Genomic DNA, 116,906 nt, shown 5'->3' on the forward strand with positions numbered 1-116,906 from the left:
TACGTGTACGGGTGTCTCTGTACGTACTCAGTACTTTGCGCTAACTGCTGTTTCGGCTAATAATGCTCCATGTGTTCTAATATCACAATTCTTTCGCCAAGGCAACCTGTTCCGTGCCTGAGTACGCGAACATATACAATCGCACCGTTCCGTAATTGAAACACGCCCGAGTACACATACCTTAACAACATCACTGTTCCGTGATTAAAATACAACCGAGTTCACACACATGAGCAATCCCATCGTAAGTTACAGCTGCGACCGCTGGCCGAGTGGGATTCCCACTCGGGCTTCTGACCCATACGGCCCATCTACTGAATATGCTCGTCATGGCAAGCATCACCGGACCGAGTCCAGCCGCCCCCCCCCCCCCCCCCCCCTCACCACCACCACCTCGGATGCACCTCGGCATCTTGAAGTAGCGTGTGGCGTGCTTGGAGCCCGTAGCAGGGTGCAGACTCTGTGCAGCGTGAGAAGCTGCAGCCCAAAGGCCACCAACTATATGTTTAGGCTGAACGACTCTGCAGCCAGCATCTCAACTTTCAATACATAGTGGGTCAAATCCGGCGAGTGCAGCTCCTTGAAGCGAGCTTGGTGATAGTGCCGCCTGTTCAGCCCCACGAACTGATTTTGAAGAGGCCTGCAGTGACCCCGGTACAGGCTTAAAACCTGTGGTCTGCACTGCACATGCACCGCGGGCGATCGTAACCAATGCGCCGATTGTGTGCGGGGAGGCAGCCGGAGCCTACTGGACCGTCTGTCTGACGGTAGCTCCCGGCAGAAAGCGACGACATGCCTCATGGCTCAGCTGCGACGACATCGGTGCATGCCGATCGGAGCAGGCATTTCTCAGGAGTCGGCCGCTACTCTGGTGACCTGATGTTGTGAGTTCGAGACGCGTCGCTGACCGCGTCTGGTCTGCGCCGCACTCGCTCCGATCGGTGTGGCCGCGTCGCTTAACCTAGATAAGGCAGTAGTATTAGCCTCTTCCTCGGAAAAACCAGGAGAATGGAAATATAGTTAGGTTGATGTTTCGGTAACATGCCTTTATCGAAACAATGGCAGAAGTTTGTTAATGTCTGTTTGAAACAAAAGTAGAAGTTCGTCTGCTATTGTTTCCATATAGGCATGTTGCCGATATATCAAACTAACTATACCTTCATTTCCCTGGTTTTCCGAGGAATAAGGCTAGTACTGCTGTCTTATCTACGTGAACAGTATTCCTCGCTAATGGACTGAGCAACTTCCCTTGCTAAACCCATCGCAACAACTTGATTCCAAAGGAAGCAGCAACGCTATTTAATGAGCGCGTGCCTGCCACGTTCTCAGGAGCACCCGGCTCTGACTCGCCGCGCCGCCAGCGCCGGCGGCCGGAGGACGCTCGGCCGCGGCGAGGACCGGCGCCGCCCATGCCTCGGCAGAGGACGGACGTACCCGAGATGCCCCGCGAGCCCCAATTTTCCCCCTGGTCGCGCGCTGGTGAGAACCGGTCCGGTCCGCTCTCACTCCCGGCCGGCCTGGGCGGGGTGGTGCCCGCGGCTTGATGGGCCGAGGGGCCAGCGAGGGGACGCGCTGGGTGGCATCCGGATCATGGAGCCACAGAGAGACCTTACAGAGGGGTGTGGTGTCTACAGCAGGAGCCTTCAAGTGGGATCGTGGGGATGGTGTACCTCCACTGTCGTTGGTGTCCGGAATAGGACACAATTTATGTTACCGTTGTTAGATAGTCTAAAACAGTTCATAATGTCAGCTCGTCATGAAGACTTGTCACGCCAGCAGTCATAAAATTACGCCAGCCGTCGACCTCACGACTGCAGATTGATCAGCACGGCGCTGAACTTCGACCAAGGCTATTTGCATACACCCCCCTGACAGTAGCCACAGCCTTGCAATATCGTCTTGATGGGAGATGCACTGGGCAAAGTTTATTGGATTATTCTAAGTTGCTGAAAATAAATTGCTTTCTCTAACACTATCCATATGTAATATACATGCTTGTTCGTGTCTATCTCTATGCAGGCAGTGTTCGATAGTGACGGATATAAGGACGTTAAATCGGTAAGAATAGCGTCGGCCGCATGACGGTGAGTGAACGAGCGAGAAAAGTTTACAAGCATATGTAGGACGCCACAATGTCCGACGCGCATATCCTCTTAGGAAAATGCTGCTTCACGAATTTGCTCGAGAGCGCGAATGCTGGAATACTCCGGTTCTCACGTTCAAACTGAAATATTTGCAAACGCGTACCCCTAAATCGCGAATGCAAGAAACCACCAATTTTAAAACGCATGAAGATAAAAGTATGCAAGCAGTCAAAGCCGTGGATGCTCAACGGAGCAAACCCTCCAATCCCAAATGTTTAATCCGCAAACGTAGCACCGCGAGCATTTAAATTACACCTCAACAGTCGAGAATCATCTGTCGATCCGGGCCTGCACCGGATGGGCCCGCGGCAAGAGATAGCTGACCTTGCCATGTCGACGACAGTCGACGCCACGCGCGGATCCAGTTCGGCCGGCCGAGGACATGTCCACAAACTTCCTCGCCACCGAATGCGTCGGACCTCGAACACTTGATTAGTCCTCGTTCCACTTTATTATAGGCATAAATACGCAGCGATGGACTGCTCTGGTCCTAATCATCATAGGTTGCAACTTGTAAATGTTGCTTGGGTGCGATTAGAGCTTGCACGTTCCCGGTGAGTAAATCATTTGCTTTTGAAAGCTTGATCTAGAACCGTATGACTGTCATTAATTAAACGGAAAGTTTGCGGAAGTTATGCTGCACCGGTGCAAGATTAGGGCGGCCCTATTATTCCTTTGAGGACATTTCGTCCATTTCTTTTCAGGCGAAGCATGTTGCCGATCTGAAGAGGTACGACTCCATGAAACCGGCGGTGCAGACAGCTCCAAGCACCGCAAACAAACGCCGCGCAGACGAAGAAAATCGACGGCATAGAAATGGCCCGCCGATAAGATGACTATAACATTTGCTAAGGCAGGCAAGCATCCGTTGACCACGGTTGAGCAGCCGGGGCTTATCTCACTGATCCAAGGACTCGACCGAAAGTCTCAAGCCTCTCAAGGAGACCACTGGGGCGCGACGTCGAGACGGGGCGCGATAAGATCCTGTCGGCGATCAAGGAGAAGCTGGAACACATCGACCACGTCTGCACCACGGCAGACCGATGGGCATGCGGACATCGCTCTTTGGTGAGCATCGCATGTCACTGGATCGGCCCCAGCGCGCTCCAAAGGGAGTTATGTGTGTCGGCATTCCGACGCTTTCGTGGCACTCACATATATGACGGAATTGCAGAATGGTTGGCGTGCATCAACGAGGACTAAATTTCGCATTAACAGCGAGATCGTGGTCATCGTCACGTACGAGAGCAGCTTCGCCAGGGTCTCTGAAGAGTTCAGGACGTCGATCTCGTCGGCAGCTTCAGCTCGGATGAAGACGAGTATGGCACGCCGCGGGCGGCGGACTACAGTGGGATCGCCGAGAGGCTCGGTAACGGCGGAAGCAACAGCAGCAGCGGCTCCGCTCTGCCGCTCTCCGTGCAATGCGTTAGCTACGCTCAGGGTGGTAGATGCCAGCCATACTTTGAGTCTCGTGGGGTGAACTGACGTCACGAGCATGTCGAAAACTACTGCACGACGATGACCACGCTGTCATAAAATATTACGGATCTGGAACAAGGTATGCGGGTTGCCAATAGCATTTATTCGTGGATGTATGTTAAGTCTCCACCAAAATCCCAGTGCTCACTTGCTGCAATTCTCTGTAAGATTCCATCCGCTCTCTGTAAAAGGGCACGATGCCTGAGTTGCTAAGAGTGTGTACTCTTAAGCGCGTATGTCAAGCACCTGGTTCCGGCTGTCACGGCTCCTAATTGTCTGAAGGGTCGGGATGATTTTTTGGTGTCTGCTCAAGCGACCTGTCCAAGAACAAACGCTGAAAATTGATGATGACGAATGTGTTCTCCTCTGGCCATGCGTCTCACAAATGAGCTTGGAGAAAGATTCATAAAGCTCCTGCGCGTGGACGTGGGCGACAAAATGGCGAGGTGGGCCGCTTTTGGCCCCTCTCGAGTCTTCGAAAAGGTGAGGATTCAAACAGACGCCGCGAGGGAGGTAGCTGAGGTTTCTCTCGCCGAATGCTGCCGAGTTCGAGCGTCATTGTCTGGGGAGTGGATTCCCTTCGCGACTGCCGTGATGAGGCTGATAATGAGAGCAATAAATGTTTCGGTTATCAATCAGAAAGTTGCAGTCTGAGCTAAGATTTTCGTACATGCTTTTAATTTTGCTTGTGTGAAGGACCACCACGGTCAGATGGCGCCAATGTCGTTCGTGAAACCCTTATAAGTTCCTTGCCCCTCAACCGAGCATGTGACCCATCGCCACTGTTTCTGACGCTGAGAAGTCCGAAATCGACCAATGGTTGATTTTTGGGTGAAATCTCGCAATTTGACTTCACTTTATCTTCAGAGGGTCGATCTTGAGACGTAGGAAGTGTTTTGATCAACGCTGGGTTATCTGCCGAAGGGAGTTCTAGAGCTTAAACTATGAATTTGCTGGTAAGGTCATGAGTGATGCAGAGCGCCCCGTTCTTTGACCTTGATTCAACCCCGAGGGTGCGTGGGAGTGGGACATCGGATTCAGCGCCCCCGTCCCACAGTTGTCTGTGGGACGGGGGCGTTGACCTTGATTGGTCACGGGCCGTCCCATTAGGCCATTTTCAATGTTATGTCCGTCTGATCACGCACGGGCTACGCTGCCCCCTCCCCCTCCCCGTCATTCGTTACGCTACGCAACGTCCCAAGGGGCGCCCATTTGACCCCCAACGTAGCAATGTGAGGCGAATAACGGGCGCGTTCGTCCTCGCGGTAGGAAGTCAATGCCATCCGGATTTAACGTTCTTTCGGACCATCTTACTGCGAATCCAGCAATAAAACGACCCGTGATGACGTGCAAAGACAAGGAACCTAAGATATGTAAAACGAGACATCTGCACATCCCACAAAATAAAGAGCCCAACGCTCACGCCGTGGGAATGTGTATTAAAAAGCACAGCACACTCCAGCACGCGCCGACGGCGACCGAGTAGGCGGCCCCGGCCTGAGCAGCGCGCGGGACCCGTCAGACCACGCCTGCGCCGCTCAGCCCCGGCGGACAGCCGGCACCACTCGCCGTCCTGCAGCTCTTCGCGCCGCACGGCAGCCGCGGGCCAGCCAGGCGCTGGGCGGCGCCGGCGGCCGGTAGCGGCCTGGACTCCGCGGTGCCGGGTGGGTGGGGAAACCCAGGCCCACTCAGCCAACCAGCCATCCCGTTTGTGACAGCAGAGCACACTGGTGGCGGGCAGCTGCAACCGAGCGCCTCTCACAGATGCACTGGTGTGGCTCGGGCGGCACCTCCGGAGGATGGGTTCGCCATTGCGCAGGCATGGATAGGCCAGGTGATGGTGTGATGGTGCGCGGCAGCGCCAATGCGGCAATAATGACTGCCCTCCCACTCCAGTGTCAGCGGTTTCCCCTTTCAGACTCGAGAAACACGCCCCATGTGCGCATGGCGCTTATCCAAACATCACAAGACACGCCAGCGCCCGAGAAGTGCCTGACAAACCCCAGAATATAAGCGATCCGCCGCCACGGCGATAACGAAAATTAAACGGCCAATTACTCAAACGTGACGAACAGACACGCACACAAGCAGACGGAGTGCAGCGCTCCGCCGCCCTCGTCGCTGGGCGACCCAACGTCATCCCCTCCGGCGCTGACCCGAGGTCGCCCACGTCCCGCGCCAACACGAGGCCACCGTCCTCGGCCCGCGGTGGCTCGAGAGGCCGCACCGCCTACAGGGAGGCCACCACCGCCTCGATCTTCTGCACCGTCTCCTCCTTCTTCTTGTTGAGCTGCGCCTCCTGCTCCACGAACTGGGCCTTGCCCAGCTTGCCAGCCACCACGCGTTCGGACACGGCCGCGTGCTGGGTCAGTAGCTCCCGCAGTGCCCTGGGCAGGGGGTAGGCCGAGTCAGCAGGCTACCGGGCGCTACTGGCACCGCCCTCACCGGCGGCGACGTCTGTCGCGGCTATGCCACGGAGGAGGCCCGCCGTCGTACACCGCGAGGGACGCGAGCGAGGATGAAATGTTTGCGCCAGTGCGAATACGTCTGCTCGCTGAAAGGAGGACGTGTGTGGCGCATTTGTTGTTGTTGATTGGAGTTTTAGGGCGCGCCGACTACTGTGGTCATTTTGCGCCCATAACAGCTAAATGACTACCTACGGCGGTAAATGGCTAAAAAATAGATTAGTCAGAAATGAAAACGGCTGAGTTGGGACAGGAACGCGTCACTAATGATGCCCGAGTACGTGAACCCATAACATATTGATACATTTTCGGCAGCCTAAACACGCGGTATGAACTATTCAGAGTGGTGCATTTGTCTAGCTTCCCTTTCTGTAATCAACTACACTCACTATATAACAATTTCTGGGAGACAGTCTCTATCTCGTCACGCAACTGTGTCTTTAACACCGCGGAGCGACTACTTCTCCACGCAGAACAACTCCGCTCAGCGTTAGTACGGATGATGGAGGGGTAATTGGGAGTTTGGGACGCGCCAACGCGTACTGCCATCTGGCGTGATAGCTGGAACTGCACATTTACCCCGTTTAATGCTACAATTTTCAGCCTCACGAAAGGAGTTAATATTGCTGTGGTCCTTCAGGAGTGCGGGCGGGCGACTCACTTGTCCTGCCGCTGCAGCTCTGCGATACGCTCGGCCGTCTCGGCGGCGCCCTCGGAGCGCACCTGCTCCTGCAGGCTGGCTATGGCGTTGCTCTCGGACTTCAGACTGGCCGTCAGCGACTTTACCGCCGCCTGGCGACACGGCAGGCAGTTAGACGGCGATGTCCGACGCGGCAGACTGTCAGACGGCCAGAGCCCACACAGCAGACTGTCGGATGTTCACAAACCACACAGCAGACGGCCAGATGGAGGCAGCCCACATAGCAGATTGTCGGACGGTCACAACCCACCCAGCAGACTGTCGGATGTTCACAAACCACACAGCAGACGGCCAGGTGGAGGCAGCCCACATAGCAGATTGTCGGACGGTCACAACCCACCCAGCAGACTGTCGGATGTTCACAAACCACACAGCAGACGGCCAGATGGAGACAGCCCACATAGCAGATTGTCGGATGGTCACGACCCACACAGCAGGCCGTCAAATCGAGTCAAAAACCACGCAGACATCCGTCAAGCCACAATCCACACAGCAAGCTGTCAGACGGCGGCACACAAGCGGCCACCGGAGAGCCACAAGCGACACAGCAGACCGTCACACGGCGTCACCCCAGCATGACAGCGGGTGGCACGGCCGCTCGCAGCACGGCACCAGCGGCTGGACAGCGTGCGCACGGCCTGAGGAGTGACGATCTCAGAACGCAGAAACTTGCATAGCTGAGATAATCCTGCAGCATCGCCACACCAGCTAACAACCTATGAGTCTAGTACGACGTGGCTCTACTGAGCAAGCTTCTTTATGAACCACGTCAACGGGTCCGTCAGTTGGCTGCATTGGCGACCATGCCGAGGACGTGACGTTCGCACCTGGAAGGCGTTGACGTCCTTGCTCGACTTGATCTTGGAGACGCTGTCTTCCATGCTCTGGTAGAGGCCGCAGCGGGTGTCGTGGTGGGCGCGCACCTTGTCGCAGAGACTGGCGACCTTCTCACGCACCACGGCGCCGTCCTCCTGTGGGAACAGAGCTGCGATCTTTTCGAGCCCCTTTTATAGTACATATACCTAGGTGCAGCACTTGTTGTAGCAGTTGCAGGTGTTGCAGAACCTGAAGGGTGCTAACGTCTTGACGTAAGCACCTTTCAGATTCTGCAATAATCAACGGCAACTTAGTGTACTTAGTATACAATAAAAGCCATGGATGCAGTTAATTTTTTAAATATTAAGAAACACGATACCTTTTGTTGCGCCGGATTAAGAACACTTAACTTCACTGACTAGCCTCTTAATACCTGATCCCTTTTTAGGCTCATAGTAACACGTCTTACTGCACAACTGCCATGCAATAGCAGGGCGCGCTGGATTTTGGCAACACGTGCTGCGTACCTACACTTTCGGCCAAACGCATTACGCTCCCGCCTTACGTACCACATGCCTAACGTTTCGGCCTCACACACCACGCAACCAACGTTCCGGCCTTACGTACCACGTACCTAATGCTTAGGCCTTACGTAGCACGTACCTAACGCCTAGGCTTCACGTACCACGTACCTAACGCTTTGGCCTCACGTTCCAAGTACCTAACGTTCCGACCTCACGTACCACGTACCTAACGTTATGACCTCACGTACCACGTACCCAACGTTCCGGCCTCACGTACCACGTACCTAACGTTCCGGCCTCACGTACCACGTACCTAACGTTCCGGCCTCATGTACCACGTAGCTAACGTTTCGGCCTTATGTATTATCACAGCCCGTAATCCCGCCGGCAGCCGGCTCGCCGCCGCCCGACGTACCTTGCTGATGGAGAAGTCCAGCCGCACGTAGATGATGACGAGCAGGAAGAGCAGCAGGAAGGCGGCCACCACCATCAGCGGCTCGCGCACGGCCATCCAGAGCGGGAAGCGGTAGCCGAGCCGGAACTCCTGGATGTGGTTCTCCACCAGGTTGGTCTTGGTGACGGTGATGACAGGTCGGCCGGTGACGTCCAGGTACGTGAGCAGCACCGAGTCCTGCCGACCGGGTCAGGCGCCGCCGCGTCACGGCACGGTCCGCGCATTGCCGCACCGACACCGGCACACGCACCCACGCGGCCCCGCGGGGTGGAGGCTGCACGGAGCGGCACACGAGGCCCCCCCCCCCCCCCCCCGCCCGCCGACCCCACAGCCGGCGGTACTCACCGACTGCCGCTTCACCGGGTAGGGCGTCTCGAGCTCGATGTCGGTGGCGCCCTCCGGCAGCACGACCGACACAGTCAGCTCGTCCACCACCATGTCGTCGAACACGTGGTCCAGCAGGCGCATGTTCAGCACGAAGTTTTCGCCTGAGGAGACCAGAGCGTGTTGTTAACGCCGGGCCGCGTATAGGCACGCAAACAGCCTGGACCTGGGATGACACACAATGCGATCAAGCTCAAGGTACAGCAGAATCCAGCGGCGAATCCACCCCGAACCCGCGCACCTGACCATGCCAGATGACGAATTAAGCAAACCCAGCAGTCAACCTCCAGCAACGTGTGTAACTTTATCTGAGAACAGGCAGGAATACAGCTAATGTGAGGCTGATGACGTCCCGAATGAAACCCAATGAAGACCACACAGTTTCCTACTGCCCAATACGCCGCACACACGATGATGCTCATTTACACTAAACGATATAATGTCTCGCTGGCTCTCCCTCTAGCTCTTTCCCTTTCTCGCCGCTGCCCAGCAGGTCCTCACCACTCCTGAAGAGATACTCGTAGATGGGCACTGTGTAGCCGATCACGTAGTGGGTGCGCCAGCCGCCAAACAGCGGGAAGCGCGGCCGCAGCTCCAGCTCCACCTCGTCCGGCTGTTCGCGCATGCGCGACGTCGAAATGTTGCCGATCTCGTCCCGGTAGTAGACGCCGGTGGCGGCCGCCGGTAGCGACGTCTGTCGGAGGCGCCAAAAGCTCCGTCACAACACCGGCCACACCCGGTCCGCCGGGTTAAAACCGAGAAAAACATCGGCAGCGGCGACAGCGGCGGCCGCAGCACTGCAAGTCCTGCTTTTCTGTGTTTTCATGTGGATTTCGGCCATGGCTATTTGTGTATGTCACGGCATCAGGATGCAGGTGGCATCTGGACCGCCGGCACTAACCTTGAACTGCTGCACGCTGGAGGCGCCGCTGTTGTGCTCGCGCTGGTAGTCGAAGCGCGAGAAGGAGCCGCGCAGCCGGGCGCCCACGTGGCGCACGTCGACCGTCTCCTCCACTGAGATGGCGCCCCAGTGCGATACCTCGACGTGGCGCGACAGTCGTGTCACGGCCAGGAACGGCGAGTTGTTCTCCGAGTGGATCACCAGCTCGCTCTGCGGGCGCGGCGCCGGCGTCAGCGGGACCCGGCCGCCGTCCGGTGCGAGCGGACCACGTGCACGCACGACGGCCGGCGGCAGCGCCCGGCACATCACAGCCAGAGCGGCGTCCACCCCGCTGCGGTCGAACCACCACGTGAACCGCGACCCACGTGCACGGCGTCCCGTGCGCGACACAGCCCAGAGTCCGCCCGCACCCTGCCACGCCATCCAGCACGCCTCTTCAAGCTCAAAACCTGTGCCCACAAGCGCAGACAGCGGAGCGTAGACCCGCTACTTAAAGCTCCTGTGCGTTGTAGTTAACGCGTAGTGGATTATCCTTGCACAATTTTTTACGCACATCGTGACCAAACTTGCCCAACTTGCCCACCAATCGATTGCAAGTGCAGTGCACTGACTAAACTGAGCTTAGGGACAGCAGTATGATTGGGAGGCGCACTCCTCTCCCCTGGACCGTGACTCAGGTGGGCGCCTGTAGCACGTGCCAGCCTGAACCGCCACAAGCGCCACCACTGACCCTGGAGTAGGGCGCCATGTTGTCGTAAGGGCCGAGCGTGATGGTGGTGTCCGTCAGCTGGCTCGGCTTCAGCTTGGTGTAGCTCTCCACGCTGCTGGAGGCCAGCAGCACCTTGGTCGTCTGCTGCTGCACCGGGTACGGCGAGAAGATGTAGTGGTTGCCGATGTAGCGCACTAGCTGCTTGTCGGCCTGACTGATCTCGGCCGGGTACGGCTCCAGTCCGTGCGTGAACACCTTCTCCACCTCCACCTGCGGTACGGCGGCGCACCGTCACAGCCGGACCCACTCCTCTCCTCCCCCCATCCCACCCTCACCCCAAACCGACACAGTGCTTCCACAAGCTAGGCCACACAACGGCCGGCGCCGTCGCGGGAGCTCGAACTAACAAGAAAAACTCACATCTGCCCTCACTTCCATCATAGGCATCATGTCACTGTTCCTTTCTTCAGTTCAGGCAAGGTAAGTGCCCACAGACAAGGGTCTCTCACCAGTTCAACCTTCCCCATATACCAGGGTGAAAATTTTGAATTTGCTCCATAATGAAAAAATACCTGTTTCATCTTGGAGAGTGAGAGCAAGAGAGCAAGAGAGTAAGAGAGCACATTGCATTAATTACATTTATCACTTTGCATGCAGGTTTGTATGCAACAAGACTCACTACCAATTGGTGGCAGCTATCTCAGATTAGCGTGCAGTGACAAACGAACCTGTATCCATGGAACAGTCTTCATGAAAACTACCACACTGGTTATCTGCCATCCTATGGTGCTCTCAGGAGTCCACATTTACAACCCTTGGCAGGAATTCATTACGACATCATGGTAAGGTCAACACACACATGTGAACTACACCACTTTTCTGACCTCAGGCAGGGCTAGCAGCAAAAACATAACAATACCCTCTTTTTGGTTGGCTGCCTTCAGCAAACACAAACACCACTCACACTTATGGGGGCACAGGGTACCTCCTCCCATCACATGCTTTCTCGGGCAGGGTTTTATAACTAATCACACTGCAACTCACGCAATTTCAGTGCTTTGAGTCACTGTGTGCATACATATCTTTTATATGCTCACAAGTGTGTGGTTACCTTGACAGTCTGTCCCTGAGCCAGTGGCTTGAGTAGCTTCACTGAATAATGCTTCACAGAAGGCTGGCTGGACACAGCTGTTGGTGCCATGCTGAGGGACTCCTGGCCCACCTGTGAACAAACACATGCACATGGCCATAATATTACCCAAAAACAATTATCATGGATCAATTAATTCCTTTTAAATAAACAGGTAGCTAGTACAAAAGTAAAGTAGACAGAAAGGGTTGAAAAATGAAAGGTACCAAAATGACTGTACAGTATGATCTGTTGGGTAAAGCAAGACAGAGTTAATTGAAAAAGCATGATAAAATGCCTTGGTTGCACAGACATCACTTTGTTGATCCATAAGGTCACAGACAGGGACTTCCATGGATATGGATAATACAAGAAAATTCGAGTGATGGGAGTACTTGGAACAATATAAACCTAGTGTCATGAGACTGTATTAATCCAGTTATTTTTATGGCACTTACAAGAGCCCCTAATAATGAAATCATCAACACATGGTGATTTTGATTGATTGCCTTGCATAGTACATAAATGATCAGACATCTATTTTACTTCTGTATTGTCATCAAAAGGTACCATTTTCATGTCTCGCTCAGATGAGGCACATTAACATTGCTGGCAAAATTGCTACAATAGTGCCAGCTCATGTGTGTTGTAAATCAGAGTGCTCAAGTTGGTTACATTCACCACCAATTTAACACAGGGGACCAAGTTACTATGAACCATGATACAAAGAAACTTCCATGGACACATACACAAAAAATGCTTTTATTCAGAATAATTAAAAAGTCCAGCAAAATTTAGTCTTGCCTGAGTTTGGCACACACGTGCCAACTGTTTAGCACACTCATGCGTGGTAGGAATCTGGTGCCATGGATGAATTTTTGCATACTGGATTGGACCCACTAACAAAAAGCAATCATCTAGAAAACATGTTATGAGGTTACTTTAGCTTAAGTTACTAAGTCAAAAAACTTATATTCTTGCTATGCCCTTGCTGCTGATCCATGCCATTATTGCGTACCATGCATAAAATAGTAGACCAATGCAGGCTGACACTTATGTGCACGACATATGATATATATGATGCATAATATGTGTATATATGATTTGTTGCTTAACCTAAATATAAATTCCATATTCAAATACCATTTTAGTTTTTAAAGTCATAATTGATATGAGAACTGATGAACACTTATGCAGTCATAATTGAGATTCCAACACACTTAGCTTCTTGACAAAATATATTGCCAAAATCATGACTTTCTACATGATCTTGTTGACCTGCTCACCATGTGACATTTTCTCAAAACACTACTTAATGCTGTTTGACAGGGAAATCAGGCCAAATATTCCTATGGCAACTCTTCAATGGTAACTCCCAATAGCCAATCCAAAAACTGCTGCTGGCTTAACATGACATTTCTCACCTTGGCATTGATGTAGGCTAGCGATCCCTTTGAGTCAGGGTCTGATGCAACCAGAAATGATGATAAGGGTTTCGCGTCCTTGTTTTCGATGGTTAAGATGGCATTAACCTTGATAAGCTGGGACGACAAATCAATTGTCCGTTCAACCTTCTTCACATCGACGTTGCCGCTACACAATGATACGCTACACGATATGAAAACCAACATTAACGCTTTCACTACGTGAAACATTTTGAGATATCCTATTATTACTCCGCTACAGAAAGCGCACCACCGGCCACCGTAACCGGCACCAAAAAACGCCGGAACTTGCACACACGCTACGTGGCCCCGGGACCGACAGCGCCGGCGGACACCGAAGGGGACACCAGCATTGCGGCAGGCGGCAACCGGTTGGTTCAGGCGCGTCGTATTTGTAGCAGTCTGGTAAAAGAGTAGAGGATGACGACGGTGCAAACTAGGATATTTATCGCATCGCGATACAGCCAGAGTCAGGCTCAGATGCTCATTCAACGCCAAAACTTGATATGTAGGAAACATTTGCTTCTGGATGCAATTTTCTGTTTATCTAAACCTGATAAAAAATGCAAAAATACGGTATTTGCATCCCATTCGCGCTGCACACGACGCCTGCGCAGCCTAGTAGATGTTTCCAGTAGAAATATTTCAGCTGCCAAATCCACCCGCTGGCTGTGTGCCTGGCGCCTGCCCCCCATCCCCATCCCCCATCTAGTTGATGGGTGTCATCACTGTCAAAGAAGCGGTAGCGTAACATGACAGGTGTGTCTGTTTGTATTTTAATGAGAGGGTCCGTGACATGAAGTGGCTCCAGCTCAAAAGCGCAGGCAAGAAGCTTAACAGTCTTGTTTCGGGCCACTCACGTCGGCAGGCTCAGCAGTTGCAGAACGCGCTACTGCACCTCTCCTCGTAATGAGCCATTCACGCAGGACTTGTGCTCGCGGGAGCATAACACGCACTCCGCAGAGGAGCGTCCCACCGGAGTCTGTCGTCGTCTCCCCACCCAACCATCGTTAAGAACATCATCCGCAAGCATTTCGTAAATACGTATTAACGTAACCAACATATTTGAAGACATTGCAATCCTTTGCGCTGCACATACCCAACGCACTTCATATTTGATCTCCTTCATGTTCCATAATGAGTTTCTGATAAAGTTACATTGATGCACATATATCCAAATTCATGGCGCTGGCTCCGGGAGTTCTCCCAGCAACAAGCTCTGCTTAGCTGTGTGGACTCCCTGGACATCCAGCTCAAAACCCATCACGAAAATGACCAGGTAATTGCCCCCTCCGACTTGTGTGACTGTATAACCCTTACTAACACGGTGAATTGAGTGATTGTAGCTTATTGGGCGGTTATAGCGGGCTGTCATTAGGTGACTGGCTAATGACTTCTTTAAGCCTTCTCATCTATGATTTTTTCCTGCCTATTACATAACACAATTCCTTCGGGTCTGCACCACCTCTTCGCCTGCTTCTTTACGTCTGTTTCATCTTCCCAGCTGGGAGTGCCGCGACTTGATTTTATGTTTTCTGGTGTTAACGTACGGTTTACTACGTCGCTGGGATTGAGGGAGGGGCACTCCTGGTTACCTGCTCTTGGGTAACGGCGTAGAAAAAACCTGTCTATCACCATACGAGCATCGCCCGAGGACTCGCCCGCAGACTGAGCGTCCGTCGCCAGTCCTCTGGCCACCAGCATCCGGTGGCCCCTCAGGGCTTACCCAGTCAGGAAGGTCTTCGCCGGCGCTGCGGCACACCAATGTGTGTGAGTCCATCGCAGCATCTCCCGATCGCGGGAGCCGCTGTATTGTACGCCTCTGAGCGCCTCCGGGAGTTGAGCCGTGCGATGTGGCCATGCAGGGACAAGCGTCGTGCCGACCGCTGCCGAGGTGCCAGCGGCGGGTGCGGTGCGCTCCGCGGGAAACTTCGCTACTCCGACTACCAGTGTGGTGCTACCCCAACTTTGTCAATGCTTCACATATTGACCACGACATGGTTTGAGGTCTCGGGCTTGGCGCAAGCCTTAGGTGTCGTTTAGAGACTTGGCCTGGATTTTGGTTGGCTGCTTTTTCATACCCTAGCATATGAGCTCAGGTGATCCTGTCATTTCACCGAGGACACTATGCTTAAGGTTATCAACTGGAATTCGAAGAACATCGATGAGGATGAAGTTGCATGGGTAGGGTTGCACTGATGCTAGACTTTAGTAGCGCGTTTGACAGCGTCGACAGTGGTGTTCCGGACAAGCATGAGAAGGACGGTGCGCAGTTTGCATGGTTTGGCAACTACACCCGCGCGATCGTTAACGGACGGTGGGCGGTGGCTTTTTTATCCGTCCTCTGACCCATGAGATCCCAGGGATCCATCGTCGGACCAATCTTTTTCCTCATTGTCATCAACGACCGGCCCTTCCTTGCTCACGACCGCGTCATGTCCTGAGCCGTCGACACCCAGATCCGGGACGGTTGCCCATCCGCTGTCCTCGACCTGTCCGATCTCGAGATGCGAGTCGAGGAGTCCGCGAAAATTTCTAAAATTGGCTCCAGGCCAACGGTCTAAAATGAACTCCAGCAAGACATATTTTACTGTCGGAGGCACAAACTGGCATCCCTAAAAAGCCAAAAGAGCCAAGTGTCCGGTGCCATGGCGGCCTGGTGGTACGATGTCATCCTATCGTCTCTCTTTAAAATTCGCCACCACTTCACACCTGACGGCATAGCACTCCATGTCCAAGCCGACGTCTTCTCACACATCCTTCGCCGTCGATCCGTCTGAGGAAAAGCCGCCCAGTGTCGGATTACCTTGTCCTAAGTGCTGTCGGCTTTGCAGGCTGGTGACGGCGGAGCGGCGCTCAGTGCATACTATACCTGCGCCGGAATCGGTAGGCTGGCATGGAGTCGAGGAATGGTTCACCGGTCACGTCTTCCGCTGCATTGTGCTGCTGTATATTTTTGTGTGTACTCTTGACTGGATTTCTAAAAGCTACTGCGTGGATGAATCTTAATAACGGATGTCACTGCTCCGAGCGTCATGGAAGCTGAATGATCTGTGTTGAATACATGACATGAACTGAGTATTACTGTGTTGTTCCTGAATAGCTGTGCGGATGCTCCAGCTGAGGTCAAGTAAAGACACATGCATATTCTTTGACGGAGCGGGGAGCTCCAGGAGTATGATGATGGCTAAAGCGACGATTTTCAGAGGGAGTCCGGTGAGGGCTGCAGCCAGGTGCTTCATACTTGAGCTGAAGCTGAATGTGTCTGTGTGCGCGCCAATACATCTCTAAGTATTCCTTTTCTGGCGTTTCCATTGGCGTGAAATATGATTCTATGTTGCTTGCATTGCCCGGCTGCTCTTCATCATAATTTGTTTTTTCCTGTCTACATTAGCGCTTATAAAGCGGCATTCCGCGAATGAAGAGTAAATCCAGTAGCCCCGTCAATGCTATGGCAGACACAATTGTTTATATGCATTGTGAAAGATGTCCTCAGCACAATATGTCCGCCAGCATTGCACCATGGTGGGTATCGCTCGATTCCAAGGCATAATCGATATCCTGATCAGCCACACGGAAGACGGTGGAATTACCGACAGCTTTACTATGGTCAGGGTACACAAGTGTTCAATCCTACGTACATGTCTCCCTTAAACGGCAATCGCTTCCGGTATAAAAAAATGGCACGAATTAGCGTTTACATAGTCATCCGGAAATATTCTTCGGGTGAATACTGAAACAACTCGAAGTCAAACTCGTACTTCGCGTACAGTTTCTCCACCTGGTCCCTGGTGATGGTCGAGAAGTACGATTCGGCCACCGCTTTGGTCGGCTTTCCCTTCGTCATGTGACGCCACTTGGCATGAATCAAGTGGTCGACAGCACCCCGCTTCAGCACGTACTCCTGATCCTCTCGCAGCGTCTCGAACTTGGCCACCGCGTGGTACCGCACGCTACACGGCGTGCAGTACAGGTAGTAGGGGATCCAGTGGTCATCACTGTAGTTCGCCAAGTCCGTATCGATCAGATACTGCACGAACTCCGCAAACGTGGGTTCGATCCCCAACGGAGGCACGCTTTCATCGTCGCCGTCTCCCGACCTGAAGGCTACGCGCTTGACGACCTCCTTGAGCACGCCGAACGTGTCCCAGTGCTTGGCGCGCGGGGCGACGGCGCCGTGGCGGTACTTCTCCACGATGCGCCGACCGTACTTCTGGTAGAAGTGCTCTGTGCCATGCTCGAGCCCGACACGAATGTTCTCGAGCTTGTCGCGGTAGGCGGAGAGTATGCGCTCGAACGGGTGCCGTACCACCAGGAACAGGTACGAGTCGTTTAGCGCCTGCGGGAAGGTCGGCACCGTCACCCTCTGGCCGGCGGGAACTGGGGCTGATGAGGGGGCCGGACTGGCACCCTCCGCCCCGCTCGCATGTGTGGAGCGTGCTTCAGTTGGTGGATTATCTACGCTGTTACCGTATACACCGTACGAGTGTTTCAGCCTCTGCACATCCAGGCAAATGTGATGGAAAACCGGATTATGCGTAGGTGAACGCAAACGCCAAGAGCTGAATTTACGAGATTGGTACTGACAATCTGCCACCTTCAAACGAGTCTCACCTGTCTGGCGCCGTCAAACTCCAGCTCTGGCGTCACAGAACGACTTATGTCGCTGATCTGCTTCGTGCTGCGTGATATTTGTGCTTCTGTGTAGCCTCCGAGAATGGCAAAGTTGTATAGCCAAGACGTTGTCCCAGATTTGTACAGTGGACAATATCCTAGCTTGTACTTTCTGAAACACAAAAAGGAGGAAGAGTGGGTTAGCTCCCGTCAAGTCAGAGTACGAATGAGTTGGCACTCGTCCGCGTGGGAAATGGATCATAACTTATGGTACAATGAAATGGGGGGGGGGGGGGGGGTAGAATGTGAATGGTCGAATGATCCGTCAAAGGTGCCCGATGTTGCTGCGTTCAATAGCACAACGACATGCGGATGAGGTCTTGAATTAGCTAGCTTTACCTAATGATATTGAGACGAGCAAAACTTGTCCAATATTAAGACTTCATTCTCAAAAGTGACTACGTATAAGTTGGACACAGAGCATGTCAATAACCAGTGTAGAGGAGGATGTGAAATTGACCTGACTCGTAATGAATAGACTGAGCATTGCAATGTGCTTAGCACCGAGATAAAAGCACATGCGAAGGCCTTTTCACATCTGGACCGAACATTCGCATTTGAGGAGAATATGCCAGTTACTATCAGACTTCAGCCTTCATGGGGGGCAGCTTCCGGATCTCCGCAAACCATGTCACCTCATGTAAGAGCTTGCCGCCCCTCACCTGTTGAAGTAAAACACCGAGTACTGCGGCGACGGCGGGTACGTGATGTCCGGATACACCCCGGGCTGCTCCCAGAGCCCGAGTCGGTGGGACTGACACACCTGTGCCAGGTGCTCGGTCCTGGCCTTCATCCGGGCGTCCACCGCCTTCTGTCGGCAGCCGGCGGGGGCGCCGGGTCAGGGCGACGCCGCCACGGGTGCCCGCCAGGCGCGGCGCTTCTGAACAGCGCGGACGATGGACGACTGTTCCCGTGTAGCTGGTGGGTCGATGATTCGTTGGCGTAGAATGGATTTGGTTCCACGGCGAGACCACATATATGCAGCCATATCTAGTCAAACAAGCACTTACGGCCGTATATTTGCGCAATGGAGCTGTAGCTGAAGTACTTTGGTTACGATTTGCATTGAGGTCATACTCGGATTTAGTGCCAGGTTACTGTCAAACAATCCTGAAAGCAATTCACGTGACTGGCGCGAGGTTAGACTCTGTCGACACTGATTCCGTCATTGCCCGGATATGTTACATCCGCAGTTCCCGCCTCATCCATTTCCAAACGAAATCTTTCCTCAAGCACACATCCATTGGTCCGCTCGGCGAGATACTGCAGCCAATAAGCAGATCTGCCGTGACAAACCGTACGCAGTTCCCACCTCATCCCAGCTGAAGGGCGGCGCTGCGACGGTGGGGACGGGCGCGGCGGCGGCGCGCACCAGCCGGGCGCGGAGCGGGCCGGCCGGCACCAGGTCCAGCGCGAGCAGCGCCGTCCAGGTCAGGCAGCCGACCAGCGCCAGGTAGAGCAGCCGTCGACCGTCGCGACGGTACCGACGGCACAACATACTGCTGGTGTCCGCGGCGGCGCACCGCCGACTGCCCGGTGGCAGCCTCAGCTGGAACAGGGCAGAGGTCACATTAAGTCGGCGGCGGCGGCCTCGTCTGGAACGGGGCAGAGGTCACATTAAGCCGGCGGTGGCGGCCTCGTCTGGAACGGGTTAGAGGTCATATCAAGCCGGCAGCGGTGGCCTCATCTGGAGTGGGTTAGGGGTCACATTAAGCCGGCGGCGGCGGCCTCGTCTGGAACGGGTTAGAGGTCACATTAAGCCGGCGGCGCTGGCCTTAGCTGGAACGGGTCAGAGGTCATATCAAGTTGGCGGCGGCAAAGAGCGCAAAGGCATGCGACTTTGCAATATTTCCTTGCATTTTACCAAGAACGATTGGAGAACGATCGTATAGAGAAAGCATGAGAAGAATGCTGAGAACGCATATGCGAATGACGCATTCAGTCATTTTCTATCTGCTAACGTATGCGCCTTATTCTGATATTCAACACGTTTTGGAAATTTCACAAATCACTTGCGAAGATTATTTTGTTTCGCCCAATGCATATGCCCGAATTACTGCAGCCTGCACCTTTTGATATGTCAGGACAACACCTTTCATTCCAATATGCCAGGACGCAGCGCCCCGGAGACGCTGGACTGATTACTTCTTCAGATTCTATTCGACGGCGTAAATGCCACCAGTCGCCTGCACCCGACCTCCGCCTGACTCGCTCGACCTGGACTGGCGTGCCAACAGGCCTATCACACGTCCTATATATGTCTCATGTTGCTTATGACAGTGGGTCTGGAGCTGATTAAACGGCGGGCTCGAGGCCCACGTCACAGAGGATTCGGGACTCGTCGGGTGGAGAACCCCAAAACTATCACCGCAGCGGTTCCAGGGACCACTCGGTTGTGGTCCCAGGGCTCGACCGACAGCGGTCCCAGGGCTCACCGGACAAGGGTCCCAGGACTCACCCGGCAGCGATCCCAAGCGGTCCCAGGGTTCGCCGGACAGGGGTCCCAGGACTCACCGGACAGGGGTCCCAGGGCTCACCCGGCAGCGGTCCCAGGACTCACTGACAACTGACCCATAACTTGCCCAGCAGCGGGCCCAGTGCCGGCTGACGCCCGACTTGCCGGCAGCGGGACGGGGACTGAGCCGACAGCGAGCACAGAGCACACTGACTGAGAGATGAGGACTCACTTGACAGTGAGATCAGGACTCACCTGACATCGGAACCAGGACTCACCTGACGGGCGGTTCGGGAGTCGGCGTGGGAGGAGTCGCGTGCTGCGGCGCGTCACGCCGTCAGCCCGTCACGCCGCCACGCCGTTGCGTAGGGCTGACCGCGCCTCGCGATAGCCGCGTGTTTGCCGTCGAGCGCTATCTGGAGCTGCACCGCCGCCGCCGCCGCGTCACCTGCCGACACGATACACCGGCCTGCGCCGCCCGCTCACCTTGAGAGGACCCTGACCCCCCGGTCAGCGCGCCTCCGCCGGCCGGTGGCACCGGGCGGTACGGTCCGGGCCGTGCGCCGCGGCAGTTCCTGTTGTCATACAGCGGGCGAACGGGTTAGTCGCCAACTTGTGCCGCCCTGGCGTCGAGAAACAACGCTTATAAAAGCTTAGCATTTGGAAGTCATTTATAGATCGGGATCGACATGGATTACAAAGATGAAATTCTGCTGAGGCGCAATCAGGCGCTTGGTTTAAATTAGCATACGCTCGTGGGTCATACACAGCAAATTCGCAATTGGACATGCTCTGGTACATGATTGTGTGGCGTACTGTGTGCAGCACACGACACCTTGTTCTAATGCCTTTGCCAAGAGCTGCGTAGCTCATTGCTGCACTCGTTTTACACGGCAGGCTTAAATAGAATGGACTGACAACATTAATGGCAGATACCAAAGGGCCACATATTTCCTCCAACTCCTGTCTGAAACATTTTGCACGTCGCACATATCCCAAGGGGATCCAATTAGGTAATGGTAGTTTGTATTAAGTGCAGCAAAAAACGTATTAAATGAAGAACAAAACAGAAATAAGGTATATTTGAGTTCTGAGGAAGTCGGCCGAGCAAAGCTCAAAAGAAATTGTCAATTTGTTTTTACAAAAACACACACACACAAACGTATATATATATATATATATATATATATATATATATATATATATATATATATCATCAACGATTTCATCAACCCTTTAGAACAGTGATGATCATGATGATAAAACCCCACGCCAGAATCCCCGTCTTTAAAAAAGGGCATGGCTCAATTTTGGGCGTTGCACTCAATTTCAAACACGAAAGCTGTTCGTGCAACCACTTAAACCCCATCAGAAGGGCGGGTTCTCGTGCGCGTGTTAGTGCTCCATCTGTTGGTAAAGGTTTCAAAGTGATCAGCCCAGCGCTTTCCGAGTTTGGATTTGGCTACAATGCCTCAAAATCGTTTTCGCGGCTTGGGAGGGTGAAGATGGTGGTCCCATTTCGGAACGGATAATGAAATCGCCGGTGTTCTGCCTGTATGTGCTATTTAAGTGTTGGAGGAGTTCATTCGAGCGGGTTATGTTCGAGCGGTTCGAGTGGGTTATGGGTTCAGATTTCGCCACAGCATCTGAAATTGGATACACAGTTTTTGGAAGTGAAGATGGTGACTCAAGACCACCAGCTTTGGCAGGGCTGATTAAGTCGTTGGCTCCTCTATCTGTTGATGAAAACTTTGAGGACATTGGTCGAGTGGCTTCCGAGTTTGGGTTTGGCTGCATAATCCCATTGTGGCTCAAATTATCTTCAAAGGCGAAGATGATAACCTGAGGTGATCAGTTTCCATGCACCTGATAAACCGATGTTTCTCTATCTACTGTTAATCTTTTGAGGACAATGGTCGAGCGGTGTCTGGGTTTTGATTCGGCTGCAATACCCCAAAACGGTTTATCGATTGTCTTAAGTGACAATGGTAGCCTGAGCAGGGGCGGATCGAGAGGGGGTGGCCACGGGGCCATGTCCCGTGCATTGACAACCTTGGACCCGAAGGGGTAGATACTCTCTGAAGGAGCCCATAGTCGATAGAAAGATGCAGTTTTTTTAAACGCAAAACGCAACAAAATTGGACGTATCTGGATTTAAAGGGCCAACGAGAAGAGAGAGAAAAATCTGCAATGATTGAAACATTGTTAATTGGAAATTTTAAGTATTATTATGCTGTCCAGGGTTTCTATGCTGTTTCTGGGGGACCTATATGTTCCCTGACAGGTTCGTTCCGATCGTTAAGTGGCCTTTCACATTGCCTTGACTTCTTTGCGTTTGCTCGGAGGGCCCTGCACTGTTGCTGTGCTTTTCCTGCTTCCGGGGCGGTCTTGTCAATAAGGGGCCGTCCACGGATGCTTTCTATTCGCCAGAAAGGCTCTGTGGGATATAGCCGGGGACCCATATGTTAACCTGCCGGGATATTCTCGGTTGCTCGGGGGCTTTTTTCGTTGGTTTCGGTTCACCTACCGACACACTCGCGATATGTTTATGGGCCCCCTGCGTTGGTCTAGGGTGTTTACAATTCTATGTTTAGGGCCCTACGCTCTTGTCGGGGGCCCATCTGTTTACCTGTTCAGGCACACTGGGTTGCCTAGAGGTCCTGCACATTGGTTATTTTGAGGTAGGGCCCTGTGCTCTTGTCGGGCCCATCTGATAGCCTACTCGGATACACTGGATCTTTTTGGGGCCCTCCACAAGAGGTCTTAGGTACGTTTTATTTACATGTCCTACGCACTTGCCTTTACATCGGGCTTCGGGCATGTCCTATTCCCCCCTCCCCTCGCTCGCCTCATTGTTCGGCCACACTGGATTGTTCGTGGGGGGGGGGGGGGGGAGGGCTGCACATTAGGTCTTGGTGTTTGAATTTAGGGCCCTGCACTCCTGTCAGGGGCCGTCTGATAATCTGCTCGGGTACACTCCATCTTTCGGGGGCCCTCTGCACAGGGTTTTGGGTATTTCCTACTTGAATGGAGGGCCTAACGCTCTTGTCGGGCCTCTTCTGATAAGCTGCTGGGGTGCACTCCATTGTTTGGGGGCTATTTACATTGGGGCTTTGAGCGGGGGCGGACCCAGGGGGTGGGGCAACCGGGCCATGCACCCCTTGGGCCCCGAAGCAGCCCATTGGTTTCGAGAGGGCCCATAGCCGGCTGAACAGGTGCAGTTTTTTAACACAAAAACGCAACAAAGCTGGGTATTTCTGGGCCTCCAGGCGGTCAGGAACAGTTGGAAGCGAAAGTAAATGGTATATGAGAAGTCACAAAATTATTCAGTAATCGGAAGAATTGTGAACTGGGAATGTCAAGCCTCTTTGTACTGTTGAGGGACCCACGCTGTTTCCTGGGGACCTACATGCCCACTCGCAGGATCATTTCGATCGTTAAGGAGCATTCCACGTTGCCCTTCATTTTTTGTGCATTTGCTCGGGAGGCCCTGCGCTGTTGTTAGGCGCTTCCTGTTAGCGTGCCGGGGCACTCTTGGAAGTCACAATCCCTTCCACGGATTCTTTTCACTCCTTAGAAAGGCTCTGTGAGCTGTAGCCGGTATTTCATATCTTAACTTTCCGGGGTATTCTCGGTTGCTCAGGGACCCTTTACGTAGGTCCCGGTTAACCTACCGACGCACTTGCGATGTGCGCATGGGCCCTCTGCATTGGCCTAGGGGGTTTCCAATTCTCTGTCACTTGCTTAGGGCACTACACTCTTGTCGGGGGCTCATCTGATGGCCTGCTTGGGCACACTCAGTCGTTTGGGAACCTCCCACAGTGGGTCTTGGGCACTTCTTTTCTGAAGGGAGGCCCTACGCTCTGGGCCTCTCTGATAACCTGCTCGGGCACATTCGATCGTTCGGGAGCGCTTTACATTGGGCCTTGGGCACGTGCTATTTGAATGGGGCCCTGCGCACTTGTCGGGGGCTCCTCTGTGTGCCGCCCCGGCCACACTGGATTGCTCAAGGGGGGAGGGGGGAAGGGCGCACATTGGTTCTTGGGGTTTTAACTTGGGGCCCTTTGCTCCTATCAGAGCCATCTGATTAGTTGTTCGGGTACGCTCCATCTTTCAGGGGCCCTCCTCACCAAGTTTTGGGTACTTCTTATTTGAATGGAGGGCCTTACGCTCCTGTCGGGGCCCTCCTGATAAGATGCTCGGGCCCATTCCATTGTGGGGGACCTCTGCACCTGACTTTGGGTACTTCCTTTCTGAAAGGAGGACCCTCCGCTCTTTTCGGGGGCCCTATTTGTTAACCCGCTCTGGCGCACTCGACTATTCGGGGCCCTCTACATCGTGTCGTGGGTATTTCGTATTTGAACGGAAGGCCTCACGCTCTTCACGCTCTTACCGGGACCCTATCTGTTAACCTGCTCGGACACACTCGGGCAGATTAACTCGAGTTGGTTGCTTTTTACCTGAATGGATGGCCTTATGTTCTCGGTGTGCCCCATCTATTTAGCTGCCCCGGCCGGTGGTGGATACAGACGGGGGGGGGGGGAGGCACGGGACCATGCCCCCCATGAACCATGCCGAGGGGACCTATAGGCTCCAAAGAGGCTCACAACCAGCCGAACGGACGCAGTTTTCTAACAAAACATTATAAACAACGCAATTGGACATCTTTGGGCCTTCAGATGACAAGGAACGGCCGCTGGCAAAACTAAAGAGATCTTAAGCAGATTAAGTTAATACCTTGCTGATTGAGGAGGTGTTGCTTGGGAGAAATCTGGGGGTCCATTACGTTGTCCAGAGACCTCACGCTGTTGCCCAGACCCTAGATGTCCGCTTGCCGGTTCAGTCTGATCGCTAAGTAGCTTTCCACGTTGCCCTAGATCTCTTTGCATGCTCTGGCAGTGCCCAATGCTGCTGCTGGGACGGTATCTGCTTCCATGCCTGAGCACTCTTAATCGATCAGGTTTTCCTCCACGGATTTCTCCCGTTCTCCCAAAAGGCTCTGTACACTTTTTCCGGGGCCCCGTATGCCAGGGTACATTCAGTTGTGCGGGGTTCTATCATATCAGTATCAGGTTCTCTTCGCGTGCTCGAGGGGCCTTTTGCTGTTGCTGAAGCTTACATATGGTAAGACACTGAGACACTCGATGCTTAGGGCCCTCCACTTTGATTAAGGGCTCTTTTCATTTGACCTCATTTTCGGAGGACACCTAATTCACTCCCGTCAATGCTCTTGCTGGAACCTGCCTGGGCGCTCCTGATAGCACAGGGGTATTAATTCATGATAGTGGGTAATTTCCCTTTGCTCAGAGGGTCCTGTTTATTGGCCGGGGCCTAATGCATCGGCCTGCCGGGGCACTGCCGGTCGTTTAGAGACACACCACGGTCTTGAGCTTTTTTTGCTTGCTCTGAGGACCCTATACTTATTGGCATGATCCTGTTTGTTCGCCTCCTGCGGCACCTATGATCGCTCAGGTTTCGTCCCTATTGGCATTGAGGCCTTGGCCTTAGAGCAGCATTCGAATATGTGCCGATGAATTTTTGCGTGTAACTGTCGAACGTAATTTTACGTGCCGCCAACCTCGTATGTTTCATTTCGTTTGGCTATTGAGATTGTGGCTTATATACTTGTGCATCACGTTCTTAACATATTTTGCATGCTAGGATATTGTACACTATTTCTGTAACAAAGGAAAATTTATTCATTAGTCATTAGTCATCAGCTGATTACATCGCCAAGCCGGCTATCCGTTAATAAGCTAGAAATGAAGTTCGTTCTTGGTTTTGATGGCATCTACCAGCCAGCTTGAGTTTGCTTTGTCTGTCTTCCCGAAACAGCTAGCTTCAAAATCACAGGGTTTAACATGATCTGTAGAAAATGAGTGGGCTCCATATAGATGCATACGTAGCTCGCCTAGCTTTATAGGGCTGCCCACAGTAAGATGGGTCCCCGTTTTATTAAAAATATATGCATACACACACACACACACACACACACACACACACACACACACACACACACACACACACACACACACACACACACACACACACACACACACATATATATATATTTATAGGTATGTATGTATGGGTGTATATAACTGTTTTCTTCTGTTCATCTGCAAGTTGAATGGCCGGAATGCAAGGATATTTTGAAAAGAAGCCCAAACTTTGTGGGGCCCAGTGTTTCGTGCCCTCTTCGCCCTGACGAAATCCTGGATCCACCCCTGAGCCTTAGGTTATCAGTTTCAGAATTGCTGATAGAACAGTGTTTCTGTTTTAGATTGGTATCATTTTGCAGTGAATATGTCCAGCAGTGCCTAAGTTTACACTTAACTGCAAAATTGATTTCCGAGTAGTGTCGTCCTTCAGATCAGGACAACACTACCTCATCGCCATCCATGCAGCCAACTTCAAACTACGGAACTACTGGTAACATTTTCTTCAAAACAACACCAGTCGAAAACTGGTATGCGGTTTCATTCACCGTTCCAAAACTGGTGACCGTAGGTCACCATCTTCTCCTTAAAAACCACTTAAACTACTTTAGGGCATTGCAGCAAAGTCCAAACTCGGAAACCGCTTAACTGATCTGTTTGAAACATTTACCAGAGGATAGAGAGGATACGATTTCATCAGCAGTTCTGAAACTGGTGACCTCAGGTCACCATCTTTACCTTTAAAAACCGCATAAACCACTTTAGGGCATTGCAGCGAAGTCCAAACTCGAAAACCGCTCAACCGTTCGCCTTCTGAATAGGAAGTGTTTGCCGCGGGAGCGCCGCTTTCAAGGAGGCATCATCATTATGTGGTCCTCGGTATCTACGCCAGAGCTGACACGAATTTGACCGCCCAACCACTTCGTCTCCGTCGTGAAGCAATCTGAGCTCGATCTCGGTGACGACAGTTCGACCCACTGGTGTCCTGCGCTCCCCGTAGAGACCGACAAGGAAAGCTGTGGCCCGGTGCTCACAAAACATTTTCCAGTAAATGGTGGAAACGCGGGCCATCTGAGTACCGTAACATCAGTGGATGAACGGTCCACACAGTGCGGAGCGTCGCCTGAACAGCTAGATTTCCCAGAAACTGATGACCTTATAAGCCTTTCGGGCGCAGTGGTGACGATGAACACGGAGCATGGCCTATCACCTCGATGTATCCCAGTTTGCAGCTTGGGCCCTTCGAGCCCCGCGGCGCCATCTACAGTAACACATGTCGCAGAGTCCGGCCGATCGCCTCAGCACGCGACCACTATTAGTGAGGACGCCGAAGATAATTTTGAAACAAAAAGCCGGGGCCCCCGTTGAGATAAGCATGTTTTAAAAGCCACGCAGACTATTTTGGCGCGAGCTTGTCCCGACCGTTAGATAGCCTTGGTCCTGACATTTCGAATGAGACCGCTGTCGAGAATCACAGTATTGTTGACGGTGTTCCTCAGAACGCCCGAAGCTCGGGCACTTGTCAGGTCCCGTGGACTGAACGCAATGATTTGGACGTAGTGAGTGACAGCCTGGGGGTATGGCGTGAGTATAGCCAACACACGGCACTATACTATATAGACAAAAATAATTTAGACATCAGAAGCTGTTAACTTGATAAAACACGTTATCTTATTCGCAACAAACGGTTCAAAATACAATTGACAGTGCAGCGAGACACAGTCGTAGAGACAACACGAAAGCTTTTTGTTTTAAATGCAGATCCGTGTGTCCAAAAAATGATTGTTTTTTACCAAGAGCGCCGAAAACAAGGAAAACCACAATAGGTGTATATGTATATATATATATATATATATATATATATACAGTTCGCAGGTAGTCTTCGGAAAGACTTTCTCCCCAAGCTCGCATGGAAACGCAGCGAAACTGACAAATCCACATTTAAAGACATTACGTTTTGCACTTAGAACATTGGAGGGGCACGCAGAACACCTGGCTGCGAAAGGACTTTACCGTAAAGAAGTGATCGATAAAAGCGAACCTATAGAGCAGCGAGATCTAAAACAGGTGGAAAACCTAAGGCACAAGGTTAAAGGACGGAAAGCAAACCAAGCCTTCTCGTCTGTCAACCTCGGCTTTTCTTATGGAGACCCTTACCTTAAAATGTTGCATCGCTGTATTGCTGATGGCAAAGCAGATTTCCATGGAACACGTTTTCTGCGCGAAGTATCTCTCACAGATAAACCTATCATACTTCTTTACAACGGACATCAGAAAGCTAATGTTGGTAGGTTCTGTTGCAACCCACACAATTATTCCATTTTCAGTGAAGGCACGACACTCAACTTAGGTGACTTTTACGTCACCGTGTTAACTTACGAAAACCTCAGCGTCACCTCAAATGCTACACAGAAGCATTCAACATCGCTAAGTCCAATCATGGTCCATGTGGATTAAGAAAGGGGCACATATTTGGCCTTTGCTTGCAGACTTCGCTAGTTGGTAGATCATAAAAAGTCATTGGCTTCATATGGTAGCGACGATGACAAGGCTTTCCACAGTGCATTTAAAGCATATTTTTCCCACCCTGAACCATATCTCTGCCACATACATTTCAGGCGTAATATTGAGCGTAAGCTTAGTGATATGCTCATCGGGATATCTGAGCAGAATGTCGTTTTAACAGATCTTTTTGACCAAAATGCCGGTTTAATTCATATGACCGATGCCGATTTACATAAGTGTCATGGGTCAAAAGGCAGCAAAGTTTTCGATTGGGTTCAAGAAGTACAAACTTGACAGCTTTAGTAGAGGAATTGTGGGTACAAAATGTTCTACCAACCGCCCTGAGAGTATGAATAATGTCATTTCCGCGGTATGCGGACGGCAGCGTCTCGGCATCTCTCACATCGTTGAGGCGTTACGTGATTTAGTTATGTGCCAGGAGGCCGAAGTGGGCAGAGCTTATGACCACCAAGGATCGCACACAGTCCATAAATCCTATCAACGTCTGCTTATAGCGACCGGTGACAAAATCAGCTTATATCAACGCAAAATCAGACGCGATCATTTCTTTAACCAAGCACTGAGGCCTTTATGCACCAAAATTAGCGAGTCACTGACAATCCCACCTTCAGTGGGACGAAGCCACATCGGCGACCTCTCAAATCCAAGACCCCAGTTTATTATAATAAAGAACCATTCTTCGTAGTTGCAAACTCCCCCAAAAGAAAGAAATGCAAATATTGCAATGGAAAAGTTGATTGGAGAGCGTTACGTGAGCCTCACGACATCGTCCTGTCTCATAAGGAGGATGGGAGTTTCCAAAAGTTGTTGGAGATGTGGTGGTAAAAGTAGCAACTGTTGAAAAGATGACTGGAATGTTTTATCACATTACGAAGGCATGTGTTGCGTCGCAGTTTCCCGATCTCATACGCAAACGTGACCTCATACGAGCTGACGCAGATGTGTTTCCAGTACCAACGGGCGTGCATAAAGAATACACCCTGGAAACGTTGGCAGTCAGAGTTTGACTGTGTGTGTATGCTTTGGTGTTTTCTGTAACTGTACACGCGTGCATGTTGTCAACTTATGTGGTGCATACACGACTTATGTATGCACGACACATTTTGACGCTGATTCAAGAGGAAGAGGAAGACGAAAATCTGAGATCACCGATTTCAGAATCGCTGATGAAACCGCATGCACTCTATCTTCTGGTAAATGTTTCAAGCAGATCCGTTGAGCGATTTCCAAGTTTGGATTTGGCTGCAATGTCTTAAAGTGGTTTATGCGGTTTTTGAAGGTGAAGATGGTGACCTAAGTTCACCAGTGTTAGAACGGCCAATGAAATTGCGTCCTCTGTATTTGCTGGTAAAGGTTCGAAGCAGATCGGTTGAGTGGTTTCCGAGTTTGGATTTGGCTGCGTCGTGGTAAAGTGGTTTAGGCGGGTTTTGAAGGTAAAGATGGTAACATGGAGTCACCAGTTTCAGAACAACTTGTAAACCGCATACTAACTTTCGATTAGTCTAGTTTAAGGAAAATCTGACCATTAGTTTCGTGGTTTGAAGTTGGCTACATAAATGGCGGTGAAGTAGTGTTGTCCTTCAAATCATACCTCCCGCCTTGATTCAAGTTGTACATTATAGCGCACTAAATACATCTTTTGGCGCATTACTCTTCGTTTGTATGCCAAACAAGGCTGTCTAACGATGCCAAGGCCATATGCACAGGAAGCGGGGAAGGCCATGAATTGGTTTTGATGTAAATCGTAGCTCATAATGTGTGTTTCCGCAGGACTGTGAGCTAACCCCATCGTGGTTGTGAATTGACAGTTTTGTTTAATGAAGTTTTTGTATTTGTAGCACCATGGGTAGGTAATTTTACATATTTGTCGTGCTAAAAGTGCTCAACTTTGCATAGTTACAAAGTGCAGATTTCGTCTCTGCATTTTAGTGGCTCAAAAACTGCAGCTGGCACAAAATCTGGCATATCCAAGTCATTTAGTATTTGTGCATTCTTGCATGATGTTTTGTTGATTAGCATCTCCAATGAGTTTTGGGGTAATTGCTTTCCATTTTGCTCTTCTATTAGCAGCCCTCTTTATGTCTTATTCAGAGTGTGCTCAGTTATGTTTTGTAGGAGCCAGCATGCATATTTGGTATCAGCAGGTTCCTGAGTTTGGAACATTGTACTCATGGACCTTGTCATTGTTTGATGGCAAATATAGATGTAAATTGTTTATTCAATAAAAGGCTGAATAGCTGGTCTTGCTTGAAATATATTCCTTACAGCAGGGTACACTGGACTGCCAGCCTACAGATATTGCTTTCCTTTGCCAGGAAAACAAAATATATTTTATTGATGATTCACAAGCACTTGCTGTGGAATAGTTTCAGACAGTGGGTCACAGTGTATTATTACCTATACTTTGCAATGTGTCTATTACTGTGACATACAGGCAATAGTGATCAACATGCATTAACAGAGTGCCTCCCTTTGGGACAGACATTTAAAAAGGAGGCTGGTAAACATGTTTGCTGAGCATCTGGGCTTCTCTGATTTAGAGAGGTATCTTTCCCTAAGTGCTCTGTGGATTTTAGCTGAAGAACTTGTTGTGCCTTCAGCTCTTTAGGTGTCCTTGATATCACATTGAGCAATTGCAGAGAGGGTCACAAAGCAAATTTATGGTGACCCAGTGCATTGGATGGCTGTTGATGCCCTCTTCTCTGCCATAAGTGGGTAGGATGAGTTGTCACTCCTTGTGGGACTAGGAGGTATATCTAGGTCATTCATTGCAACAATGTAAAAATGAGAACAACTTAGGGCCCAGGGTCCAACCCTGTATCATCCAATTTCAAACTAGCAGATGGGCTGATATGCACAAGTAGTGGATTACACAAAACAAAAGCTGGGATGTATTGACATGTATTATGTATACATGGTTATGTACAGTGCAGGTGTGTACCATGTTATGAAAAACACACATGTGGTATGTTTCAGGTCCTGTGTCCACTGAGAGGCAGTCTGGTGTGTCTGCCATGGGTGTAGAGCGGCCAGCCGTGGAGCAGGCCCTGCCAGCGAGGCTGCCCCACATCGTTCCCCGCACCATACCCGGTGGTATGCTGCACGCGGACGCCCGCGGCGCCATGGACTGGTGAGCACGCTCCGCGGTCACACATGTTACTCGTTGGAGGCATCCCAGTCATATCGATAACGCTGTGCAGGCGATTAGGAGCGACTGTGAATGACTATTGTGTGGTGACGTCGCGTAGCCGAGAGCTTCATATCCTCAGCGGCGCGACGCGGGTTGACTCTTTCTGGCCAGGCCAGCCGCTCTTTTGACGGCCTTTTTGTGATCACTGGCTGTAGTTCCGTGTAGTTTACAGGAACAGGTGATGCCAATCTTCATAGGCTGTGCTGGATCGTTTCCGCGCGACAATCGCATGCAGCTTTTTCATACGGCGAGGTCTGTTGTGCAACATGCACATATGTTCACAACGAACGAAAAATTTGCGGTTGACAAAAATCTTTGCAACACGAGTTGCCGCTTGTAGCGGATCCCGGCGGCTTGATCGTCTCAAAACAGAATCAGATCGGGATCGCATCAGAACGGAATCGAATCGGGATCGCCTCAAAACGGGATCGGATCGGGATCGCCTCAGAGTGGAATCGGACCGGGATCGCCTCAGAACGGAATCGGATCGGGATAGTCTCAGAACGGAATCGGATCGGGACCACCTCAGAACGGAATCATTACGACTTGGCTTTGAAAAGAGGGGACAGTCGTGTGAGCGCAACGTATTATGAAATAAATGCGCAATATATCGGCTGATGAAGTCGTGCCTAATGCGTACCTTGGATGCACAATTCTTCAAAGCGCATGTAATTATGTCATCAAAGGCTGATTACACACAACCCCGCGCAAGACAGTATGGCGTATAAATGTCATTATGGTGGGCCAGGGCATGTTCTATCATATACGACCATTTTCCCGCACTTAATCATGAGTTATGGTGGATCCTGAGCATGTCCTTGCATTTGTTGGCATTATTGCACTTCCGGCGCCAGCCACGTCACTCCTGGCGCACGGTGCCAGTGCAGCGGCATGGAGTGGCATGTGCCGGGGCTTGTGGCGCCGCATCTGTGGCGCCAGACCTGGACGCCGCATTTGTGGCGTCAAACCTGGGCGCCGCATTTGTGACGCCAGACCTGGACGCCGCATCTGACCTGTGGCTCGGCCTCGACGCCGCAGGGGCTGGCAGGGGTTGCTGGCCTACGGCTGCAACTACACGGTGGTGGTGGTGGACCCGCTCACCCAGCAGGTGGTGCAGACGCTCGACAAGCACAAGGCGTTCATCACCAAGGTGAGCGGCGGCACGCCGGGCACGGGGTCACCGCCAGAGGGCTCCCGGCCCACAGTCAGCGGTGGTATGAGCCTGGGGCCTGCAGTCACGGTCGTCTGAGCTGGGGGTCTGGCCACAGTCAGCGGTCGTCTGAGCCGGGGGGCCTGCAGTTAGCGGCCCTTTGAGCCGGGGGTCTGGCCACAGTCAGCGGTCTTCTGAGCCGGGGCCAGGCCACAGCCAGCGGTTATCTGAGCCGGGGCCAGGCCACAGTCAGCGGTCTTCTGAGCCGGGGCCAGGCCACAGTCAGCGGTCTTCTGAGCCGGGGCCAGGCCACAGTCAGCGGTCTTCTGAGCCGGGGCCAGGCCACAGTCAGCGACCGCCTGAGTCGGGGGCCCGGACACCCTAGCTGGCGGTGATTGCGGAGCTGTGCGTAAGCTTGTTCGGTTGCCTTGGTATCGTCGCACACGTCCGCTGTGTTCGTTTGTGAATCAGATGGCAACGACAGTGTTGTGCAAGCCCAGGTTCAAGTCCTGTTTATTAGGTCATAATCACAACATGGTTCACATGATCTGCTGCATGCGTATTGTGCGCTTCAAAAGTATTTGAGTGGGAAAGTAGGAGTTGTTGAAAAATATCTTATTATCATCCAGCGTTTAATGTTTTGTTTTTTTAAGAAAATAGGACAATGCTAGTGAAATCTCGTATTTTTAGCCAGCATCCAACTCAAGTGACGGTGCCTGAGACTATCGCTATGTATTTGCTGAACTTTCAGTTGATCCTCTGGCCGTTGCCGAGACCCTCAGAAGCCCGGAGCCCTGCTATTAACACTGATACCTGAAGATAACCAGCAATCTTGCCATGTTTCCTTTCGACGGGTTCTTTGACAGTCCATGTGCTGCTTTTCTCTCCCATAGCCCTGCCCACGGACCGTGCGCGAGGTGTGATGACCACCCGGCGCTCCCTTGGCCACATGCTCATGTCCGCGGACTGTGTGCGGGGTGCGCTGGTCACCGATACGTGATCGCCGACTGACGCCAGCGCTCGCGCCCTCGGCGGCGCAGGTGAAGTGGCAGCGCTCGCAGCTGGACGCGCGCTTCTCGTACCGCGCTGTGCTGGCCACGGCCGACAGCGCCGGCCACATCGTCATCTGGGACGTGCGCGAGGGCTTCTTCACCATGGTGCTGCAGGACGGTGGCCGGCCCATCGCCGGTAGGTGGCCGGGTCGCGCTGCGGGGTGAGGGGGAAGGGGGGGGGGGCAGGCGGTGCCGGCCAGACGCTGCAGCGGCCGATTTCGCTCGCCGCATGGGGTTTTAGATGCGATATGGTAACCGGCGAGTGGGTTTTGGCAGAGAAGTGCGTCGGGGAAACGGCGCCACTCAGCAAATGACTCTCTGGTATGCATTTTTTGGATCGATGTTTGGTTAGGCCCCGCTGGAGTGATTTGTAACATGACATGGGTGTGGTCTAGACAATGTTTCAAGTCATGAGTACTTCGATCGTCTTGGACGGACGATGCTTACGACACCGTGGTTGCTTCGAAGGGACCGTCAGATGGTGTCCCGAACAAGAGAATGGCCGCGTGCAGCGAACGGTTTCAGGAGTTTAGAGTTCTTACGCTGAGTTATGGACCTGGTTAAACGACATGAGTTTTATTCCCGTTGATCATATGTTGGCAAAGTACGGCTCGCAACGTTGAGCACTGCTAATCAGCATGACCAATGTTTTGGGCTATGACATCGTTTAACCAGTACCTCCTGCTGTGTCAGAGTGTCAGAGGTCGATACTCAGTATGAGACTTTAGAGCCGACGTCGAAAAGCCAGGAGCTGGAGGCCTTTCCTGCTCATATCGAGGGACTGGTTTTGACGGGTGCATGGTGTGCCGCCCCAGACATGAGCTGGGTGTACCACGTGGACGGGTGCGGTCACCTCCTGCTCGCCGCCCACCCGCCGAGCTCGCTGGTCCTCTGGGACACCGACAGCGGCAACAAGATCTGGAAGAAGACCTTCACCGAGCAGATCGTCAGCTTCGACTTCGACCCCTTCGACCCCAGGAAGCTGGCCTGTGAGTGTGCTTCTCGGGCCGTTATGAGCTACTGTGCTAAGTGGAGGGGTTTGTCACTGCTTTCCGTGTTTTTGCTTTCATTGTTCAGCATGTTTGAGCATTTGCAGTCAGGTCTTTATCTTCCGAAAACGTCGCTAGGCATGCAGTTTGAATATGAGTATCGAGGATGCAGAGGGCTGTGGTGTCATTTCGTCATTGTCAGCGTTTCGCCACAAGCCCGTTCTGGCCTCCGGGTATGTGGTTCTTGGCTTGGCTTGCCAGTCTGCTGTGTATGTTCATATTTAAGCAGCTTAAACAGGGTGACTTTTGCATTGTTACGCGCTGTCCCCTGTCGATGGCTTTAACATTTTCTCAGTGGTAAATGGCAAAGCCATTGGTGTAAGTCGCCTTTGTCTCATTCTGAACAGCGCGGAGTTCAATATGTGCTCCGTGTTTTTGCCACCTCAAATTCCTGTAACAGGTATATACTTTTTGATCCGTCAGTGTTGTGGCTAAAAACGCCACTCGCTGGGTGGTGTTGCCCTGTGTCGGTCGGTGTGCGTGCCGCGTGCGTATCTCTGGTGTGGCCGCGTCTCCTCGCGCGTCGGTTCGGCTCTGCGAGCCACACAGTGCGGGGTTGAAGTTTCCCTCGTGTGGCCTGTCCCCCGTGTCGGTCGGTGTGGCGCCGCTCGACCACGCCCCGCGCCTTTCAGTGTTGTGTCCCAACGCGCTGCTGTTCGTGGACGACTTCACGGTGGGCAAGTGTCCGGCCGGCAGCGGCAGCAAATTCTACCTGTCGTCCATCAGAGGCTCGCCCGGCTCCTCCACACCGGGTACGGCGGCGTCACAGCCTGCGACAGTGCGCTAAAGGGGCTGTCACACGTCCTGCGTCTCTAAGCGTTTGATTTGACCTTAAGGGGTCATGAACGTCGAAAACTAGTTACACTGCGCAGCACTGTGGGTGCTTTATGGCCAGGGTAGTCGGCGCACCCTAAAGCTCAAATCATCGTCATCGCCGTCACTTCAGAGCAGTTCAGGAGGGGTTTTTGCATCACTCAAGTATGAAGTATTCAGTATGGTACATATATATATATATATATATATATATATATATATATATATATATATATATATATATATATATCTGTGTGTGTGTGTGTGTGTGTTATATATAGTTATATATATATTATAGTATATATATATGTTATATATATATATATATATATATATATATATATATATATATATATATATATATATATCTGTGTGTGTGTGTGTGTGTGTTATATATAGTTATATATATATATATATATATATTATAATATTATAGTATATATATATGTTATATATATATATATATATATATATATATATATATATATATATATATATATATATATATATGCGTATCACTCAAGTATCAAGAAGTTGCGTCATTTAAGGCGTTAAAGTCCCGTGGATATCGTTTTTTACGGAATTACGAGAGTAATGTTTAACGGCACCTGAACCCGGTGGGGACGCAATTTATGCCCATGCAACAGGGTGCTGCTCAGGACGAGATAAGAAGGCAACCCGTTTATGATCTTGCCTGGGCCGATTAAAGGTGGGAGTGTTTTCCCCTCGGAGCACTGATCATACCTAATGTTACTATCATCCCGCAAACCTATAAAGTTGCACAAATGTCGAGTTATGAGATGACAGCGTTGCTGTGACTAATGCCGGTACGGCACGTCATGGATGTGGTTTTCAGCTGTTGCAAGGCCAGCAGTGACGTCACTGGAACCGGATGTCCGTATACAACTCCTCCGTGGAGAGTTGGTGACCCCTGTGTCGTAGATTGTGGAAGTTTAAGAGAAGAGAACACGTGATAAGACCTTAACAAAACGAATGGCAGCTGTGTTGGGCTACGTCCGTCCGCTCTCTTCTCGCCTTTGAAGATCATGACAGAGCTCCGTGAGAGCACCTCGTGGCCAAGCGCTGGATAAATGTATACACGCCGCATTGCTTCTGTAACCCTCGCCACCGGTGCTAGTACGGACAGATTTTTCCAGGGTTTCCCCTGGCACCTCCACATTCAAAAAATCCCTCTAAATTGTTGGGGAATCCCGGGATTATTTACGTCATAGTGTTGAAGACCGGTGTGCCGTATGCATGCTAACGGAAATGACCTGGAAAGAGGCATTCCCTTAAAAGTATGTACCAACGCCAGTCAGTTGCTGACTTATGTGTGAAATTTCGCGTTTCGATTGCTTAGTTACCTGAAATTTTATGAACTGCAGGCATTAGCGACGAGATGGTTGTCGCCGTGTTTGCACCGACTCGGCTGGCCGACAGTTGATGGCCCTGTCTCCGAGCACCACAGGGCCGCAGTGTGCCATTCGTGGCACCGTGCGCACGCTAACACTGCGTTATCGGCCCGTCTAGTGGCGTGGCGGTCCGGGACGGGCGTGACGGCGGCGCCGGCCCGAGGCGGCCGCCCCGGGCGCGCGCGGGGTCCGCTCGGCGGTGGGCACGGGGCTCACTGGGCGGCGTCTGTGTGCGGGCGGACCCCGGCTGTCACCAATGAGTTCGCCAGCGGGCCGGCTGTCGAAGAGCGGCGCGCTCATGGCGGAGAGGCCGGGTATAACGTCCGTCCTAGTTGTCTCTGTGTGGATTGGATAGCGTGTTTTTCATGCGGTGCCGTCACCTGTGGTGATGGAACGACATGCTTTATGGTGCCGGTGGTCTGCGTTGAGACACATACAGAGCGGATATTTTTACTAGTTGTGTGTGGATACTGTGCTGGCTCCATTATTGACTTAACGTGACGCATGTATGTCTCTTTCGTCACCTGCGCGTATTTTGATTGCAGTGACTCCAACGTACGAAGAGAAGTCCACCCGTGACAAGCTGAAGAAGAAGGTTCTGGATCTCGTGACGGGCGACCTTCCCGGGTACGTCGGCCAGCGCGTGAACTCATGTTCGTGTTGTCTCCCGTTGGCATGTTCCCTGTTGGCATGTTCTCACGCTGTGGTGGTGGCGTGCAGAGGTATTGTTGTTTTCACCGTTCTGGTATGGCATTTTACACCATTGATTACTCAGCTGCATGCTGCTCGGTCACTCTTAACACCCGCCATGAATGGCTGACCAGTACTACCGGGCTGTACTGGATAGATTCGGGGCTACAGAAAGTGGTGTTTCAGTTTAAAGTTAGGACAGCTAGGGCGTAGTCCCACGATTTTTTATGCACATTTATTGGTACCAGGGGTTCGCTTGTGAAGATATATTAGTGATGTGAAGTTTTAGAGCGCCTTTGAGTCCGTGGGGTGAGCACGCAATGATCATACTTTCGTTCTTGACGGCGTCTTATTGTGTAACGTTATAGCCAAAGCAAAGGCACTGAAGCGGCTTGATTTCATTTGTCACAGATATTATGATGTAATGCAGATATTATCCCAAGAAAATCTGGAACAAATGAAATCACAAATTTCTACCGAAATGACAGCGAACCCGCGGCACAAGCAAGCAATAAACCAATCGCAAAAAACGCCCCCCCCCCCGCACGGTTTCGAACAGGCAACCTCTGTCACAATCGGATGGGACGATCGCATGGTGTTTTCCTCTGCACTATCGGGGCAACACTGTATCGTGTGAATTTTACAGCGCGACAGCGAGGCGCGTTAGTCCGTCGCATGGCCCCACTTACTACATGAAACCTGACGGCCAGTCAGAATAACACCGAGCAACGCTAACGGAAACGGCGCCTTGGAAAATAATCGGCAGCAGCTACGCAGCACAACGTCCACGCTGTACGGTTCAGGACATTGCCGTCTGCTGTGGGATGTTGCTCGGGAGCCGTTCGACCCCCTGTGCAGCCTGTTGCCGTTGAGGTGGCTGCCGTCCCGTACGAACCGAGGGCGGCGCTTGGGCACGTCGGCCAGCACGGCACATGGACGGCGCCGCGCTGGGTCCAGTCGTCCGGAGGCCCGGAGCCGCTACGGCATCCTCGAGATGATGTTCTGACTTCGCGCGTGCGTGCACTCCCACTTTGATCCTGCGTCCGCTCGCGAACGCAAAACAGTACCCGGGGTGACCACTTCCTGGGCCACGATAGGGAAGGGCGTCACGTACGGTGGCGACCGCGCTGTACGGTAGCGGAGAGACGCTCCACCCTGCGCCACACACCGTGCCGAGGAGGAGCGTCGTTGCCACCGAGTCACGCAAAGAAAGCCCCGCAACTTGGCCTGTCCATCGAAGGTGCCGCCCTCCTGACGTGGCGAGTGGCCCCGGCGCACAGGCAGAGGTAGCCGCGTCGGTGGTACAGCGCCCAGTCCGGCGTGGTATGCCGGGGAGCAGCCGGGCGGGCAGGACGTGTTAGTTGCCGCCCTGCGACACCACCCGCACGACACGGTCGTTCGGACAGGGTCGATGTGTCAGGGAGGCTAGGAGGAAGAGGACAGGGTGGGATGGAGGACAGCTTCTAGGAGAACGGATGACCCGTCTTACTTCGACAGATCTATCATTCACCTCAATGAACCTACGTGGAACGAATCAGTGTAAAATCCGTCTGTCCCCCCCCCCCCCCCCCCCACACACCTTACATAGATTCAGCAATCGCAGCGGTGTGGCTGCATGAACTATGATGATGAAAAAAGTGTACAGAGAAGCTTAGCTGGCGGATTTCGTCTTGGTTATAGGCAATAACTGGATGGAAATTATGTACTTCAATCTCAGTTTCCGCCATATGGCCGCTCGTTGTTCGACGTACATGGCAATGTAGCCTCTACTGCTCGTATTTTCAAGTTTAGACAGTCGTGATTTCCCGAAAGTGGGCATAAACTTTCCAGGAGGCGTATATTAAACTGTGCAGACGGTACAAACGGCACTAAGTCCTATTCAGCGTGGAATTGAGGTGCAAGTTTAGGTCCGTTAAAACTGTACCCACGACCTCGTAATGGTAGGCTCGACTTCGCACTAAATCTGACGTCGTAAGGGAGTAAGCCGCAAGCGATCGTCACCGAGTGTCTGTCGTTGGTACCGCTCAATAGCGCGCTGGACGAGGAGCGTGACCCGCCGGGTGACCCGACCCCACGCTGCCGCCTCAGACCGGAGGAGACGGGCGCCAGTCTTCAGGACTGCCTGCAGATGTGCTACCACCGCGCGCGACGTCACCTGCTGCTGCTGCTGTACGGCCGCGAGCTGCTGCTGCTGGACCTGCAGCTGCTGCAGGCCGTGGCCACCGTACCGGCTGACAAATCCGGCTCGCCCTTCACGCAGGTGAGCCGCGCCCGGCCGTGCTGCGACCACGTGTGTACTTCCCGCCGGGTTTTGGTCACTTAAGGGGATTTGGTAGTCTGGGCTAGGTTTGCGACTATCTTGGGAAGTCCGGGTTTCCCCGCGGTGGCAGTGTGGCGCCGTCACCGTCTGGCGGGACGTGGCGATCTTCAGGTAAACAGAAGTTCGACTCATCTGATCGTTTTCCGTCGAAATGCTGGGGAAGACCTCTGCCAGTTCAGATTTGGCCGGAGTTTGCGTCGCATCGGGGACCCACCACGCCTTATTCGTCGTGTTCAAAGGGATGACAGTCAAGTAGTTGCCAAATGATAAACAAAAATAGACTAAAAGAGCAGCAAATTTTCGGTTTATTTCTTCACCTCAATTCACCAGCATGTAAAATCCAGTTGGTCAAGAGATGATTGGCATCTTGTCTCCGATAAGACTCAGGCTGTTAGTGTCGGAATTTTTGGCGGGTGTGACAGGCCGTGCTGTCCATTATGTGGGGGCTTGGGAGCACTTTTCCACTGACGACGGCTGCGGTCGTGCTGGTAAAGTAAAGAGGAGCGGGGAATGATGTGATGCAAGGCGGTTGCAAATGGTGACTTCAGATGTTAGGTAAGGGGATAAAAAGCCAGTGATCTGCGGCCAGCCGGACGGGAGACCACATACCTGTGTAACATCGTTTTGAGCTGCTGTGGTGGATTTTTGCTGTAGATACTGCACATCCTTGTATTTTCAACAGTGTCATCGTGAACACAGGTTGAGATAGGTTGAATATAAAATTAGATGACAGCGAAAAAAAGATGGATCGTTGCGAAAAAATTAGAAATATCAGATATGTATCATTGTTTACTTCTCTCTCAGAATTAAAGATTAATCGGAAATCGATGAGATAGCCCCGGCCATGGAATCGCCAATAGTAACCTGAAACTGGAAAATTCAGCTCAAATTCGTTTCTTCGTGACCTGTCCGCTTTTGTTTCCGTCCGTTTTTGACAGTGTTTTACATCAAGATGGTTCAGTTTTCTGGAACGCTTCCTCACGCCCCAAGAAGTAAAGCTGATTCGTAACGCGGCCGCTCAGTGTACAGACGGTGGGGCGGGCGCAGTGCTGGGCCCGACTGACCTGGGTAGGTCAGCTGGTGGCTGGCACGGGCGGCCTTATAGCGCGGCTCGGGCTCAAGATAGGTCAGCTGGTGGCTGGCACGGGCGGCCTTATAGCGCGGCTCGGGCGTTAGATAGGCCAGCTGATAGCTGACACGGGCGGCTTTATAGCGCGGCTCGGGCTGGGCGAAGGCATTTCAGGTCGCGTATTGGATCCTTTCGCACTTCTGTTAGGCTCCAGTTTATTGAAATGGCACAATGTGTATTGATTCAAGACGTGTGCAGCAGGCTCCCTTCACCGAGTACTCTGACCTCGAAGCCACTCCTCCACACCGTTTAGAATGAACTTTGAACGCAGGTCAACACTTTGTTGCTGTAACTGAAACAGACATTTGCTGATTAAGATTTGGCAACGCCATCTTGGGATCAACATCGCTAAAGACCCAATTGCTACTACGGTAACGCCATCTTGGGAATCATTTGCATTGTGCATTTCATACGCACCTTCCATATATATGCCATTATATATATATATATATATATATATATATATATATATATATATATGTGTGTGTGTGTGTGTGTGTGTGTATATATATATATAATATGGTATAATAGAAAATGTATGATGCAGTGTTGCGTATAAAGCGTATATATATGTTGTGTGTGTGTATACCCCAGTATGTATCGCTATTATCATGTACTAGCATCATTTATCTCTCGCTTGATGCCACCCGGAATGTGTGGGACTGAACAGACTTACGCAACTCACCTGAGCAGCGTTACCACGAGCGTGTGGTACTGTCCCGCCGTCCGGCATATTTTCTGTCTCCGGAAGCATCTCATTTCCATATTTCCGACTGGTCTCCCCGGAAGCCGGCAGGCTCCTCAGCATGACGTGCCGTCGTGCCGTGCGGGGCCTCCCGAGGTGGGCGGCTGTCCTCGGCCACGGCGCAGTTATGTGCAGCTACTGTACGGGCCTCGCTGTCGGCCAGGTGCTGTCGTGCTGCCGCTCGGACGCACTGTTCACGGTCTGCGAGAGCGGCGCGGCCACGCTGCGCGCACGGCCGGCCGGCGCCGAGCTGGCGTACGAGCCGCGCGGCCAGACGGACGCGCCGCGCCTGACGCGTCACCTGCGGCTGGCGGCGGCCGCGCTCGAGCCGGCCTCCGAGGCGCGCCTGGCCGTGCTGCTCTCCGACGGCCGCACGCTGACGTGGGAGCTGGCCGGCGGCTGGCGGCCGGCGGCGCGCCTGCTGCTCTCCGGCCTGCTGACGCCCGGCCCGCCGGCGCCCACCGTCATCCGTATGTGCCCGCCGCTCACCACCAAAAACTGGCAGGTCAGTCGGCGCCCGGGGGTCAGTCGGCGCCCTGCGCGGCGGACGACGGACAGGTAGGGCAGACAGCGCCACTGTCCGAACGCAAATGACGTCAGGGTGTCGGCTTACCGCCCGAGACTGGCAGCCATCTTCCGGTGGCCTGGCAGCCATCTTCCGGTGGCCTGGCAGCCAGCTTCCGGTGGCCTGGCAGCCAGCCTCCGGTGGCCGCTCTGGTGGCGGTCGCGTGCGGCCGTTCGAGGTAACACGTCGCGTGGAAACTGACGCCGGTGCGCGAAATCTGTGACGTTTAGTCGAGGTTTGCTCCAGGATGCGCTGAACTGAATGCAGAACCGTGAGATGTGCGATAACGTATTAAACAGGCGTCAGTCACCAGGAAGATTCCTGCAATGGCCAGTTGCACACATGTTTTCGGAAATCGGCGCGAATCTTATTATTTACCTCGTTGAAAACCGCGCTTTTTACACGCAGAAATTATTTAACCATAGACATATTTTTGTCCGTGATTTAAAAATATACGGGTACTCTCTTTGGATAAGAAAATGTTCTTAGACCTAAAAGGCAAGGTTAGGTCTACGCGCGCGTGCTTTGCCGCGGGGAGATCATGTTGTTTACCTTCGTTGTTTTATTGGGTTATAGCGTTTAGATAGCCTTGGGTTATAGCAACGCAAATTTAATCCGCACATCAGCCTGATTTCCGCGTCATGTTTGACGCGTATCCCTAAACGCGTGCACGCCGCGCCCGGACAGGGAGGCAAGTTGACTTCCTTTTTGGTTTTCCAGAATACCTCCCGAACGGTACGGTATAGCGACGTCAACTTTTATGTAGCTGTATGTAGTTAAATAACCAATCATGTGGTGCAAAATATAAGGTATATTTGTAAAGATCACTGGCCTGCAGCGGTTCAAAGTCAGGTCGTGGCTGCCTTCAAATCATTTCTCAGCGCACCTTTCGAGCTGAAGCAACAACAAAGTTTTAGACGAAGTCGTGGAGCACATTCCACCGGCCACCCGGGCGTGTGTTGGCATCGAACGGGAGTGGTTAGGTGCGGACGCTCGTGCGATACCCTCGAGCTTGTGATAACGCCTCAGACGGCCGCGAGACCGCCACACATCGAGTTGTACAACACCGGTCCGTGGCAACGGCATGTTGCTCATAGGAGTCGTAATCCAAAACGAACATGACATCGACGATGCCCGGGATCGCGCTGAAGTGTGGTGACGTGGCTACAGTGCTGGAGGAGGTGTGGCGCCTATTTGAACCGGCGGACTGCCATGGGCAACACCACGTCTGCACGCGCTCGTAACACTCCTGCATTTGGAGATGGGTGCGCCAGAGCTTTGCCAAACTTGGGTATAGTAAAGGGATAGTCCCACCTTTGGGCTGTCTAGAAAGACCACCGATAAGGACGGTTGGGACCAACAATCGCTTGTCATGCAACCCAAACGCGCACTGATATCGTGCAGGCCAAACATTGGCAAAGAAAGCGGTGGTATGTACGTTCTAAGTGCTTGGTCCGTTAGGAGTACAAGGTACATCGTGTATATGCGTGGACAGTTCTTTATTTAAAACGGCAGATTTAGATGTGAATCAGTAGCTTCAGCACATCCCGTGATCAACGACTTGTGCAGTCAGATCTTAATTTGCAATTTTACACCGCCTCGCCACTATGACCAGCTTGATCACGAACCTTAGTTTGACACGGATATTTCACACCTGTAAAGAGTTTTCACTCATTCGAGTTCTCGAAGAGAACCGCACTTTACAGTTGTGCTCGGGAAACGCGCCGGAAAACTCAGCATTCAGACAAGATCACAGGTGACGTGAGATGGGAAGCGCAGATTCGTTGCCTGAGAGGAGAGCCTGGCGTACGCAGGACCGAGCTGCATTTTGCGCTCTAGCGTTCAAATGGAAGCAACGGTAACTTAACGCTTCTCACTGACTGTGCAGGCACAGATGTTTTAAAATGTGCCTTGAGGTTCTGGTGGACAGAGATGAAGTTTCGTATTCCAGTTTGGGTGCGGCGGTCCAGTTTTCGCAACTTGGAGTTTAAAATGGGTCGAATCCGGGAGAAATCCGCTTTCTGTGCACTTTGAGCTACGTTTAAACCGTTTTCCCGTTCATCCTTCTAACTTAGTTTGTAAAATTGCACCCTTAAATGATGAATTATAACAATGTTACAGGAATTATTCACTAACCAGCATATTTTTGTGCAAGAATGAGTTCCCCCTAACTGAGCAGGGATCCACGCTTTGGTATGTACTAAGGCAAAACTAAATGTGTGCATATGTCGAGTCAGATAACGACATGACTTACAATTTTCAGCTGGCCTTCAAGAAGAAATGTTGTCCATGGCCTCAGGTGTTTGAGAATGTTGCTTCATTTTCGGGGCAATGGGAGAACGGAATGACTCCGTGCCGTCCTTCTCCACATCAAGGCTGGTTGCGGCTAGCCCGTTCCCAGGTCAGCGGCTGGCCGACCCGGCACCGGTGGCTGGCCGATCCGACACCGGCGGCTAGCCGACCCGGCACCGGCGGCTAGCCGACCCGGCACCGACTAGCCTATTCTGTAATATAATTGATGACTCACGGCTGATGCAGTCTTCGAATTGATGTTATTTTTGGGTGTGGAAAAGAGTATCTCTCCACACATTTTTAATGTGATCGAATCAATGAAAATTATCCCGGAGCCTCAGAAGAAGTCGGTTCGCGGAATCTTACTAAATTCCCCAAGGCCTGCCACGTTTTGGGGAGTTTTCTAAAGCCTCGCCAGACAGCGCAGCAGCCATCGGGTTGCTTGGACAGCATGTTGCTACCTAATGCTCCTTTTTACCTAAGGCTCCTTTTTTCTATTCATTTGAACTTTTTTCCGTTATATATAATCATATTTCCCTTACAGATAACCATTTTCCAGATAGGATTAAAGTTAACGCGGATGGTTTTGTTTAATTTCATAGTTTATGAGCGATCGAGTAAAAGTGAAAATCGTGTGTGAACAATTGGGGAGTTTGACTGTGAATTGAGGAGCAAAACTGGGGAGTTGGTGAGCTGTGGGAAAATGCGTACGCACGGTTTCCAGCCACCGATTTGGGATGCATAAATCTACTCCGTGAACAGTTTGGTCTCAGTTGCCGATTCTAAAATGTCTAACTTTAGAATCGGCAATTGAGACCAAAGTGTTAACGGAGTAGATTTATGCATCCCAAATCGGTGGCTGGAAACCGTGCGTACGGAAACCGTGCGTGCGGAACCGTGCGGATTTTCCCACATCTCACCAACTCTCCAGCCCTCCCCCGCTCACACATCTCACCAACTCCCCAGCCCTCCCCCGCTCAGCCAACCGCGGCGGCCAGACGAGCCACCGTCGGCTAGCTGACTGGTGAGCTGGAGGCACCCGTAGACGCACAGAGGACGCCTCACGAGCCCGAGCCCAGCGAACATCCGCCACGGCATCCGATTCCCAGTGGCACCCCGACTGCCGCGGGAGCAAAACGGATCATCCGCACATCACGCTGCCCCGAGAGAGGGAGGGGTTGATGAAGCGTGACCAAAGGGCAACTAGAAAAGGCTTGGGATACGTGACGCCACGCTTGGGCGTCCTTGGAAATGTACGCTTCAGACTTTTTAACGTTCAAAATGTAAAAGCCGGACGTCCGTGACCTCCCCCATGATGACGAAGATGTCCGTCTTTGTTTCGTACCTCTGCTTAACAAGGCCAAACGGATATTACGTTTGTAGGACGATACGCTTACACAGGGTAACCGGGAAGAGTGTTTTCGTCCACCGTAATCCGTGCGTGACCACGAGAGGGCCTTGGAAAAACCACCCAAGATGGATGGCAATTTAAAGACGGCCCCAAAGCGTAAATGTTTGGTGGGAGCCACTAAAATTTTCTTTGTATCATAAACGTACTGTCAGCATCCTTACTGGGATACCAGCCTGCGGAACCGACCTAAAGGGGCGTAAAAACTCTGTCATACGCTCTGCAAGGTATCGGTATGTTGATATTTACTGTGTAGACTACTTCTATTCGACGCTTGAGCATGAACATCAGTCTGTGACAGAATAGCATAGTAGTGCAGTAGGGCCTTTGTAATGTATGCCCACCCGGCTAATGCTGGGGGACGTGTCCCCTCCCCCCCCCCCCCCCCCGCCCCCAGTCTGAAAGTTGTGGCTGCTGTCTTGTATGAAATCATCCCTCCCTTGTTCCCATGCTTATGTGAGAGAGCCAACTTTGTCCCTTTTGGGCCCTGGTTTTAATTCGAGAACTTTTTTGAGCTTAATGTACCAATGTGATGCCTCACTGGGCTCTTTTAGAAGTATTCGAGCGTTTCAAGCTACGAAAAAAGTATTGGGGCCTTTGGTCCCAGGGGTCCCGCCACCTCTAGGGGCAGGGGCATGCCTTCATACTGGGAATCAGGAAAGGAAAAATGAATCTGTTCGAGGGCGGAGAGCTTTCCTCTCCAGATCCCACCAACCTTGATTAATATGTTCGCTGTCTGATCGGGGTTCCCGTACGGCTTGAAAGTGCCAGGCTGCGGATGTACGGAAACTGAACCTAGTATTCAATACGCCACGAAGAAAAATCGGACCCAGCAAACGTCATCCGTTGGTTGCACTCCAACCGGCCGGCCCGGCCAGTGACGTCACTCAGTGACGTCACTGCTACGCATGTCTTCTGCAATCCGCCGCGGGTACTTTGCAAGACACGCTGACTGACAGGGGCCTGCATATTGAACCCAAGGTCATCCACGCAATTCATCGGAAAGAGTTGAACCATCACACAGAAAAGCGCGTTCGGTGGCCGGGATTCCCAAGCCCGCCGCTCTTTTCGTAAAAGTGCGAATCACGTTATTATGACTCGCGCCAAAACAGACCGCTCATGTCATGCACGTATCATTTCAACGCGCGCGATGAGTGCGGATCCCATTGGTGGCGGCGGCGCGGCCGGCGCGGGCGCCGGTGCGGGGCCGCCGGCGGGGATCGGAACGCGCCGGCGGGGATCCCCGCAGCCTCGTCGCGGCGGACGCGGGGGCGCGTGACGTCATACGGCGGCGCGACGGCTCCGCTCCGCTCGCCGCTGCGGATACATAAGTCCTCCTTTGCGTCTGTCAAGACTCGGTCTCGAGCATGTATTCAAGAACAATGGCGAGTACGGGTCGCCCAGATCACGCAGAATCGTTACTGAACTGGCCGTGACAAAGCTGCTGGGTTCGGGTTCGCACGCCACCAAGCCATTTACGTACACCTGGGAACGCGCTGTCTACTTTCGCGAACTAGCGCCTGTAGTGGGCTGAGCTGTGGCACCTCTCCTCGATTGCGAGCCGCACGCCCTTGGCAGTCACGGCGGCATGGCCGTCTGGCACCAGTTAACGTCATGTGGACGCAGCGAAGCACGAACACAAACGAACGCGGCCAGCAGACGTCGATTAGGTCCACACTCGGCGCAGGTCTGATCCCACTACCTTTCGGCAAGATTGCGTCATGCTTAGTGCTACTACCCGGCTAGTCATAGCGCCCAATATCGAGACAGGCCGACCCCAGTGACCGGTAACGAGTGGTGACGCCCGCGTCCCCCGACGACGCAGGTGCGGCGGCAGCCAAACCTGTGGTACTCGCAAACAGGCAGAGCGCGGTACGGTCCGCGGCGTCAAGGGACGGCCGCTCGAGTTCTAGAATGGAGTCGAACGCGAAGGACGGGGGGGGGGGGATCGACCCTTTCTAGCAAGTGCTCTGGGCTAACGGAAGCATGCACTCGACACAAATGGCACGCAGCTGCAAACCTCGCTCTTCCGGCGACGTGGTGACGTCACGCACTCACCGACGCTCGGGGAGGGGCCGACTAAACGCCTCGCTGGCGCCGCTCGGCCGGGACACGCGCGACGTATGACGCCCCAAGCGTGCATCTCCACAGCCGTTATCACGCATCCGCATGGACATCTGCGACGATCTCTACCGGCCCCCAGCGCCCGGCAGCCGGGGCGAAACGACTGGCCGCCGGCCTACGAGGGGCCAATGGCCTGCAGGATGAGGTCGCCGACGTTGTCGTCGGGCCCGTAGCGGATGAGCCGCACCTGGCCGCGCAGGTGCTCCTTCTCTGTCACGACCGTCTGCAGCGTGTCCAGCATGCTGGTCAGCTGGCTGCTGAAGTCGGCCTCTCTGAGGCCGGCGGGGCCGTGGTCGCGCAGCTTGCGCAGTGTGCTGAGCGCCGACACCTGGTCCAGCGCCACCCACCGGCGGCGCGCGCCGTCCGAGGAGCGCGCCTCGTGCACGTGGAACTTGCCGTACGAGCGCGGGTTGCCGCCCACCTTGAACTGAAATTCGGGGATGAAGTCCTTGTTGGGGCCGACGCCGGGCAGGCTGTCGAAGCTGTCCGGGTAGCGGCCGTTCTCGGGCGCGAGCACGAACACGGCGTCGGCGAACAGCTCGGCCAGCCAAGGCTTCTGGGCGTCGCCCTGGGCGCCGTCTCGGACGTGCTCCAGCCGGCGGCGCACGCCCCGCTCGTCGCGCATCATGCGCAGGTAGCCGTAGTAGTGGCTGTATGCGCTGCCCTGGCCGATCTGGCACAGTCGGGTGGCCTCGACGTGCTCGTGCGGCGGTCCGAACTGCTGCAGCATGGCCACGACGACGCACAGGAGCAGCGGCAGCGCGTCCCAGCAGCAGGCCGACTCCGCCCGGCTCAGCAGCAGACAGGCGAGGAAGGTGAGCACGGTGGCGGCCGCGGCCAGCTGCGTCGGGCCGGCCGGCGGCAGACAGTTGGCTAGCGGCGTCGGACCGGCCGGCGGTCGCCGCCTCAGGCTGCGCCACAGCAGCAGGCCGCGCAGCACCATCGCCCCCAAGCCGACCAGTAGCGCCAGCAGGCCTAGCAGCACCGCCTGCAGCGTCAGCTCACGCCACGTCATCATCGCACTGACAGCGCGGGCGCCGGACGGCGATCCGGGCTTGTCTGCTGTGCGCTGCGGAGAACCCACGCGAGCACGGCCGCGCTGCAACTGCGGGCCGGCCGCAGACTCGCCGGGCCGGCCGCGTATGTCCTTGGAAGAGGGCGCGCTCAGCTGGCGTCTGTGACGTCACGCAGTGTCCAACCCGCGCCGAGCCGGGCGGCGGCCAACTGGCGGCGGAGATGTGGAGCTGTTCACTTGGGGGGCGGACGCGCAGGCCGCGTGCAATCCGTTGTCAGCATGTTTGTCAGGTGGGATGCGTGGCGTCATGCGTGCTGACGGAGCGTCCGATGTGCGGGCTGACGGGAAAGTTGTTTCTGAACTTTACCTCGTTCCTTCACATTTCACTTCAGACCGCACACTAACCCTGGCTTACCGCCGACCGTGGCACGCTACCTATAAAGTGGTGTGTGGAAGTGTTTACTTATAACGCTATTAGTTAACTGGGTGGCGCAACCACACACCACACCAATCACTGTTACCCACCTTTCCGTGGCTAGTCTGGGCAGTTGGATTCCCTCTTCTCTATCTTACGTTGCATTTCTCGCAAAATTAGGGGCAAGTGCCCCCTCCGCACCTAACGCACTCGCCAACGCAAGATCTGCCGAGTCAAACGTCCACTTCTTTGTCGGAGTGATTTTGACTCTGATAGCGCCTTCTCTCCATGCCGATAAAAAAATATGAAAAGTCGGTCTCTTGTCGCTCTCAACCCTTGGGGGCCCATTTCCCAACAACGTCGGGGCCCGTGATTTGTGTTGGTCAGGATTGGTCGAGGTCTCTGAAACCATGAGGGGTGTGGTGTCAGGAACATACAGTGCCTAACAGGGGTCCTGTATCGGCAAGTGGCCCCGAGTGAGCTAGGGACCGAGTTGAGCCTGAAGGGCCCCTAGGGACCGAAGATCACGATCTCGAAGGGCTAGCTGTGCGTTACATTAAAGACCTCCGCCCATAGGGCCGTGGCTGCTAATATCAGTCGCGATGCCTCTCAACCATTAAGGACTTCTCGGACAATGATGGCCCCATTTTGGCCAGTGACCACGAACACCAAACATTCGGCTCCGTGTCGATCTGGGCCATGGGGGCCATTCCCCTAGGCGAGGCCGGGACCCGCAATTTGGATTGGTCGGGGCCCCTGTAACAATAGTGGGCCTCTGCGACGGTCAGGGCCCCACAGTACAGAAAAGGGGCTCCTGTGCACGCAAGGGGTCGGCCGGGGAGCATTCTTTGAATAGGGGCAGGGACGGCACCTCGGATGTCAGGCAACCTCGTGCGTTGGCCGGGGCCCTTTGACAATGAGGGAAGACATGGGACCTTACGATGGAATTCCACAATGAGGTAATGGAAGGCCCCGTACCAGTCATAGCCTCCAGCAAAGAGCGGGGCCCTCCGTCCCATTTCAGTCAGGGGTTCGTTAAGCCGAACTGGAGTCGCTGTGCCCATTATTGGACCACTTGCGGCGATGGGGGATCTTGTGGCCATGAGTGCTTCTTCGTCGATCTGGGGTCAACTGTCCGGATCAGAGGGCTTCTTGCACCTGGCAGGGACCAATGTATGTGTCTCTCCAGGGGCCTCCGGATCAACCAGGGGGCCCGCCCTGTGTCACCAGAATCGCAGCTGATAGGCACCTCGCACTGGGACGGAATGGGCCTTCAGAGTATTGCCGGAAACTGTACTGTACCCTTAGTGTTCTTTCCACGGGCCCCCTTACCCGGAAAAGGAAGTGGGTCTCATGAGTACGCAAAAGAGTGGATCAAACAAGATAAAACATGAAAGGGCCAAAGTCAAAAAGTAAAAGACCAACCTGCATTTGCATGAAATAGACTCGGGCGTCTACATGACCTTATAATTTCGAGACTGTGCTCTGAACAAATTAACAGTTACAGCACCACGAAAAATAGAGATTCTATTTTAACTCTTCCAGCCCAGCAACACATTTCGACACCAGATCGTGGTGCTGTCAGTGATATGTATGGGCTGCCTTCCAAACGTATATATTGGTGTCATAAAGCCTTCAAAGGTATTTGTTTCAGATGCGATGTCTTTTTCGTCCGCCCGTTAGTCGCTGCGCAGTGGTTGCCGGATCGCCGAGCTCCTAATGAAGACTGCAACACCGGCTATCGGGGTTTTCGTTTATAACGCTTGCGAGTGCTGATGTCAAAACTATGTTACACGATTTATCTCACTAATTGATCGCGACTGACGGTTGTACATTCTCAGAAGAACGTGGTTGGCCACGTTAACACGAATTTGGGACCCAATTTCGTCTTAAGTTGAGTTCACGGGGCTTTCATTGTATCTGTAGAACCCCTTAAACAATTATGGCAGAGGTTCCGTGTTCTATCGGTTTAGGTAGTCTATTGAACCATTGTAAAATGAATGGCGACGGTGGATTATTCCATGCAGTTATTTAACGTCCGCTTCCTTCAGTTTATTGACTTCGATATGCAAACAAAATTGCATCTTTCGTTAATTTCTGTCATCTGTTGCAGTTCAATGTTAAAACTGAAATTAAAACGAAGAAAATGGTGCTCCCTCGAAATCAAAAAGACCATATCCGGCGATCTTCATGTTTTGGATAGGGACCTTTTCATAATCAAGGTGAAACCACCCTTTGTCATCCCCGCCTCCCCTCATCACCAAAGCTCTGGCAGGGTGTGACGTCATGGCATCGCACCGGCGCCGCATTCCTACACGAGGCGCACGGTTGTACGCTGGGTCGTGGCTACTTCAGCACCAGGATGTTGGCTTTCTCCATACGCGGCTCCCAGCTCCGTCCTTGGCACGGTTCTGGCGCGGCTGGGGGATTTCCAGGACGCGCGGGCGCGACAATCCAGAGGCTGGGTGACGCAGCCGGCGCGGCCCAGACGCGGTGCGTCCCGGCGCGGCCCAGACGCAGGGCGTCCCGGGGCGGCCTACACACGGGGCGTCCCGGGGCGGCCTATACGCGGCCTATACGCGGGGCGTCCCGGTGCGGCCCAAACGCGTTGCGTTCCGGGGCGGCCCAGACGCGGGGCGTTCCGGGGCGGCCCATACGCGGCCCATACGCGGGGCGTCCCGGGGCGGCCTACACGCGGGGCGTCCCGGGGCGGCCTATACGCGGCCTATGCGCGGGGCGTTCCGGGGCGGCCTATACGCGGGCGTTCCGGGGCGGCCCAGACGCGGGGCGTCCCGGTGCGGCCCAGACGCGTTGCGTTCCGGGGCGGCCCAGACGCGGGGCGTTCCGGGGCGGCCCATACGCGGCCCATACGCGGGGCGTTCCGGAGCGGCCCAGACGCGGGGCGTTCCGGGGCGGCCCATACGCGGCCTATACGCGGGGCGTTCCGGGGCGGCCCAGACGCGGGGCGTCCCGGTGTGACCCAGACGCGGTGCGTGCCGGCGCGGCCCAGACGCCAGGCGTCCCGAGGCGGCCCATACGCGAGGCGTTCCGGCGAGGCCCATACGCGGGGCGTCCCGGGGCGGCCCAGACGCGGGGCGTGCCGGGGCGGCCTATACGCGGGGCGTTCCGGGCGGCCCATACGCGGGGCGTCCCGGGGCGGCCCATACGCGGCCTATACGCGGGGCGTTCCGGGGCGGCCCATACGCGGGGCGTCCCGGGGCGGCCCAGACGCGAGGCGTGCCGGCGCGCGGCACTGACTACAGCGGATGCCGCGACAGCAGGTAGAGAAGCAGGGGGGCTGCGCTCATACCCCTATCTCGAATGTTTGGCTAGGCAGGGCCATTCAGGTCCCAGACGTCTTGATGACTGCGTGATGCATCCAGAATGCGTGTCGAAGCTATCAAACGGCCTTTTTTGATATTGTGACAACAGTCCAACTTGTCCCTCTTCAGTACCATTCCATTTTGTTTGTTTTTTCGAGCGTCTGAACTGTAGGCCCGTGGTTTTCTCATGAAGTCGGGCTGCTCACCATCGCGCGCAGTGAACGTATTTTGCTATTTGGTGTGTTTTATCATTTTTACGAGATACGTACAGGCTGACATAATCATTTGTTTACTTTTTGTGTGAATGGAATATATTTTAGCGCCGGGTGTCCGGAACAAAATCGAATCCTGTCTGTTTCCACATACTGTGCACTGCTTTCACATCCATCAGTTCATAAAATCGTTCCTTCAGTCGAGCAATGCCGTAAAAGACTGCTTTCAATAGCTATGCCCACTGAGCCCGGGATCAACTGTTTCCGGTTTATTGGGTGTCTAAATAAAGCCTGGGTGGACTTGGAAGCAAAACGACTACCCAAAGTATCAACAACGGTTCCGGCGAGGTAGCGTCCCGCCTCACACCGCCTGGAGGGCCAGAGGCCTGCCAAAAACAACTGGGGGAGCAGGCGCTCAGCCGGCGATATGGGGCGGCGTCCGGCTCGGTCGGACGTGAGTCCGCTGGACCCTGACCTCTGAGATAGTGGAGCGAACTGCATGCGACGACAACCTAATAACCTGTCTGACTTGTAAAAGCGAGGGTAGAGAAAGTGAGCGTGGTGTCCGCTGGAAGCTGCGAGTGAGTGCTGAGATTGTGCAAAGGGTGTGCTCATGTTCATGTGAGCATAAGAGCATAACTGATGAATCATGTCTCTGAAGACGGGGAGACGTCCGGAAGACCTCATTCTTTGGCTGGTCCGAAGCCGAGCGAAAAGCATAGCACATCGGTAGTAGGATTGTGAGAGTGTCGTAAATAATGCGTGCAAGCTGATGTCGGGTGTTGAAAGGCGCTAGAGAAGTGTGAAACTAATCGGTCAAGGGACATTGAAGGTTGCATTGTTTTATATTTGCACGTCACAAAATATTTCCATGTTACACATGTTGCATCTTCCAAAAACGTGCTTGGACGAGCAGGTTTTGTTCTCCCTGGTGAACTCCCGGTTTAGTACAGCACAACGCACTAGGGGGCGTCTCCCCTCCGTCGAGAGGCACCCGACGCGCCCGGCAAGTCACGTGACGCCGTGTCCCGTGGCGCGCGCGTGCGTGCGTGTGACCGGAGCGCGGCGTCTCGGCAGGAGTTCGTGCCGCGGCTGGCGTGCGGCACGGCGTCGGGCGCGCTGCTGATCCTGGACGCGGCGCGCGGCTGCGTGGAGGCCGAGCTGGCGGTGCACGGCTGCCCGGTGCGCGGCATCGAGTGGTGCAGCCTCACGGCTCTGCTGTCGTTCGCGCGGCCGGCCGCCGGCCCGCTGCGCAACGAGCTGCTCTTCACCGACCTGCGCACGGGCCAGTCGGTGGCGCCGCGCCAGGAGCGCGCCGACACGCAGCCCATCGCCGCCGTGCGCGTGTCGCATCTGAAGCAGTACTTCATCGTGACGTTCGGCGAGCAGCCGACTGAACTGTGGGACCTGGCTTCGCTCACGCCGCTGCGCACGCTGCCGGGCAAGTTCCCGCCGCTGACGGCGCTCGAATGGTCGCCCGTGCACAGCGTGCGGCGCCGCGCGCAGTCCGGCGCCGACGCCGACGCCGACGCCGACGCCGAGCCGGCCGACCGGCCGCAGGTCAAGGAGCACTTCGTGTTCACGGACCCGGCCGGCCAGATGTACCACTTCTCCGTGGAGGGGAGCCAGGTGCGCGACGGCACGCGCATTCCGGCCGACCCCGGCGTCAGCACCGTGGTCGGCATCGCCTGGAAGGGTGACCAGGTGAGCAGCCGAGCGCCGAGCGGGGACGGCACCCATGCCTGGCATCGATACCGAACGATATGTTGCCATGTCCGTGATACTGACCCCAAGTATTGCAAAACTCCAAGCGGAAAAAATGTGTCAGTTGTGTGTTGTGTTAATGCGTTATCTCTCTTGGCCTGCCTCTGGTGCGAAGGTGTGAAATAAATATCAGCGCGGCTTTTGATTAAGTGGGCACTATCTCTCTTCCAGCTGATACTCGGCGACATCGAGGGGCAACTGTGCATTTGGGACCTGTCCTCGAAGCTTGCGCATACGGTGGCGACACATCGCGGCGCCGTCAAGAAGCTGAAGTTCGCCCCAGGTCGCGGCAATATGAAGCTTCTTGTCCTCTTTGCGGATGGTGTCGATATATGGGATACCAGAACTGTAAGCAAAAGCCGTGTTTCCATATTTCGTGCCGTCAATTTCACACCAACAGATGGTATTATTGGAAGTGCTTGAAAGACTGTCTTCATGGTCTGTCTGCCGACTGCTATTCTTTTTCAAAGCGAGCTCCATCGTAGTCGTGCCGCTCTCGTTCATCTTTTCTGAAGCAGATTTTGAGTGATACTGTGCAAACGTTTTTTGATACGGGGAATCTTCCGTCAAATCGCGACCCAGTTGCTTCAAGTGTCGCCAGATGGAGCGATCCGCCGCCGGGCGGGGAGCGATCTGCGCTGCCGCGCGTCACGCGTTCTGCACCCCGTTCAGGACCAGCGGATATCGCAGCTGCGCTCGCCCCGTGACGTCATCCGCATACTGGACTGCGATTGGGCGGCCTCGGACAAGCCCGTGCTGTTGACGGCCGACAACTGCGTGCGTGTGTTCGACCTGAACATGAGCACCTCCAGCAGCCCGACGGACATGTACCAGAACAAAGGTGCGCCGGCCGACTGTGCTCCGCCCGCCCCTCTCCGCTACGGTCAGGTCGATAGGGGTCATATCAGTCCAGGTCAGGGGCGGGGCAGTGTGGCTACCAGTAGAGAGGAGGACACCCTGCTGTCACTTTAACTCCGACGCTGACACTGACTCGAGTAATAACCTCCGAAATTGGCACTGACCTCGGACAATGACCTGCAACGTCGACACTGATCTCGGGTAATGGCCCCCAGCGCCGACACTGAGCTAGGGTTATGACCTCCAAGGCCGACACTGATCTCCGGTGATGGCCTCTGACACCGTTCTCGTATAAAATACCCAGCTATCTAAGATACAGGGATATCTACGCATATTTCGTCACAGACATCGGTTATAAGTTGATGACGCACGCCGCCGCATCACTCTTTGCCGCTGTTAATCGTCGACGTAGATTTCGTCACGGCCGCCGCAGCAGCATCACTATGTGGTGCGATTGTTCCAAATGGGGGTGTGACTAGTGACGGGTGTCACACCACCGAGTGCTACGCCCTCAACGCCGCCACTGCCGAGCGGGCTGACGGGACTGAGCGGGATGGAGGGGGCCGAACGGGGCAAAGGGGCTGAGTGGGATGGAGGGGGGCCGAACGGGACAGAGGGGACAGAGCGGGACAGAGGGCCTGAGCGAGGCGGAGGGGGCCGAACGGGGTAGAGGGGCTGAGCGGGGTGGAGGGGGGCCGAACGGGGCAGAGGGGACGGAGCGGGACAGAGGGGCAGAGTGGGGTATAGGGGGCCGAGCGGGGCAAAGAGGATCGAGCGGGACGGAGGGACTCGAGCGGGGCAGAGGGGCCTGAGCGAGGCAGAGGGGGCCGAGCGGGACAGAGGTGAGTGAGCCTGGACAGAGGGGCCTGATCGGGGCAGAGGGGGCTGAGCGGGGTGGGCACCAGCTGAGCTGTCGTCCCGTGTTTCCAGCGGCCGTCTGCCACCCGTGCCTGATGAGCCTGGGCTCGGTCTCTGCGCTGGAGCAGTACCTGTTCAGCGCCAGCGACGGACCCTACACCGGCGACGACCAAGGTGCGTCCAGGTCACACCGACTCCCGCAGTCACGTGTGTCTGTTGATGGCCCAGCTGCGCGACAGTCGCCTGCGGCGGAGAGACCATTTCAGTCGTCATCCGTTAATGAAGACTAGATCGCACCGCCATCAGAGGCCGTCCGGTCACTGCGGCACTCGCGGCATTGCCATCCGTGCCGCTACTCAGTATTAAGTTTATTGTCGCGCGTTGTTTTCTCTATCGTGTGTTGAAGCCAGCCGGCTCCCATGCGCGATATGAACATTACGGTTATGAATCGAATCTTCACGAAGAGCATTGTCATGAAGTCATGCATCGCGTTACACTAGCCATGGGATTTCCGAAGAAGAAGTATGTCTGATTTGCTCTGCAGATGGTCTGGTCGGACCCGGAGGGCTGTTGGATTGTCAGTCGCTTTGCACTGTGTGTCGGGCCGGTAGTGACCCAGCTGACTCCTGTGTGTCGGGACGGTAGTGACCCAGCTGACCCTGTGTTTTGGGCCGGGGGTGACCCAGCTGACCACCGTGTGTCGGCACAGGGGTGACCCAGCTGACCCCCTGTGTTTTGGGCAGGGGGTGACCCAGCTGACCCCCGTGTCGGCCCAGGGGTGACCCAGCTGACCCCCCGTTTGTCGGCCCGGAGGGACCCTGCTGACCTCGTGCACCGGCCCGGGGGACTCGACTGAGCTGGGCGCGGCCGGCCGCCAGGTGTACGTGACTTCCTGCTGACGCTGCCGGCCGGCCTGCTCGCCTGGCTGGCGGACGAGCGCAGCCCGCCGGCCGAGCGCGGCCTCGTGGCCGCCCAGCTGCTCGGCAACGAGTCCTCGTCCCGTCTGTGGCGCGTGGCCTGCCACTACCTGAGCCGGCACGCAGGCAGCCAGGTCGGTTTGCCGGCGACGGCCGCTCCCAGACGCTCAGCGACGGTCGCTGACAGGGCCGCGGATCGACGGTCACGTGCTCATCGAGCGGTGCTGATCACTGCCCCGGCGACCTCTCCCTGACTGTGGGCCGCCTCCTGCCTCGCCAGTCCGGTTCTTAGCAGACGTGTGTGCGATTCGATTCAGGAACGGAATGGAGCCAATCAATATAATCTGTGTAGGTTCCTTTCATCGCTCGGTGTGAAGGGCTAGGTAATGATCTTAACAGTGACGATATGATGCACTCTGTCGACATTAGCTCAGCTAGTTCGCTGCAACGAATAAGTGAACGCAAGCTGGCGAACGTTGGCAGGTCCTGACAGATTTTTAAACTTTATGACTAGAATACAAAAGAAGATTTCGGTAATATTTGCCAATGTCATATCTCGCCGGGCATTGGGGATAGTAAGCGAGGTACGATTGGCGCAATCCCGGATTCTCTTTTACTGCGGTTTCTTCTTCCCTAGGCGAGCAGGGGCTGGAATAGAAATGTACGATGTACAATGGATGCATATCACAGCGTGGAACGGTTTCAAAGGATTTTTAATCAATGTGAAAGTTCCTGTGCGTTTGTGTGATGCACACGTTTATGCTCATGTTATTGCTCATGTTACATGGTGCACCCAACAATCTTACCGTCTCATCATGTTTGCAATGCACAATGCATACAATCCTTGCGCAACGGGTATGATAATGCATTATTTCACTGAGCCATAGATGTGTCATTCGAATTCAGGCGGTGGAACGCTACTCGAAAGGCTGCGTTACTAGTCCTGAACCTTCGCTGAATTTCAGGATGATGAGAAGCAGCCGTATATTGGACTGGACTTTGACCTGCTCTGCGACTCAGAGACGTACAAGGTAAGGCCTCATTCTCATTGCGACATGATTTGACACCAGGGCCTGATTCTCAATGCCCAGTTCGGTAGGGCTCCGATGGGTCGGGAAAGGGCAACAATACATAAGCCACCGTTTTGTGAAGCTCAGTAAGACAGAAGCTCTTCCTTGGTATCCATGTTAGGTATCTTTTTTTGCAAAATTCTATAAATTATTTTCAGGGTCGCCCTGAAAATTGACAACCCACATGTGCTGATAATTCATGAAGCGATTTATTGAACGACGTCGGAAATAGTTGTGATATTGTTGCAAGCTATTGGCTGCTCTTACTATCACCTTCCCCCTAAAAAACTTGCCCTATCATATCGCAGGCCGGCCCTCCCTTTGCAGCTGGTGTTGCCCCCGTGAGGGAAACTTTTCGATAAATGTGATTCATCATCTGCCGTATTATCTTTACAATCCAGTGTACATAGAACATGTCTGATTTTTATCGATCAGCTGTTTTTGCTGGCATGTCGGGTATGCCTAGAAATACGGCACGGCACACTTGCGGCGCAGAATACAGTGTGTGCCATGCGCTACATGTCCACGGCGTGTAGCTGTTGCCCGGGCGGTCCTCAGGCGCATGCGCAGGAGCGGCTGGCGGTACGGCTGGCGCACCTGCCGTCCGCCTCCGATGACGCCACGCGCCAGATGATTCTGCTGGGCCAGACGGAGCGAGCGGCGCAGGCGCTGCTGGAGACGGAGCCGTCCGACCCCAGTTTCTACACTAACTGTCTCAAGTAGGCGGACCGAGACCGGCGCACGCGCCGCGGGACAGCCGCATTCCGTGCAGACCACATGGGTTGGTTTTGCCCATCGTGTTGAGATCATGTAGATGAGCTTTCTGTTAATGTTGATGACAGCCAAACATATTAGACGGCTATTAGAGCATTTCAGACTGCTTTGGAGTCTGTTGCTCTGAGTAGCCAGCTCTCGGTAACCCAGCCTATCGAATATTGAGTTCGTACATGAACGTTAACCCATTTTTCCATGCGTAAATAGTTCTCGTCTTGAAATATCTCCAATTAGGAATGGGCGCCGCCTCTCCGGGTTGCGTGGTGTTTGTTGGTTTTCGCCGCGTATGGTGCAGCGGTGTCAGCAGCGATTTGTCCGCGCATGTGGCCGGCACTCCGGTATCCCCGGCTCCCGATGTCACACGAGGTGCTCCTCCAGATGTCACACGGGATGCGGCTACACCGGGCGTGTACTCGGCATACCTGACACCGTCTCCTGCCTGGCAGGGCGTGTGTCCGGCATACCTGACACCGTCTCCTGTCTGACGGGGCTTGTGCCCGGCACACCTGACACCGTCTCCTGCCTGACAGGGCGTGTGCCCGGCATACCTGACACCATATCCTGCCTGACAGGACGTGTGCCCGGCATACCTGACACCGTCTCCTGTCTGACAGGACGTGTGCTCGGCATATCTGACACCGTCTCCTGCCTGACAGGGCGTGCGTGCTGGCCTCTGGGTCGCTGGGCTCCGACGGCGGCGGCGTCGCGAAGCTGGTAGCGACCAGCCTGATCGCGGCGGGACACGTGTATAAAGGTATTCGGAAGAGGCCGTTTGGAATGGTATGGCGCAATGCTGCTGTCAACCGTAGTTTGTACGTGATATGCAGCAGCACGACATCCTCGCGATATGTGGATACGCCAGCGGGCTGTGCTTGCTGACCCCTCGTCTCTGTACGTACTGACCCAGGTCTCTGTACATGCCGATGGTCGTCTCTGTACATGCTGACCACGGTCTCGGGCCAGCTGTGCGTGCGCTGACGGCCGTCTCCGGCCAGGGGTGGAGATCCTGTGCGTGATCGGCCAGACGCTGGACGGCTGCCGGTACCTGCAGTCGTCGGGCCTCTGGGAGGAGGCCGTGGTGCTGGCGCGCTGCTCCTTGCCGCCCGGCCAGGCCGCCCAGGTCATCGGCAAGCACGCCGACCACCTGATCGCCATCGGACGAGAGGTGAGCCGGCGCGTCTCCGCTTCACCAGCCGACGTTGGCTGTTGGCGCGGGCGGTCAGTTGCTGGTCTAAAATTGCCTGGCTGTCACATGCAACAGGCAGCTGTAACCGGCACGGTCGCCATGCAGACGTGCACCAATTGCGAAATAGTGTAACTGAAAAACTTTTACCCATTCCTGTTGTTTTTACACTAATCGTCTTGAAGCAGGAACAAAGTCTCTTGTTATCCAAAATTTGTATAGTTCAAACGCAGGATCATCGCGAATGAACATACAATTGAACACGGTCATGAAACAAAACTTAGTTCTGTAAGGATAGAGGACAGCGTGAACATCCTACCGGCTTGTTACATCGTATGTCACATGTTTCGAGGACAGTATAAACCTTGTTATTATTGGTGGAGGTGGCACACTCATTGATAAAAGGACAGACCGTCTACTGTATGACTTACTCGTTCTTTCTCACCTTAATCACTGCTCCTTAATCTGTGAAATACGCCATGGTACTCAGCACGGTCACGGCCTTAAGCTCGTTGTTTTACAGGTGGAAGTAGGACGGGACTCAGAGACTGTATTCCCGCCGCATACTGCGGAGCCCATGTGCGGATAACACACGACGCGGCAGGGCACGGCTGGCCCTGACGCCAATCTGTAACTTGAAGTACCTGATTAAATTCCACTCATCGTTGCCGCGGCTGGGCAGGGGAGGCGGGGCATAATGGCACCACAGTTCATGGGGATTTTGTGTATTCAAGAATGGCCTCTGTGGCCCCTAGGAGATATTGCGTAAATGAAGGTGTCATTGTTTTACCGCTTATTTGCAGGGCCAGTGTCAGCGGGAGGCGGTGCTGTTTCCGTCTCGCTCACCTGACGTGTCCTGTTCTAGCGGGAGGCGGTGCCGTTTCCGTTTTGCTCACCTGACGTGCCCCGTTACAGCGGGAGGCGGTGCCGTTTCCATTTCGCTCCCCTGACGTGTCCTGTTCTAGCGGGAGGCGGTGCCGTTTCCGTTTTGCTCACCTGACGTGTCCCGTTACAGCGGGAGGCGGTGCTGTTTCTGCTGTCGACCGGCCACTTCCGCCGGGCGGCGGAGCTCGTGCGGCGCCGCGACAACGCCCTGCACGCCGTACTGGAGAGCGTCGCCGACCGCTGACACTCGCGCGCCGATGGAAGATCAGTCGCGAGTTCGTGGCGCGCCGGACTGCGTCATGTCGTCCCTTTATCTCCGACTGCGCGTGCGCTGGTGTACGCAGTCAAAGCTGGAGATCACTAGACGGCTGTGGGTGTGTTGCGATCGCCTTCTGAAATTCGTGCACCGCGGTAAGCGTAGCATGGTCGGCGCGCGGGGTGATACAATGGCATATTAAGTGTGTGTCTGTTGGCCGTCTGTGATCGATGACGAAGTGCTCTGGGACGTACGGACTTGTATTTTCTTATCTTAGTGTTAGGATTATGTTGTTTGATCTTTTGCATTGCCATGTCGGGTTTTGCAAGGTGAATGGTTATTCGGTTGTGTTTCAGAATTCGCGTGGTGTGTGTTATGGACCAAATGATAGCATATGACGGTTTTAGATTGCACAGATAGTCGATAAGACCTGTAAATTAGCAAACCGCAGATCAGGAGGACCTGGAAATATATATTTGATTAGTTACTGCCCCTGTTTAGTTTAAGGATGTGCAAATCAATGAAGTTGGAAGTGATTGGGGATGGTATACTTGAACATAATCCGTCTGTTTAGGTATACTATACGAAAATTACGAACCGCAGATCAGGAAGGATTGAGAACGGTGTCGATGACCAGACATGTGCCAAGACTCCCAGAAACCCAAGATCGGATCCCTAAGATCTGAATCTGGGGTCTGCTGGGACCCGGGATCTTTTCTGGATGTTGGGCTCTGGGCGATCCGGGCACGTGTCTGGATGTTGGGCTCTGGTGATCTGGGCTATCGGTGACCATTATTTTTGCTCCTGTTTAGTTATAAGATACGAAAATTACGAAGGCTTGGTTCAAGAGGCATTGGGAATGGTTTCCTGACCTGAAAGGGTTGATCCTCAGGTGGGTGGGGTCGTCTGTCTACGTGTTATACGAGATGTTATGTACGGATGTGTGTGGAAATGCATTGTCTGTGACGTTTTTTCGTTTTCTTCCTTTTGTAACTGAGGGCGCAACGGCGTTGGTTGCTTTTAGTCAGAATCCGCGTAGCAGATTTCTTACTGCTGGCGTGATAAACTAGTGCAGGCCTCGCTCATGCCAATCTTTCCCGCGAGTCAACCAAAGATATATCTTGTCGGTCTACATCTTCTGTTTTCCAGTAACTTGCACTCACCAACACACACCACACCACAATGTCCACGTGCATAACCAACAGCGGCCTTGCGTCTTCGAGTCCAGGGAGCGCATACATGGTCACCAACGGTGCGCGTTATAAACTACGTGCATTGGAAACGAGGCATGGTCACAGGTTCCGGAAATGATGTGATAGCTAGCCAACAAGAAGCGAGCACGACATCGTTCGATGACCGGCTAAACCAATCATAAAGTAGGGATCGCCTTGTGATCCCATAACTATCTGATGCAACTGGCGGCTGGTGAGACGCTGGAGGCGACTTTTCAAAGGAAGTATCGAATCGCATTAAGCAAGCCAGGCATAATTACGGTTCCGACGAAACAGGTGGAATGTGGTGGGTGGCCATGCCTGGTCTTGAACAGAGACCTGTCTTGTAGCTGCACGCAGCGGCGGCACACAGGGGGGAGGGCAGCTGGGGCAAACTGCCTCCCCTATCTTTTGAGGCGGAGGCAGAAGTATCTTTTCGCCCCCCCCCCCCCTCCCCAATAATTTCAGGTGACCTAGAAGGGGCCCTCGGGTATGTGGTAGCACTTGCTTGCTGTGTTACCAAAGTCAGCGTAGAGGGCCCATGCCTGGTCTGGAAAGCGCCCATTTTAAGCCCAAAGTAATCATTTTGTGTCCGCGAATAACACATGTTTCGCTGGAAATGGCCCATTTCGAGACGGGAAGACATATATGTCGCTTCCAGGCACGGAGGGGCCCTTTTCCGGCCTGGAAATGGTCCATCGTAGACCGAAGTAGGGCGTTTTTTAAATCATGAAATGACACGTTTTAGGCAGAAAGTGTGCATCTCAGGTCCGGAAAGGGTCCACTTAAACACTTTACCCGAGAAGAGCCCATTTCAGATCCCACAAGCTCCATCTTATACCAGAGAAGAGGCCAAAGTTTTGGCAAGAGAGGTGGGAGGGCGGCACACAGCTTAATAAAGAGCCCCCAGTGAAAAGTCTCCCCAAAAAATTACCACATTTGACTCGTTTTCTTTTGTGGGGCCCGTAGAGGGGCCAGGGCGGCCCGCCGGAACCGACGATCAGGTGTCCGGTTGGAGGGCATGAGGGCACGGATTGGCTGCAGGTCACGTTCAGAATCGCGGCCCGTAGGATTGTGACTTAAAATATAAGTCGGAGGTCGTCTTGCACCTTTTGAGGGCCCCCTTCCCCCCGCCCTCCCACACACGCGAGACTACGCGGGTGTCTGACTCGACCAGAGACTACTAACACCGAGCAGTTGGCTCCCTGTCGGTCTGAATCCAAGAGGCCCACTTCCTAAGCAGGAGCAAGACCGGGGGCCCCGATTTGCATTCGTCTGGGTCCCTGGAACAGTGATTGGGACCCCTTTGCCGGTCAGGGGCCCAAGGTGCACAACAGAGGGTCACGTCTCGGCTGGTGACCCCTAGTCGGTCACGGACTTTGTTTGAGGTTAGAGGAGGGGCCGGAGGGCTCCTCCGGACCAAAGGTCAACGGCCTCATTGGACTCAGACCCAGCCTCCTCCCCCCCCCCCCCCCACCCGTAGTGCCTTGACCTGAAACATCAGTCAGATGGCTTTTATAAGGTCCCCCTTATTAGGGTTCTCTATCTATATTATATAGGGTCTCGAGGGAACGAAACAGGCCAGGAACGAGGCCGGGGCCCGCGCTTTGCAATGTTGGGCTCCCTGACACAGGGGCTCCTGTGTCGCTCAGGGACACAGTGCCTAACACGGGTCGTTTGGCGGCAAGTGGCCCGAGTTGGCCAGAAGCGGCGTTTGAGGGGGCCCAAAAAAGGGGCCGAATGGTCTCTTGAGACCGTACATCAAGGGCCCGGTCGGAAGGCTAGAGGCCCAAAGGGCTGGCTGTAGATCACGTTAAGGATCCCGCCCCTAGGGTCGTGATCTCAAATGTCAATTAGAGGGCCTCTTGTACCGATTGGGGACTTCTGAGACAGAGCACTCTTCTGTTTCAGCCAGAGATCACCAACACCGAGCAGTCGGCTCCTTGTCACTCCGAGCTCTGGGGCCCGTTTCTCAAGCAGGGACACAGCCGGGCCCACGATTTACATTGGTCGGGGTTCCTGCAACAATGCGGGGCTCCTGCATCGTTCAGGGGTTCACAGTGCCCAACAAGGTATTATGTATCAACAAATGGCCTCGAGTCGGCCAGAGAAATACTTGGTCAACAGGAACGTGACGGGATCCCGAATGATAGAGGGCATGTTGCGTTGGTCCGGGCCCTCTGACAATGAAAGGAGACATGACAGTTTATGATGATTGTTCACATTGAGGCAATAAAAGGATCCCGTGTCAGCCAGGGAGCCCAGTACCGAACTGTGTGCCCTCCATCCCAACTCTAGCATGGCCCATTAAGCTAAACTGGTATCTACGTAGCCAATTATTGGACCAACTGCGACGACCAGGAAGGTTATTGCGTCAATGAGGGTTCCTATACCGATCCGGGGTCAACTGCGGTCTGCGCGGGTCAGAAGGCCTCCCGCATCAGGGAGGGGATCAATGTGATGTGATGTATCCCTCTAAGGGCCGCCCGATCGGCTCGGGGATCCTGTTCCGTGCCGCCAGGATGGCTGCCGGAAAACACCCCGCGGCGGAACAAATGGCCCGTTAGCCCTTGACCGGAAACAATAATGTTCCCCCTCTGTGTTTTTTTAAGGGCGACTCATTCCCCGAAAGAAATCAAGGGCCTCATTAGTGTTGAAAAGAGTGGGTAGGAATGAGTTCAGAAATGAGCGAGGCCATCTCACGTTTGCCTGAGAACGTTTATTCTTCTGCAGGATCAACTGGTGAAACAAAACATCAAAACGTTTCAACCTGCGCGCCCGCGATCTCCGGGGCAAGGAGAGCGATAGCCTGGGTTGCAGTTTCCGTAAAAGCGAACGGCGTTGGCCACTGCAGTCAACATTAGGCGGCGGGTGCCGCACGCGCGAGAGCGACCGTCGTGGAGTAATACTTCCGGATGTCTTAGAAAATCAACTCGTAGCGATCAAAGGTTAGGCCGGATGCATCTTTTTACAACTTTGGAGTTGCCCTCTGGACAGATTAACAGCTACAGCAGCACGAAAATAATGATCCTACATTTGCTCCTCCAGTTCTTCCACCAGATTCGGGCCAATCCGCTCAATTCAAGTCTAAAAACTGCACAAGTGAAATATACGTCTGGGTACCTTCTAAATGTACGGTCTGAAATCGTCACGCATTCAAAGGTACTTTTTATCAAAGGTTTGATTTCGCCCACCCGTTGGCCACAACTTTGTGCTAGTCGCTGGGCCGACGCTGCGCGGCGTATGGAGTCTGCAGAGCCTGGCGTCGAGGTTTTGCTGAGACTTGTGTGCACGCTCAAAACTACATCACAGAACTTGCATCACTAACCGATTCTGACTGAGCGTTGAACATTTCCAGACAAGCATGGCTTGGCCATGTTAATGCAAATTATTGACCCATTTCGATCTACATTCGAGGGTTCTTAACATCTCTGTACAGCCCAGACAAGATTTTGACAAAGCTTCTGAGTTCTGTCGGTTCAGAAAAAGTCCACTGGACCATTGTCAAACGAAGAGCGCTGCTGATTTATTTCATGCGGTCGTTCAACGCACGATCTTCACTTAACTATAAAATTCAGACATAATGTCGCGGTAACTTCTGGCTTCTATTCCAATTAGAGGGTAAACATGAAAAGTTTGAAAAAGCAAGCCCTCATTAACAAATGGACAATATTCTGCGATTTTTGGTATGGGGAAGCTTTTAGTATCGGGGGACTCACTGTCAGCTCTGTGCCCCTCCCTCCCCAAGACTCTGACAGCGCCCCTGTACTGAAATACAGGAGCCCATCGGTTTGGGGGGCCCTCGTCAAGTCGCTGCCCGCCCCCCCCCCCATCCCAAATTCGGACACGCTGTCCCTGGCTGCACATAACCCAGCCGGCCCCACGGCTGATGCAATGGCGAGGCACCCGGCCGACGGCGAATCACTCGGCCGGCGGGTCCAGCGTCTGCAGCGGGCGGTTATGTGTGGCTAGTGGACAGCGGCCGGTATGGGGTTATAGAGGAGACTGTTTGGAGGCGAAAAGCGGATTTTGCTACTATCTAGTTGTGAGCAGAGCTCAATTTGGCCTAGCACGTGATCTAAAAGAAAAACAATGCATATCTTGTGAGAAGCCTGTGGCCTTTCCCCATCTCCTCCGTCTCCCACAAAGTAGTAGGGTTAAAACATGTTTTTAACATAAGCAGGATCAATGTTTACTGTGTCCCTTGAATCTCCCCATCCTGATGGCTGCGATTGCAACCACCGCATTGTTCACATACATCGGCTGCTAACTGCATACAAATACACGAGTACGAAACGCGGTGAAGGTTGTGTGGGAGTGCATACAGCTGCCACGAGCCGGATGAAGCCTCAGGGGCGGCCGTGGGTCGGGATTGAATTGAGGACGAGTTAAATCAGTGCAAGGCGCGACCGTGACTCTCCACCGCGCGCCGTGAGCAGTCAGGACCACGCGTGGGGAAATGGAAACGCCTGAGTACGGTGTGAGCATGCCGTTGCATATTTATTGTAGATTAGCTATGTGAACAACAATTCGCACACCTTTTCAAGAAGCACCTCGTAGACCAGCAGCTGAGAACCTACGCACGTTACGAGCAGGCAGCGCGAAACAGACAGGTCACCGGCGTCCAAAAAGTCGTAACGCATGTCATATCAGCGGAGACGGACTAAGCGTCAGTAGGTGTACAAACGAACGGCAATGTGGCACATGAAAGCGAGCTCGATGCCTGTCGATCCATCGTCTCAAAGCAGCGCGGCGGCCTGACAGCATTGCACAGATTAGTCCCTAAAACAAACTCCATCGTCAACCCGCGGCTGCCCAGCGGAAGGTCATAGCACTCGCGCCCTGCTAAGGGCAGGAGAAAACGCACACTTCACGCCGCGGGACGCTGTCATTCCCTGGGGTTTTTGCAATCGCCCCCCGCTGCCATGACTGCGCCAGTGCTCAGTGGCTTGAATGGCTCACTGTCTCGGACATACCTGATCATTGCGTCTTACGGCCACCCGTCTCATGCGACGGTGGCGAAATCCAACTGCACCCTCGCGGGACTGGACGGGTTATCTTTCAACTGCCGTATTCTAGTTCACAAGCCGCATCGAACACCAAAACAGCGTATTCCTACTTAAAATGTACACGCTGGCAACGTATCGAACATCAAACGTTTCTAACCCAGATCACTTTCAACAAGTAGTCACCTTTCCCACGCCAAAATCACCACTTACCCTGCAACCGTTACAATTTGGTTCAGATGTCCGGCCACCACACCGCCCCAGTGAGAAACAGCGAAGTGTGACATCTGGCGGGATGCTTAACACTCAGTGCTTCTGGAGTCACGTCTCGATGGCACCGCCACCACCACAGCGCTATTAAACCCCTGAAGCACGCACGACGGTACTTGCTGACTAGCATTGTTTCTCCACAGCGCACAACCGACAAGGCCGTATATGCAGCATATGCATGCAGACAAACGCACGCACAAACCCAGCCCACACCTACACACAAGTGTATATATATATATATATATATATAAGCCAGTGAAGGGTATTTCGCAAGTGTCAGTATCAGCCAGTGGCAAACACGTCTCTGCAGCCTGCATTGTTGCAAAGTTACAGCTTCTGAAAACGGCTGCCTCGCTCGATGCAACTAACACGACGCGTCTGGATAGTATGGAAAGTCATATATTACCGCTCTTTTCCTTAAGTCCGGAGATTGCAGGAGTATTCAGAGCAATCAGATGAGCACTTACGGAAAATTGTTGGGCGTATACATTTGCGGGATGCTTTCATGAAATGATACGATATTTTGCGTGTAAGCTCATGCTATTAGCTAGTTTATGGCGGTCACACCCGGACATGATTGGTGTATGGAAATCTTGTTAGCGAGGCGTTAGGCGAGGCGAGGGCTCACACTGGCGCGGTACATATATGAAACGCTGTTTTATCTGTTATACTGGTAACAATCCTTTTTTTGGCGGCAGTGTCAACAGCTGCAAACTCCCCTAAATTATATGCGGCTAGGACGAATCCACAATTTCACTGGTCTTCCATCTGTCTGGCATCACGGCCAGTAACATGGCATGCGTTACATCACTTTGCCGTCTTATTTCGCAAAGCGGTAAACGCCCAAGCAATGAAAAGTGAGTCGTTGCACCTAAACTTACAGAGAGGCACTTACAAGTCGTCATTTGGTGTGCGAAACTGGCCACATGGAATATTTACCACTCTGGTGAGATACCCCTGATCAAAGATCAGGAAACTCCAAAACGATCGAAGCCAAAGATCGAGATGCTACCCTTAATGGCGCGCATTAGAAGAGTGGTAATTTTGCCAATGTGCCTTATCACGAACAGCTTCAATTTCAGGCGGATTAAGAAAAAATGTTTCTTCTATGTGTTTCATCCGTGCCCATTCCGTTCCTCTCAGTCACGCATTTGATGGTCACGCTTCCAAAAGCAGCTTGAAGTATTTAATAATAGAGGAATGCCAGCATTCAGCTTCGCATGAAACGAGAAAGCGAACAGAACCAGAAGAGGATGCATGCACCAATGGCTAGAGGGTGGTATAGTCATGATTCAAATCAAAGAATAAATTCAGCCCGCGAGATAACCTGGGTTGGTGACCATACCAATGATACCGCGAACGAAGGAGGCTTTCTGAGGGCAAAATGGCCAGTATGAAACCTTCATAATGCAATGGAATGCAAGATCAGTCACCAAACAGGCCAAAAGCGTTCCCAACGCATTCCATAATGAAACAATGACAGCGTACGCTGGGTTGATATCACTAAATCGAATACATGATCCACAATCTACGAATATGCCGCAAAAGTGCATGTTGCTCAAACCAAACCATTGCAACGCGGAAGTGGTAAGATGATAGAGATCGCCCGTGCCCAGGCATACCACCGCTGCGAAGCCACGTCACTTCCCAGGCCCGACCTCTTGCACGGCAAATCTGGAGACCCGCGCCATGCGTACGGCCTGCCCTAAAGTGAACTATGGTACTTAATTTGCCAATAAATTTCAAACCGGGGCACACATTTAGACTGCCAGAACCGAATTCAACACCGGAACAATGCGTTGCACAACGCACCAGAATAGTGCCAAACATTTCGAACCACTCGTACAGGACACAAATTGAAGACGTTGCTTGAGTTGAAACGTGCACGTTGGTGCGTCACAAGACAACAGACCGTGCCCGCATGTCAAGAACGAAAAATGACATCCCAAAACAGCTGGCAGCATGGGCTAATGACTACAGCATTTAAATGCGTCCGTGGTTCTGCGCACGATGAGGGCATTCATAATTATCGACGGGAGGGAAATGTTGCTAAGTTCACGTGACAGCAAATTTGTTGATCATGGAATCGTTGTTCGCACAAGTACAATCAACAGCATGAGTAATTTATGCACCGAGCTTTCCAAGGCACTCATTCAGATTGAGAGAAACAAAGAGGAATGCATCGTGAAACGGAATAATGTGCTGGAAGAGTTCAACATAGCTTGCAGAATGCTATTAGAATGTCCCGTTAAGAATAAAGAAGAAGTTTAGTAATGGCAAGACAATTTTATGATCTGACGACTGTTTGCGTCGAGCCATTTGTGTAGCTGTCTCATGGGTGCACTTAATTGTTGCGACTGCTTGCTTCCAGGCAATGAGCAAAGCACGTTCCGGTGACAAATGACTTACACGGGGTGCAAGCTGTTTGCAACTGTCTTTTGGTAACGACCGCGTTTTCCTGAGGAAATTCACACTTTCGACCGCGGAAAGACACCTACTGACACCATCATGTCACCTGCTTCCATGTCGAAGCTGGAATCGATGCCGCAAAATCACCGATTCCATCACAGAGCTGCGGGGGCTCGGATTGTCTTTGTAAGCATTGCCCTGTGCGTGATACATCACGAGCTGTGTAAGCCGGCCCACATCAAATGAGACAGAAGGAGCTGGCCGGCGTTGCATATAAAGCAAGAATCGCAAGCGTAACATGGTGCAGCGCGTTCGCGACCTGAAGTGCCGCAGCGGCCGCTCACCCGCTGAATGCACGTCACCTAACTCTATATGAGCCCCCCTCCACTCTTACATCCGCACTCACCACCTCGCCCTGCACGCTCGCAACACGCGGCCACTCCGCCGGCAGACGGCCGCCGTCAGGCAGCCTCGCCCGAGCGCCCGAGAGAGCCTTGACGCGTGGCTCCTGCGCGGAGTGGGTCGTCCCCGGGCTGACCCGACTCCACGCCGGCCGCGGTACTGCCCAGCTCTCTTCTCAACACCGCCGCTCTGCGACGGCCTTGCAGGCCGAGGCAGCTCCAGCCAAACAAAACCCAACAAAGCCCAAACAAAACATGAAACAAAATCACCACGTGAGCAAACTCCCACCGGTACTTCGACCCGATGTGTCGTCCTACGCAAGTGGTTGCGTCGTGTTGACAGGCGTCGTGCGTGTCCGACGCATCCCACGTAAACTGGTCTCGAAGGACCGAGGCCAGAGGAACAAGGCGGCCGGACGCGCTGCGTCTCCAACAACACCACCCCTCTCCAGACGTGAACGAAAACCTGACGCGAAACTGGCCTGCCTCTGACCCGCGCGCCTCCGCTGTGCGGTCCAGACGCGGACACGTGCCTCGTCTCGTGGTCTGACGCCGGCCCGGGGTGCCGCTCGGGACGGCCGGCGGGGGCAGGCCGGGACACGGCAGAGGTCTGACCGGCGCATCGGCGGGCGCTGGAGCCCCGGCAGCGGCCGGCGCTGGCGGCCGGCTACGCGGCGACACGTGCCGCCATCGTCAGCGGCAGCAGCAGCAGACTGGCGGTGGCGAGGCCCGAGCCGCTGCAGGCCGGCTTCTCCTGGAACAGGTGCACGCGGTAGGTGCCGTGGTAAACATAGGATCATCCACAGTTTCCATCCAGAACCAACATTTGCACAGCAGTAAAAACAGTCAAGAGCAAACCCCGTGGAGATTGCTGCTAATTGACGAATGTGTAAGAAGTTATGCCGTAAAGTAAAGAACTGTGGCACAGTGCCAACACTAGCGCAGCACATATCGATTAGGATGATCGCTTTGGCATGGTTCGATATGCTGACAGAATTTGGTACAGGCAAAGACATTGTGGTGGTGTCTAAATGGAGCCATCGTGCTGCAGCGTAAGTTTTCATACCGGCAGAGGCAGATTATAAAAAGATATTTGATATAGGCAGAAAAAGTATTTGTATCCAAATAAATTTCGTGATCATTGATAACTGCCTGACACCGTTATCATGATACATGAAGCTTCCCGGGGATATGCTAGTACGTTTATAATTTTTCGAGGTTACCAGAAGATATGCTAATGCGTTTATAATCTTTTCGAAGTATTTCGTCTATTCAATGTTTCGAACCCATCACATCACATGCACTTTCCTGACAACCTGACACCGTAATCATGATAAGCTGGCTGCTCATCGACAGTTGGCAGTCTACTGTCCGCCATTCATTTCACACTGAATAGAAAAGACATACATAGCCAGGTAAACGACGGGGCGAGGGCGGATCCGCGAGAGCGTTCTGATAGAAGGACGGACAGTGGCCACGCAGTTTCGATCGGGATTATTGATGACTGGTCGACTACGACATTTCAGCAGAGTTCAGACATTGCAGTGATGCATGTCAGGTCATGGGGGTGGCGTCAGAAATATAAATCACGGGAAACGCCGCAAATGGTACCATTTGTGCGGATCTCCGCACTGTGCCAAACACGCGTATCCTCCTCCTCCCCCCCCCCCCCCCATCCATCAGCTTTGTGCGCCCTACATCCGCCACTGCTCCGGAACATGTCACGCGCATAACCAAGCATCGCATCCTATAACATGCAATAGAGAGGCAAAACGATACAGTCTACATTGTGGCGTTTTGCTCAATGCCGACTGTTTTAGTTCACCGCTCCTTTTCAAGGTCCTGCATCTGCCACTGATGAAATCGTTTTACTTGCATGCTTTTGGCACGAAAATGGTTTAGGGGTATTTACGTAATGGTCAAAGAGAGGATCAAACGGGGCAGGTCAGCTGGTAGAGGATTGCCTAAGCGGTCCTAGTGAGATTGGATGGATCCCAGCCTGCCGCCGGCGGCATCAGACGGGACACGGTCTCAGCGGACCCCCATATCCCTCTCCGGGAGGGCGGCGCACTCCCCGGGCCACGACCCACCTTCTCATGCGTGGCGAAGCAGGCGTCGGGCCTGCGCCTGAAGAGAGGCGTCTTGTCCTCGCCACAGCGGTCCGGCCCCACGTCTGCCGGGAGCGGGGCCTCTGGGTCAGCTCCCCGGAGAGGTCAGCGCTCGGCCGGCTACAGCGCACGGCGTCCAACGCGAGCGAACACAGAGCGACACCATGCCGGCACCCTTAGGCGAGCAACCTCGCGTTGCGGTTGAGGGAAGGGGTATCGCTCTTGTTTTAAGTTTCTTCTTACGTCAGCTGAAACATTCATTTACTGAAAGGGCTGTTAACGAAAAACCAGACTATTAGAGGGCTCCCAACTTCTAAGTATATGCAGGTGAATCCATACCGTCAAGACCGTCCGCTGAACCTCACGCTGAGTTTGGGTCAAGTCAGGTAAGATCAACGGGTAGAACCACAGTTTCGGTAAATGACATGACGCGTCATGCACATGTCACACGGCGGCTCTAGAACGCCCGCCGACACCGCTGTGGAGCTGAGCCGGCTGCTGCACAGCCAATCACCAGTCAGCTATCGCCAGCGACGGAGGCGGCGCCACTGTCTACGCGGAGCATGGTTTGAGAGCCACTGATGTTGTTAACATACTGACGCCTTACAAAAGTTGGCCATTTTTCGTCACTTTCTAGAAACGTAAAAAAATGAAGCCGGGTAGCCATGTTCAGAGCCACGAGCTGATGAAGGGCGACTTAATGTGCCGTGTCATCGCCAGTCACGAAAAATAAGATCATACCGGAGCATATAGGGTTCGGTCTTAGCTTGGACTTGTAACGTGCATGGTTTATGAGCGCAGTTTGCCCACGCGTGATAGTGTGGTATTGCCTCGTGGCAGGCCAAAACAGTATTCAGCTCATCCTAAATCAGACCATGTTCATAGACGACATTAGCGTTAACTCGCTGTGGACCAGTGCAGTGGTTTAGAGGCATGCATATCTTAGAACGGGGTTCAAGAATCATTCACCTAATTCAAAGGAATACACGCCTTCGTATCCTCGGTATTATACACAAAAAATCATTGAGGAAACAACGCGTCTTAGTTTTAACGACTGACCTCAGATCTTAATTCGATCAAATAGACCACCTTTTCTAACCGAACACAATGCACATCGTAGCATCTCTTTTATACAGTCCTAGCGAATGTAATCGCCATGTTAGCGCCCAGGGGCCATGGCGCAATCGGGATTCGAACCCGGGTCCCCACGAGGCATTCCGACACGCTCGGCACTCAGCCACCACGCTGCCCAAATAGACCACCGAATAGCCATCTATCGTGTCGTGCATGTTCTGTTCCGTTCTGCATCACGTTCTGTATCGTCCTCTAACTCCCACAGTCAGGCGGCTCGCCGCCCGGACTCACCCTCCTCAGGCCGGAAGGGCAGGTCTTCGCCGGCCAGCTCTGGACACCCGCACGGCAGGCTCGCCGCCACCAGCACCAGGTTCGTGTCGGCCACCAGCGACGCCTGCCACCAACAGCGGGGCCGTCAGCGCCCCGCCCCGAGCCTGTCCGGCCGCTCGACAGGAGCGACTCCGAAGTCAGCGCCCCGCCCCGAGCCTGTCCGGCCGCTCGACAGAGGCGACTGCGAACAGCGAGCGTTGAACCCGCGGAAACTAACCGCACGCAGCAGACGGGTAGGTCGTAAGTGCGTCCAGCAAACAACGATACATGTGTGCACCGGAAAGCCCGGTGTGTCCCATCGCCTGAGGCGCCCGACCGTCCTGCCGCCCGCTGGTCACCGCTCGACACGCCGGCGGTGCCGACGAGGGCGGGGCGTACCCTGAAGGAGCGGACGCAGCCGGAGACCGGGCAGCGTAGCTCGCCCTGGTACGGCCGGCGGGAGCGCGTCAGCTCTGTCCGCGCCAGCCGCTGCGTGCACGAGTGCTCGAACGCGTTGATCTCGAACCCGAACTCGTCCAGCGCGGCCGCCGCTGGCGCCTGATACGACAGGAGTGCGCTGGAACGGAGAAGCTGCGGTCACAGAGAGCTCTGACGGTTACACTCGAGGAGAGGCTGCGGTCGCAGCGGACGCGGTGGCGCTCCGTCCCTTCATCACACGCGTGACGTAGCACATCAGCAGCCCACTGAGGACCATCCGAGCCCAATGAACCCTTCGAATGGTACTTAACGACTCCTTCAGTTCGGACAGCCGGCCTAGCGGCCCACGACAGGCGCCCCAATCAAGCCGTTTGGCAGGCTTTGGCGGGCCCGTGGCCCAGGGGCACCCGCGATGTACACGGCCCGCCGTCGGCTCCGTCGGCGGCCAGCCGCCGGTCGGACAGCCGCTCACCTCGCCAGCAGATAACGCAGGTGGTCGAGCACGCTCAGAGCGCCGGCCGCCAGGTCCACCAGCAGGTCGACGTTCAGCCAACGCAGCGGGTCGGCCAGCGAAGGCGCGGCGCTGGCGTTCGGCCGCTTCTTCCTGCACACACCTGCGGACACGGTCAGCGCGTCAGCGCCCCGGCCCACCGCCGCCGCGCGGTCGTGCCCGTCAGCATGCTGAACACAAGTGCACGCACGCACGCCATGTACGCATTCCACGTACGCACGTATACACGTACATACGCACGCACGCACGCACGGTGTGCTCCTAAGGACGCGGTGACGTGCGTGGCCGACACGCGATCACATACAGTGTCGTACGCACACGCCACCAGCTCGTACTTGCCCACGCGCCATGAAATCACGCGTACACGTGAATACGCATTGCACTAGCGCATTGACCTCCGCACGCCCGTCTCCAACCCAGAGGCAATTCCCTCCACTCGCGCACGGCGTCGTTCTCGACAAATTATTCAATGTCTCCTCTAACTTGGCATCGCCCAGACGTCGCCCCACCAAACGAGTTCAAACCGAATAGCTGGACATTGCCCAGCCCAGCTGCATTCCTCGCCGAGCTTCCAACACACTCACCGCACCCGGATCTGGGCCCCGCTCCCGCTCCCGAGCGCTAGCAGTCCGTCGGTCTGTCCGCGGCCTGTGCTCACCCTGATAGTTGTACACCACGTCCTGTTTGTAGACGGTGGCGTTAACGAGCGCGGCCATCAGCTCGGGGTCCTCGAGGCCCAGGTGCTGGCCGAGCCAGCGGCTCTCCCCGCTCGAGTACACCACGTCGCCGGCCGTGTCGAGCAGCCAGCAGCGCACGCCCGCCTCCTCCGAGCAGGCCGCCAGCACCCGGTCCACTCGCTCCCACAGCCAGGTGGCGTTGTACTGCACGCCCACCACTGCGGGCACGCGGCGTCACGTGACTGTCATGGCGGCGCGCTGCGTCCCGGCCGCTGCCGGCGCCGGCGCCACCTCAGTGCTCGTGCCGCACGCCAACTTTACTGATGACACAAGAAAGTGCAAGGATGATGTGACATATTTCGACAGTTACAATTCTGTTTAACCCATATACACCAAACTTGAACCGCTTTTCGTGGATCATTATACCTTCAGGAGTGAGTGACCCACAATAAATATGCAGGGCCGGTGGGAATCCAACTTGCTATCTATGGTGGAATCGTTCACTAACGAAATGCGTGACGTGTCAGCCGAAAGCATCCACTCAAGTTGGCCACGAAAAGGTTTTCAGAGCGTACTGAAAGCCCTGTTCGCGCCGACCGTCCCTGACCCGCTGACCAACTGGGGCCCATTGGCCGCCCAAGACCTGTTTGAAATATTTGGCAAGCTGAAGTAACCGACCCTTTCGAGACATGTCAACTCCATCTCACGATGTCATGGCTGTCCCAAGGTGCAACGTCATCTCAGATCCTCCACGGTATCTAGAGACCGTAAAGCATCCAGGGGACCAGAGATCATAAAGTGCCCAAAAAGGGGCCCATATCACTTAAAAAGTAAGTTGCCGAGCAAATTTTCCGTCTTCAAGACATCTTTTCTCTGTCAAACTGACTTCAAGAAACCCACAAGAGCAAAGCGCAAAGCAAAACAAAGATTCATTTTTGTAACACACTTTTGAAAAGTAGCCCTAGAGATTAATGATTCGCCTCCTCAGCTTCATCAGTCGCTTATTGACAAGTTTTGAACGTCGCACATCACTGCAGAAAAATAAGCTTCAATGTCACTTCCAACAACTGAAAATGTTTTCAAAGTGGCGGCACTTGCACCAAGCGCGGCACTACTACATTGTCCAGAGCCACGCATCAATACGGCTCTCTCTCCACATTCAGAATGCTTACAGAACTCTATAAAAAAAATATCACACCCTTCACCTTGCGTTACTCGTGAAGGGCTACTTGTGCTGCCTGAATACGTATGATTCCGAAGATGCAATGGTTTCCCACCCATGTCCAGAACGGAAGCAAACTGAAAACGGACCTTCCTTTGCAAGTTTAACCCATGAACACAACCATATCACGGGTGCCGCACAAATAGTGGGCATCTGTGGTCTGTCTGAGTGAGCGTACGCGTCAATGACACAGACAGGAGTGACAAAGCGAATGTGCGTGCATCTGCCATAGATGATGATGACTTGGGGTTTGGGGGCGCATCGACTACTGTAGGTCATGTAGCACCCACCTATCACAGAAGCATAGCTCTCCCGCGCCAAAGCCGACAGCGGACGCTTCACCCCTGGCCTGAGCTCGTTTGTGTTTGCCACTTTGCGACCAAGCTGCAGTGATTACCTTGCAGGACCCACCACTTCCGGAAACACTTAAACATGACGCGAGCCTCTCGCACAACTCAAGGAAGGTGTAAATATACGATTTTTGAGATTCTCAACAACAAGCTCTTGCTGGAGGGCAACGCAGCTGACCGAAGGCCCCGGCCCGACCCCGCTGCCCCTCTCTCCCCCAGCGGCCCGCGGCTGACCGAACGCCCCGGCCCGACCCCGCTGCCCCTCTCTCTCTCAGCGGCCCGCAGCTGACCGAAGGCCCCGGCCAGACCCCGCTGCCCCTCTCTCCCCCAGCGGCCCGTAGCTGACCGATGGCCCCGGCCCGACCCCGCTGCCCCTCTCTCTCCCAGCGGCCCGCGGCTGACCGAAGGCCCCGGCCCGACCCCGCTGCCCCTCTCTCTCCCAGCGGCCCGCGGCTGACCGAAGGCCCTGGCCCGACCCCGCTGCCCCTCTCTCCCCCAGCGACCGGCCGCCACAGCGCCGCTCACCAGCCAGCGTGTAGATGCCGCCAGTGCTGCTGGCCACCGCTATCCTGCGTGCGGCGAGCACTCGTCCGCTCTCGGCCCGCGGTCGGAAGATCAGGTCCTCGGTGAGTGAGGCGTGCCGGTACAGCCCGCTCCGGTACGGGTCCAGCTCGGAACTGAGGTCAGCGCCGCTGCGCGGGGTACGGCTCAGGTCACGACTGAGTTCACGACTCAGGTCACGACTCATGTCATAGAACAGGTAGAACTAGAACGTCAGGCCCACATCTGTGCCACCGTTGCAGTCCTGGAGTTACGGGTCGCGCTACAGGTCATCACTTAAACCACACGCTGCAGCCCGTGTACCGTTAAACGCCACTCTTGACCAGCAGGTGACCACTGTGACCGGGCCAGCGGGCACCGGCCGGCGGGCGCGTGTCAGGGGCTCATCCTTCCCGTCCGCCTCATCATCACCCGCCGCAAGGAGCCCGTTGGTGTTGTTGGTCCAAATCAACCAGCAGGCCCCTGTTAAGGAAATGGAAACGTCTGGGAATGGACGGGATGAGACAGGATGGCTGCATCGAAGTGGGATGAGAATGGCCAGACGAATGGGAGAGACAGCCCTGGTCATGGTCATGGACGGCGGCCCCAGCCGGCCCTGACCCACCTGGAGACGGGGTAGAAGCGGGTCAGGCCGCCGTCGGTGACGACAAAGCGGGCGTCAACGCCGGACTCCTGCGCCGTCTGCCACTGCTCCGGCGCCGCGCCCGTCCACTTGGCATCCCACGCTAGGTGCTGCACCAGGTCGGCGGCGCCTGTCGACCGCAGAGGCCATGTCACGCCCAGCCCCAGTGTCAGGCCCAGTGCCACCGCCCAGCAGCCTGCCGACCGCAGAGGCCGTGTCACGCCCAGCCCCAGTGTCAGGCCCGCCCAGCGCCGGCGCCGGGGACGTCACCGCCGCCAGCGCTAGGACGAGGCGCTCGGGCGCAGCGACAGGTCAGGAGTGCAGAGCCCGGGGCCAGAGCGGTCAGGACGGCCACGGACGGGAGTCAACTGCCACGCTTGTAACCATTTTAAGCACCGCGGAGCGGGCCAGGCGAGTTCCAACCCTACAGGCGGAGACAGACAGCACCGCCTCCTGCGGCCATACGAGACGTGCCACACGTGCGACGCACGGCGCACGCGGACAGGGGCTTACAGGGGCCTGTCTGTAGTTTACAGCAGCCCGACTCGTCACCGCAGGGCCGGAGTGCTGCCGCACTTCAGTTCACGCCACGCACGACTCGTACGGCTGGCACGATTTTAAGGTATGTCGGTTCAAGTGTATGTGCTTGTACTCACTGGGATCGGTATTTCCTTTTATCTCTTAAACTGCTACGGCTTTGACCTCGCTTGAAAATAGATATGCGCGACTAGAGCCCCCAAAAAATGTGCGTGGGGAAAAATAATAAATCCGCGGCCAATTCCCGGCGCCTGCAAGCGTGAGCCTCGACTATCAAAACGCATCCGGTTGTTTTATATTCGGTTAAGTCAGAGCTTTTTTGGTTGGCCATAAGCATCTCTGAGCTTTACGGAAAGAGCTAAAGGCGTGGCGGTGCTGTGGCGGCCGTGGGTTACTCGGACTCCAAATGGGGTGGGCGCCAGATGACCACGGCAGTCGGCGCGCCCCTTAACTCCAATAAACAACAACAGCAACTCGGACCCCGGGACTTACCGTGTGCGGGGCGCCCAGACCAGGCCTGTGGGCGTGCTCGGGCGGGGCCAGCAGACCAAACAGGCCTGTCGTCCGGGCGTAGACGACACATAGGGCGTAGGTCTAGCGTCACCTGACAGGGATGCGGGGGCGCAGGACGGCGCGCTGGTGCAGGAAAATAGGGCTGAGGACGAAGGAGACTGTTTGATTCGTTAACGTAGCGTGCAAGCGTAAGGCACCGCCTCGTTTTCTACTGTCAGTTGACGCACAAATACTACACGTAAAACATGACTGGTGGATCCCACAGGCACTTTAAGGGCCGGTAAACGTAAATTTGTGATGCAATCTTTACGGGGCCGGGCGTTGAAGTCTACTGTTTGTCATACCTTCTGAGCGCTTCCAACTATCCGTAAATCGTCTTGAGAAAACGCGGGTGCTGTTGATGCAATGGCCGTGATACATCCAGCAACTGGTAGAGAAGTGCTTGCGGTAGCAAAAGGAGCTTCCGCGTCCAGTTTACCGTAAGATGTGCTTCCCCGGTGGGGCGGCAACACCAGCTCTGAAGGTCAGTGCAAATGCTGCAGGCGGAGGGCCCAGCGGTCCGCAGCATCCTAAGTCACCATGCTGGCTACAACTGACCTTCAATATACGAGGAAAAACGGGCGGCTGCTGTCCCCTTTCCTTCCCTTTACGAGAATGTATGCCTATTTGGAGCATCTGGTCAAGCTAAATGTAATTCCTAAAACTAATAAACAAATCAAACTAACTTGGGGCCACTGCTGCACACCTGAAGATCGACGCCATTTTTGCCCTCTGGACTCACGTAATTCATCACTTTCTGGCAAAAGCACCGACTGAAAAAATGACTCCGCTCACACCTCAAGCCTATGGTTCCGAGCCGCGATCCCCCCTCCCCAAAGAATAATACCTTAAACGATCATCTCGCTGTGCTTAAAATACCTGCACGACCACGACCCCATCCAATGGGAGTCCTGTGTTATGCTGAGTGACATCAGAAAATGGCAGAAATCAAACGGCCTTGTGGCATGAGCCCTGGCCAATGTTCTTCCAGACCTCGCGTATACTGTCCTGCAGAATTTCTTCTCCTATTGCATGGGGAAAATATTTCAATTTATGTTCCAAAGGTGATGTAAAACGCGCCTAAGACGCCATGGCGCAGCGTTGCAAACAGCATGCATCCCGTGTAAGTCATTTGTCACCGGAACATGCCTTGCTCATTGCCGAGAAGCAAGCAGTTGCAACAGTTAAGTGCATCCCTGAGATAGCTACACAAATGGCTCGACGCAAACAGCCATGAGATCATGAAGTTGTCTTGCCTTTACTAAAACCTGTACTTTATTATTAACGTGCTCGCCTTGCCCTTAAGTCTATAGATCCCGATACTCACAGCCTTCGGCGCCCGCCTTGAGTTGGTCGGACAGCTGCTGCCACCTCTCGGCGCCGTCCGCAGTCAGGCCTGGGCAGTACTCCCAGGAGGGCGCCAGGAGGCAGCCGTCGCAGCGCGGCAGGCCACCGGACACCGACTGGCCGAACACCACCATGTGCGTCTGGCGAGCCGGCAGAACCAGGCCCAGGCTGCGGGCGACGGCCGTCAGTCGCCCGCGCGTGGTCCGGCGACGCACAAGGAGGTCACCGCATGCAGGAGGCTGTGCGCGAGCCAGCGTCTCTATGTTCGCGGCCAGTCCCAGAGCACGGGAAGTGGCATGCCGGCGTGGATGTCGGGTGACACTGTTCCTGTGGGGCTCCCGCGGACCTGCACTCGTGCCGGGGCCCATTCCAGTGTCGAGATCCCAAAACATTACAAACGAGCCGGTGCCAGCCTGTAGTTACCAACCAGCTGCCAGCTGACCGCCTATGTCACGTGAACGAGGCGTCTGGGACGTAAGCCCACATGTCCACCACGCAGGGGACTAACGAGTCTCACTTTCCCAACTGGGGTATTCGGTTTGTCCTGGTAACAGCTGTTGCGGCCAGCACGGAAATTTCAGGTCTACGGGGCCAGTCAGAGCGGTGGGTTTTGCAGCAGTCATTACGGCACGTCCCCGGCGCCTGAGCCAAGATTCCCACGCTGCAAGACTTGACCTCGAGCAGTTCCGAGAATACATTGGGCGAGATATCGGGTATCAGGTGTCTCTTCTCGCTCTGCCAAACATGGCCGAAATGACAACCTGATCTTGCATCCGACAAAGCAGCGTCCTACGACCGACCCAGGTTACCGGTGAAACAATGTAAGCCCTAGTTCCGAATGTGTCAGCGCGGCACGTGACTGGGCGTTCGGACGTCACCCACCAACGTACAACCCGCGTAGCCCCGTCGATCTACCCAAGACATGCGCACTCAGAACTACCTTGTTAGACAAGCATCCACGCTCTCCTGAAGGTGACGTTGCAGATCCCGAGGCCCGGAGGATCAACCACTACGCACGTGCCGGCGGCGACTCCGCCACTTTCGGCTCCGGAGACTGACCTGAGGGTGGTGTTATCTACCGGCCGGTACGTGTACTGCAGGTTCCGCACGTGTACCACGTGACCGTCCTCCAGCACCACCGTCTGGTTCATGCTGACGCTGTTCGAGTTCCGTCGGATCATCTGCGTGCGCAGGTCCTTCACCACATGGTTGTCGCCCTCCAGCAGGGTCAGGTCCAGATCGGGCGGGTCCTGTCGTCAGCGGGCCGCACTGCTGTCGTCAACGGTCCGGCACGAGGTCGTCCCAATAACGGCGCAACAAAGATCGCGGTACAAACAAGGCGTTGCTAAAATGCGTACGTTTTACTAAAAGCATTGGCAACAGCAGTCCTCGGTTCTAAGTGTTCGGGTGGCACAGTCTTAGCCGGACGCTGTGGCACCTGCCCGGCGACTCTGCTGAGTCTCCACCACACAGTGGCACAGGCAGCCGCATCGCCCCCCGCAGTTAAAACACGAACTTGGGCCGACTAAGCCGCTCAAATGCACCAGTCAGAGCGCCGCCGCCAATCAGCGTGCCCACGCCGACAACGCACCTCCATGTAGTGCAGCGGCTCGCGGAGACGAGGGTGGAACAGCACGATGCCGTTCGGGTTGATGGCGAACGTGTAGCCGAACGGGCCGAGCTTCTTCCAGGGCGCGTGTCGGTGGATCTCACGCATGGTGACGTCCACTCCGGCCACGCCGAGCAGCGACTGGCCGTCCTGCGTGCCGGGCAGCACCGCACGGTCACTGGCAGGTTCTCACATCCCCCCCTCCCCTACACACACCACTGGCCGTTCTGCGCGCCCGGCCGCACCGCACTGCCAGTGGCAGGTTCTGACACGCCTCTCCCCCACCACTCGCCGTTCTGCGCGCCCGGCCGCACCGCACGGTCAGTGGCAGGTTCTGACACAACCGCCCCCCCCCCCCCCCACCACTCGCCGTTCTGCGCGCCCGGCCGCAGCACATAGCCAGCGGTAGGGTCTGACATCCCTCCCCCCCCCCCCACACCACTGGCTGTCCTGCGTGCCCAGCCGCACCGCACAGTCAGCGGCAGGGTCTGACAGCCCCTCCCCCTCCCCCTCATCCGGCGCTCTGCTGCGCTCCGACCGCAGTACAGCACGGACACAACGGACACGACAACCAGTCCGTCTTACATGTTACGTTCCTATGGCATCGTCATGCCATTAAGCCATCCGCGTTGTCCAAGTCGTGATCAAAGTCGGCACACAAAGGGAGGATGTCACCTTTTTACGCTTTATTTGCTGTTGGATGATGAGACGCGTCCGACTTGGTCGACATTGCAAGTTTTCTCGACATCGTTCTAAACAACTCCGACTTTCATGTTGAAGGAGCCGCTTCGGCGACAGAAATCCCATTGTACTCCCTGCTCATCATTACGAAGGAAAAACTTGTCATTTGCTTTGCTTTCTTCAACGTGTGTTCCGTAACTTTTGCAAAGCACTGATTGGTAAAAGGGCCAAAGCACAGATTGGTAAAAGGGCTTGTGCAAAAAGCTACGAAAGCCTGGAACGTTATTTAGGCAAACAAATGTACAAATATGATGCCATTATCACGTGAATTCAACGAATCGTCACACTATAGCTTTGATTTCTCCCCAATGGCGTTAAGCTGATGGTGTTATGACGTTAAGCTGATGAAGTTATGGCGTTAAGCTGATGGCGTTGTGACGTTAAACTCATGGTGTTATGATGTTAAGCTGATGGTGTTATGACGTTAAGCTGATGGCGTTATGGCGTTGAGCTGATGGATGGCGTTAAGCTGTGGCTTTTTTCGAAGCAAATTTTGGCTTTGGGTAACAGACGCCTCACATGTTCCACAGAGACACGCTGGTTCGAACTTCACCCAATGTGTTTCTCGGTGCATGGCCTCCGCCGCCCGCTGTACCAGTCACAAATGGTCATTTGTACCGACGTCGTTCATTTCAGTGGAGGTACCACTTTTAAGCACGTAGGCCCGCCGTGCGCAGGTTTAAACAGCGCAAAAGTGGTTCCTCTAGTGCGTAGCTACTAACGACGGCTCTCCCCAGATTCTGCCGTTGTCAGTTGTCGTGGGCTAGGACTACACCCTGAGGCTAAAGAAAGGAATAAGGGTATAATAAAAAGCTGACAACATAATTTGGACCCCAAAATGACTAACACTAATATTATTACACCTTAACGATGCTGCAGTGGTACTGCGCAGTAATATCACTGAACGTAACTAGTCCCGACGTTTCACCCGAGCATGTTTTTGAAATATGCCCTAAAGGTGGGACGCTCCCTTGAAGACATGATCGGACGGGGTTCTGAGTATACGTCACGGCAACTCTGAGCCGACGCCGTCGCAGCGCGCGCCCCGGCGGCCCCGGAGCGGTGCTGTCCGTCACCAATGGCTGACAGCCATAGGAGAACAGGAATCACTCCAACTCAGAAGACAGCGTCATGACAATCCCAAACCCAGCCCCACGACCGCAGCTTAGACTGTGAACGACGGTCGCGGCGCCGCCGCAACTTACCGACGCCTCGGACCGGTTGAACACGGGCATGGAGAGGGTGGTCACGTAGCCCAGACCCTGGCGACGGAGCAGAGTTAGAGTTCAGCGTGCACCGGCCGCGGGTCAGCCCGGTATACGTGCGCACACGCGGGGTCACCGGTCAACAGCTTTCAAACCGAACACCCGCATCCGGCCGGACAGATCGACAAGAAAATATGCATCGATGCTTGGTCTCAGGCAGCATTTAGAAGTACACGAATCGAGCATTCGAAACAATAGTGCCTGACGACTGGCGACGGGTTAACTAGACTGCGGCATCGTGCTAATGGGCCATTTCAAGTTTTAGCTGTTTATGTAATGTATCGCCAATAACTGTCCGGAAAGTAAAAGAACAAGTCTCGTGAAAAAAGGCTTTTCAACGCGGTGGTGAAAATCAGTACCGGTATTCAAAGTAATCGCTAGCACATGAATGCAACAACATATCGGCAAACACTGTGCACAGATCGCCGCGTCACTACACTTCCGCACTACCACTACATCCCATCACTAGCTACACAAACGTTCGCCATCGTGCCAACTGCCTCGGCACACACGTTCGCCACTTGACTCACCACGACAGCACGGACGCCCACTACTCGTACAACTACCATCCACTCAGAAACTGACAGCGTTCGCCAGCACAGCGCCGGCGGCCTACGGGAGACGCTTGGCCTCGTCTACCGTGCACAGCGGCGAGCCGCAGCACCGGCGGGCTACGGGAGACGCTCCGCCCCGTCTACTGTGCACAGCGGCCAGCCGCAGCACCGGCGGGCTACGGGAGACGCTCCGCCCCGTCTAACGTGCACAGCGGCCAGCCGCAGCACCGGCGGGCTACGGGAGACGCTCGGCCTCGTCTACCGTGCACAGCGGCGAGCCGCGGCGCATCCCGTCGGCACACAGACACCGGCCGCTAGCTGGACAAGCGCAGGCGCGGGGTCAGGCGGGCTGCCGGGACGGCCTACCGGCGGCGCTGCGGCCGGCCGAAGCGGTGCTGGTGGCGTCCCACCTGCGGAGGGCTACCGGACACCGCTAACCGGGCAGACGTGCGCCTCCCCCCCCCCCCCCCCTCCGGGTCACATGGTCCTTGAACGCGCCACTGATTCACGACAGAGCTGAGGTCAGAGAAAGTCAGCTGGGACGGGTATCATCTCTGTATAAGATAGATGGCCCTCAGTGATATGTGAGTACAGCATTTATAAGTCAGCAGTATGCCATCCACTTATCGACGCACGATATCTCCTGATCGGTACGTTCTGTGCAATCCAGAATGCAGGAATACTATAGATGTCACAGCAATGCTCGTTCATCTCTTTGAAATTTGACTGTGTGACCTTTATACATACCCACTTGATAGCAACACAAACACCAGGGGAGCACCGATCGTGTCTCGTGCCCGAGCGTTTCCTCATATCGACACGAACCTCACGAGTACCGCCGTTGGGTGCAGTGCTCTTCGACTTACGAACGTCCAGCCCACCTACAACGTCCACTCGGCTACCAAGCACACTGTGCCAGTTCTGGCGGCTACTACGGCACACTGCTACACGGGGCATGACGCCACTGTCGCAGTGTCGGCAGTATGTGGCAGCGACTACACAGCCCTCACCCGCCGGGCGAAATGCACGCTGCCCATGTGCAGGTACTCGGGGGGCACCAGCGCGCCTAGTGTTTGCGCATACGTCTGTGAAGCACCACCATGCCATTGTGAAAGACACGCGGTGGTGAGGCGGGACGACCCCAAATGAGTACATCAAAGATGGGGGCAGGGAGAGGAAGTGCCGATTAAGGTCGGATGGTACCAGAGGGGATGGCGGGAGAACTGAGACGCCAGCGAGACGAGACAGTATACTTACCGCCGACGGTGGAGGCTGGCGGGGGGCGGGGGAGGTGGGGAAGGCAAGGGGGGGGGCTCGTCGCTGACACGATGACCACCTGAAATCAGACGGCGTTGGGTGGGGACGCTCAACAACCCCTCGCGCAGTCACGTCTCGGCGCCATCGGCACTTCTCTGGAACCTCGGCGGTTCGGACGTGAGCGACGGGCGGCGGCGGGCGGCCCGGGGCCGGCCCGGCGGCTCTATTTACCCCGGCGTCCAGGTAGGGCGGCGTCTCGGCCGCCGGCCGCGAGCCGGACAGCGCCAGCGGCTGGCCCAGCACCGGCAGGTACGACTCCTGCGGCACACGGACACGGCGGGCCGACACTGAGCGCCGCGCCGCACGACACCGGCCGCCAAGCGGGCTAGCTACAGTACAATCTTACACTATGTACACTACACTGCTTACACTACACTACTACGGCGCTCTAGCCTGCCCCGAACGACAGCCCACAGGCGGGAGTGCTCGCGCCGAACAGATGGGGGCTTGATTCGGCTTGGGTGGGGGCTTTTTTAATGTCGGACACCGATACGGCGGACGGAAATGACCTCGGAAGCAGGACCCAGTTTTGGGGAACTCCTTAGCCTTACGAGACAATTAACCCTGAACTCTCATACATATCTGCCACTTTAAATCGGTCACTTCGAGTCGATGGTGTGCCCACTTTGGTTAGTGAACGCCAGGAAGTAATTGACAGGTCACTTCAATGGCAGGAGCCCCTCTTTGAATCAGGTGTTGGCCCTTGGGAGTGGATTTTTGGACCCCTTTCTCCCAAACTCGTTGGCCTCCGATAAATCGGCCATTACGTGTTCTTCAAAAAATGATGGACCCACCAACAAATAGAAAGGTCAGTATATGCGCTGGTCAAAAAAGCACATCCTTGGTCAGCCAACGATTGTCACGAGTCTCAACCTTTGCGCCTCCTGCGGCAGCATCTGTACGTGCTTGCATTCACCCGGTTTAATGCCAGCAAATTTCGGCGGCAAACAAATTTCCACGGTAAATTCGCACAGTACCTGGAACACACCCCAGCAATACGCGATAGTATTCCGTCGAGTGCTACTAACGTGCCATGTACTCATCCAAAGTTCCGAGGCCAGGCAACACCAGTATTTTTTTCGAACACCTGTCGGAGATTTCGCTCGCTTTCGACACGATCGGTAGCTGCAGTGGATGCGTCCAAAAATTAAATTTAATATAGGACGAATACGGCGCCGCCATGCTGCCGGCCGTGACGGTAAAACGCAACTCTGCGGCACATCATGGTACCTTCGGACACTGTCAGTTGGCGCACGGAAAGCGGAGTGTGGGTTTGTGTGCACGCGGATCAAAACAGTCGAAATATGCGTGAATTGTGTCGCCTCAAGATATGCCCTTGGGCTCCGCGGTTTCATTTGACTGGACTGAAACCCGGACCGATTCACCACAAGCTTGTGGCGAGCCTCCAGAGAAAATGATCCATCATGACTTGCGCACACCCGGGTTACGAATCGAACGTCGCTCCAGGTCACACAGCAGGCCAATGCGGCTCCGGACCGTGTCCCAGGCATGGCGGTAGGTGTCTGAACGATGATTGCCAAGTCTTACAGTAAGGTGACTGCCCAGGATTATGCTTAGTTATGTCTTTATCTGGCAAGCTTTCCACGAACAGTTTCCGAAGCGGTACGCTTCGAAAAACTCCCGCTAGATGGCAGACAGTTTATTTAATGTTTCCCATGCATGAGCCGTATTTCCCAATTTATCCAGAAGTCGGCCCAACGCTACAGAGATATCACCCGGTAACTGGCTCTGCGCGACTAGTACACTCCCGACACAGCCCAGCGTGCACGTCCCTGTCACACCTCGTGAAACAGCAGACAGCTGCTGAGACTGGAGCCGCTACACCCGGCACGGCCGGGTCCTGCCCACCTGGATGGCGGTCCTGATGGCGCCGCTGGCCACGATGACGGAGAAGAAGCCGCCGTTCTCGCAGGCCATGCGCCGCATGATGTGCGACGGCACCGGGTGTGGTCCGAGCGCGTAGGTAAACAGCCGCACGTCCTGCCCGGCAGCGGCCCGCCGGTCACGCACAGGGCTCACGTGCCGGGCCACGCGCGCGCAGCAGACGCGCCCGAGGCCCGGCCGGGCCGTGTGGCACGCGCCGAGAGCGCCGACGCGAGCTGACAACTGACGATGTCACGCACGGCTGGCACGCAGAGCGCGCCACACGCAAACGCACGCGCCCACGCACGCACACGCACACGCACACGCACGCACACGCACACGCACACGCACACGCACACGTGCACGCACGCACACAACACATTGCAGGGGAGCAGGCCGTGGAGAACGCAATACGTCCGCGCTTCGCAACAGCTCCGACAACACCCGAAGCCGCCAGCCTGACTCGGTGCGCACCGGCCGCGCCAGCGCCACGCGGTTGCGATGCGCCGCTGGTCTCACCTTGGTGAGCGTTTCGTTCTTGTACTTGTCGATGACGGCACCGGGCCACTCGGTGCCGCCGTCGCTGAAGAACATGATCAGCTTGTGGCATTTGGCGCCCGCGTGCTCCGGCTGCTGGCTGTAGAACTGCGCGGGGGGGGGGGGCAGGCGGGTCACACGCCCGTCTCGGCCCCGCACTGCCGCCGACGCGACCGCAGCTGCACAGTACGTTATGCTTCATGGGAGTGCGTTGAATGCCTTCGTTTGTCCTTATTCAGACGCAGGTAGTTTAACAGGCTGTCCAATGATGTGCCGTTCTATTGGAGTAGAATTGTCAAGTTCGGAAAGGCATGCTTTTTCTTAACGAGGCATCTTCAAAAAAAAATCTAGTGATCTTGGTACGAAGCTTACGTTGAACGAACACTGGCTTGAGATGACATGGAAGCGGGTTGAAACTAGCGAGCCGCGTGAAAGAAGACCCGGACTGGCTTGGCTTAGAACTGGTCAAGACTCTGAAAGAATCTATTTTAAAAAAATGAAACCGTTCAACCAGTCCACCCCAAGCGCGGCGCCGCTTAAAGCCCAATTTTTTAGAGCAACTAGTGCTGTCTACTTGAGCTGGCTTTTACTAAGCATACAAAATACAGCAGCCACTGACAAACGCCCAGCCCATGATGCCCCTCCCCTCCCCCCCCCCCGCCCAGCCGCTTTGGTTTATAACGACCACGCCGACGAACAAGGCATAACGCGGGCAAGGCATAACGCGAACAAGGCATGCGGCGCCCCGTCCCGCGCGGCGTCCCCAGTACGCACGTCCACGAACGCCTTGTAGGCGAAGTCGAGGCCCTTGGCCCAGTCGGAGGTGTTGCGGGCCTGCATGGCGTCGACGGCGGCGAAGAGGGTGCGCTTGTTGATCATGGTGGCCGGCACCAGCGTGTCCATGCAGGGGTTGGCCCAGCCGGCGTGGTTGGTCGACTGCCGGCGGTCGTACCGTCACAACACGCCGGTCCGCGCGCCGCCTGGCGGTGGCGCTCCTGGATAGCGCCGTCTCCCGGACGGCCTCACACATAGCACTGGAGTCAGGTGCGTTAGTTGCACGCGACGGTGCGGAGACTTGGAATCAGTGGCTGCATGAGCAATGGCCGCAATGTCCTGACGTTTCTGACATTGTGGTGACGATATTTTTGAAAGGAGGCTTATGTGAACACGCCACTAGACCGTAAATTATATTACAACGGCTGAAGGGCATCATTTTTTTCCTGCTGCATTCATTCATCCTATCATTCATTTTAAATTCGAGAAAACTATTTCCAATGCCGACAAATATATGAACAGAGCAAAGAGATGCTAATCATATCTGTGACTTTGCAGCGCTACGACCCAGCGCGGCAGGCCCTCCTCGGCCAGTTGCCACCCGCTCTCTCGCTCCTACTTGGGCCCAACACTGTAACCACTTGATAAATATCCAATGCTACTTGATCAAAAGTACGTCGCACCCCCCTCCTGACCATCGAAGCGGCCATTCTCAAAAATTTCAGTCTCTCTGACATCTCACTCCGTCAGACAACCGAAGCAGTCAGTCAACTGAACCAGCATCCTTCAACGGCTAAACGAGGTGCGTTGGGCAAGGACAATCACGATTCGAAGACGTGATCTTACCGCACCATTCACACTTGGTATCTGGGCGCGGCCCGCAGATGAGTCCAAAATACGCGTCGGACGGCCTCACTGATCCCATTGTTCGCACGATTACTCCTCGCACGACACGCGCAAATCTGATTGTACTTGGTAACTTGTTGACCTGTCAATTAGGTACAATTCCCTCCTAACGAGCAGGGAAGCCAACTTCATTCTGTGGAGAACGCTAACCAAAAGCATCATGGTACGTTAAAACAGAGCCAAAAAAGCAGAACATGCGTGTCACCTTCACGCCTTATAAGTGTCTTCCTATTCTACACAAAACCATTTCAAGGCCAATTCTGTTTTTTTTTTTAACAATGAGGAGCTTAGCTGTGTGTCCTTGGCTGAGGGTGGAGTGGGCGGGGGTGGCAGTGGCAGAAAATCAGCCAGGAATGGGACCCGTCCACGTCAGAAAACTGACCCAGGCGATGTTGACGTAGTCGTTCTCGCCCAGCGTGTTGAGCACCGTCTTCACCGAGATCTTCATGATCTCAAACGTCTGGCCGTGCACGCTTCCCGAGCTGTTGGGGTACACAGACACTGTAACGCTCGACCAACCACTCATCTGGGTTGGGATCGATGATATCAGCATCGCATACCGGTCACGCAGCATTGTTGCATGCAACAAGACCATATGACGTAAGACTGCTGGATTTCGTTGCCACCTTGCCGCGCAGTAAACACATAACACGCCGGGCGATACTCATAGGCAACACGCCATGTAAACAAGCAGCGAGTTCATGTATGGCCTGACCTCTCAGACAGCTCAAATCAGCTCAGCTTCATCGGACGCCGACGTGCTGACGCCGCAGAAATCCTGCGTCTCCCACAGGACCACAGCGTAAGCCGCCGCGGCCTCCACCTTCTCCACTCACATGTCCATGAGGATGACGACATCCTTGGGCGAGACGGAGCCCTCGATGTACCAGGGCCGGCGGCGCACGTCGTACAGGTCGACGCCGTCGAGCGCCGGCGGCGGCTGCCACCAGGTGGCCGGGTACACGCGCATGAAGCCCAGCTGACTGCCCAGGTACTGCCAGCTGATGGTCGGGTCGCGGTCGCGGTTGGCACGGAACGTGCGGTCCACGGCCGCCGACCAGCGCAGCCCGTTCAGCACGTCCCGATCTGCGCGCCGGGGGTAACGTGTCGGTGATTGGGGGCGCGAGGCGCGCGGTGCAGGGCGCGCGGGCACACATCGCCGACAGACGCCGCGGAGGTGGTCCGGCCGCCTCGCGCGGGGTGGGGGCGCTGGCCGGCAGCTCGCAGCTCAGGCGGACCGCGGCTGGTGAGCTCAGCCGGTGTATCCCAGGGCCGGGCGCTGGCGGCCAGTGGCATGTTCGGGCACGAAACATCGCGGCGGGCAGACAGTTTCTTTATTCAGAGTGCCTGCTCCCGTTTTACGAAATATTTCAGACGAGCATTGGCACAGGTAAAGTAGCCGTTTGGACTTTGTTCTCGTCACGTGGCTATCGTGACGCTGTGTCGGCCGGTTTCGGACGTCGCCGGATGTTAGTTGGCCCCTAAGTACCAGATGCTCGGCGTGTAGCCATGTAGTATGATGATGATGATTTGGGGTTTTAGGGCGTAGCGCAAACTTGACAGCTTTTGGCAAGTTCGAGACTACCAGAAACACTTGGGGCTGTTGTACATGATATAGAGCTTTACGCCGAGGATCTCATCCTTTTGAGAACCAACGGCGGGCGACGGCGGAACCGCCACCCGAAATGTTAAACAAAAAACAGAGCCTTGACCCGGACAAAGGTCCGACGAATTATTCCATCAGCTATCTCGTATCGATTTAAACGAGTCCAGCATTCCTTCGAGCATATTGTGCTCTGGCATCGAAACACGGAGCGAGTCAGACTTCGCTCCTCGCGTGCCAACAATGTGTCGTGACTTCTGCAGGCGGGCCACTACAGCCCGGGCACGACAAAAGTGGGCGTTAAACGTGGCGCGCCGATCGATACCGCTGCTGGAGTGTGCTCTCCTCACGCTAACTAGAGCCGAAGACCAGGCCGAGACGGGGCCGGGCCTGACGACGGCCCGTCCGCCTCTCAAGCTACAGCGATGCGGCGGGTGCAGACACCATCAGCTAGCTACGGACCGTGCTCCGTACGCGCAGTCTGGGTGACACGGGGAGTGCTTGCGGAGCAGACTACAGGGGCGGCACACGCCGTTACCACAGAGGCAGCTACTGCCGGCCGCGCGCCACGTCAGAACGCAGCAAGAGCGGGATGAAGGGCGCTGGGAGAGGGGGGGGGGGGCGGCACACCACGAGGCTGCGGGACACGCGCATCGGCGCGCGACGGTGGACCACGGCAGGGACAGGGCGGGGGCGGCGGCGGCCAAGCCAAACACGATCACTGGCAAGCGGCCGAGCGACGGTCAATACAGAGGCGACGACGCCGACCGCCCGCTGGACCGGAGCCCAGCGGTGCTGCCAGCCCTGGCGGCGGCCACGCCCACACAAGCGCCACTCTGCGGTGCCCGCGACGCGCTTCCGTGAGTGGGTGGCGACGCTATCTTTGAGCGGTGACATTAGCGTCGAGGCAACCGACTCAGCCGTAAATCGATCCGGCGCTCCCGCGCGGAGGTCTGCGGCGTTAACAATCGCAGCATTTTGGCGCCCTTCGTCAGGCTGCTTTGGGGGATTCTCTATGAAATGATGGCTCGATGAAACCGAATGAAAAAGTTGGCCGTAACGACCCTGGCGTCAATCAGACAATCAGCAATCTTACTCGTCAACAAAAATAGCGCAAAATGCAGCGTAAGCAACTTAAACTGGGCGCAGATCAGCTTGGGCCGAGTCTATGATCGCCTATCCGCCAAGCCCAAGGCGCACACAAAGCCTCTGAAAAGCACGGCGAAGCTTGGTTCTTGTCGCTGCTGGCAGCACAAAACCCGACAAAAGTCCGAGAGGGCAGGCTCACTTCAGACGAGGCAACCAAAGACGGAGGCAAAAGCCTGAAGTATTTGCGTGCGCAGGATCCAGATTTGACGAGCTCCATTGTCGGCATACTGCGCTGCCGGCAAGAGAAAAAGATCGGCGGTGACCCCAGTCGCCGTCGCAACGTTGAGCCAGATCTGGGTCGGCAGCAGAGGTCTGCCGATGCCGACGTTTGTGTCGGTTCGTGTGACGCGTACGGCCGCTGTTATATCACCCCTTGCCACCTGCACACCCGGTAACGCCGAATGCTGTTTCCGTCGCACAGCAGAGGAATGCGAAACAGCGCCGAGGGTGAAGAGGGCGATCAATGGGGACGCGTTGGCTGATGACGCCATTACAATGGCAATCCGCCAAAAATAGGCGGGACGAACTTTTAATGAGCGGCCCAGAAGAAAGCTTTGCCACTCATGGAGAATATTACCGAAGCACTAAGACGTGCTGGGTTTGGGCTAAATCCCTGGACGCCTTTCTCAGCTCTCGTTTTGAGATGAATGACTCAGGAGCTGCGGGAGAAGGAACTGTCTGACTTGAAGCCGCGAGCAGCAAGCGGGGAAACCTATGCGTTATCTGGTTTGTGTAAGGCCCAACTGGCCTCTCAGACTCCATGCTCCGAGCCTAAATCAGTCTTTAACAGTTGTGAAAAGAAGCGGAATGACGGATTTGGCTACGAAGTTCGTGAGCAACTCGGGGAATGGATTCACAGCCTGAGGCAATTTGAGAACGCGAAGGTTCCACGCTAGATGTTTGGTCGGAAGGCCAGGGCAGAGCCCATGGAGTTTCATGTCTTCAACGATGCCCGTGGAAGCTCTCTACCGTGGTGCACTACAGGCGGAGAGTCGCCGAAGCCGGAATCAGAGCCCGCCTTGTGACTGCCCGCTCTGATAACAGTCATTCTCTGAAACGGCCGTCTATTCCCAGATTCGAGCCCCGGCTGTAGGAGTAGCCTGCCCGCTGCCAAAGCGGGGAGGGGGGGGGGGGGGAGGGAGGACGGGGCGGAGCCAGATAACTACCACCACACTGCCTCGAGGGGAGCGGACAGAGTAGAGATCTGATGTGAAGCCAAGGGGGAGTTTGGGGCCATATTTCCCCCGGTCCTGGAGGCAGCCGGGGAGACCCTGGGGCCGAGAACCCAGTCGTTTTCGCCATTTTATGACGTATATAGGGCTATGACATAAAAAGGGCCGCTGAGGCTTCGCAATGGAATCGCGTGCCCGCGAAAGTCCCACAAATCAAAGGCAGGGCCTTTGTGACAATGAAATGGTACCCTTTGACTGACAGGGTACCCTAAGTCCCGACCTGGCCCCGTCGACCAAATCTCGGCTACGCCACTGGCAAAGGTAAAGAGACAAATGGAATGGCGTTACCTAGTTTCTGCAATCCTAAATAGCCTCTAATCAGGTAAGTCATTTGTTTCAGGACGTTGTCAGGGGCACCTTAGACTTATTTTTCTTACTTGCATAAATTTAATCTATAAATCACTTGCCGCTTTAATCTGTCATCAACTTAACAATTACGCAATCCACAATATTGTGTTAATCCAATTATGCTTCGCAGAATACGGTTACACCTTCTGCTGGCGTTTCGCATAGGTCGATAAGTTACAGAGCCATTTGCACTTTACGTTGAATCTAGCGGTGACCTACCATGAACTTTCGTGCCAAACTGCCGCCTGCAGATGAGCGAGTGACAATAAGAAGTCTGAAGAAGAGTGTAAACGGACAAATTTGCTGGCATCGCAATGAGGTGAGAGTTTGCTTAGCAAGGGATGCATGACAGCACTCAGTCGTAAATGTCACCGGCCCGTAAAGACCGATGTTGTCAAGTTAACAATAAACAGTTGACAAATTACGCGACAACGGCATATTGCCCAACGCTGGACGAGCGTAGGTTAGTGACCTAAGATGACAGACTGACATTTGCAGATCGGGATGTAACCTGTTACCCAGACGAAATCGCAACCAATTAAGAACCCAATCGAAATAAATGACATGTCCAACCACCTAAAGATCCGAAATGGTTGAGCTAAGACATATCTATGTCGCGGCCCCGTTATAAACTATTGCACGGTAGCTTTGAAATACAGCCAGAAAATATACACAGAGTGCCGGAAGAATAGCCCAAACCATTCTACAGCTGATGCTTAAAAAAGTCACGGGAGGTGGAGCCTCTCCCCTATCAATGCGAGTTAACAAACTTCGTTTCCGCATTCAGCTACACTGCCAAGCCTATGCGATGCATGACTGATACACCACCACCACGTTATGGAATGTGGCAAAGCTAGCTGACGCCGGGGGGGGGGGGGTTGCGCGGCCGACGACACCCTTGAATGTCGGCACCACCTGGCCGACGCTGGCGATCAGCGCCGCGGAGCGCAGGCGCGTTCCCACGCCAAACCGCCTGGAAAGCCCGCCTCCGTAACCCATGAAGCTAGAGCGCGGCGACACCAAGGCGGAGGATCCTGTCATGCAATGTCAAGCGCATACGGAACAAGCACGGCAAAATGCACGGCACTGGGGTAACAGCACTGCCAGGAATACACACTTAACACGGTTGTCACTGTTTGCATTCGGTGTTATGAATGATTTGCTCGAGTGGTGCTGGGACCGGCGCCCTGGAGAGGCCCAGCTGCCCGCTGGAGGGACCTCGTTGGAGGGACCCCGCTGGAGGGACCCCGTTGGAGGGACCCCGTTGGAGGGACCCCGTTGGAGGAACCCACGGCTCGTCCCGTGGAGACTGAGCCCGCCATTCAAGCATGTCCGTCCAACTATTCTGCTGAAGGATGTTCGCCAGGTAGAGATGGAGATGGTAGTTCGTGAAGCACCCCGCACGGTACCGACTCTGCCTAATGCTGGCGCGTGTTCCCCTCCTTATCGAGAGGATGCGACGCGCCCGGTGGAGCACCGAGCCCGCCTCGCTACCACGCATCCAGCCACACGAGCCTGCCGCCTGCCGCGTGTCGAGGCCGGCGCTCTAACCGCCGGCCATCACCGGCCACGCCACATACGGTATGGCAAAGTCCAGCAATACACCGCATCTGAGGCCGACAGGTAAGATCGAATCAGAAGCCGCGCTTATTCGCTCCCCCTGGCTGGCGACGGCGCCCTCCGCCCACCGATCGAGCTGGCCGCTGGCTTGATCTCGAGTGTGTGCAACTGTGTTGGGCCGGAGTGCCGGCAGTTCGAATGATACTATGAACGGTGCACAGGGCGCGTGACAGTGCCCTTGCACGACCCGACCGCCCGCCCGAAGACAGCGTCAATATCGAGCCCGTCAGGCAGCTCCGCAATCGCCGCCCCCAAAACACCGCAGCCCACCAACGGCCAGTTCCTAGCCACGACCGCACCTCCGTGCGCACGCACCACCCATACGCTACGGCGTCAAGCTGCAGGGCGCGACGCTACCACGAGCGGGACCTACCAACTACACACGAGGTGCACGCGCGGCGAGGTGAAGGGTCCCCTCGGCCGGCCGAGTCAGGCGATGCGGTCTATACAGGAGGGCAGCGGCAGCCGGCCGGGGCGGCGGCGCCGGCCGGCCGCGAAGCGGGTCAACGTGTACCGCGCGCGCGGCCTGACTGCATCAGCGCGCGGGCCGCATGCACACATACCATCCATGAATGTAAGCTGGCCCTTGTACTTGGCAAAAAACCCTGGGACGGAACGGAGGCGTTAGTTGCGGGCCAGGTTGGCAGCGGCGGCGGCGGCGGCGGCGGCGGCGCTGCAGGCGGACGCGAAGTCATGGCGACAGAGCGTGAGACGCGGCGGGCGAGCGAGCGCGGGCCCAAGCGAGCGCGAGCAGGCGGCACTCACATCCCTCGTAGACCTCGAGTGGCGTGTGCACGCCCGACTGGCTGAAGTTCACCTCGCGGCCAAAGTGCTCGTCGAGCTCCAGGTCCGGACTTGATTCGTTGTACTTGGCCATCTTGAAGAGCGCCACGTCGCCCGTTTGCAGGTTCGGGTCGTACTCGTAGATGAACGTCTGGTCCTCGGCCGTGGTGACGATGTCCTGCCAGGAGACGTCCCCGAGATGTGACGCAACAAAACTGGACAAGGAGACGTCCCCTATGTGACGCAACAAAAATGACCACAAGGAGACATCCTCTGATACGTGGTACAACAAAACTGACCAGGAGACGACGTCCGTGACATGTGGTACAACAAAACTGACCAGGAGACGACGTCCGTGACATGTGGTACAACAAAACTGACCGGGAGACGACGTCCGTGACATGTGGTACAGCAAAACTGACCAGGAGGAGACGTCCGTGACATGTGGTACAACAAAACTGACCAGGAGACGACGTCCGTGACATGTGGTACAGCAAAACTGACCAGGAGACGACGTCCGTGACATGTGGTGCAGCAAACTGACCAGGAGGAGACGTCCGTGACATGTGGTACAACAAAACTGACCAGGAGACGACGTCCGTGACATGTGGTACAGCAAACCTGACCAGGAGGAGACGTCCCCTGACATGGGCGTAACAAAACCGGACAAGCAGAGGTTTCCAAACATGTGACACGACAAAACCGGCCGGGCGGAGGATCCCTGATATGTGGCACAACAAAACCGACTCGGACAAGAGGTCACCTAGTGTGTCGCACAACAGAACTGGCCAGGCGGATTAAGCCATCGTCGGTTAATGGCATACCGTCACGCAGGTTCTGAAGCATGACAATGATGCGGCAGTCACCAATTACAAGACATTGGGAAGCATACAAACAAATATTACGTACAACATATTGGGTGGCTCTCACAGTTGGAACAACTCGAGTCTTAAAAGCAATGCTTCACCTTCTTGGGTATTTGATTCAGTAATACAACAAACCACGCCGAAAATACTGTAAATGATTTTCTTTCACGTCCGCCTGAAACCCCTGCGAGAAAGCTTTTCCCACCAAACTCACTTTTCATGTTTGTCTATAACCACTGCGGGAATGCTTTTCCACAAAATTTACTCTCACCTCATCAATCTTAACACGCGTTCGGTTCAAATTGCCCCCACCCCCCGAAGGTGTTTCCAGAATGGTTTCCGAACGGCGAGGCGTAGCCGCGCCAAATTTTGGATAGCTGTAGACAATTGAATACCAGGTCGTTTAACATAAAAATTTACATTTACCTTGTAAGGTCGCTGACCTATGGCAGGTCAGTCAAGCCATGGTTTTAGCGAAGGCAATTTCTGGGGAATTGTCCAATCTGATACGATAACGGAGTGCTTGACGAAGCCATACATCTCTGATATGCTTTCTTAGGCACTATCAATATTGAATAAGTAAATTACGTTGACCTAAGGCCAGGTATAAAGGTCAGATCGAGGTCACAACCAACCTGATTTGTTACTCTAAGGCTTGCTGTATGGGATAGCCTGTGGTGCTCATTTCGAATTTATTGACAGCAGGAACCGCATTATACATCTTCCATTGGCTTCTTAGAGACCAAAAAGGGTCATTGACCTAAGATGACTCGGGTCGACATTTTGTTTTATGAACATACTGCCTAGCGTAATCTTTGTCGCATATTCAAATGCAAAACTCACAGCAGTCTTGTATTATTTTGGTCACCATGACCTTCAAAAGGTCAAACAAGGTCACTGGCATCAAATGGGCTTTTGACATTTTGCTTAGAAACATTTTCCCAGGTTCTGGGGGCACTTTCGTGACCAACCCATAATTTTACCTTGTCTGACCTTATCTAACCTGAAGGTCATGACCTAGGAAGCTCAAACTTTGACCTAAGTGAGTTCACGTACAGGTCAAGGCACCCTGCAAATTTGGTGTCTCTAGCTCTCTTAGTTCCCGAGATCTCAGGGTCAAATTGACCCTGAGATCGGGTGGGTGGGGGGTCAAATTGACCCCCCACCCGAGCGAAGGATATCTAGCCGGCCACCCGGGCGCGTGTTAAAACTGTCTAAGAAGCAAAAACAAAGTGGTAACCGGTCCGGCAACAGATCTCCGATTCCATCAGACTATCTAACCCAGCACCCACCTCCATCCAGCCCTAGAAAAAGACGAAAAATTGCACAGCAGTGTTCCTTGATATTTCACAATTCTATGAAAACAGAATCCGGCAACGAGCCCTCCCCTTGAAATACAAGGATTCAATGCGGCGGAACATGTTTTCGTCCCACTTGGCTGAAATAATACCTTTCTGGTCAAAATACAATTGGTAGGGCAGGAGCCCTTCTTTCAGAACTCGGAACTGCTTCAGCGGGATACTCTAAAAGACTAGGTAGTTGAACCTTTATTGGCCCTCGCCTCCCTAACAGGCTTGGCTGGCAAAATCTGAAACATCCTACTTGACGCAGGCGACACCTCCCTCTTCACCTCACGTCAACGTGCTAATCCTGAAACAACACTTGTTCTGCCCAGCCGTTTTCGAGACGCATTTTTCACTCACTCTAGTAATACTCTAACTACTGGGTAAATCGCCGCCAGAAATACAGCACCTTTCACGGTCAGCATGTAAATGAAACGTATGTTCACTCGAACATAAGACCTTTGAAAGGACCGGTCTAGGGTCCTTTCAACACTATATTACTGGACTGGTATTAGGCACACGTCTTCGGACTCTCCATACAAGTCTTCTGGGCGTGGGTCGTGGACGGCTTACACAAGATGGCTCATCCATTAGCTATAACTGCGGGGGAAACAACCCAGAACAACCCACGACCCCAAGTTAGTTTAAACTGGCAACGCACTGGTACAAGCACGCAACGCCACCAGTCTCCATCTTTCGTGATAGTCTCGTATGTTCCAAAACTCATTCGTCCTAAGCACTGTAGGGTTTGAACGGCCTGCGTGCATCATCAAGTGAGAAAACCAACGCTGTTCCTTCTCTCGTCCTATTTGAGAGATTCGAAACCACTAACCCACCCAATTTTAAGCCGCCTGTCTCCGGAATAGGTAGCAAACATCATTACAGTTCGCGCTTGGCATGCCCACCCTCGATGCCCATCACTGTAACACACAGCATTTCAACTACACAAGTCTCCCTCATGGGGACCCCGCGGAAGACACGGAGCTTTTCGTGCTTGGTTGTTCCTTTTTCGGCAACCCCAAGACCTCATCAAAGTCCGTGTGCACGAGACTCCTGTCTGATGACTATCTGCGACCAAAGTAAACCGCATATTTGCTTGTTTGGAAAAACCCGACGACATTGACTCATGAGATGACCGACTCACTTAGCCATTCGCCCTGTTTATCCCTCGTTGTTTACAGCCACTCGCTAGTGACAGCTAACCAATGCAGGAGGCCCGGTGGCGGCTGTCCGCCATTCGAAGCTCAGCGGCCCGTCGGCAGCTTCGGCGCCTCCCACTTTTTTCGCGCACAACTTGCGCTCGTTTCCCAAACACGCTTCCTTCACGAAGGCACTCGAATTTTTTGTTCAATCTCGTGCTAATTCACCTTTGTGCCGCGTATGTTCAAACCAGCTGGGCAGCAAAAAACAAACAACAAACAAAATGCCGATGATGTGAAAATGGGCCGTCCACTGAATTAGTGACGGTCATGGCTTAAACGTTTGATCTTTGCACACGCTGACAGCTCAATGCTGGATACCAACGGGACAAGGCCAATGAACACGCTGGCACGAACGCGCGCAGGCACGTACCCACCGACCCAACCATCCAGCCACCGACCCATTCTAAATTGCGAACATGAAAACAAAACCCTTTAGACTCACCTTGAGCGCCCTGGAGCGTTTCGTGAAGATATCCGTGATTTTCGTCGCCATGCTGGCCAGCTCTGCTTCGGCATTGACTTCTTCAAATCGCACGCTGGACAGCAGATCATCCCGGTAGCTCTGTAGCAACAGCATGCGCTTGACAGACACGCACACGCGGGCCGAGTGGCCCGTCTCCGGCCAATCAAGCGTAAACGATGTTACCTCAAACTGGTTCTCCGGGAGCGAACGAGGAAAAGCGAAAGATCACGGTCACGACTTACCTTGAACTTTCTGTACTCTATGATGAGTAGCATTCCCATGAAGAGAAATGGAGGGAAGTATATCCTACACAGATTTGTGTATACCACAGCATCAGCGAATAAAAAACTACCAATGCCTGGCACAAATGTTATCGAAAAATATGAATAACGTCATGAAAAGTGCGACGCTATATGAAAAATGTTCTCGACACTTTTGCATCTGCACATCACTGTGACCTGACGCATTTAGGGATGAGAGACGGCTTGATAGAGAATAACTTGAGCGTGACAAGGGAGGAAAGGTATGTTTATGACAGCGTAACGTTATACTAAGGTGTGGTTGCAAGTCTCGCTAAATCTGTAACAGCAACTAGAAGTCTTAAAGCCGGATACCGCTGGCTTCATCTCATTATAAAAGTTTACCCACTACTTATTTTTGTCCTCTAGCTCAATCAAGGGCCAAAAGGACGTCACTTTTGGGGGACGTTACCCCTAACAGCGCACTTAGGGAAATGAGGTCTGAAAATGGACAAAAAGCGTGACGTAATTTACGCGCGGTACCAAAACTAAAACTTCTGTAGAAGTTGCGGTATGAACACATCAGCAGGTAACCAAAAGAATGCCGCATGAACGAGGAGATCCTTCTCTTTCGGCTCTTTTATCGGCACTGATATCAATACCATCGCTTACAAGTGATTGAAAGGAAAGGGTGCACCCAGAAATAGTCGTTGAGGGACATCTACCAATACCGTAATGTCATCCTGAGTTTATATGGCATCTTTCCAGTTTCCATAAGATCACTCTTCATGCTCTAACAGCTCTGCAAAGGTGTGGCACTAGCATAGGCCTGACAGGAAGCAAGTGTTACTCAGTGATGCTTTCAAATATGGCAGCATTGTAAAAAAAAAACCTCCGGCGAGACAACCTGCAGAAAATGACACAATATCCGCACTGTTGGACTCTCCTGGAGATCAACAAGACGCCTTTCGGATCGTAATTCGCTTCCAGTTGTAAAGGAAATACCCTTTGGAGAACATTCTTCGTGCGTCAAATCCCTTGAACTTGACAAATAACTAAGCATTTAAACATCTATTTTTGAGAAAATATAATAGTACACATGAAGCAGTCTGCGTATTTGCTTCATACGTCTCCAAGCCCAAAAAGTCGTGCCAAGTATGAATGCATTGAAGAATACCATAAGGCTAGATCAATCGTGTTTTACTTACTGTTTGTAGAACGTCATATTTACTTGACGTCATAAAGACGTCGCCAAGTTCAGTTCCCAGGCTCCTTGCCAATTGGTTAATCCTGGAATAAGATGTATTAGATATCAGACCAGGCAACATCTGGAATATGTTATGCGAAATGGAATGTTTCACATTTGAAGATACCGAGGCAACCACCAGATACGGGTGTGACTTTAAATAGCAAGGACTGCTCCGGGTAATACAATTTCTCTGTTTACAACAAATGCCCCTCGATACGTCATTATTTTATTATGTCATCGTACCTTGCACAACACTGATTGAGAGCAAATTGAGGACCGCTGTACCTGGAAGTATCTGCTCACGAAAGCCAGATATGAACGAGTCGACCGTCATATTTGTATTGGCCTTGACCGCCGCATGGCTTATGGAATGGCAAGATCTGAATGACATTATTTTGAGGTCATGAACGTCAAAATGACACTGAAATGCTCTCCTGGAAAAAGCCTCCCATCTACGCAGGCGTGTAGCTAAAAAAAAAACTAGAGGGCTTTAGGTCTTAAGAAGGGCACGACTGTGAACTGCACCGAATGATCCTTAAGACAGCCATTTCAGTTCAAAACCCCATAGAAATGTGGAGCACATCCTTTAATCGGTTAGGTCCGGTTAGCAGTTGAGTCCACGTGGTCCAAGGTCGGGGATTGCAAATTTATGACAAGTCAATGGAATATGTGCGCACTGCGCAGATATCCTATGCAGAATACTTACGCAGAAATTCGCACACCCTGGCTTTATGATCCGGGCTTCCGGTGGAACATGTTTAACCAATTATGCAATGCTACAGTTAAGAGAAAGCTTACTGAAAAATACAAAAAGACAAAGGAGTGAAGGGTGATAATTCCTGTCAGTAAAACAAACGCAGGTCTTGCCCCCGGAAACGTCAAGATTCTCCACTCTCAACACTGCTATTGAAGCTGACGTGCTGAAGTTGTCCGCGAACTTAGCGAGAATCGTCAGGACCTGGCCCTGAAACTCATGTTCTTTAAGTACCTAGAATAACAAGGCCGCTTGCGAACGGGAATATGAAGACGCTACGAAGGATATGAGCAAAGATACGGCCAAAAGGCCGCCGCCCGTGTACCTGACAACGACGCCATATCTGTGTGCCTGACAACGGTGCCAGGGGTATCACTTTCTAAAATCGGTCGGAGCTTACACGAAAAGCTTGACCTAGCCGCCCCCTGAAACCTGGTTTCTCCCGGATTTCGGCCACCTGAATTTGCGTCCTCGACGTTAATATACAAATTGCTAAAAGGTAATAACAATTGAAAACACACAAAATGCTTTGCAGATCCAAAATTATTTTGCTGCAAAGGAATAGCCCTCCCATTTCAAGTTAATGAGCTTGCGTTTTGTGAAACTTAGAATAAACGCTTAGAATGGAGTGCAATTCACAGATTAAATGTTAAGTAGATTGTGGTAAGATATCACAGATGACTACCGTTGTCGTTGATCGTGTTACATGACCAAAGTCATGTAACACGATCAGAAATACACCTGGCACTGTTGGGGAAAACATGTGTTAACTTTTATCTGGGGCACCCAAGACTTCTAAACGCTGCCACGTAATACAAGTAATCATGCTTCATCCTAATCCAGGCATTATTGCTTGAAAAGAGCTTGTCAAACATTAGCAGACTGGCTTAGCATATGAAGGAGTGAGCATGCCAAAAACATTAGGTGCCTACAGGATATTACTTGGTACAAATTCAACATTTTACTGATAGTGACGTGTTCAGGTATCCACTAACTAGCATACAGATAGCCGAGATCTTGTTCTATATCCATTTGGCCCCGTATTTTCTCTTTGCACACACAATTGAAGCAGCTCAGTGGAGCATCGGGTGGGAGTCTCAATTCAGCAATGGGGGCTGGGCTCAGTCCCACGGAGGGGGGGGGGGGGGGTCTCAGGAAGTCACGCCGCTCGCGGCGTGCTTCGCTCAAGGTTTAACCTCGCTGGCCGCTGAACCAGACGTTCTGGCGGGGGTCTTAAGGGATCGCTTTTTGAGCCCTGTGATCGTGATTGGGGACGGCATTGGACGTTGCCCGTGAGGACCTGTGCTGCAGTCTGACGAATCCAGGGCGATCTGGACGCACTGTGGGCGAATATCTCGGCTGGCTTTCGCTTAGCTCAGACACTGCAGCAATACGTGCGTCGATGGGATTTTGCGCACATATTTCATGCCTTTGAATGTTGCTTAGTAACGGTAAGACACGTCAGGTGCTTACTGATAACGATGAGGCTCGCATTCTTGTGTGCAGTTTCCAACAAACCAAACACATGCATTCAGTCTGACACCTCACTATTTGTAATCTAGGGCAGGATGACGTTTGTCTTGGATGGTGAAGGGCTGGTGCAGAGGGACCAGTAACGTACATTGCTGGTCCTCCTGCAATGGACACCTGATCATCATTGGCTTGCTCGATGATGCTGCTCTGCTATGGACCGAGACACAAATTTACATACTCAAAACTGGTGTGACATTCTCTAATTTGCCAAAGGTTCTCCCCAAATCCTAGGAACCAAATGTCCAAAATCTGGTAACAGGTTGGATTTTTCCATATAAATTCATTGCCAATGGTTCACATGGAGTGGCTTTGGGTGCAGAATACCCGCTAAACATAGCAGGCAATTTCAGCATTTCTGGCATTTACAGCTCTGTGTGCCCTAAATCCTCCACCTAAGTCGCGCCGTTCGATTCCGTGGGTAATTTCGTTTCCGCCCTTTCACCAGACAGGAATGTTAAGGATTTTACGTGCTGCAACAATGCTGTAACACGGTCGCCTCGGGCCTGGGTTGACTTCGTTGGTCAGTTGCCAGCTGACCTTTCCATCTCAGTTGGGCCAAACAATGTGCCTGTTCTGGGACTCGTACCCAGTGCTGCTGAATTATGAGTCCAGCATCTTTCCCCTATATCCCAAAGGACAGCATTTTCCTTGAGAGTTGGGCACAAAGAGGTAGAGACAGGGGCAGAGACAGGGGCAGAGGCAGAGGTGGGGCGGGCAGAGGGGCAGGGGCAGGGGCAGAGGCAGGGGCAGGGGCAGGGGCAGGGGCAGAGACAGAGACAGAGACAGAGACAGAGACAGAGACAGAGACAGATACAGAGACAGAGGCAGAGATAGAGATACAGACAGGGACAGAGACAGAAACAGAGTCAGAGACACAAAGAAAGAGGCAGAGGCAGAGACCAGAGACAAAGACAGGGACACAGAGACAGAGGTAGAGAGAGAGACAGAGGCAGAAATAGATAGAGGAGACAGGCCCATTCAATCTTAAATGTGAAGCAATCACAAATGAATATAAAACAACACAGACATGGGTATAAGGTACCTCTCCAGGCAACTCACATTTCTGAAGAAGGAAGCTCATCTTCAGCACCATGACTTGAGCCTTGCAGAAGTAGGAAGCATAGCACCAGCATATGGGTCCTGATAATAGCCATTTTGGGCACACCCAGCAGTGTTTTGCTTAAGGCAAAGAACAAAACTATGATTGCACTGATATTTACACTGTTGAAAAATAGGCTATGACATAACAGCACATCCTAATGGGCACTGAAGTACAAATAGACCATCAGTATTTAAGTGGTGATCATACTTCCAGATTGCCAGACTTCAGATCAAGAGCACAGATCTGCAAAACAAAACAGATTAGATTAGAATAATTGCATTTCCTGGTTGATGATACACTCTCCAAGCAACACAGCATTTGCCTAAGGCTGGTGTCAGAGGGATTGCAACCACTGTGGCCAGTCCTGTTGGGGTAAGACATCTCCAGCTCCACTTTCCTTCGCTCACCAGAGATACCACTGTCCCTGTGATACTTGACCATTGCAGTTCATTCTCACCTCTTTTTCATTTCACCCCACACTGTCTGTCAAATACTCCCTACCTACAACAATGCATCAGCAAGGGGCCTGCCTGCCTGCACTGCCCAACAGCGAACCATGTTGGGATGACATGGCAGCCCTCTGGTCAGGGAAAGGTCAAGCCTGCACATCTACTGTGTCAGCACATGTGGCAGTGGCTGTCTGTGTGTCATCTATCCTGGAGGAGTGTGGCACATCACTGGTCAATGGCACTTGCTTTCATCTGGAGGTGGGTTCAAGTGCCAGTTGTGATATGACCCCTGGGAATAAATATCTCTAATTTGGGTGTGAGTGGAGATCCTGTGTTGGCCAGCTGTATGCTGCTCATGGTGGACTGGCATCACCAGGAGGCTACTTTGACAAAGAGCAGAATATTATGAGGCTGGTGGAGGGAGCTTGAGGCACCAGTGCCAAAGCACATGTTGTGCCTTTGTTGGGACAAAGCAAGTCATTTGCAATGAAAAGACAGCATTACACACATTGATCACATCCACAGCTTGGATTGTCATATATCTCTGTATTCAATGACTTTTAATCCTCAATCATTTCAACTCTGAATTTGTGAACTTTGAAATAATAAAAATGAGGAGACAAGCCCGGAACAGCAGGATTTAAATCTTAAAAACCACACCAACCATTAAATCCATTACTTAAGCAACACTCAACCAGGTGAAACTACCATCAGTGTCATGCTAGGCTTTGTTATGGAGTCTCAAAGTACCTTAACCATTTTCCAGAACAATGAAACAAACCAACCACATGTCACAATTTAAAGCTTCTCTCATGCAAATGCTAAAAAGCGATGTTGACTGGTAGGCTTGTCTTGCTTTCTATTGCACCTAATGTGCACCTACATCTACCAACATATGTTGCTTTTAATGATTTGCCATGGTGACTGAAAAGTTTTGGCATATTCCAAGAATGTACCAAAAGCTTACAAGCATGATCATGGTTTAGATTATAGCTTCTTTCAGATAAACTTGATGAAATATGCAGACATAAGTGTCTATTCTGACTCAGATTGAGTTTTCATCTTCTGCATTAATATGCCCACAAATAAGTCCATACCATAAATCATACCATAAATAAATCCATACCATCCATAAATAAAGTCACCATAAATCAGCTCAGATTTTAACACATTCAAATTTAGTTTTGTATGCTTCATTCCCAACACCAAATCTGAGTCAAAATTGACCAGCCCCATAACCCAAATATGGAGCATTCTAATCTCACTTAGAACTTCAACTCCGATTTTGATTATCACGATTGGTCCAGGTGACTGAGGGCCTGTGACAAGAGGCCAATCTGAAAAGATCAATCCACTGCACCAGCTACGAAACTTGTGTGCTGAGCCTTGACTTTTGCAAGTACCTTGCTCAGGCAGGTCAAATTCCATTAAATTTGTGAATTGTCTTTTGTACAAAGTATTTTAAATATTTTTCATTATAAACATTCAGTTCTTAAGTTTCCTTAGGTGGGATTATCTTTCCAACAACATAATTTGTTAACCATTGCCTTTCTCCATGCTAAGATTGGCATTGGCCATACACAAAAGCAGTTGGCTTTCAGCAGTGTTGTATTGCCCTGGGTTTAAGATGTACATACTGCAATTTTTACTGTAACGGCACTGCCATGCCGGAAATGGTTGTTGAGGCATTTCTGCAGTCTGGTCAAGGGCCAAAAACAACCTAAACTCCTTAAGGTCTGAAATGATTTCTTAAGAGGATTTAGCAACAGCTTCAAGCAGGCTGATGGCAAGTTTTTGTCCCCTCTTTTTTAATTTCATATTCTCTAATCCGTGCAATTTTACGGGCACCTTCTAAAACGGTGTAAACCGACTAAATCTACCCTGAAACTTATACAATAACGGCAATTTAAGATGCAGAACACACTTCTGAATGTGTCTAGTATCTCCACTTAGCTCTACATCCCATATACTTAAAATAAATAGCGTTTTACCTACAACCCGCAGCACGCCCACTTCTTACCATTCACAGATCTGCGATGGTGCGTCCAGCTGATCATGCAAAAATAAAGGTCACAAACACTTTCAGCTGATAGTACCGTGACGTCACAAAACTATAAAATCATTGCCGGCCTGATGATAGATCACCTCGTGCCGAACCAGACAGGATGAGACGGAACTGAACAGAGACAGAATGAATCATTCTGACGGCGTCAAATTGATGCGGATGAGAATGGACGTGACTGTACGGGATTAGAAAGCACCAGACAGGACTGGACCGAGTCTAATAGGATAGGGCCAGGCCAAACCAGGCGGAACGGGCTGGAACCAGGACAGGATCGCACAGGACAGGATGGAACTAGACAGGATAGGAACAGATGGGATTTGACTGAACCAGGCGGTACCAGACAAAACCAGGTGTGACCGGACGGGATCAGACGGGACTGGCCGGTATGAAAAACGGGACCACATAGAGCCTATCGGAGGCGGACCGGACCGGAAGAAATTGGACTGAATGTCACAACTCGATACGGGAACAGACGGGACAGACCAAACCAGACGGAACTGGGCGGGCCAAGACCATACCAGATCAGACCTGACAGATGCGGACGGGGTCTGATGGGATTATTCCACCGCTTAGGGGCCATTCGCCTGCCTTAGAACCCCTCTGTCTGCTCTTGGGCCCTTGTGACCAGCCAGGAGCCCTCTGGACACCCTGGGCTCTTAGTAATCGTGTGGACACCCGTGTCCGGGCTCGATGTTTGGGCCCCAAACGTGATTTTTGGCTGATCTCAAAATTGACAGCGCGCGGTACTTCATTATTCTGGCGATTGTACCTATGTTTAAAATGTTTCAGCAATTTGTGCACCACGTTCCAAACGTCCGGCCACTTTCATTCATTCAGCGTGAGGGCGCGATTTCAAATACGCGGGCCCCGGTCGTCAGTCTCGATGCTGGAGTGTCGTGCGATGGCCCTGAAGCAGTTCTTCCAAGCTGTCATGGTCCCACCCTCAGTGTACACTAAATGCCTATAATCTATGCTATGGTTCTAAGCATTTATTGTACTACAAGTCGAGCGACCGCCAGAGTTGCCACGAATAGCCGTCGGCGGCCGGGCCCAATACTTGGGTTTCGTGGGATGGCTACAAAACAGTGCCATCAAACGCGCAGGGTTCCCTCCCGAAGTCGATTATGTGCATATATATATATATATATATATATATATATATATATATATATATATATATATATATATATCATTGACCTGTGCGGATGGGACAACGCACGTTTCCTAGCATTCATGGAGGCATGTCGCAGAACACCCAAACCACGGCCTAGCAACCGGCCCCTATTTCTTTAAGGTAAGAAATTACGATAGATATTGTTGACGCCAGTTCTGTGGCCGCTGATAGAGAGCCGACCGTGGTGAAGCGGCGCTGCGATGGGTTGCCTCCATAAAGTGGATAAGCGTGCACGCGCAGCCAGTTATGAAGTCTGACCCGCTATCGCTCACCCTTTTCACCGCGGCCGAGGCCTCCTATCCACGGCTGTCACGGAGAGATAGTGCGTATGCCGGCCGGTGGGGTGGTAGCCCCGCCCACACCTGCGAGCGGGCCTCAGGTTGGGAATTCGGAGGATCGGGGCACTCTGTGCCGCGGCCTTGTCGGAACGACACTCCAGGTGATCCTCTCATCAGCTGAATTAATGCTGTGAGTGCCCCGGCACCGCAAAAATCCTGACAGTAGCTTTGAGCCTTTTAGACACGGCTTTTGGACTCACGGGTGCGAGGTGCTGGTAGGCACGCGCAAGACCGCCCCAAAGTCGATTAAGAGGATCGTGCTCCCTGTTTTTTAATGCGCGCGTGTGCGATGATCTTTGCCATTCTACTGTTATACTTGTCTTTCCTCACTAATAAGTGCTGCGTTGAATTAAATATTTACTGAACAGAGTGGCGAACTGATCCACGGTGAACGCTGAACGATTTGCATCGGATCGCTAGTTCAGTATGACCGGTTGGCGGGCGGAGCTTACTCAGAATAACGGTAAATAGTGGCTGAGTGTTCCCACATCTGTTTGGCGTGCCTCTTTCACAGCGTGTGATTAATTGCGGGCGGACGCGTGACGCGTGGGGTACAACATACGAGAGAGTTTCGCACATACGTACAATGACGCACGGAGAATGGGACGGGATAATTTGATAACACTTGTCCTCGGCTTTCGTACGACACCCAAACGTCGGCCTCGCGCCTGCTTTTGTTTGCTATCGATCCCGCACGATGCATTGTTAAAGGGAATGTTTCATATTTTAATATATTAAGGCAAGCATTGGATATGATGAAACAAGCTCATTGTGTCCATTGGTATACTTTTAAGTAGAAAGATTGCTCTAGACGACACAATTTCTCTACTAAGTAAATACGCTCCTCAGCATGTTATTGTTGTATCTGTATTGGCCTTGATCACCGCATGGCTCACGAAATGGCAGAATTTGAATGATGTCATTATGGCGTCATGAATGCCAATGTGACCTTGCAATACTCTCCCCGAAAAGTCCCCATCTTCGCGGGTGTGTAGCTTAGAAACTAGAGGGGTTTAGGTCCCAAGAAGGGCAGGGTTGTGAATGGCACCGAATGATTTTCAAGATGGCTTTTTTCCGTACAAAGCCCCATGCAAATAAGAAATTCCCCCGTGAAGACCAGCGGTCGGTCCGCCCTGGGAGAGCGAGTCACCGCAGCGTTCCAAAAGTTCATTAATCCAGCTCGGTTCGCGGAACCGCGGGTGTTGAATAGAACTGATTCATGGTTATTGCGTGACATCCCAAACGTCGGTCCCGACTGCCGGAGTCCGTTTGCTTGATGTGACCCCGTCACATGTAACATTCACATAATAGTGTATGTCGACTGCCGCTTGGCATGCGGGGCCAAAAATGTGGAAGCATTTACATATATGCATATGGCATGCAAGCGCGGGGTAGAAACGTACGCGTAGCACGCTCCTTCACGGATTACGCACGATGCGCGAACATCGTCCCCGATGGCGCCTATTAGCTCCGTGTGAACCCCTCATGCTGCACCGTTGAAAACAGGCGGTCGCTTTGTAAGTGGTGCACAAAAAGCATGGCGTTATAGAGACTTACAAGCGGCGTCGGACACGAGGACCATGCCTGTCGATGGCACTGGTCCTGACCATCACAGGACACCTAAATGGTTTGTCCAGCCGCCGTCGCCTATTGTTGTTGACAATTTGAGTATTTCAAGCATTTTTAAAACGCAAGCGTAATTCGTGCACCACTTCCGGACCAGGAAATTTGAATAACACGTCAGGAGGGAGACATACCAGGACTGTTGCAACAGGCAACCGCCTGTAATAAACAGGCACGGTAATTTTCGGCAGCTTCATAAATGAGCCTCCAGCCTCGATACACCGATGTCGTGCGATAGTCCTGACGCTGCGCTTTCATATGTGGACGGTCCCATCCGCCGAGTTAGCCTTCAAATAGGTGCATAACGTCACCGTATTTTACTCATCACGTTCAGGGGCCACCCACTATTTATGAATATATGCGGGAGTCATATCAGGCAAAACTAAGTGCCAGCAGGCGGGCCCGATTTTTGGATGTCGTGAGATAGTCCAGGTGCGTTGTTATCACGCACGCACGGCCTCACTCTTTGAGGGAGTATTGTATTGCCGCATTCCCGTACGCTGTATGTCATGCGCTCCATACGCTGAACGGCTGCCAGCGTTCCATGAAACCGCATGAGGGAAATGCCTTTTGAGACATATAATAAACGTATGTCGCCTCTAAATGCGGTTACCAATACTACAACACATCTACAGGGTCGTACATTCGTGGTAACAGCCGTTTCCCGTTCGCTGAACCGACCGAGCTGGCGGCCGTGCCCGAGGCGAGGCACGGCTGAGCGCGATGATTCCATTTTCATAATATTACGATTGTCTACCAGGCGCGTAGCAAGAAAATCACCACTCTTTCACTAGGATTGTCATCAATTTGGGTGCGTAGGGACGGCCACATGTTGCGTTACCCATGGGACCGGCGTCTCGCGGGTGACCGGGTAGCCCCAACCCTGGTCCCGGCTGCGTACTACCCTTGCCGGCCGCCGCCCACTAAGAGTCGTTCTCGCTACAGCAAACGAATATTCTCTGACTTCTCGAGATTTTCAGCATATTCCGCTATACGGGATACGGGCTACCATTCTATACCCCGCTTTTCGCCGGGTCACTCGTCGACAAATGAGAATGTGAGAGGCGAAACTGGTATATGGTCGATCCGGATGGTTGTGTGAGTGCGCAAGGCCCTCTGAGAGTGTGTTTTCCTGGATTTTGGGGTTCATTGGTGCAGGTAAGACCCTAAAATAACGATGCAGTGAAATAGGTAAACATGAAGGGCCGCTGAGGGTTGCTTAAAGTCATTTGGTAAATGAGTTAGGAAGGTTTGAATCGGGTGTGTGGTGGCCACGTAGGTATGCTCCAGTGACAAAGCATTTTGAAAGTTAGGTACACCTGTTTTTGGCATACCTACATCCACATTTGAATCTTTGTGCAATGTATTATGCTCTACACACTTATGCTATGGATATCACAGTGCCCATTTTCTATCTTTGAATCAGTGAATCTCAGACAGCCTAAATGGAGAGAGTGCCAGTGTAGTCTATGGTGGTTGAACCATGTATCTGTGAAACCAGAGGTACACTGTTTAATTTACCACAGTGCCTGCTCCTTCCTGCCAGGGTGAGAAGCAGGCAACACCCTAAAGCCTCAACAGCTGAATGTTGAAATGCCCCCATGATATCATATGGCTAAGCCAAGATTGAGTTCAAAATATTTGTGCTCAAAGTTTGGTGTGGTTACTATCACACCAAAGTTGGGGTGGATTTGACTCCACTGACTACACATATACACTTATATAGGCTGGAGTTGGTCACTGCTGGCCATGGTAGGAGAGGCCACTGGAATAAGAAAGTGGATACAAAGGTGGTCACACTACTGCAAAAATGGTGTGTGTAGATAAGGTTTAGATTTTGAGTTGGCTGCACTGCTTCTCTCCCTCAACACACAGTTGCGTAAAATATGTTTGCCCCAATTTCTTCTATCACAAGTCAGCAGAGAACTTACTGAAATTCCAAGAAAGCAATATCTAGTGGACAACATGCACTGCTAAGCAGATGTGTCTGGTCTTAGCAAGATAAACATGTTTGCGCTTAGAAACTTGCAGCTGTGATGGATGTGCTTTTGGAAAAATTAAATGTGTGCTTTTGCACCTTTTGAAGCTAAAGAACTTAGAAATGGTAGCCATATTTTTTGTTTGAAATACCAGTTTTTTAGGGATTTGTGACTAGTCAAAAATTGAAGTGCACTGCAGTTTTATGTTCCAGTTGTACCTTAATTCTTTGAAATTGTATTTATTAACAGTATTGCACATCAAGCTCAATACACATATGCACACACTACAATCTGATTATTTTTCATGCATTAATGCCATATTTAGTGGGCGGTAAAATTACGTGTGCAGTTAAGTGCTGAATTAATTGTTTGTAATCTGTTTTCAATGAGATGCCACCAGCGTCCGTTTTGGGAGGATTCTCAATGGCAAAATGTGCCTTCAAGTTGTCAAAGTTACTTGCTTTCATTGTCAGATATCAATCATTGACTAGGATCTGCAGGACAAAGGCAAAAGTTTGGATCAAAATTTTGCCTTTATTTCATTGCATTAAAATATGATTGTTTCTATGATCTATAATGGTATCAAGGATGCTTAGGGTACTGAAAACATTGTTACATTGATTGTAAACAATGATCATATTAACCAATTCTGTTCCAGATATTTAAAGCAGCCAAGCCAAGCAAGGTATGTCTCTAAGGACAATGCAGCCTGCAGCTTTGGATGCTGCTGGTGGAGCAAAACAGCACCATTTCTATCCATATGCTGACAATGGCGGAACAGTAGTAGCCATCGCTGGAGATGACTTTGTGGTGGTGGCATCAGACACCCGTCTGAGCTCTGGGTACAGTATTTACACCAGGGAGCAGAAGAAGACCTTCAAGCTCTCTGACAGCACCATTCTGGGAAGAGTACTGGCTGCTGGTGTGATGTGCTCACAATGACTAAGGTTCTGGAGGCAAGAATGCAGATGTACAAGCATGAGCACAACAAGCCAATGTCCACTGGGGCTGTTGCTCAGATGCTGTCCACCATGCTCTACCACAAGAGGTTTTTCCCGTACTATGTGTCCAATGTGCTTGCTGGTCTTGATGAAAATGGAAAGGGCATAGTGTATCACTATGACCCAGTTGGGCATCACGACCCAGGCAAATGTTACACTGGAGGATCTGGAGGTCAGTGCTGGATTCTTCACACTAATATGTTTATATTACTAATTCTCTTGTACCTTCCACATATGTGACCCTGGTTGTGGCTGACTGGTTTTACAGATGATCTCTCATTACATACTTTAGATGGGTTCATATTTTGCGAACATTAGGTGTCCTTTTAACTTGGACTTGAAATCCTACTCTACCCTCTCTGTTTATGGAGTGATTTCTTAACCTTTCCAGGTAGTTAACTGAATTTTCATGAAATGTCTGGTGATTAGTGGAACACATTCTGAAAGCAATATTATTTTGATGCCGGGGCTGGCCAAGAGGGCGGTTGCCAGTGTTAGTCCTTGCCAATCTGCATGTGCTCGTAGAGTTGGCAATTTAAAGTTTCCTCTGGTATTGTATTGTTTGACATAATGCCTCATCTGGCTTAACTTGGTGGGTTAATTTATCATGTGAGTCAGTTATTTTATACAAGGTCACATTTCCAACTCATCAGACAATCGGAGGTATCTTTAGGGTTGTTACTGGACATGAATTGTTTTTATGTCATGTGTCATTTTTTTTGTTTCTACATTAGAATGACCAGGATAATCACTTTCCCTTTAAACTCACCAGGTCCGATGATACGCCGTGTGCCCTTGTGGTTGCATCACAAAGCTTATTTCGGCAGGGGCCCTTATCCAACCGCTTCTGGACAACCAGATCAACTACAAGAACCAGGAGAACGTGACGCCCGAGGCCCTCACCATACCGAAGACGGTGAGCATCATCAAAGACGTGTTCACGTCGGCCTGCGAGCGGGACATCTACACCGGCGACTCCGTGGCCATCCAGGTGATCACCAAGGACGGCATCAAGGAAGAAATGTTCCCACTGCGCCGCGACTGAACGAAGCTGTCTCATCCAGTGTTGGCTGTCCAATTGGAAAATACATGGTTCTGGAATGGTAGCAGTGTTTTCTGACCGACTGCAGGCTGAGGCCCCAGCACCAGATTTGTGACTGGATGCCAAAATACCCCGGGCCCTGAAGATTAAAACCCGTGGAAAAGGTTTCACATGGATCTTCCATCCTTAAGGGTGCCTCGAACGCCTTCGACAAAACACTGGAAATCAATCTGTGTGCCAGAGAATTGATGTTTGGAAATGAGTGTCGATGTGAAGAGGAAGAAGTGCTATATATGTATATATATATATATATATATATATATATATATATATATATATATATA

At 53.4% G+C, this 116,906-nt stretch overlaps 5 protein-coding genes across 7 annotated transcripts; 2 read left to right on the forward strand and 3 right to left on the reverse strand.

The window, feature by feature from the left end:
- Nucleotides 1-5,041: 5,041 nt before the first annotated feature.
- Nucleotides 5,042-13,484, reverse strand: LOC119089697 (dolichyl-diphosphooligosaccharide--protein glycosyltransferase subunit 1). Its single transcript, XM_037212511.1, has 10 exons — nucleotides 13,130-13,484; nucleotides 11,688-11,798; nucleotides 10,598-10,846; nucleotides 9,868-10,077; nucleotides 9,468-9,660; nucleotides 8,928-9,070; nucleotides 8,544-8,759; nucleotides 7,616-7,759; nucleotides 6,750-6,880; nucleotides 5,042-6,010 (listed from the first exon to the last, which is right to left on the reverse strand). Exons 1-10 carry the CDS (start codon nucleotides 13,358-13,360, stop codon nucleotides 5,854-5,856), a joined length of 1,785 nt encoding a protein of 594 aa, XP_037068406.1. The 5' UTR covers nucleotides 13,361-13,484; the 3' UTR covers nucleotides 5,042-5,853.
- Nucleotides 13,485-16,597: 3,113 nt separating this feature from the next.
- On the reverse strand, nucleotides 16,598-19,172 carry LOC119089610 (carbohydrate sulfotransferase 11). The gene is made up of 4 exons (XM_037212387.1): nucleotides 19,137-19,172; nucleotides 18,487-18,635; nucleotides 17,765-17,936; nucleotides 16,598-17,489 (listed from the first exon to the last, which is right to left on the reverse strand). The coding sequence occupies exons 2-4, from the start codon at nucleotides 18,615-18,617 to the stop codon at nucleotides 16,848-16,850; spliced, it is 945 nt and encodes a 314-aa protein (XP_037068282.1). The 5' UTR covers nucleotides 18,618-18,635; nucleotides 19,137-19,172; the 3' UTR covers nucleotides 16,598-16,847.
- An 11,264-nt stretch (nucleotides 19,173-30,436) lies between these two features.
- Nucleotides 30,437-62,961, forward strand: LOC119090125 (WD repeat-containing protein 11). The gene is made up of 19 exons (XM_037212920.1): nucleotides 30,437-30,590; nucleotides 31,721-31,874; nucleotides 32,973-33,084; nucleotides 34,125-34,272; nucleotides 34,952-35,125; nucleotides 35,818-35,937; nucleotides 37,956-38,037; nucleotides 40,189-40,360; nucleotides 42,458-42,526; nucleotides 54,804-55,352; nucleotides 55,584-55,760; nucleotides 56,085-56,253; nucleotides 57,201-57,302; nucleotides 58,007-58,179; nucleotides 59,011-59,076; nucleotides 59,674-59,834; nucleotides 60,546-60,643; nucleotides 60,885-61,054; nucleotides 62,088-62,961. Exons 1-19 carry the CDS (start codon nucleotides 30,587-30,589, stop codon nucleotides 62,199-62,201), a joined length of 2,814 nt encoding a protein of 937 aa, XP_037068815.1. The 5' UTR covers nucleotides 30,437-30,586; the 3' UTR covers nucleotides 62,202-62,961.
- Nucleotides 62,962-67,898: 4,937 nt separating this feature from the next.
- On the reverse strand, nucleotides 67,899-109,362 carry LOC119090652 (voltage-dependent calcium channel subunit alpha-2/delta-1). 3 transcript variants are annotated; one of them, XM_037213503.1, is made up of 24 exons: nucleotides 109,332-109,362; nucleotides 106,849-107,134; nucleotides 103,462-103,543; nucleotides 101,994-102,113; nucleotides 98,123-98,318; nucleotides 97,921-97,962; nucleotides 92,242-92,491; nucleotides 91,788-91,887; nucleotides 90,500-90,661; nucleotides 89,708-89,833; nucleotides 89,174-89,305; nucleotides 86,998-87,072; nucleotides 85,374-85,430; nucleotides 83,410-83,577; nucleotides 82,878-83,068; nucleotides 81,799-81,986; nucleotides 79,365-79,512; nucleotides 78,725-78,891; nucleotides 76,609-76,845; nucleotides 75,912-76,053; nucleotides 75,401-75,578; nucleotides 74,984-75,086; nucleotides 73,601-73,683; nucleotides 67,899-72,264 (listed from the first exon to the last, which is right to left on the reverse strand). In XM_037213503.1, the coding sequence occupies exons 2-24, from the start codon at nucleotides 106,941-106,943 to the stop codon at nucleotides 72,178-72,180; spliced, it is 3,129 nt and encodes a 1,042-aa protein (XP_037069398.1). In that variant the 5' UTR covers nucleotides 106,944-107,134; nucleotides 109,332-109,362; the 3' UTR covers nucleotides 67,899-72,177. The 3 variants fall into 3 exon arrangements, with proteins under 3 accessions (XP_037069398.1, XP_037069397.1, XP_037069399.1); XM_037213502.1 differs by lacking the exon at nucleotides 86,998-87,072 and adding an exon at nucleotides 87,476-87,562; XM_037213504.1 differs by lacking the exons at nucleotides 86,998-87,072; nucleotides 97,921-97,962 and adding an exon at nucleotides 87,476-87,562.
- Nucleotides 109,363-113,611: 4,249 nt separating this feature from the next.
- On the forward strand, nucleotides 113,612-116,626 carry LOC119090653 (proteasome subunit beta type-1-B-like). The gene is given in 4 exon segments (XM_037213506.1): nucleotides 113,612-113,698; nucleotides 115,178-115,425; nucleotides 115,428-115,692; nucleotides 116,348-116,626. Coding segments are annotated over 3 exon segments (702 nt in total). The 5' UTR covers nucleotides 113,612-113,698; nucleotides 115,178-115,206; the 3' UTR covers nucleotides 116,566-116,626.
- The last annotated feature ends 280 nt before the right edge of the window (nucleotides 116,627-116,906 follow it).

Source organism: Pollicipes pollicipes, unplaced genomic scaffold, assembly GCF_011947565.3.
Source record: "Pollicipes pollicipes isolate AB1234 unplaced genomic scaffold, Ppol_2.1 Scaffold_3087;HRSCAF=3621_pilon_pilon_pilon, whole genome shotgun sequence".
Taxonomy (NCBI): Eukaryota; Metazoa; Arthropoda; class Thecostraca; order Pollicipedomorpha; family Pollicipedidae; genus Pollicipes; species Pollicipes pollicipes.

What these genes read in the sequence shown, in the direction of transcription:
- LOC119089610 (XM_037212387.1), bottom strand. Translation starts at nt 18,617, where the DNA reads ATGAAGGCCAGGACCGAGCACCTGGCACAGGTGTGTCAGTCCCACCGA. An exon ending in TCGGTGTTTTACTTCAACAG is followed by an intron (nt 17,937 to 18,486) that starts GTGAGGGGCGGC and finishes TTTGTGTTTCAG; the next exon opens with AAAGTACAAGCTAGGATATT. An exon ending in AGTTTGACGGCGCCAGACAG is followed by an intron (nt 17,490 to 17,764) that starts GTGAGACTCGTT and finishes ACCTTCCCGCAG; the next exon opens with GCGCTAAACGACTCGTACCT.
- LOC119090125 (XM_037212920.1), top strand. An exon ending in ACAAGGCGTTCATCACCAAG is followed by an intron (nt 33,085 to 34,124) that starts GTGAGCGGCGGC and finishes TCGGCGGCGCAG; the next exon opens with GTGAAGTGGCAGCGCTCGCA. An exon ending in GCGACTCAGAGACGTACAAG is followed by an intron (nt 59,077 to 59,673) that starts GTAAGGCCTCAT and finishes GGCGGTCCTCAG; the next exon opens with GCGCATGCGCAGGAGCGGCT.
- LOC119090652 (XM_037213502.1), bottom strand. Translation starts at nt 106,943, where the DNA reads ATGGCTATTATCAGGACCCATATGCTGGTGCTATGCTTCCTACTTCTG. An exon ending in CAAGGCGGGCGCCGAAGGCT is followed by an intron (nt 79,513 to 81,798) that starts GTGAGTATCGGG and finishes TGCGGTCGACAG; the next exon opens with GCGCCGCCGACCTGGTGCAG. An exon ending in GCTGCGTCCGCTCCTTCAGG is followed by an intron (nt 75,087 to 75,400) that starts GTACGCCCCGCC and finishes TGTTGGTGGCAG; the next exon opens with GCGTCGCTGGTGGCCGACAC.
- LOC119089697 (XM_037212511.1), bottom strand. Translation starts at nt 13,360, where the DNA reads ATGTTTCACGTAGTGAAAGCGTTAATGTTGGTTTTCATATCGTGTAGC. An exon ending in ACATGGCGCCCTACTCCAGG is followed by an intron (nt 10,078 to 10,597) that starts GTCAGTGGTGGC and finishes CCGCGCCCGCAG; the next exon opens with AGCGAGCTGGTGATCCACTC. An exon ending in CCAGCGTGCAGCAGTTCAAG is followed by an intron (nt 9,661 to 9,867) that starts GTTAGTGCCGGC and finishes CGCCTCCGACAG; the next exon opens with ACGTCGCTACCGGCGGCCGC.